This window comes from Solanum lycopersicum, chromosome 3, assembly GCF_036512215.1.
Source record: "Solanum lycopersicum chromosome 3, SLM_r2.1".
Taxonomy (NCBI): domain Eukaryota; kingdom Viridiplantae; phylum Streptophyta; class Magnoliopsida; order Solanales; family Solanaceae; genus Solanum; species Solanum lycopersicum.
In genome coordinates, this window is record NC_090802.1 from 57,509,440 (window position 1) to 57,653,618 (window position 144,179).

At 32.5% G+C, this 144,179-nt stretch overlaps 14 protein-coding genes, 1 long non-coding RNA gene and 2 pseudogenes across 23 annotated transcripts; 8 read left to right on the forward strand and 9 right to left on the reverse strand.

Annotated features, from left to right (window-relative positions):
- The first annotated feature begins 11,669 nt into the window (after positions 1–11,669).
- On the forward strand, positions 11,670–23,393 carry LOC112941098 (putative F-box protein At2g02030; annotated as a pseudogene).
- On the reverse strand, positions 16,142–17,353 carry LOC138347694 (putative F-box/kelch-repeat protein At1g20790; annotated as a pseudogene).
- A 3,907-nt stretch (positions 23,394–27,300) lies between the features above and the next one.
- On the forward strand, positions 27,301–31,642 carry LOC101266316 (putative receptor-like protein kinase At3g47110). Its single transcript, XM_004235435.5, has 2 exons — positions 27,301–30,095; positions 30,189–31,642. The coding sequence occupies exons 1-2, from the start codon at positions 27,386–27,388 to the stop codon at positions 30,575–30,577; spliced, it is 3,099 nt and encodes a 1,032-aa protein (XP_004235483.1). The 5' UTR covers positions 27,301–27,385; the 3' UTR covers positions 30,578–31,642.
- Positions 30,964–31,562, reverse strand: LOC101256751 (uncharacterized). Its single transcript, XM_004235345.5, has one exon. It carries the CDS (start codon positions 31,560–31,562, stop codon positions 31,209–31,211), a length of 354 nt encoding a protein of 117 aa, XP_004235393.1. The 3' UTR covers positions 30,964–31,208.
- An 835-nt stretch (positions 31,643–32,477) lies between the features above and the next one.
- Positions 32,478–38,526, forward strand: LOC101257052 (putative pentatricopeptide repeat-containing protein At2g01510). 8 transcript variants are annotated; one of them, XM_069295192.1, is made up of 7 exons: positions 32,478–32,772; positions 32,869–35,806; positions 36,239–36,290; positions 36,413–37,095; positions 37,176–37,230; positions 38,268–38,369; positions 38,468–38,526. In XM_069295192.1, the coding sequence occupies exons 1-2, from the start codon at positions 32,699–32,701 to the stop codon at positions 35,252–35,254; spliced, it is 2,460 nt and encodes an 819-aa protein (XP_069151293.1). In that variant the 5' UTR covers positions 32,478–32,698; the 3' UTR covers positions 35,255–35,806; positions 36,239–36,290; positions 36,413–37,095; positions 37,176–37,230; positions 38,268–38,369; positions 38,468–38,526. The 8 variants fall into 8 exon arrangements, with proteins under 8 accessions (XP_069151293.1, XP_069151296.1, XP_069151297.1 ...); XM_069295195.1 differs by lacking the exon at positions 36,239–36,290 and having other exon boundaries at positions 36,413–36,484; positions 37,000–37,095; XM_069295196.1 differs by lacking the exon at positions 36,239–36,290 and having other exon boundaries at positions 36,413–36,484; positions 37,011–37,095.
- LOC101257347 (xyloglucan endotransglucosylase/hydrolase protein 9-like) lies at positions 35,667–39,576 on the forward strand. The gene is made up of 7 exons (XM_010320041.4): positions 35,667–35,806; positions 36,239–36,290; positions 36,413–36,484; positions 38,268–38,369; positions 38,468–38,568; positions 38,681–38,874; positions 39,050–39,576. Exons 1-7 carry the CDS (start codon positions 35,801–35,803, stop codon positions 39,450–39,452), a joined length of 930 nt encoding a protein of 309 aa, XP_010318343.1. The 5' UTR covers positions 35,667–35,800; the 3' UTR covers positions 39,453–39,576.
- Positions 39,577–39,920: 344 nt separating this feature from the next.
- On the forward strand, positions 39,921–43,718 carry LOC101257642 (uncharacterized). The gene is made up of 5 exons (XM_004235348.5): positions 39,921–40,640; positions 41,747–41,796; positions 42,141–42,228; positions 42,519–42,635; positions 43,450–43,718. The coding sequence occupies exons 1-5, from the start codon at positions 40,149–40,151 to the stop codon at positions 43,498–43,500; spliced, it is 798 nt and encodes a 265-aa protein (XP_004235396.1). The 5' UTR covers positions 39,921–40,148; the 3' UTR covers positions 43,501–43,718.
- Positions 43,719–43,797: 79 nt separating this feature from the next.
- Positions 43,798–47,284, reverse strand: LOC101266916 (kinase-interacting family protein). 2 transcript variants are annotated; one of them, XM_004235436.5, is made up of 3 exons: positions 47,082–47,284; positions 46,616–46,762; positions 43,798–44,963 (listed from the first exon to the last, which is right to left on the reverse strand). In XM_004235436.5, exons 2-3 carry the CDS (start codon positions 46,734–46,736, stop codon positions 43,966–43,968), a joined length of 1,119 nt encoding a protein of 372 aa, XP_004235484.1. In that variant the 5' UTR covers positions 46,737–46,762; positions 47,082–47,284; the 3' UTR covers positions 43,798–43,965. The 2 variants fall into 2 exon arrangements, with proteins under 2 accessions (XP_004235484.1, XP_010318344.1); XM_010320042.4 differs by having other exon boundaries at positions 46,616–46,757; positions 47,082–47,275.
- Positions 47,285–47,708: 424 nt separating this feature from the next.
- FEY (retinol dehydrogenase 12) lies at positions 47,709–56,183 on the reverse strand. Its single transcript, NM_001320434.1, has 8 exons — positions 55,834–56,183; positions 53,622–53,742; positions 53,330–53,447; positions 51,692–51,828; positions 50,585–50,686; positions 49,536–49,628; positions 48,761–48,833; positions 47,709–48,342 (listed from the first exon to the last, which is right to left on the reverse strand). Exons 1-8 carry the CDS (start codon positions 56,082–56,084, stop codon positions 48,080–48,082), a joined length of 1,158 nt encoding a protein of 385 aa, NP_001307363.1. The 5' UTR covers positions 56,085–56,183; the 3' UTR covers positions 47,709–48,079.
- A 1,660-nt stretch (positions 56,184–57,843) lies between these two features.
- Positions 57,844–61,932, reverse strand: LOC101258239 (uncharacterized). The gene is made up of 6 exons (XM_004235350.5): positions 61,736–61,932; positions 61,613–61,639; positions 61,473–61,535; positions 58,415–58,493; positions 58,281–58,326; positions 57,844–58,086 (listed from the first exon to the last, which is right to left on the reverse strand). Exons 1-6 carry the CDS (start codon positions 61,775–61,777, stop codon positions 58,077–58,079), a joined length of 267 nt encoding a protein of 88 aa, XP_004235398.1. The 5' UTR covers positions 61,778–61,932; the 3' UTR covers positions 57,844–58,076.
- Positions 61,933–63,674: 1,742 nt separating this feature from the next.
- On the reverse strand, positions 63,675–64,622 carry LOC138347695 (uncharacterized). Its single transcript, XM_069295999.1, has one exon. It carries the CDS (start codon positions 64,620–64,622, stop codon positions 63,675–63,677), a length of 948 nt encoding a protein of 315 aa, XP_069152100.1.
- Positions 64,623–72,363: 7,741 nt separating this feature from the next.
- Positions 72,364–74,771, reverse strand: LOC101258541 (uncharacterized). Its single transcript, XM_004235351.5, has one exon. The coding sequence runs from the start codon at positions 73,652–73,654 to the stop codon at positions 72,641–72,643; it is 1,014 nt and encodes a 337-aa protein (XP_004235399.1). The 5' UTR covers positions 73,655–74,771; the 3' UTR covers positions 72,364–72,640.
- An 11,120-nt stretch (positions 74,772–85,891) lies between these two features.
- Positions 85,892–88,891, reverse strand: LOC101258838 (probable ADP-ribosylation factor GTPase-activating protein AGD15). The gene is made up of 9 exons (XM_019212999.3): positions 88,716–88,891; positions 88,055–88,113; positions 87,717–87,807; positions 87,528–87,582; positions 87,301–87,391; positions 87,033–87,216; positions 86,657–86,831; positions 86,471–86,579; positions 85,892–86,153 (listed from the first exon to the last, which is right to left on the reverse strand). Coding segments are annotated over exons 1-8 (708 nt in total). The 5' UTR covers positions 88,767–88,891; the 3' UTR covers positions 85,892–86,153; positions 86,471–86,577.
- Positions 88,892–96,226: 7,335 nt separating this feature from the next.
- LOC138347772 (uncharacterized) lies at positions 96,227–98,677 on the forward strand. Its single transcript, XR_011220301.1, has 2 exons — positions 96,227–96,691; positions 97,271–98,677. It is a non-coding gene; the product is annotated as an uncharacterized lncRNA (long non-coding RNA).
- A 3,640-nt stretch (positions 98,678–102,317) lies between these two features.
- Positions 102,318–104,830, reverse strand: LOC138347696 (uncharacterized). Its single transcript, XM_069296000.1, has 4 exons — positions 104,479–104,830; positions 103,796–104,143; positions 103,241–103,463; positions 102,318–102,330 (listed from the first exon to the last, which is right to left on the reverse strand). The coding sequence occupies exons 1-4, from the start codon at positions 104,828–104,830 to the stop codon at positions 102,318–102,320; spliced, it is 936 nt and encodes a 311-aa protein (XP_069152101.1).
- Positions 104,831–120,677: 15,847 nt separating this feature from the next.
- Positions 120,678–121,819, forward strand: LOC138347773 (uncharacterized). Its single transcript, XM_069296072.1, has 2 exons — positions 120,678–120,920; positions 121,018–121,819. Exons 1-2 carry the CDS (start codon positions 120,711–120,713, stop codon positions 121,651–121,653), a joined length of 846 nt encoding a protein of 281 aa, XP_069152173.1. The 5' UTR covers positions 120,678–120,710; the 3' UTR covers positions 121,654–121,819.
- A 15,665-nt stretch (positions 121,820–137,484) lies between these two features.
- Positions 137,485–141,079, forward strand: LOC138347697 (uncharacterized). Its single transcript, XM_069296001.1, has 9 exons — positions 137,485–137,746; positions 137,795–138,004; positions 138,088–138,254; positions 138,510–138,632; positions 138,917–139,117; positions 139,274–139,570; positions 139,682–139,859; positions 140,286–140,543; positions 140,877–141,079. Exons 1-9 carry the CDS (start codon positions 137,485–137,487, stop codon positions 141,077–141,079), a joined length of 1,899 nt encoding a protein of 632 aa, XP_069152102.1.
- The last annotated feature ends 3,100 nt before the right edge of the window (positions 141,080–144,179 follow it).

The window sequence follows — 144,179 nt, forward strand, 5'->3', positions numbered from 1 at the left end:
AGGATCATTGATATACTCTTAAATTTCATTTTGGCATGTGAACTATGACCTGTTCCAAATTCCAATTTGGAACAAATTAAAATCATAACATATGACGATGCTTGATTGACAAAGACATTACTGAGAAAATTGGATAACCATGGCTTTCTCACCCTAGAGTGCTTGAGTTGCCTTATAATAAAATACACTTAGATGTCAGGAAATTATATCTTATATTTAACCATTTTTATGTTAATTGTTAAGTGAAAGTCTCTTATTTTTATTTGAAAAAAGAAAAGGTTCAATCAGATAGTGTCGGGCAAATCTTGAATGGAAGATTCACCTAAAATCTTTCATTTATTGGAATTCATCACTTGAAATGTGCAAAAAAAATGGAAGAAGTTTTTCTTCGAAATGCAGAAATCATGTCTATTACAATATTTAACTACGTCGTCCATCTCCTAGAAATACAAATAAAAGTCATATTTAAATATTGAAGGGCAGAAAGTCACCTCTATTACATCTGTTGAATGCCTTGAATCGGACCCGCTACAAACAGAAAGGACGGGGGTCTCGCTGCCCGGTCAGCGAGTCGGGGGGTCCAGGGGGGCGACGCGCCCCCTGGCCTGGGGGTCCGGGGGGGCGGAGACGCCCCCGGGCCGACGGTATACAATGTTGTTGTATTGGGCCCTTAATTTTCTGTTGATTCTGTATGTTGGGCCCAAGCCTGTTAGGGCGTAGCTTAGCACTATATATAGACGCTATGGGAAACCCTATTCTGTAATTCTGTTTTTGCCTCTCCATAATAAAACTGCTCCCTCTCTTCCCGTGGACGTAGCCAATTTGTTGGTGAACCACGTAAATCTGTTGTCTTATTTTTCGCGTTTATATTTTCTCGTATTATCTCAAATTCCGCACAACAAATTGGTATCAGAGCCTCTCGGTTAATCGGTGTTCTTGGAGAATTCGAGATGTCTGCTTTGAACGTGAAAATCGACAAATTCACAGGGAGGAACAGTTTCAGTTTATGGCAGATCAAGATGCGGGCCTTGTTGAAACAGCAAGGCTTCTGGGCGCCGTTGTCGAAAGACAAGAACGCCGTCGTTACTCCTGAGATGGCGATTCTGGAGGAAAAGGCGCACTCGACGATCATGCTGTGTCTCGCGGATGACGTCATCACGGAGGTCTCGGATGAAGAGACTGCTGCTGGTCTGTGGTTGAAGCTGGAGAGTTTGTACATGACAAAATCTCTAACCAACAAGCTGCTTCTGAAACAACGTCTATTCGGTTTACGAATGGCTGAAGGTACACAACTCAGGGAACACTTAGAGCAATTGAATACTTTGTTATTAGAATTGCGTAATATCGATGTGAAGATCGAGGATGAAGATGCTGCCCTGATTCTGTTAGTATCTCTCCCAATGTCGTTTGAGAATTTTGTTCAATCGTTCATTGTTGGGAAAGATACTGTGTCACTGGAAGAAGTCAGATCAGCCCTTCATAGCAGGGAATTACGGCATAAGGCTAACGGCACAAGTACGGACATACAGCCTTCCGGTCTGTTCACCAGTAGCAGAAAGGGAAGGAAAAACGGCGGAAAGAAAAATAAGCCGATGTCGAAGGGTGCAAAGCCGGATGATGTTTGTAATTACTGCAAGGAGAAGGGACATTGGAAATTTGATTGTCCGAAGAAGAAGAAGCAATCGGAAAAACAATCAGTGTCTGCTGCTGTTGCTGAAGAAGACACCAATTCTGAAGAAGATATTGCCCTAGTTGCGGATGAGCACACTCATCATTCAGATGTGTGGGTTCTTGATTCTGGGGCATCCTATCACATCTGTCCTAGGAGAGAGTGGTTCACGACTTATGAGCAGGTAGACGGAGGCAGCATCTCGATGGCCAACAGTTCTGTCTGCAAGGTGGTTGGGACAGGCTCGATCAAGATAAGGACACATGACGGTAGCTTCTGCACATTGAACGAGGTCAGGCACGTTCCATTGATGACGAAAAATCTGATATCTCTCAGTCTTTTGGACAGCAAGGGATTCAGCTGGTCGGGAAAAGATGGAGTCTTGCGGGTCTGGAAGGGTTCAAATTTGATTCTGAAAGGTGTCATGCGTGGTACTTTGTATTTTCTACAAGGTTCCACGGTTACAGGTTCAGCCCATGTTGCATCGTCAGAATTTCACCAGAAGGATATGACTAAGTTATGGCACATAAGACTTGGTCATATGGGTGAAAGAGGGATGCAAATTCTGTCAAAGGAGGATTTACTTGCTGGTCATAAGGTTAAGAGCCTAGAGTTTTGTGAACATTGTGTTTTTGGAAAACTACATCGCAACAAGTTTCCAAAGGCCATTCATAGAACAAAAGGCACACTTGATTATATCCATTCTGATTGCTGGGGTCCATGCCGTGTTGAGTCTTTGGGAGGCTGCAGATTTTTTGTGTCCATTATTGATGACTACTCAAGGATGACTTGGGTGTACATGATGAAGCATAAAAGTGAAGCCTTCCAGAAGTTCAAGGAGTGGAAAATTTTGATGGAAAATCAAACAGGGAAGAAGATCAAGAGGTTGCGAACTGATAATGGGCTAGAATTCTGTTGGTCTGAATTTGATCAATTCTGTAAGGATGAAGGGATTGCTCGACATCGCACAGTCAGAAATACACCACAGCAGAACGGTGTAGCTGAGCGGATGAATCAAACACTTCTGGAGAGAGCAAGGTGCATGCTCTCTAATGCTGGGCTAGATAGAAGATTCTGGGCAGAAGCGGTTAGTACAGCTTGCTACTTGATTAACCGCGGACCACATACAGGTATACAGTGCAAGACACCTATGGAGATGTGGTCTGGAAAAGCTGCTGATTATTCAAATCTGAAAGCTTTTGGTTGTACGGCTTACTATCACGTCAGTGAAGGTAAGTTAGAACCAAGAGCTAAAAAGGGAGTATTTGTGGGCTACGGAGATGGAGTGAAAGGTTTCAGAATCTGGTCTCCAGCAGAAAAGAGGGTTATTATGAGCAGGAACGTTGTCTTTGATGAAAGTCCTCTACTTAGAACCATTGTGAAGCCTACAACTACGTCAGAAACTGGGAGTCTTGACAAACAGGTGGAGTTTCAAGTCATTCAGAACGAGAGCGATTTAAAGGAACCTGAAGAGGAGGATCAAGAGCCACAGACTGAAACTGATATTCCAGAATCTATGCCATCAGATATCCATCAGAGTATAGCTCAAGATCGGCCAAGGAGGGTTGGAGTTCGGCCACCTACGAGGTATGGTTTTGAGGACATGGTGGGTTATGCACTGCAGGTTGCTGAAGAGGTAGATACATCTGAGCCGTCTACTTACAAAGAAGCCATTTTAAGTTCTGATTCTGAAAAATGGTTTGCCGCTATGGGAGATGAGATGGAGTCCCTACACAAGAATCAGACATGGGATCTGGTCATACAGCCTTCGGGGAGAAAGATTATTACTTGCAAATGGGTTTTCAAGAAGAAGGAAGGGATATCACCAGCAGAAGGAGTCAAGTATAAAGCCAGGGTTGTTGCCAGAGGTTTCAACCAAAGAGAGGGAGTGGACTATAATGAGATCTTCTCACCAGTGGTCAGACATACTTCCATCCGAGTGTTACTAGCGATAGTTGCACATCAGAATCTGGAGCTTGAACAACTTGATGTGAAGACAGCGTTTCTACATGGAGAGTTGGAGGAAGAGATATACATGACTCAGCCGGATGGTTTCCAAGTTCCAGGGAAGGAAAATCACGTCTGCAAGTTGAAGAAGTCCTTATATGGACTTAAGCAGTCTCCAAGGCAGTGGTATAAAAGGTTTGACAGCTATATGGTGAAGTTGGGCTATACTCGGAGCTCATATGATTGTTGTGTCTACTACAATAGGCTCAATGATGATTCATTCATCTATCTGGTGCTTTATGTAGATGATATGTTGATAGCTGCAAAGAAGAAGTATGACATTCAGAAGCTGAAGGGTTTACTTAGTGCTGAGTTTGAGATGAAGGATCTGGGAGCCGCTCGGAAGATTTTAGGGATGGAGATCATTAGAGACAGAGAGAGAAGGAAACTTTTCTTGTCACAGAGAAGCTACATTCAGAAGGTCTTGGCGAGGTTTGGCATGTCTTCATCTAAGCCCATTGATACCCCCAGTGCTGCCAATATCCATCTCACTGCCATGTTCGCTCCACAGTCAGAAGAAGAGAAGGAGTATATGTCACGAGTCCCTTATGCCAGTGCCGTAGGAAGTTTGATGTATGCTATGGTCTGTACAAGGCCAGATTTAGCACATGCAGTCAGTGTAGTGAGCAGATTCATGGGACAACCAGGGAGAGAACATTGGCAGGCTGTGAAGAGAATTTTCCGGTACCTTAGAGGTACATCTGACGTTGGTCTCATTTATGGAGGTGATACTCAGTGCTTGGTTACTGGCTATTCTGATTCAGACTATGCTGGAGATGTTGACACAAGAAGATCGATGACTGGCTATGTGTTTACCCTTGGAGGATCTGTCGTCAGTTGGAAGGCAACTTTGCAACCTACAGTGACTTTGTCTACTACGGAAGCGGAGTACATGGCCTTGACAGAGGCTGCAAAAGAAGGGATTTGGTTGAAAGGGCTGGTTAGTGATCTTGGTCTGCATCATGATCAGGCTACGGTGTATTGTGACAGTTTGAGCGCAATTTGTCTAGCCAAGGATCAAGTCCATCATGAGAGAACCAAGCATATTGACGTAAGGTATCATTTTCTAAGAAGTGAGAAGAGAATCAAGGTGAAGAAAGTAGGAACTGCTGATAATCCTGCTGATATGTTCACAAAGCCGGTTCCACAGAGCAAGTTTCAACACTGTTTGGACTTGCTCAACATCAGAAGCTGTTAATTGCCCTGCGGGGCAACTCTGAGGAAGAGGGGGAGGCTTGGCACTATCATAGTGCGTCTGAAGAATCTGTTCGGAGAATTCAAGTCAAGGTGGAGATTTGTTGAATGCCTTGAATCGGACCCGCTACAAACAGAAAGGACGGGGGTCTCGCTGCCCGGTCAGCGAGTCGGGGGGTCCAGGGGGGCGACGCGCCCCCTGGCCTGGGGGTCCGGGGGGGCGGAGACGCCCCCGGGCCGACGGTATACAATGTTGTTGTATTGGGCCCTTAATTTTCTGTTGATTCTGTATGTTGGGCCCAAGCCTGTTAGGGCGTAGCTTAGCACTATATATAGACGCTATGGGAAACCCTATTCTGTAATTCTGTTTTTGCCTCTCCATAATAAAACTGCTCCCTCTCTTCCCGTGGACGTAGCCAATTTGTTGGTGAACCACGTAAATCTGTTGTCTTATTTTTCGCGTTTATATTTTCTCGTATTATCTCAAATTCCGCACAACAACATCATTTCTTCTCCTCCTCATCCGACTGATTCTTCTTGTTCTCCTCCTCTGATGAAATTTCTTCTTGGATGGAATTAACTTGACAATCTTTTGATGTCATCTAAGTTTGCAGCCTAATCAGCAGTCATTACATTATTGGAGGGTGTCTAATGGAGACAAGCTAACGTTGACGTTGGATGGAAGCAATACATGGGACATATGATTAACTGTCTCCAACACTACAACATTTTCATACCCATAGATATTCCTATTATACTCGTAACTGTGTCCAGCGACCAGAAAAAACTCTTGTTTGCTGTCGATCCAGAGCGGAAAGCCAATAATAATTCCTCCAGCAACTAAAACTACGTTGTACCCTCCCTGGCCATATATCTTCACCTGTCAAAATTTTACCGTATCTTATATCATGATGATCAATAATTAAAACAAACTTTTGTATCAAAACTTTTCGTATCTTATATAATATTCATGTTTTCCCATGGAAAAAAATCATTCACATTTGATCTCGGCATTACATCATTTATTTGAGAAATGGTTTTATGTATAAGTTTCCTTCTAAATTATTTAGTGATGGCTGGGTAAAATGTGGAAGGATCAGGGATTGAAAAGTAATGTTTTTTTCGCTTAAACCCTGTTGAACTTGACTAATAATTTTGTGCTTACAAGACATGAATGGTGGCTTGGCTGTTTAAGTTTGGTTTAAAGTTACCAATTGCGTGAGCCATATCTTGATAGGCATCTGCACATTTTTGTTTTTTGGATGGCATATTTACTTACCTATATATTTCATTTATTCACTCTCATTTAAAGTTGAATCATCTTATTAACTTCCTTGCTCTCTCTTTATTTACATGAACACTTTCGATGCTAATTGGAGTCTTCCATAAAAGACTTTTTTCGTGCAAGAAGTCTCATTTCAAGACTCAACACCATTGCTAGATTTGAAAGCTCGCATCCTCTCTTCAACTTTATATCTCCCACTTCTCAAAAGCTCATGCAAATAGACATGGCAAAGTAGCAAGGAAATCTGGAAATCTACTCCTTTCGTTTCTCTCTGTCTTTACTTTATTATGTTTGTGTTCTTGCCGATATTCTTAATTTCTGTTATATGACACTTATTTGTTCTTTGCCCTCTTTACTTTTTTTAGACTATCTACTTTAGTCTTTAACATATTAGTTATGTTGGGTCTAGCGGAATTTACATGTTTTTGACAAACCGTTTTAAAAAATAGATTAAATTCACCTAGATTAGATCAATTAAAGTTTTTTTTTTAAAAAAATAAATTGACTAAAACCCCATACTAAAAATATTTTTTTGTTTATGAAATGAGCAAGTTTTGTTGAAAGTTTTAAACCATTCCAAAAAGGGGACATGAAATTTTACTAAAGATGGATAAGTTAATTCCTTGGATAGGTTCCTTTGATCTACTGTGATTTTATTACTTTTCTAATTTGTTGCAAAAGATGACAGATATTATTTTCAAGATACATATCACTAGTATTTATAACATAATCCTTTCAAATTTGCTCTTTTTGCTTTTTAATTAACTAGTTCTCAGAACGTGCATCGCACGTTTGTCCTCTAATTGATATTAGAAAATTTTAATTTATATAGCTAAGTTCAAATCTAAGTCCTTTCATATGTAAGTTTATCATAAGAATATAACTCTGCACAAAATATAACATGAAAATCTTGTGTGAGATGTTGGAGGTTTAATATATGAAATACTTCATGAAAAATAAACATTTTATTTTATCAGAGACATAAGTTTTAGTACTCAAAAAAGAAATTGTCTATAAAAAAAGATACGTATAAAGAAAAATATTACAAAATGTTTGGGCGGTATACCATCAAATTTATAGAAAAAATTATAATTTCAAACGAAAAAAAAGAAGTAAATAAAGACATGACATCCATAAAAAAAGACATCAAATTTAAATATATAGACAAAAATATTTTCATACTAATTGAATTACATTTTGTTAAAAGTAGACTTATTCTAGACAAAACATGACTTACTCCAAGATGAAACATATCATACGTATAAAAAATTATAATAATAATAATAATAAATAAGACAAGCAGAAAAGAAGGCATGAATATGTTAAGAATAAAGATAAACTGTATTTCTTGAACTATATATATATATATTCTAAAATAATATTATTCAATGTATCATTTAGTCATTTTTTTACTATACATTATTTTTTATTTTATTTGGTTTAAAAAGATAAATGATTACCAAACAATGAAAAAGACATAATTATTAAACTATGGGATTTAACATGTTTACCCTCAAAATAATTAATGATAAATACAAAATGTGATTAACTTTACTATATATATCCTAAAAATAGAAGAAAGGATGAATACAAAAATACAATAATCAACTACAAAGTTATATTTAAAAACTCAAAACGATGGAGATGTGAAAAATAAATATTTACTTACAACTTCATATTTAAAAGTATCTATGTCATAAAGTACACACAAAATTATCTTTTTGTCGCTTTAAGTTGAAACATTTACTTATTATTTTTTTCCCAAAAAAATATCAACAAATCTTCCATAATTTTCCCATATGGTGGATGTTATTGTTTGACTATTTCTGCACCAATATGTGTATTGACTATCAACATACAATTGACTACTGTTTTAAGATTGAAGTGTTTCAAAGCTTCCATGAACCTTGACAACTCGGCAAAAGAACCCTCCCAAGTACCATAAACTTTTTCAAAAGCTCTCTTGCAACCAAGATAGGCTTCTTTTTTACTTATTGAAATGTCATATGCTTTAAGATCAGTTGTTTGACAGTCTTTGATGGGAAACCTGAAATTAATAATAATATTAATTATTAAATAAAAAATGAATATATTTCCTTATTAAGTAAAAATCATCTAGGGATAAAATAGTATCTTGGCGTTCATTCTATATCAACACGGAGGACTTAACAATCATCTCAACATCCAAGTTGAAATGCCCTTCGAGGCACGTACCCATATCACATGTATGTTCTTTAATGTATCTTCCAACTTTCTTCATGTTAGTATGTTAATCAATAAAAGAAGTCAACCTAAATCGACATCCTTGTTCTACACGCCTACAAACAAGTCGCCATGATCTCTTTGTCGATTTAATAACAAAGCAATCCCTTGCTATCTTCAAATATAGAAGTTTAACTGCTCTTTGCAACAACTTCTTTGAATTGAATAACATGTCTTTTTCAATATAAATAGCATCATTCATGAAATCTTCTGGTCCATGCCACGTACGTTGTGATCTATACTCATTATGTGTATCACCAAAAATATCTGGACTATCTGGGAGATGATCAAGATAAGAAATTTCATGATACGAAACGGACTCATGGACATTAGTCTTGGCAATCGGTTGGGAGTCAAAAAATCATCATCACTAGATGATGACTCAAATGGAACATTATCTCCTGATTCCTCAGCATTAGGCAAATCATCACTATCACTAGCTGAAGGTGAGCCGTAATTAGGAAGGTCACGATCATCGATATTCACATGATCAATGAGCTCATATTGTGTAATGTCTTTCCTATATATGTAAAAAATATATAAATATTTGGCTCATGCAATTAGCTTACTCAAATTAAAAAAATAAGTGTTAGACATAGCGGTAATCATCTGCATCAAAAGTAGGCGAGACATGAAAATTTGAGGATGTCCCAACATTTTCTGTCATTTCAAAGTGTGAGGATTGACCAAAATAATTATTTAGTCCATAACTTGGAACAATATCCCTATCTTGCTGAGGTAAACCGCTACAAAATATATAATAATAAGAATAATAAATAATATAAATTAATAAATAATTGACAAAATCAACAAATAATAATCGAAATATAATAATTGAGCATTACCGATCACTTTCATTGATAGTTTCGTTTAAATCAAAATCATATCGACCGGTAAAAATATTTTGATAATATGTCATTTTAGGAAAATCAGTAGATTGAGTTATTAGAAATCCATCAATGCTATTACGATTTTCTAATTAGGGATGAACATCGACTGATAAAGGAGAACGTTGTTGACTAATCTTAGGCTCCTTCCTAACATAGATTTCAAGTATTATTAACTTGATTTGATCTATATAGTCATTTGGAACCCTTAAAAAGTCCGTCGACGATTCGTCATTATAGATAATTCACTCTCCAAAATTTACTTGTCCTTGTGATAAAAATGAAGTAGGGTATTTTTCGACTATAATCAAATTATAATCTGTACTGTTTATACCCATTCTTTTATAAATTGATGAAATAAATTTATGATATAGGACATTAATTGGATATTTAGCATTGTGTTTGGGAGGACAATTATAATCAACGGTATTTCCGTCATGTATAATTTCGTCATTCCAATAAAATGAAACTTAACTTTAGTTGTAGAAGATAATTTTTTAGATCGTAATGAACAAATATAGAAGACTTTATGTTGTAGGTGCTATTAACTATATATAAACGTCCTTAAATAGAGATTGAAAGATTTTTCAAAATAAAAATACATAATGAAATATTTTTTTTCCGTTTTAATGACATATCAAAATCAATATAATTTATATGATAACACTGAAAAAGCTTCTTCAAGATGTAAAAAATATTCTTCTTATAAAGTGTAATAAATAAAAAGTTTGACTTTATAAAATGGAATAAAAAGTTCCACTTTATAAAGTGGAAGGAAAAACTCCACTTTATAAAGTGTAAGAAAAAGTTCCGGTATATATTAAAAATAAACGTTATGACACTAACGGAAAACGTTTAGATTATTGGATATAGTGGAACTTTTTCTTCCACTAAGCTTATTTTAGTTACTTACTAAAATAGTGGCTTATTTTGGTTACTTTTATATTTTTGTGGCTTATTTTGGTTCCCAACTCGATGTAAGTATCATATCTTTAATTTATCCCTATTTGGAACTCCCCTTTGAGCGTGAATGGAGTATTAGAGTGAGTACGAACCCCACATTTGTTAAGGATTGGACTGGTGATTTGCTTATATGATTTAGACAATTCTCCATTCATGAAATAGATTTTGGGTTGAATTAGGTCAATGTGCTATAACTTTACATTTTATGCACTTTGTGTAAAACCCCTTACTTACCGGCAATAGTACAATTGTTGCTATATTGCTATATTATATTTAGCAACAATTATAAAAATTGATGCAATAACATTAACACAATTGCTGTTGAAGCTTGAAGCTACATACCGTATCCCTATTGCTGCTAAAGGAAATTTATTGGCACTGAATGTATTTTTTGTTGTAGTAACTTGAATTACTGTAAACTAGCTCCTCTGCAAGAATTTCTTTTTGGATGGAAATACCGTTGACAAAGTTGCATACCAGACTAACTCCAACAATGAAGGACAGAGATCACCAGTTCTGTTTTGATGCAAATTTTTATATTTTCCTACTAAAAAAATGATCAGACGCTCTCCTCTCTTTTTCTCCCTCAACCACATCTGATCTCTTCTTTAATTTATTGACTTTAAGTCTCATTTAGGACACCACAAGAACTAAATGCTGCTAATTGGTATGTCATCTAAGTTTTTGCAGCAATATTATACGCCTGCGTCTTATGGACACAAGCTAACGTTAGATGGAAGTAATAATAATGTCTCCATGACTAAAACGAAATTTCTGAAAATGTATATCAGGTAAGTAAACATAGTAATGAATTGATGCTGGGATTGAAAACACAGTAACATATAACTCATTCGAAGTCTCTAAAATCTCAATTTCACAGATTGAGTGATTGGGTTTAAAGAGATTTTGTGGAATTTTCTTAATGCTGACTCATCATTCTTGTATAGATGAGTTGTGTAAAAGTGTATAAGTTTTGGGCAAATTCCGGATGAGAAATCATAAGTTTCTTTAATAGAAATTTACATTGAACAACAAACTTCACGGGCAAGCGGGAGACAATACATCTTCCAGCAATTCCATAACATATTATTTCTTCTGCTCTCTTATCGTTTGTTATGTTGAACTTTATTTTCAACAAGGACTCGTATTTCCATTCAACTTTTACCCAGGGATTTCATTCTTTGACTATAACAGTTGTATTGAAATCCAACTTTTACACAAAATATTTCTTTTGTATAAATAAAAATATTTTGAATGGAATTTCTGTACTTTTATACTCATCCGTTATTAAGTTAGAAGCCCAAATTATTTTTTTTGAATCAAAGAAATTCTGCCATCAAGCTTTCAGCCCATATTTTATATCAAAATATGTTTAAAAAAATAGCCCAAATCAGCTCACAAACCCTATTCTATTTTCTGAACCAGCAAATAACTCATCCTATCTCCAACAATTTCAACGAATGACAGAGATCCCCATTTCTGTTTTGGTCAGGCGCAATCCCCCTGTCTCTCCTTCATCCACATCTCTTTTTTTTTTTAATTCGATCAACAAGAATTCAAATATACTTTTGAAATCTCTTATGAATTCAGCCCAAAGTTGCAAAATCAGAAGATAAATAACAGGCCTTGCATTCATTTTTGTGGATGCCTTTTGCCCCGCACCTGAAACCACTGTTTTATGCTCGTCTGAAGAAAGTTTTGAGGAGGAACTTCGTGTAGGCGTCGGAATCAATCTCTCGTTCACTGCCCTGCAACAGGTGACGATTAAACTTTTAATTCTTTTATCTTAAGAAAAATCATGACTTGCTATTAATGTTTCTTACTTAGCTATAATTATATGTGACAACAAAATATACTCGGTTCTTTACTTCTTGTTCGAGCTTGCCTTATTCCTTTCACGTATTAGCCGTTATTTAATAAGAAATGAGTTCGTTTCGTGATTAAATCTTCACTCGCAATCAGTTATGTTTATATGATAAAGTTTTTGCAGCTCATGTATTCATTTGTAGAAGTATGTTAAAAAGAGATGAGTGTTGTTCTTGCTTAGTTAGAAATGTTATGCAGGTTACATTTTTTTTTTTAAAAAAAATATTTGTGTGAGAAAAACCATGATCCTATATTATCTCTACGCACACAAAAAATATAGATTTTAATCTCTTTTCCGAATCCATTAGATAGTAGAGTTGCATGTATAAGTTCCCTTCTAAGTTATTAAGTGAGGGCGGTGTAAAATGTCGAGGATCATGGATTGAAAAGTAATATTTTTTTTAGCTTAAACTTGTTGAAATTGAGTGTTAATTTTTTGTTCAAAAGACATGAATTGTGGCTTGGCTGTTTTGAGTAAGGTTTAAAGTTACCAATTGCGACTGTTGCACATTTTCGTGTTTTGGATAACATATTCATTTTACAACTTACTTAGCTCTATAAAGTTGTATTGTTTTACTAATATCTTTACTCTCTCCTTTACATGAACACTTTCGAAGCTAATTGTAGTCTTCATAAAAGACTTTTACCGTGCAAGAAGTCTCATTTCAAAGTGTGCATCTCTCTTCTGTTTTGTGTCTCCCACTTCTCAAAAGCTCATGCAAAATGGACATGGAAAATTAGCAAAGAAATCTGGAAAACTACTCCTTTCTTTTCTCTTTTAGTTATTACTTTATTATGTTTGTGCTCTTATTGATATGTTGACTTTGTATTATATGACACTTATTTCCCCTTTGCCCTTTCTACTTTTTTTAGACTAAGCTACTTTAGTCTATTAACAGATTAGTTATGTTGGGTTTCGTGGATTATTTTTTTTGCAAATCATTTTAAAAAATAGATTAGTTACACCTTGATTAGATCCATTATGTTTTTTGTTAGAAAAAAAATAAGTTGTCTAAATCACGAAAAGCTTTTGGCTGTGAAATGTCTAATGAGCAAGTTTTCTTGAAAGTTTTAAAACCATTCCAAAAAAAAGAGACGCGAACTTTTACTAAAGATGGATAAGTTTTCAACCACTTGGATGAAGGTTTCTTTAATCTATTTTGGCTTTATTACTTTTCTGAGAGATATTTTATTTTCAAGATATATATCACAAGTATTTATCAAGTATTTATAACATATTCCTTTTAAATTTGCTCCTTTTTAACTAATTAACATAAGTTTTTGCCAGTTAATCATTTTAAACAAATTTTAAAGTATGTTGTCTTCTCTTTAGGATAATTAGAACTTTCACCTAGAATTCCATAAGGTTAAACAATTATTTAATAGTTACTTTAGCATCACTTTAGCAAAATAGGTGTTCTAATTCACTAATATATTTTATGCCGTTTGTCCTCGAGTTAACATGGAGTGTATAATTAAATATTTTATAAATAATGTAAAAGTATATGAAGAGATTGACAATGGATTAGCTCAATAGTACTGGAAGCTTAAAGTAGATGACAATAATTGTAGCATTAATGCAATTACAAAAAGTGATTATCAAAAATCAAAAGTACTGAATTCATAAGTGTAATTTATTATTTAATAAGAGGTCTAGGTAATAATTTTGTAATAATAAAGAGAAACTGTTACTTAATTTTTTATGAGCATTTTCGCAAGATGATGATGATAAAGATTTAGTTTCCCTGTTTTAGATTATTCATAACTATAAAGATTGCAATTTGTTTTGATTGATTGTATTGATTTCTTTCTTGATCCTTATTCATAACCGTAAAGATTTCCATTTGTTTTGATGGATTGTATTGATTTTCTTTTTTGATCCTTATTTATAACGGTAAAGGTGGTCATATAGTTTAACTAATAATTGTATCAATTTCTTTCCTAATCTTTATGTTCCAATGTCTTATATAAATTCCCAATTCATTATCTAATTAGAATCATCTCTTTGCCCGAATTTAAATCAATACATATTGGTGACCATCAATATGTTGGTTGAAAATTCAATCTTGTTATATGAATTTCACATACTTTCATCAGAGCGATCTGAATTTTGATGTGAAATCCAACTGATTGGTCTTTGGTAGTCTACTTGGTGTAATTTTCTATATTGTCTCATAAGCGGCAGTAATATTCTACCTTTTGATACAAAGAGAGTAGATGATATACTAATTGATTATTTTGAGTTTATCGATCATTATGCTTGCTTCTATGGTAGACCATTGTGTCTGATTGATTGTTTTGAGTTTATCGATCATTGTGCTTGCTCTTATGGTAGACCATTGTGTTGGCTTCTATGGATAGTGATGGATAGTGATGGCACATGATCAATAAATTCAGGATGGTCGATTAGTGGAGACTCTTCTTTCTTTGTGTCAAAAGTTAGAATACTACTGTCACTTATGAGCCAAATAACTGTGTCAATAAACAGGTGGACTATTGAAGGATATATAGCTGAAAGTATTGCTAATCAGTTGGATTTCACATCATAAAAAGAATCATGCCTTAGAGGATTAAGATGTTGTTGGAATTATCAATGCTATGCCGCTTGGAACTAATTTCAAATATACACAGCCAGCGAGACTTGATCATTAATGAGGTATGTGATGAACAAGCTGATGAGGTCGCGGATACAGCAGATTTGAGGTACCTCTATTTCTTTAACAGGATTAATCCATTTTATCTTGGGAGAAATTAATCCATAACCTCAGGTACAGTGAGGGGATTAAATTTATTAAGGACGCACAGTAGTTTCTGTGGACTCGAATTACTTCTTGTAAATTATTTTTTGTTTCATCTTATTCCGTTTCTGCCGTTTTAGGCTAACCTTATAATACAGGTTGTATAACAATTATATACTCTGGCTATTTCATGTCATAGTTTTCTAAGAGAAGAGACTATATGTCTTAGGAAGATGTAATAGAATTTATCTTCTATGGGATAACCCATTTTCCATTACATCAAAATAAAATTATTATAATCAAACAGAGGGTTATCAACATGATTTTTAGCTTTTAACTTATAAATTTGGAAAGTTCTATCAGACTCTTTAGGGGATCATAAGGCAGGATTAAATGGTCATGGTGATCATAAGGCAGGATTAAATGGTCATGGTGACAAATGTTCCTTAAAATTTTCATGGTTTTCTAAGCCAATAAAGAGATCACACCAATAAGCAGGCGGATTACAAAAGGATAAAAAATAGAAATCAGTTGTCAGTTGGATTTCATCGCTGTGATGAAAGTATATCCAGCTAAGTAATCCTGAAGTTTTGTTCACTCTGTGGTTTTTTACCATAAAAAGAATGCAACTAAGGTAAATCCAGTCCTGTTCAAAAAAAATTTGAAACAAAATATAAAAATAGCACATATGACGATACTTGATTGACAAAACAAATTTTGAATGGAAGATACGCCACACATCAACCTGGTAATGCTAAAATCTTTCATTTATAGGAGTTCATCACTTCAAATGTGCAACAGTTGCAAAAAAAAGAAAAGAAGTTTTTATTCAAAATGCATATAGAAAATCACGTCTATTATAATATGTAACTATGCCCTCAATCTCCCAGAAATGACTGATTAATCATGTTTGAATAAAACTAATCATGATTGAAGATAGTGAAGGGAAGAAAGCCAAGTCTATTACAATGTTTCTTCTTCTTCTCCTCCTCCTCCTCCTCCAACTTCTTCTTCTTATGTATCTAGAAAAAGTTATATACAAAATTTGAAAAGAATTAGAAACAATTTAAAATTGTTTAAAGTAAAAAAGGAGACCAAGAATTTATAAAATGCCACTGAAGTCAAACAAAGAAGGCATACAATATATCTATGAAAATATCGATTTGGTTCAATTGAGTTGTTTTAAACATAAATTTGAAAGGAATTGCTATCCTGACCTTAAGCAACATTTAGGAGATTGCAAGAACTAAAATATAAAATTGAACTTAAACTAACTGGTACCTTTGAGAATAAATCTTCTGATGTCATCCAACCTTTCTGCAATAGACATCTGCTGAGCAATGGTTACATTATTGGAGGGCGTCTTATGGACACAAGCTAATGTTGGATGGAAGCAATACATAATATAATCAACTTTGTCCAGGATTGCAACATTTTTGTACCCATTGATGTTGGTGTCATACTCGTATAGATCATGATACTGTGTTGGGGGACGTTGTACCAGAAAAGACACTTTTTTGTTGTCGATCCAAACTGGAAAACCGATAATATCACCATCCGGACTTAAAACAAAGTTGTCCAAAGTGTGGGAAACCCCCCAACGGCTGCTTGCTCTGTCAAAAGTCCCAATGACTATTTGTTTTATGAAAACGCATACAAGGGTAAGTCAACCTTGCGCCCTCCATAGCCATATATCATTACCACTCATTTCCCTACTAGTCAAAATTTTCCCATAGCTAATATCATAATGATCAATAAAGTCTGGACGGTCGATGAGTACAACCTCTTCATTCTTTGTATCAAGGGCTAGGACACTACCGTCACTTCTAAGAAAATACAAAGAATTGTGCCAATGAATAGGTGGACGACCGTAAGGTAAGGATATGAAAGTATTGGTTCTCAGTTGGATTTCACGCCACAAGTGAGATCGCTCTGATGAAAGCAAGTGAAATTTGTAGAACAAGTCGGAATTTTCCACAAGGTTACTTATGGATACCAATTTGTATTGATTTGAAGTAAGGTAATCAACCGCTAGGCCTATCTTTTTTAACTCATGTCTAGGAGAATTTGGATATGAAATCAGTTGATGCTCTCCAGTTAGGGGATTGAATACGCAGTAACACCTAATTCTCTCAAACTCAAGGAGAAGCAAACCATCACATGAAGCCAAAATCTCTACGCCATAACATAGCGTTGTCACAGATTGAGTGATAGGGTTTAGGGAGATTTTTGGGAATTCTCTCAGCATTCTCCCATCATAAATTAAATAGATGAGTTGTGAAGAAGTGACCTTTTGGCGGTGGAATAAAGTTTTTGAAAATTCAGGATGAGATATCATACCTTTAAAATTCTTGGATAGAATTTTACATTGAAAAACAAACCTCAAAGGCAAGCGGGAGATAATCTCCATCACCATAGCATCCAACATTTCAATACTCTCTGATAGACTATTGTGTTCCTCTGCTCTGTTGCTGTTTCTCATGCTTTTAGTTCTTTCTATTCCCTTTTTTGAGTGTATTAAGAAAGATATAAAATGTTTTACCTTAAAACTAGTTGTTGTTAAATAGTATAAAACTTTATTAGGGAAATCTCCGAAGCGATTCGGCAGATTCTGCTGAACAATCAATGAAACTAGATATATATGTGGACATATAATAATTCATTCACATTAAGAAACAATAAATGATATATGTTGTTCAAATTAATTATAGCCTGCTTAAGAGTATAAGTTTGTTTAATCAATTTGTGAATTTGGTTTATGTATGGATATGACACTTCAAGTCCATATAAGCAAACTATTAGTTCATTCTCCAAAAAATGTGGAACTGTAACACTCGCCTTCACACGCCAAGCCCAAGCCCAAGCTCAAGCCCAATAATAGTATGTATGAGAAGTCCAAATAGATATAACCTTTATATTATGTAAAGATATGAAACTGAAACACCAAAAAGTAGCTCCTGATGGGGAGGATTATTACTTAAGTCGATACAAGGTTCGTCCTCATTTGAGCTCCCGCTCCACGTTGGGTTGAGCGTGAAATAGGGCGTTACAGTGGGTTAGAGTCCCACGGTGATTGAGGAACGAAAAGTTTTGCTTATATGGATTTGAACAATCTTCCTCTTGTGATCTAGATTTTGAGGTTAAGTTAGCTGACTCAAGTACCATATCTTTACATGGTATGAGAGTCAAGTTCATCCCCGTTTGAGCTCCCATTTGAGGGTGGTTGATGTGTTATAGTGAGTAAGAGCCCCACATTAGTTGGGGATTGGACTTGTGGTTGTTTATATGACTTGAACAATCCTCTCTTCATGTGCTAGCTTTTGGGTTGAGTTAGATTGATGTGCTATATATATATCTTTACATTTAATATACTCTATATAAAAACACTTATTTCTATTTAAACCAATTTGATACATTTATGATGTACCATACATATATTTCATCAAGTCACAAGAACAAATAAAGGACTTAGCAGTAATAGTACAATTGTTACTATAATATATTTAGTAACAATAATAAATGTGAGTATCTACAACCAACACTTTATATAAATGTCGCTAAAGGCTTTAACGATGTTGGATGCAATAACGTTAACCCAATTACCGCTAAATGTTTAGTGGGAGCCTGAAGCGAGAGACTTGAGAAAGGAGACCACATTGAAGAAAGGCCTAACTTCAAACTTTGTATTGTATCACTATAGTCGTTAAAAGGAAATGTAGCCACTAAATATATCGTAGTAACTTGAACTACTGCAAACTAACTCCTCCGCTAGACCTGCTAAGGACTTGACTTTCTTTTATATTTTGTCAATCATCAAAACATAATTTCAACTCAAGTCAACTCAACACAAGTACTTTTGGTTCTATATGGAGAAAAAAAGGTCATATATAAATAATTTGACTTACACAGATAATGTTGTAATTTCTTTTATTTACTTCCTGTACAAAGTAATCCCTCAAGTTTGCTATTTAGGATATAGATATATGAGTGTAATAGGACAGATGGTAAAGGGGAAATGCTTATTTTTTAAAATCAACAAGGAGAAATGTAAGAAAATATTGATAGTAATAATCTTCTGACTATCAAATGATGTCATATCATATCATATCATCATATTATGTATATTAGAGATTAGGATCATTGATATACTCTTAAATTTCATTTTGGCATGTTAAAATCTATATTTTTATTGCATCATGATTTTTGTTACACAAATATTTTTTATACAAAAAATGTAACCTGCATAACATTTCTAACTTAGCAAGAAGGAACACTAAATCCTTTATTTGTTCTGGTCAGCTGATGAAATATATGTGTGGTACATCCTAAATTATCAAATAGGACCAAATAGAATAAGTGTTTTTATACAGAGTATATAAAATATTAAGATATATATAGCACATTAACCTAACTCAACCCAAAAGCTAGCTCTTGAAGAAAGGATTGTCCAAATCATATAAGCAATCACCCGTTCAATCCCCAACTAATGTGGGGCTCTTACTCACTCTAACACACCATCCCCCCTCAAAGGGATGCCGAAATGGGGATGAACTTGACTATCATACCATGTAAGGATATGGTACTCGGGTCAGCTAACTTAACCTCAAAATTTAGATCACGAGAGGATGATTGTTCGAATTCATATAAGCAAACGTACCCCAATTATTGTGGGACCTAACCCACTCTAACGCCTTGTTTCAAGCTCAACCAGCGTGGACCGGTAGCTCAAATAAGGATGAACCTTGTATGGACTTAAGTAATAATCCTCCCCATCAGGAGCTAGTTTTTGGTGTTGCAGTTTCATTTCTTTACATAATATAAGAGTCATATTTATTTGGACTTCTCATGCATACTATTATTGGGCTTGAGCTTAGGCTTGGGATTGGCGTGTGAAGGCGGGTGTTAGAGTTCCACATTTTTTGGAGAATGAACTAATAGTTTGCATATATGGACTTGAAGTGTCATATCCATACATAAACCAAATTCACAAATTGATTAAACACACTTATACTTTTAAGCAGGATATAATTAATTTGAACAACATATATCATTTATTGTTTCTTAATGTGAATGAATTATTATAAGTCTACATATATATCTAGTTTCATTGATTGTTCAGAAGAATCTGCCGAATCGCTTCGAAGATTTCCCCAATAAAGTTTTACACTATTTAACAACAACTTGTTTTAGGGTAAAATATTTTATGTCTTTCTTAATAGACTCAAAAAAGGGAATAGAAAGAAGTAAAAGCATGAGAAACGGCAACAGAGCAAAGGAACACAATAGTCTATCAGAGAGTATTTAAATGCCGGATGCTATGGTGATGGAGATTATCTCCCGCTTACCTTTGAGGTTTGTTTTTCAATGTAAAATTCTATCCAAGAATTTTAAAGGTATGATATCTCATCCTGAATTTTCAAAAATGTTATTCCACCGTCAAAAAGTCACTTCTTCACAACTCATCTATTTAATTCATGATGGGAGAATGCTGAGAGAATTCCCAAAAATCTCACTAAACCCTATCACTCAATCTGTGACAACGTTATGTTATGGCGTAGAGATTTTGGCTTCATGTGATGGTTTGCTTCTCCTTGAGTTTGAGAGAATTAGGTGTTACTGCGTATTCAATCCCCTAAATGGAGAGCATCAGCTGATTCCATATTTGAATTCTCCTAGACCTGAGTTAAAAAAAGATAGTCCTAGCGGTTGATTACCTTACTTCAAATCAATACAAATTGGTATCCATAAGTAACCTTGTGGAAAATTCCAACTTGTTCTACGAATTTCACTTTCTTTCATCAGAGCAATCTGACTTGTGGCATGAAATCCAAATGAGAACCAATACTTTCATATCCTTACCTTACGGTAGTCCACCTATTCATTGGCACAATTCTTTGTATTTTCTTAAAAGTGACGATAGTGTCCTAGAGCTTGATACAAAGAATGAAGAGGCTGTACTAATCGACCGTCCGGACTTTATTGATCATTATGATATTAGCTATGGGAAAATTTTGACTAGTAGGGAAATGAGTGGTAATGATATATGGCTAGGGAGGGCGCAAGGTTTGCTTACCCTTGTATGCACTTTCAGAAAACACATAGTCATTGGGACTTTTGACAGAGCAAGCAGCCGTTGGAGGGTTTCCCACACTTTGGACAACTTTGTTCTAAGTCCAGATGGCGATATTATCGACTTTCCAGTTTGGATCGACAGCAAAAAGTGTCTTTTCTGGTACAACGTCCCCCAACACAGTATCATGATCTATACGAGTATGATACCAACATCGATGGGTACAAAAATGTTGCAGTCCTGGACAAAGTTGATTATCCCATGTATTGCTTCCATCCAACATTAGCTTGTGTCCATAAGACGCCCTCGAATAATGTAACCATTGCTCAGGAGATGTCTATTGCAGGAAGGTTGGATGACATCAGAAGATTTATTCTCAAAGGTACCAGTTAGTTTGAGTTCAATTTTGTATTTTAGTTCTTGCAATCTCCTAAATGCTGCTTAAGGCCAGGATAGCAAATCCCTTTCAAATTTATGTTTTAAACAACTCAATTGAACCAAATCGATATTTTCATAGATATATTGTCTGCTTTCTTTGTTTGACTTTAGTGGCATTTTATAAATTCTTGGTCTCCTTTTTTACTTTAAACAGGTTTAAATTGTTTCTAATTCTTTTAAAATTTTGTATATAACTTTGTCCAGATACATCAGAAGAAGAAGTTTGAGGAGGAGGAGGAGGAGAAGAAGAAGAAGAAGAAGAAACATTGTAATAGACTTGGCTTTCTTCCATTCACTATCTTCAATCATGATTAGTTTCTATCCAAACATGACTTAACCAGTCATTTCTGGGAGATTGAGGGTACAGTTACATATTGTAATAGACGTGATTTTCTATATGCATTTTGAACAAAAACTTCTTTTCTTTTTTTGCAACTGCTGCACATTTGAAGTGATGAACACCTATAAGTGAAAGACTTTAGCATTACCAGGTTGATGTTTGGCGTATCTTCCATTCAAAATTTGTTTTGTCAATCAAGCATCGTCATATGTGCTATTTTTATATTTTGTTTCAAATTTTTTTGAACAGGACTGGATTTACCTTAGTTGCCTTCTTTTTATGGTAAAAAACCACAGAGTGAACAAAACTTCAGGATTACTTAGCTGGATATACTTTCATCACAGCGATGAAATCCAACTGACAACTGATTTCTATTTTTTATCCTTTTGTAATCCGCCTGCTTATTGGTGTGATCTCTTTATTGGCTTAGAAAACCATGAAAATTTTAAGGAACATTTGTCACCATGACCATTTAATCCTGCCTTATGATCACCATGACCATTTAATCCTGCCTTATGATCCCCTAAAAAGTCTGATAGAACTTTCCAAATTTATAAGTTAAAAGCTAAAAATCATGTTGAGAACCCTCTGTTTGATGATAATAATTTTATTTTGATGTAATGGAAAATGGGTTATCCCATAGAAGATAAATTCTATTACATCTTCCTAAGACATATTGTCTCTTCTCTTAGAAAACTATGACATGAAATAGCCAGAGTATATAATTGTTATACAACCTGTATTATAAGGTTAGCCTAAAACGGCAGAAACGGAATAAGATGAAACAAAAAATAATTTACAAGAAGTAATCCGAGTCCACAGAAACTACTGTGCGTCCTTAATAAATTTAATCCCCTCACTGTACCCGAGGTTATGGATTAATTTCTCCCAAGATAAAATGGATTAATCCTGTTAAAGAAATAGAGGTACCTCAAATTTGCTGTATCCGCGACCTCATCAGCTTGTTCATCACATACCTCATTAATGATCAAGTCTCGCTGGCTGTGTATATTTGAAATTAGTTCCAAGCGGCATAGCATTGATAATTCCAACAACATCTTAATCCTCTAAGGCATGATTCTTTTTATGATGTGAAATCCAACTGATTAGCAATACTTTCAGCTATATATCCTTCAATAGTCCACCTGTTTATTGACACAGTTATTTGGCTCATAAGTGACAGTAGTATTTTAACTTTTGACACAAAGAAAGAAGAGTCTCCACTAATCGACCATCCTGAATTTATTGATCATGTGCCATCACTATCCATAGAAGCCAACACAATGGTCTACCATAGAAGCAAGCACAATGATCGATAAACTCAAAACAATCAATCAGACACAATGGTCTACCATAGAAGCAAGCATAATGATCGATAAACTCAAAATAATCAATCAGTATATCATCTACTCTCTTTGTATCAAAAGGTAGAATATTACTGCCGCTTATGAGACAATATAGAAAATTACACCAAGTAGACTACCAAAGACCAATCAGTTGGATTTCACACCAAAATTCAGATCGCTCTGATGAAAGTATGTGAAATTCATATAACAAGATTGAATTTTCAACCAACATATTGATGGTCACCAATATGTATTGATTTAAATTCGGGCAAAGAGATGATTCTAATTAGATAATGAATTGGGAATTTATACAAGACATTGGAACATAAAGATTAGGAAAGAAATTGATACAATTATTAGTTAAACTATATGACCACCTTTACCGTTATAAATAAGGATCAAAAAAGAAAATCAATACAATCCATCAAAACAAATGGAAATCTTTACGGTTATGAATAAGGATCAAGAAAGAAATCAATACAATCAATCAAAACAAATTGCAATCTTTATAGTTATGAATAATCTAAAACAGGGAAACTAAATCTTTATCATCATCATCTTGCGAAAATGCTCATAAAAAATTAAGTAACAGTTTCTCTTTATTATTAACTTTTACCTAGAACTCCATAAGGTTAAACAACAATTCATAGTTAACTTAGCATCACTTTAGCAAAATAAATGTTCTAATTTGTTTAAAATGATTAACTGGCGAAAACTTATGTTAATTAGTTAAAAAGGAGCAAATTAAAAAGGAATATGTTATAAATACTGGATAAAATACTTGTTATATATCTTGAAAAATATCTCTCAGAAAAGTAATAAAGCCAAAGTAGATTAAAGAAACCTTCATCAGAGTGGTTGAAAACTTATCCATCTTTAGTAAAAGTTCGTGTCTCTTTTTTTTGGAATTGTTTTAAAACTTTCAAGAAAACATGCTCATTAGACATTTCACAGCCAAAAGCTTTTCGTGATTTAGAAAACTTATTTTTTTTCTAAAAGAAACTTAATGAATAAAATGAAGGTGTAACTAATCTATTTTTTAAACGATTTGCAAAAAAAATAATTCACGAAATCTAACATAACTAATCCGTTAAAAGACTAAAGTAGCTTAGTCTAAAAAAGGTAGAAAGGGCAAAGGGGAAATAAGTGTCATATAATACAAAGTCAACATATCAATAAGAGCACCAACATAATAAAGTAATAACTAAAAGAGAAAAGGAAGGAGTAGTTTTCCAGATTTCTTTGCTAATTTTCCATGTCCATTTTGCATGAGCTTTTGAGAAGTGGGAGATACAAAACAGAAGAGAGATGCACGCTTTGAAATGAGACTTCTTGCACGGTAAAAGTCTTTTATGAAGACTCCAATTAGCTCCGAAAGTGTTCATGTAAAGGAGAGAGTAAAGAAATAAGTAAAACAGTACAACTTTATATGACAGTGAATAAATCAAATATAGAGCTAAGTAAAGTCGTAAAATGAATATGTTATCCAAAACACGAAAATGTGCAACAGCCGCAATTGGTAACTTTAAACCTAACTCAAAACAGCCAAGCCACCATTCATGTCTTTTGAACACAAAATTAACACTCAAGTTCAACAGGTTTAAGCTAAAAAAACATTATTTTTCAATCTATGATCCTCGACATTTTACACCGCCCTCACTTAATAACTTAGAATGGAACTTATACATGCAACTCTACTATCTAATGGATTCGGAAAAGAGATTAAAATATATATTTTTTGTGTGCGTAGAGATAATATAGGATCATGGTTTTTCTCACACAAATATTTTTTTTTATTTATAAAAATGTAACCTGCATAAGATTTCTAACTAAGCAAGAACAACAATCATCTCTTTTTAACATACTTCTACAAATGAATACATGAGCTGCAAAAACTTTATCATATAAACATAACTGATTCCGAGTGAAGATTTAATCATGAAACGAAATCATTTCTTATTAAATAACGCTAAAACGTGAAAGGAATATGGCGAGTTCGAACAAGAAGTAAAGAACCGAGTATATTTTGTAGTCACATATATTTATAGCTAAGTAAGAAACATTGATAGCAAGTCATAATTTTTCTCAAGATAAAAGAATTAAAAGTTTAATGTCACCTATTGCAGGGCAGTGAACGAGAGATTGATTCCGACGCCTACATGAAGTTCCTCCTCAAAACTTTCTTCAGACAAGCATAAAACAGTGGTTTCAGGTGCGGGGCAAAAGGCGTCCACAAAAATGAATGCAAGACCTGTTATTTATCTTCTGATTTTGCAACTTTGGGCTGAATTCATGAGATTTCAAAAGTATTTTTGAATTCTTGTTGATCGAATTAAAAAAAAGAGAGATGTGGATGAAGGAGAGACAGGGGGGATTGCGCCTGACCAAAACAGAAATGGGGATCTCTGTCATTCGTTGAAATTGAATGAGTTATGTGTTACTGTGTTTTCAATCCCAGCATCAATTCATTACCGTGTTTACTAACCTGGTATACATTTTCAGAAATTTCGTTTTAGCCATGGAGGCATTATTATTACTTCCATCCAACGTTAGCTTGTGGTCATAAGACGTAGGCGTGTAATATTGCTGCAAAAACTTAAATGACATACCAATTAGTTTCAGCATTTTAGTTCTTGTGGTGTCCTAAATGAGACTTAAAGTCAATAAATTAAAGAAGAGATCAGATGTGGTTGAGAGAGAAAAAGAGAGGAGAGCATCTGATCAATTTTTAGTAGGAAAATATAAATATTTGCACCAAAACAGAACTGGTGATCTCTGTCCTTCATTGCTGGAGTTTGTCTGGTATGCAACTTTGTCAACAAGTGGAGCATGGAATGGAAGCCCGAATGAGGAGCCTCATACCTATATGCATTTTGAATAAAAACTTCTTTTGCGTTTTTGCAACTGCTGCACATTTCAAGTGACCAATTCATATAAATGAAATATTTTAGCATCACCCCGGAAAGATGTTTGGTGAATCTTCCATTCAAAATTTGCTTTGTCAATCAAGCATCGTCATATGTGTCTGTTTTTATTTTGTTCCAAATTTTTTTGAACATGACTGGATTTATGGTATGGTGAAAAACCACAAAATTACAGTTACTCGATATAACTTCAGGCGTAGTTAGCTTTATAAACTTTCATTGGAGCGATGAAATCCAATTGAGAACCAATTTCAGTTTTTTATCTTTTGGTAGTCCATCTTATTGTTGTGATTCTCTTTATTGGCTCAGAAGCGATACAAAGAGAGAAGAGGCTATACTCATTGACCGTCCTGATTATATTGATCATTTTGATAACAGACTGCTCATTGAAGGTACCAGTTAGTTCAGTTCAATTATATAGCCATTAGTTCTTGCGATGTTCTATGAGACTTAAGGTCAGGGTTAGCTTCTAATTCTTCTCTGGGGGTAGTTAAAAACTGACTCTCTCTATTAGCAAGATTAACATTGTTCTCACCAACCTTCCTACGTACACTCGAACGTACCTACCGATAAAAGGTAGAGATGTTCAACCACTTCAGCACGCCTAACTTGTTTGAAATTTTCTTTTCAGGGGTTCTCTATATGCATTTTGAATCTGAATATAAACTCTTTTTTCAGGAAACTTCTGCATATTTTAAGTATTGATCATTACTCTTTAAGGAAAATCGCAACCTTTTAGGAACATTGTCACCGTGACCATTTGATCCTGCCTTATGATCCCCTAAAAAGTCTGATAAATTTTTTTTCAGATTTGTTGAACATTAAAGCGTTGAGAGGAATGAGAAGTGCCTGATCTGCAAAAAAAAGAAGTATTAAAATATAACTACGATTACATTTGTTCCAAGAAAGGAGCAATTATTAATAAATATCATTTCCCATCCTTCCATCAAATATTCTGGTTGTTCGCTAATATTAAATGCATAAATTTTCCATCATATATTCTGCTTATTCACTAATAAGTTGACCAATTAAACTGGTGCATTTTCCATAGAGTTAACATCAGAAAAAGTCATCAACACTTGCCTTGCGAGCACCAGAGAGTCGTCACTCGGTGACTTTTAAAATTCAACTTCAAGAACTGGATAATTTTTTAATGCATATTTTTTAAAAAAACTTAGGTGGATAAAGCACCAAACTCAGAGTCAATGAACAATCATGAAGCTCAGAGTCAATGGACAATTATGAAGAAAAATGCTAACAAAATAATTTTATTGTTGATATATCATTGGCAGCTTATTTTATAATTGCGTGTCGTCCTATACCACGTAGTGATTGTCCAATACCAAAAACAACATTTGTGAGAGGCGTCATCTCTTGCTCCTTGACATTTTCCAGAATGGAAATTTTCCCAACGAGTTTTAATTCCCACATCTTACTGGCAACCCATGCCGTGTTTCTCGTGTTTCTTTTCTCATCTACTCTCAAATATGCTACAGCAGCTACTATACTTGGAAATGAAACTGACAAACTAGCCTTACTTGGATTCAAGTCCCAAATAACTGAGGATCCATCAAGAGTTTTCACCTCTTGGAACCAATCTGTTCATTTCTGTCGGTGGACTGGAGTAAAATGTGGTCTGACACAGAAAAGAGTCGTCAGTTTGAATCTAAAAGGGCTGAGTCTGGCAGGTACAATCTCCTCTCATCTCGGAAATCTTTCTTTTCTCAATTCTCTTGACCTGGCAGAAAATTCATTCCATGACGAAATTCCTCAACAACTCAGTAGACTGTCAAGGCTTCAAAACCTGAATTTGAGTTTTAACTATCTAACTGGGGAAATTCCAATTAATCTATCGCATTGTGTTAACCTCAAGAGCCTTGTGCTCGACCACAACACTCTTGTGGGACAGATTCCTTATCAAGTTGGATTTCTAACAAAGTTAGTGAGATTGTATCTCAGAAATAACAACCTGACAGGAATCTTTCCAGTGTCTATTGGAAATCTTACATCTTTAGAAGAGTTGTATTTATCGTACAACAGTCTAGAGGGAGAAGTGCCAGCTTCTTTAGCTCAATTGACCAAGTTGAGACTGCTTGGATTGTCAGTAAATAGCTTCTCCGGGGAGTTCCCTCCTTCGTTGTACAATTTGTCATCCCTTGAATTAATAGCACTTTCTTTTAACAACTTTTCTGGTAATCTCAGATCCGATTTAGGCCACTACTTCCCTAATCTCCGAAGACTTTACTTGGGAAACTGTCAATTCAATGGCTCCATACCATCCTCTTTGGCCAATGCTTCAAAATTACTACAACTTGATTTTCCTGCAAACAAATTCACTGGAAATATACCTAAGAGTTTTGGTAACTTGAAGAATTTGTTGTGGCTCAATATTGGGAGTAACCATCTTGGATACGGTAAGAATGAAGACCTTGACTTTGTAAATTCTCTTACCAACTGCAGCAGTCTACAAATGCTCCATTTTGGAGACAACCAGTTTGTAGGTACATTACCTCATTCAACAGTCAACCTTTCTAGTCAGTTACAACGCCTACTCTTCTTCGGGAACAGAATTGGTGGAAACATACCCAGAGAGATCTCAAACCTGGTGAATTTGAATTTACTCGACATGAGCAACAATAATCTTACAGGTAGCATTCCAGATTCTATTGGAAGACTTACAAACTTGGGAGCTCTCAACTTGGGTAACAATCTCTTGATAGGGGTAATCCCTTCTTCAATAGGCAACCTCACTGAACTCGTCTATCTTTATTTAGGATTTAACAGGTTAAAGGGAAACATACCTTTAACATTGGGAAATTGTAACCAACTGCTAAGATTGGACATTTCTGAAAACAACCTGACTGGATCTATACCACAACAACTTATTGCTCTCTCATCCCTCACAAAAGTTTATGCATATTATAACTCTTTGACTGGCACATTACCAGTGCATATTGGGAACTGGAGTCACCTTACTTATCTAGATTTTTCTTTCAACAATTTTTCGGGTATGATTCCACGATCTCTGGGAAAATGCTTGTCCCTGGGGGAGATCTATATGAAGGGAAACTCCCTCCTAGGGACCATTCCCGATTTAGAAGATTTGCAGGATCTCCAGTCCTTGGATCTTTCCCTCAATAACCTATCAGGGCCAATCCCTCACTTCATTGCAAATCTTACTTCCTTACTCTACTTAAACTTATCTTTTAACAATCTGGAGGGTGAGGTTCCTATCACCGGAATATTTTCAAATTTGAGTACAGATGTATTTGTCGGTAATTCCAAGCTTTGTGGTGGGATTAAAGAGCTACATTTACAACCCTGTGTTCATCATGAAACTCAGAAGACACAGAAGAAGCATGTACTTTCCCTCAAGTTAATTTTGACAATTGTATTTGCTGCTTCATTTTCAATCCTGGCCTTAATAATAGTTTTCCTTTGTTGTTGGAGAAGAAATTTGAAAGATCAACCAGAACCAGAAGTTAGGTCAGAATCTGCACGTTTCTACCCCAATATTTCTTATGAAGAGCTCCGCATTGCAACTGGTGGATTTTCTTCTGAAAATCTTATTGGCTCTGGTAGTTTCGGAACTGTTTACAAGGGAACTTTTGCCTCTAATGGAATGGTCGTTGCTGTCAAGGTACTCAATCTCCTGCATCAAGGTGCTTCAAAAAGCTTCATAGCAGAATGCCAAGCATTGAGAAACATTAGGCACCGAAACCTTGTCAAGGTCATCAGCGCATGCTCAAGTTCTGATTTCAAGGGAAATGAGTTTAAAGCTTTAGTCTTTCAGTTCATGCCAAAAGGGAACTTGGATGAATGGCTACATCCAGAAAGGGAGATACAGAAGGATAGTTTGACCATACTTCAGAGAATGAATATCATAATAGATGTGGCCTCTGCACTTCATTATCTTCACCATCAGTGCCAAACACCCATGATTCACTGTGATATCAAACCACAGAACATTCTTCTTGATGAAGATCTAACAGCTCATCTGGGCGATTATGGTTTGGTGAGACTCGTTCCTGGATTCAGTAACGGATCGGAACTACATCAGTTTAGCTTACTTGGAGTTACGGGAACCATTGGCTATGCAGCTCCAGGTAAAGTTTCTAGGCGAACAGAAACTATCAGTACACCATATGATTTCATCTAACAATAGTAGTTTATTTATAAGCTGAATTTGCTTGTTGCAGAATACGGAATGGGTAGTAAGGTCTCCATTTTAGGAGATGTGTACAGTTTTGGGATTCTCATATTGGAGATATTCACTGGAAGAAGACCCACAGACACTTCGTTCCAAGCAAGCTCTAGTCTTCATCACATGGTGGAAACAGCATTGCCTGAGAAAGTTATGGAGATTCTAGACAAAAAAGCTTTTCATGGTGAGATGACGAGTATATCAACCAACGGAGAAGAATACTGGGGCACCATCAAGAAAGAACAAATGGAATGCTTGGTTGGCATGCTTGGGATTGGTGTTGCATGTTCAGCTGAATCCCCAAGAGACAGATTGACCATGAGACAAGTTTACAGTAAGTTGACACTACTAAGAGAAAAATTTCTAGGAGCAGAGGATGTATGAATAGGAGATTGAGGCCACGGGCTACAAGTGAAAGCAAGCATTGGATCTGATCTAAGATGTTCTGCTAGTCTTACATTCTGTCTATTTGGTAAGAAAACATTGTAGTCTTTCTAAAACTTTGAAGTCGCTGTAGTAATTTCAGCATGCAGAAGAACCAAGGTTGTATCAAATTTCTTCTTACATAATGACTTATCAGATGTTAGTTCTTAACTTTCTACTTTACATGCATCTAACAAACCACGGAAAGGTACACAGACACAGCTGAAGTTGATAAAATTAGTTAAATGAGCCAGAACTCAGCTTCCTACAAACATTGAAAAAATCAAATCTCTGTTCAGTTAACAATTCTCACTAGCAAGAGACTGAAGATACTGCTAACTAACTAATTTTGTGTCAAAGTAAATTTTACTTATTTACTTCGAATTAGCACATCAACAAAAGCAACAATACTCAAAGTGTCTGTAATCAAAGATTAACTACTCTCCGAAACACGATTCTGTTGATACAGACAATAAAACTGGGGCTAAAAACACTAATGTCAAGTTATAAGTAAGCCCGAGATCACAGCAAACTGAGAAATCATATAGAAATTACAAGGATTAACAGACAGTACCTAAAAAAGCTTAGGAATTCATTTACAGTAACGGTCTGCTTTCTTTTTGACCCGGTCATCAAGGGCTTCTTCAACGGACTTGGCTTTAGCATTCGGGTCGTACCCGAATTTCTTTGCTTCAACAGGGAACAAATCATCGTATTTCCTGCGCTTAGCTGCGTCAATCGTAAACATATCCTCGGGAGCGTCAGCTTGTTGCTCAGTAGCGGCAAGGGCGGCGTCACCGGTTAAAGGCTCATCGGAAACGATGTCTTCGGCGGACTTGTTCTTCTTTTTCTTCTTCTTCTTGTCGATTGCTTTGCTGCGGCTGGCTACTGCGCCTCCTTTAAACATCAACCGACCTCCGGTCACTCTCTCGTATGGGTCCGACATGGATCCTTGCCGTGGATGCTTTTGTTCTCTGTTTTCTCGCAGCTACGAGCTTAAAAGGGATCTCTAAAGGGTTATTTCCTGCTGATTTTCCTAATTTTTACTAGTAATAAAGGTTTTGTAACAGAAACTTTGAAGAGGGAATATATTTAACTTAAGTTAGCCCAGTTTGTATAGAATTTTGATTTGTTTATATCAATTGAAAAAAAAATTATACTCAATTTAACTATGATTTTAATAAATACTTCAATTATTATGACTTAATTCAATAATTATGACTAGTATTGTGAATTTATTTTCAATTTTTTTATAAGTTCATGCCAAATAATGATTAATTTGATCTTTATATTTGAATAGAATTATATAAATTGAAACACGCAAAAATTCAAAAAAAAATGTCAGATTAAAAAATTCATAATTGCTGCAATTTTGTGAACCTGTTTTTACTCAAAACTATTTTTTTCCACATTAAAGTAACTAAATTTTATATGCTATAACAATTTAAGTAGTTGGATTTTATCTACTATTTCTCATTTTCATATTAATTGAATTTTTGAGGTATTTTATATTCTTTAAAAAGAAAGATTAAAATATAAATCAGATATTATTTTTCATTTTTATTTTTATTAATTATTATCAAATTTATAATTAAATATTAATTAATAACTAATTTCAATACTAACTAATAAAAGGTAAAATTAAAAGAAAAGTAATTTTGAAAATTGAATATTAAGTTAACTTAAAAAATAAAAAATATATTAAAAATTTAATTAATTTAAAATGGAGGGAGTAATATAAATGAATTTAGACAAAATAAATACTAGTAATTTTTTATTTTTGAAACTTCCAAACTATATATTTTCTAAAAAGTTAAACTTGTATATTATGATTATATGAAGATGTTTTTTTTAATAGTAAATAGTAATAGGTCTCTTTTACCTTGGATAATTTGTCAGGTTTACAAGGCTTACTGAACATAAGCACACTTAACTTTGTTAAATACTTTTTGTGTTGATTAAATACTACAACTAATTTTTGTGCTTACTGAACTTTTTTTCCTTGCCAGAAAGTAGGGTTTCTGTCTTCTTGGTTTTTTGAACTTGTAAAAATTTAATCTTTTTTGTTATTCTTGCACCACAATGGGAAATTCAAGAGCTAAAAATCCATGGGGTGCAATTAGAATGTTCTCCAAGAGATTTTATTGTGTCTTCAGGTATTTTTGCTTTCTTGTTATTACTATTTCTTTTAAGTTTTCATTGTATTTTGGTTTATGGAACAGTTCTAATTAAATGTTGATTATGAAATGTAGTGAAAGCATTGTTGATGTTCCAGTAGATGCCCGCATTGTGAAAACGGGTTTTGACCCAGAAATCTCTCGTTTTAACTTCAAACTGAAGGATTTGATAAGAGAAAATCAAATAGCAAAGGCACGTGAACTGTTTGATGAAATGCCTTACAGAAACACTAGCTCAGTTAACATGATGGTTTCGGGTTATGTGAAGTCTCACAATCTTTTTCGTGCTAGGGAGTTGTTTGATAGCATGTTCTCTCGTAATGAAATTTCATGGACTATAATGATTGGTGGTTACTCTCAGAACAATCAGCCTAAAGAAGCTTTTAATCTTTACACTGAGATGTTTAGGTCGGGGGTTAAGCCGGATCATATCACCTTTGCAACTCTATTATCGGGTTCTGATGATACAACTACTTTAAAAGAAGTACTTCAGATTCACTCCCATATCATTAGATTTGGATTTAGTGCAAGTCTTATTGTTTTCAACAGTCTGATAGATTCATACTGCAAAACTTGCTGCCTCGATATAGCGTCTCAGCTCTTCAGTGAAATGCCAACTAAAGATTCAGTAAGCTTCAATGTGATGATAACAGGGTACACAAAATATGGTTTTCGTGAAGAAGCATTGAAACTTTTTATGCAAATGCGGAATATGGATTTTCAGCCTTCAGGTTTTACTTTTGCAGCAATGCTAGGTATGAGTGTTGGATCAGAGGAAGTTATTTTTGGCCAGCAAATTCATGGACTTGCTATCAAGACAAGCTATGTCTGGGACATATTTGTTGCAAATGCATTGCTTGATTTCTACTCTAAGCATGACTATATAGATTTAGCAAAGAATCTCTTTGATGAGATGCCCGAGTTAGATGGTGTTTCGTATAACATAATTATCACAGGTTATGCATGGAATGGGCAGTATGAGAAATTGTTTGATATCTTCAAAAGGCTACAGGGTACATCATTTGACAGAAAGAATTTTCCTTTTGCCACAATGTTGAGTGTAGCTGCGGCAGAACTAAATTTAGCAATGGGAAGACAAACCCATGCACAGGCAGTGGTGACAACAGCTATTTCAGAAGTACAAGTAGGAAATGCCCTTGTTGACATGTATGCAAAGTGTGAAAAATTTGAGGATGCCAACAGAATATTTACAAATCTTGCCTACAGAAACTCTGTTCCATGGACAGCCATAATCTCAATATATGTTCAGAAGGGTTTTCATGAGGAGGCACTCAAAATGTTCAAGGAGATGAATAGAGAAAATGTTCACGGTGACCAGGCAACTTTTGCTAGCACTTTAAAAGCTTCAGCTAATTTGGCTTCAGTTTCTCTTGGGAAGCAATTACACTCAGCTGTGATCAGACTGGGATTATTGTCTAGTGTTTTTTCTGGCAGTGTTCTTGTAGACATGTATGCAAATTGTGGGTCCATGAAAGATTCTATTAAAGTTTTCAAAGAGATGCCTGAAAGGAATATAGTATGTTGGAATGCACTGATTTCGGCATATGCTCAGAATGGTGATGCTGAAGCCACATTTAACTCCTTCGCAGATATGATTGAATCAGGTCTCTACCCTGATTCTGTTAGTTTCCTCAGTGTACTAACTGCCTGCAGCCACCGTGGGCTTGTTGAAAAGGCATTATGGTATTTTAATTCCATGACTCAAGTATATAATCTTGATCCAAGGAGAAAACATTATGCAACGATGATTGACGTGTTATGTAGAAGTGGACGATTCAATGAAGCAGAGAATCTGATTTCTGAAATGCCATTTGAACCGGATGAGGTCATGTGGTCCTCAGTTTTAAACTCATGCAGAATTCATAAGAATCAAGACCTCGCCAAAAAGGCTGCTGACCAACTTTTCAAGATGGACGCTCTTAGAGATGCTGCTGCTTATGTCAACATGTCTAACATCTATGCAGAAGCAGGCAAGTGGGAAAATGCGGCAAAAGTCAAGAAGGCTATGAGGGAACGGGGAGTTAAAAAGGTCACTGCCTATAGCTGGGTTGAGATTGACCACAGAGTTCATGTATTCACTGCAAACGATAGGACCCATCCACAAACTGAGCAGATTAGAAGAAAAATTAACTCATTGGTTGAGCTAATGGACAAGGAAGGACACAAACCTGATACAAGTTGTACCCTTCAAAATGTGGATGAAGAAATGAAAATAGAATCACTCAAATATCACAGTGAGAGGTTGGCCATTGCGTTTGCATTAATTAATACTCCAGAAGGATCACCCATTATTATTATGAAAAACTTGCGAGCTTGTGTGGATTGTCATGCTGCAATTAAAGTTATCTCAAAAATAGTTGGAAGGGAGATCACTGTGCGAGATTCAAGTAGGTTCCATCACTTTAGAGATGGATCATGTTCATGTGGGGATTATTGGTGAGCTATGGATGGATGATTTTGGATCATTTCATTCGGTTTGTGCTTTCCCTAGTCTATAACCGGATGTCATCAACATTTGGGGACTTCAGCAATTTATTCCTTGGGTGATGATGCTAATCAAAATTTACTTTAAGGGATGGGCGTAGCCTAGTTGCAGCTCTGATCCAAAGCTTGTGGTCGTGACTGTTGCAATTATGGTCTCTCTAAGTTGGGCTTTGAACCTATGTAATGAATTACATGAAGAACCAAGTTCTACTTTTTCTTGAAGAACATCCCCATCTATTTTTAAGAGTTCACTGGTTTTCTCCCTAAACCACGCATTATTCTTTCAACAACAAGAACAGGATTTCTCTCTGGAGATGAAGGTGTTCTGGGTAATACAAACATGAATTGCCAAGTCTACATCATTCTCATCTCCAAAGAGGGAGCTGGTTGGAAGAGCCTGATTCTAAAAGAGAAGCTGGCAAAGAATATATAATGTATATTATTACCATTTTTTGGTTCATCAAAGACATCAGAAGAGGTGGTCAGTAGACACCTATATTTTATGCAGGTAGCTCTCCAATTGTTTACTCCCCCATTTCTATCATTTGACAAGAGTTGACCACAGTAAGATGCATCTATTCTAGTTTATATGTAGTAGACAACTAACTTTTTGTCTAAGGGTTTCAAAGTTCGAGTAATCGAAAAGCTACCATTTAATCTGCCTGGAAATTAGGCTTCCTTTTTCTCTTTCTTTTCTTACCCCAAAAGAGGAATGATAACAAGATTGCTTGACAATTACCTTACCAGCTGGTCCCTATTTGGTGTTAAAAGGCAAATTGTTTTTTGAATGCATCTGGCTTGTCTGCGAACTTATGCGATTATGCCTATAGTGGCTTGCATGCTATGTTTAACTATGTCATTGTCTCCTTCCTGCATGGAGAGTTCTCTAAAAAACTTGTACGATGGTTCTAATCAGATTTTTTCTAATCCACCATTTCAGGTGTTATTACGAGTCATTGTAGGTCCTGTTTCCTGGATTTGTTGTACAGTAGGTTGTTCTTTTTTCTTTTTCTGCTTATACTCCTGTTTGTGCAGTACTTTATGGATCAAAGAAAAATGTCTTGATTATGTTAATTGGGTGAAGGATGACAAGCTTTTTCATTTGCTGGTCCAGATAACGTTGTCATCATGGGGGCACACTTTTCCAAGATTGAAGTTGCAGTACAAGCCCTCATTTTAGCGCCAGGTCACACAATATGATTTATGTTGCCCTACATGTTGTAGTGGTGTTTTCTGCATTGCCAGCTACTTCAGGGATAGTTAGTTGAAAGGATCTCTTTTCTTCACTGTGCGGATGTGTTAAAGAACTTCATTCTCAATTTGTTAACTCAAGAGACTGATTACTCTTAAGCTTTTGCTAAAGGACTTCATGGATAGTTACTTAAAAGGTGGATCACAGTCAGTCTGTTTGCCATGTAGCCTTTCATGCCCAGGATATGCCTTCTTCTACTTCGACTTCAAACAGACAGATTTGAGTTTTTTTACAAGTCATTACAAGAGTGAGCTGACTGTGACAAAATCACTTTGTAATTATTACTTCTCCATATAACTTGATACCAGTTATAGAACGCTCACAATTAGGTCAAAAAGCAACTTCTACTTGCCTCTAGTTTTGATCTGCTAGTGTCTGATAAGATTCCTCAGAGTGTTTTATCCATGAGATTCTATATCTCTTAATTTTAATAGGTTCATTCTGTTTAGTTCTTTACCAGATGCATCCTTCCATTTTTATCACTCTTGGAGCTTGAACAGTGGCTACTAGCATTACTCTCCAGGTGGTGGAGGAGGGGCCTATGGGTATCTACTGTCTATTAATCTCAACTTCACCTAGTACATACGGCCTGGCAGCTTAACTCATTCCTTCTTCCTATGGCCAGTGTGTAGCCGCCAGGGCTTAACTCTAGTATGCGTAACAGGAGGTATATTGATTGGGTGAGTCATATGAAGAGATTGCAGTACTATTTAAATGTCGCAGAATTTCAGATTTTTGTTTTGACTTAGCACTTATCACCATGATATATTTTTAAGTAACCTGAATTTTCTATATCAAAGAGTTCAAAGGTGATTTCATCTTTCTCACCCTGTAATCAGTACTTCCCATGACTATGTTAAGGATAGAGGTGTCCAGTCATCTTCAAATCCTGGATCCACCTTTACTTGGACCCGTAATGTGCTTGCCGTTTGACTTTGGCTATTTTTGAAGATACTTCATCTAGTTTCTCACTTATAACTAATGGAATTTACTCACTGCAATTCAACCAATTTGAAATCCCCCTAACTTTATGAATAAGTAACGGAGTGCTTATTATCCTACTACTCTTCTGGGGATTTGTATTGCAGGTTGGAATAATTTATCCTTGTTTATTCCCTTCTTCATTCAGTCACAAAATCATAGTGCGTTTTCTGATACTTTAGTGGGTGGGTTGTTGCCATTCATAACTTTTGGCAGTATATATATACTGTATTGTTTGCTTCACTCTAACTACCTAATAACTAACTTCCCACTTGTTCCTCCCTCCCATAATGTCTTCTAATAAAGACTGTCATTGAAGTTTCCACTGTAGAATATTTACTATAAAAACTTGTAGTTAGTGCCTTAGTGGAGTGCAGCAAAGAATCAGTTTATTTGGTAAAGTAAGAATATATATAGTAGTAAACAAGAGAAGAAAAAGGCTGCTTTGCTGACAAACAGTCCACTGTACCATGGCTGCCACCAAAACATATTCTCTTGCTTTTTGTACTCCATGATACTAATATAAAAAATATATTGTTTAGTAATACTATGTTAACAACTTTTATGTAAATAAAACTAGAGTGGCTCCAAGTTCTTGATTGGCGCTTTTCCTAACAGACCGATAGACCTGAACTTTTTTCTTCTGGACTCTGAAATTAATCTATCTTCAAGTTCTAGACAGCAATGTCATCCTTTATGATTGTCTTTTTGATCCTATCTATGCTACTAAACCCAGGGGTTGGTGTCAACTTCACTGATGTTTTCGAGTCCAGCTGGGCACCGGACCATATTGCTGTTGTAGGAGACGAAGTTACTCTCTCCCTTGACAGCGCTTCTGGTAAGACTTCATTAATTCACTTCATATCTTATATTTATGCCTATTCAAGGCAATATAATTACATAGCCATTTGATTAATTATGTTCATATTCACAAAGGCTGCGGATTTGAGTCGAGGTTCAAATATTTGTTCGGGAAAGCCAGTGCACAGATCAAACTAGTTGAAGGAGATTCAGCCGGAACAGTTATTGCATTTTATGTACGTGACAAAAACCACGTCAAATAAATATCAAGATCTAACATATTGTTTCTTCAAACTATAATAACTTATGGCCTAATGCTACTAATTGCTGGAAATATGTGGTTTGTAGATGTCATCAGAAGGAGCTAATCACGACGAACTGGACTTTGAATTTCTTGGGAATGTTTCAGGGGAACCATACCTAGTACAAACAAATATCTACGTGAATGGCAGCGGAGATCGAGAGCAGAGGCACGGTCTGTGGTTCGATCCAACAACGGACTTCCACACTTACTCTTTCTTTTGGAATCATCATTCTATCATGTAAGTAATTCTACTTGAACCATATCTCTAAATATGTTCTTTCCGTGAAACATGTAGAGGTGCAACTCCGTAGGACCGAGGGTGTTACTATTTTAGAATTTTATATTATCAGTGTATATGAGTCAAATCTACGGTAACAATGACTAGTTTTAGTCGACCCCTGAATCTTTCACAGCTTTTCAGTTGATGATATTCCAATTAGAGTGTTCAAAAACAAGGAGAAAAAAGGTGTTCCATATCCGAAAAATCAAGGCATGGGAATCTATGGATCGTTGTGGAATGCAGATGACTGGGCTACACAAGGAGGGAGAGTGAAGACAAACTGGAGCCACTCTCCATTTGTTACGACATTTCGATCGTTCGAGATCGATGCTTGTGATTTGTGTGGTGAGGACACAATTGCTGCAGGTGCAAAATGTGGCAAGTTAGCTAAATTTTTGTGGGATAAACCATCCAAGAATGGGCTAGAAAAGAGCAAAAAACGCCAATTCAAAATGGTTCAAAACAAGTACTTGGTGTATGATTATTGTAAGGATACTGCAAGATTCAATCAAATGCCTAAAGAGTGCTTGTACTAGAGACACCTCGCAATATTGTAGTTTCTAAAAATGTGTATCCAAATTGCTGATCAAAATTTTCTTGTTTGGCTTGTTATTTGACACTCTTTTAACATTTAAGACAGTTCTATGGTCAAAAAATAAATTCAACTGTGCTATGACTTTGAATATTTAATTCAAATTTAAACCAACAATAATAATTATATCTCAATTTAAGATACTAACTGACTTACGTAAAACCTAATTCTGTTTCTCTATTTAAATTCAACATGTTGTCATCATATATAATATATCAAAATCTATCACCAAATCAAAATACTCTTAGAAAAGCAATACGTTTAAAATTAATGTACTAGCAAACGTCAAACTTTTTTTCAACTAGCAAATATGATGTAACATATTACCGCACATTTCTATGTGAACACAGTCGACAAGTAATTAAGAACGAAAAAGTAATAAAAAAAAGTAAATAATTCGAATAATTTAAGTATTCATAAAAACATAATATATAAACATGATTTTTAACCTGAGTCATTGAGCTAAGTCAAAGGATTATGTTTGGATGGCTCAAATAGAAGAGAAGAACATTCCATTATCCGGTACCCGCCTTAAACCGCTGCACACTCTGTCATTTCTCCGGCGAGCAATTTTTCTCAATGAAGAAAGCAAAAGAGTAAAGAAGAAATCGGAGAAACAAGAAGTAACTTGAGTAAAACGATGAGTGCAATCCATTTGAGCACTCTCAGAAGCATTTCTCAGCAACCCTTTTCTCTGTTCCTCCTCTTTCCACTTCCCAAATTCAAATCCATTAACAATACACGAATCAAAGCATCATCAGTAAAAGAAGAAGAAGTAGAAAGGAAGATGGAAATTCGAGTTTGCACAGAGAGGGCATGCAGGAAACAGGGATCCTTGGATACCCTTCAAGTTTTATCTGGAATTGCTCCTCCCTTTGTAGCGGTTAATTCCTGTGGATGTCTTGGCCGTTGCGGGGCTGGACCTAATGTCGTCGTTTTACCTGGTGCTGTATATGTCAAGCACGTTGGTACTCCCACTCGAACTGCTGAAGTTATGGCGTTCGTGTGCCTTGGTAGGGATGATGTTGAAGGAGAGAGTAGGAGAAGTTTGGAGGCTTTAGCGTTGAGGAAAAGAGCTGAAGATGAGATGGGTAATGGTAATTTCTCTGAGGCTCATGGTTTGCTCTCACAGGTGTGTGGTTTCATACTTTGCTGAATTACACTAAATCAAATTTTGCTGAAGATAATTCTTTGAAATGCTTCTGATGAATGCTATGGATCAAAAATTTAAAAGGGTATCCTACTGAGACTGACCATTGAGCTTTTTGCTACTGTCTTAATGGGATAGAGTGCGTTGGAATGAATATCAATGCATCAAATACTACTCTGATTAGCATAGTGAATTTGAGACCATCCAAGTATTTTCATGATAAAAATTAATAATGGTGAAGAAACTATTAAAAAAAGAGAATGCCATTGATTCACATAATTTTCAACACAGAGATGGCACGGTTTATCAGAAGCTTGAGGTTCAAAAGTTCGGAACAACTTCCGCATTCAAGTTATTTGATGTGAAGAATTTCTTATCTCAGACGGATACTTATGACCTTAGTTGCACGTACTCTTCACTTACAATGCCACACCCGGGTTGTATTCTCCAAAAATACACTATTTTTGGAGAATCCGACACGCACACGTTGATATTTTGTAAGAGTCCGAGCAACATAGCTTGACCAAGGCGGAAAAAATGATATCCTTCAAAATTCGAAAAGCCTAGACAAGATATGTATTATGAGAACATTTTCCCTCAAGACCTAGGCTTTGCAGTCAATCTATTATCTAGTCTGTTTCAAGGATGCTCTTCATTTCCGATGTCTGATGTAATTTTATTTCTTAAGCACCTTTCCTAGTTGCCTTGAGAATTGAAGTACTGAATTTTATATTTAGCAAGTGGTAATGAGAGAATCAAAATGCTAAGCTGTAGATACCAGTTCCATTCACCAGTCACAGATTTGTGTTTTGTCAGTACCAGAAAGAAATTGTAAATCTTTAATTACAGATCTTTTTTGCTAGTGCATTAGGATTTCTGCCAATGGAAGTAATCTGCAGCTTTCTACAATCAACAGGGTGAACTAAGGTCATTGAAGTTAACATGATGCTATATTCCTTTCACTATTTTTATGTTGCCATCGTTACTTATATTTTAGCTTTACAGGTCTCCTTTAGATATGGCCTATTTGTCGTATCTAATGCAAGATTGGTGCCTATCGTTACTGATGTTGCCATTTTTTTGTGCAGGCTATTGCTCTAAAGCCGTTTGGAGGTGTTCATATTATGCTCAAAGACAGGTTTACTGTGTTTAAAATCTCTTTTTTATGGAAAATTAGGACTTTTTGTAATCAAATAAATTTGAAGGATACACTAAATTCTCTGTTATTCACATGAACGTGTTACAATTTTTAGTGAAAACAACATCAGATTCTGTTCCTTGAGTGTAGGTCCTGGCATTTTTTGCTCATGGCTTCCTTCCTAATTATTTACTGAGTTTTCTTGAAGTTATTTGAAAACTCTTGGATCACTTGATTTTGTTCCAGTGTCCAAATTTATATTTAATATTTGGTCACTATTGCCTTGTTGTCTAGATGATCAGAATGCATGTGAACAAGATGCTGAAATAAGTGTCTTCAATCAGGTGTGCTGCAGAGTTGGCAATGGGAAATTTGGCCGAGGCACTCGAAGATTCTAAGGAGGCGTTAAATATTGCTCCCAATTATCCTGAAGTAATTTGATTATTTGTTACTTCTACTTAAGTATACATGAAAAGCATATGGTTGCGCTTAAACTTAACTTTTAAATGTTTGGTGCTTAAATTTAACATACTCACTTTAGTGTTTAACCATGAGGTCTCAATTCCCTTCATTTTCACTTTAGAATCCAGTAAATACAATATATGATTGCATAATAATACTCTCTTCCTGCAATTATTGTAGGAACTAGGAAGTGAACATCAAATAACTATATCTACACCTAATCCCTACTTGCAAATATTTATTAAATTTAATCTTTACAGGGTTATATCTGCCAAGGTGATGTTTTGATGGCTCTGGACCATGTCGATGCAGCCGAGAGGTCATACTCCATGGCTTTAGAGTTAGATCCGTCCATCCGTCGCTCAAAATCCTTCAAGGTGCAGTTCATGTTTGTTGTAATTCTAGAATAGAATTGGTTTAACTCTTGGCATCTGTTCTGCACTGCAAATCATATGGCTTTAAGCTTATCTTTTTCAAGGTTGGTTTCCTTATATCTACTTTTGGCGACATCAAACAAGAATACACAATTACATAAGCAAATGAAGATGCTATTTTAGAAGTGACAGAAATCCGATATAGTTCATGCGGTAATAGTTAAAATACGGTTATAACATGGTAGAAGTCTTTAGTCTAGCCTGTTATGTCAATAATTAAATAATGTCTCTTCTTTAATTGGTAATATCTTAATAACTGATAGTGTGTTATCAACAAGATAAGCTGGAAACGCACATAAATTTCAAGATTGTAGAACTGCCACCAATATTGGAGTAACAAAATGATTTTAAGTTTTATATTCCTTAGTAGAACTGAAATGATTTACCAAGTTATGAATTTGCTACAAGTTACTGAGAAAGCTTTCAATATCTAACTAAAACTAAAAATCTCCACATGCCCATGAAAAGGTATCACACCTTTTTGTGATTGTGGCAGTACACTTCATGTTTTTTCTGTATGTAGAGAGATCTGCCCATGCACACCACAATGCTAAGGCATGTGGAGGCTGGTGTTTTGTTAAAATGTTTCTAAGCCTTCCAAAATCCAAAGTGAATATTTTATGACAAGAAAGAATTATGGGCCTGAAATGATTGTCAGCTGAGTCCCAGGCACACAGGGGAGAACTATCTGTTCCTCGTAATATCTGTTTTTTTTTTTTTTTCACAACTGATGTATTATCATTGTTAACCATTTCAGGCTCGGATTACAAAGCTTAATGAGAAACTTGCTCTTGCAAATTCAGCATAAGTAACAAGATTGTATGTTTATACAAATTAGGATTACTGTCAATCTAATTTGCCCAAGGTATTTAAGTATTGCTGAGGTTGAACATGTTACGTATGTGGTGTTGTAGTTCATTGTCTAGTTTGACATTGTATATAGAATGATGTCTGTAAGCAGAAGGTACTCTACTGGCTGGTCTATGTTATATATATGTAAACATAATGCAATTTTTTCGTCCTTAATCTTAGTTCATCTCCAGCAATGTTAACCTTAGTAATCTTGGAGGATCTTGCCCATCTATATCATAGACACTATCTGTCATTAGGGCAGCAATCAAAGTTTTCTTCATATGTCATTCATATCCTGGTAAAAGAGTGGAGTAGAACATACAAAATACAAGAGTCTAAGTCTCTCTCTCTCCCAGCCCAATTAACGGTATACTAGTAAAGTTATAATATCAATTTAGTAAACATTTAGGTTGTCCTTTCATCAGCAATAAACTGTGTTGAAATTAGGTCCACAAAAGAAGATATCAAACTTCTTGACCCTATCCCACAACTTAGGAACTTTCTTCTTAACTTCAGCATTAGCATTTACCTTGTGTTCACCACTACCCTTTTTCAGATTTCCAAAACTAAAGCTCCTAGTAATACCAGCAACGACGTCTTCAGGAACTTTAAAGCAATATTTCATGTTAGCTTCTCCTTTAACCTTCATTGATTTAGACCTACGTGTCTTCTCTTCTTCATGCTTCACAAGCTGATCATAATACTCTTTGTTCCTCTTCTCCAGCCCATATATTTGTCCTTGAAGATCCTCAATCTTTCGACTTAGCATGCAAACCCTATGATCCTCCCTCATCTTCAATATGCACCCCGCAAGCTCAGCAACCTTCCTCTTCATGAACAAAGATTCTGAAGACACCGCCTTGTTTTCCTCCATTAACGTAGCCACCTTGTATCCCAGTCTAGCATTCTCATTTAACAGAATCAACCTCTCTGATTCCATCACATCCAGTAAGCTTTTCTGCAACTCTATCTTCCTTGATGACTCATTGCTTTGTCTTTCCACTTGATTCAGCTCCTCTAAGACGAAATCATAGTCCACATTTCTGATCACCAAGTCAGCAACAATCATTTCAATATCAAATTTGTCTTGTGTTGAAGGTGGAAAGGAAGGCTGAAATGATAAAGAACTCTCAGCATCAGAATCAATGATATCTCCACCATACTCTTCCTCATCACAATAACCATTTTGATTGTAACTTAACGGTGGAGCTGGAGATGAATATCGACGATGATTATGGTTCTTGGCTAGTGCTTGGCAGTAGCGATCTGCTAAAGACACATAGCTATTGTACAGTTCTTGTAGCAAGGCCATAAGCTGAGGTCTTTTCTGGTAATAGGCGTCAGCGCGTTCCGCGAAACTGTCTGGACTGCCTTTTCCTGGGATTTTAAGAGCCACCTTGTTCATCTTCTCATCCAAGTCTAATGAGAACAAAAGCAACTCAAATTCAATAGAATTTTACAATAAATTTTAATGATTTATGATTTTACTTGACAGTTGAAGAATTTGAAATTTGAATGGCAAAAGCCCATATCTTGCCCATGTGTAGATAGTGACAAATTTGGATGTACATGAAAATGAAATCACTACTTTTGACTATTGTCATCACTAGTTTCAAATTCATGTATAATTTATGTATATCGTCTCCATAAGAAATGTTTTATTTCTTTGAAGAGAAAATTACTAATTAATCAACACTCCATTCTTGTATATCATATTACTTCTAACTTGTTGATTATCATTGATTAATAATTCCTAACCCTGGAAAAGAAAGAAAAAGTCTCTTTTTTTACATCTACTTTTATTCAAATATTTTATTTGAATATTAATTAAAGCAAAAGAAAATGCACAATGGAAATGTTATTAGGTATTTAAAGAAAATCAAAATGGAGTACTTAACAAGAAATAATTCAATTCACTCCATAAATTTTATGAGATAACGTAACCCATAAATTCTTCTAAGAAAGTAATGAATAAATATTTATTTTAAGCCAAGATCAAAAGTTAAAAACACCACCATGTGACCTCTTTTAGTTGTTTTTTTGGTAAGCTTATAAGTACGTTGTTAAACGTTCCATCAAAAATGAATTGTAATTTTTTTTAAGTACATAAAACTAGATGTCATTTTTTATAGAACGGTTTAACAATTTCACTTTAAGTATATAAAAGTTATTCATCACAAGTCAAAAAGATCTTATATAATCTTGTGAACCACCAAAGCACATGATTTCATACATAAAATTAGAAAAAAAGACAAGATTTAAAATTACATTGGATTCTAGTACCCAAAAAAGAAAAATGGTTGTTCTGAAATTAAAAGCTACTACTCTTAGGTACAGATAAAGTTTCAGAAAAGAAAAATAAAAACAGAAAAAAAAAAAAAGATACTGTAAAGAAAGCAAAAAAATCATTTTCATTCTGCAACACGGCATCTAACAAAATTAAATATATGAGTCCCTCTATTTCGAATTCAAATTTATTTTTTGAAAAAAAAAACTTGTAAAAAAGGGTTTTGCAAAAGATTCTAAATTATTTAGGTAGAAACTGCAACAGACATAAATAAGAAAAGGACACAGTTTTTTGAAAATAACTTTCTGATTTTATCATATTTTATATTATAAAGAAATTCACATTTCATAACAGTATTACCCTTCAAATACAGAGGTGTGTACACAATATTCATTTTCCTAGGGAAAGAAATGTTTACATCACCTAAGAATAATGGACCCCCCCCCCCCCACGAAACTACAACAATTAAACAAGACCATGGTACAATTTTCATTTACTATTTAATAAAATCTCGATAAATTTCTAAATTTTAAGCATGTTAACTCGAACGGCATGATTATAAAAAGTAGTCTAAAAATAATGATCTCATTGTGAACCATGCTGCGGTGATCGATATTTTTGCCTCTACTTGAATTTGAAACTAAAATTTAATAATTTTTAACGCACTTTAATGACGTCTAGATGGTTCCAATAAAGGAGCATATTTATATAAAATAAAAACTAATAAGTTTTTACAAGAGGTAAAAAAAAAAAAAAAGAGTATAGACATGTATGAATAATTTACCAGCAACAGTGCAAAGAAGCCAAGAGGGTCTACTGAAGCTTCTCCTTTTTGTATAATTTGAAGAAGCCATTGAAGAAACTGGACTTAATGCCTTTTTCTCTGTTTTCAGTTTTGCCTTCATTTCAACAGGCAAAGATAGGGCCTACACTATTCAAAAAGGATTCCAAATCAGAAAATAATTTAATTTTCCTCTTTCGTCGATTAATGACAGGCACATAGCAGTACACTAGAATATGTGAAAGTCAAATTATTAATGTTTTTGAAAGGGGCATATAAGAAAAAAAGTAAAAAAACATTATGATGACAAGTAAAACAGGCAAATAAGTTTTGCATCAAGAATTAGCAGAAACTAACAGGAACAGAGATAAAAATAATTTCAGTGGAGTGATGAAAACAGAGAAAGCTTACTGAAGTTGGAATCTTTGATCACTAAAACAAAACAGATAAAAAAGAGATATATAGGTACCTCAAAGACTCAAATAAGTTGTTGATGCTACACAGGAAAAAAACTTTGGGAGTTGATTTTGCATGTTTAGGCGGAGTTGCAAATCCAAATAATTATAGAGAGTAAAAAGGTGGCTTGGCTTCTTTTTAAAAGAGAAATGGTATTTTGGGCTTTCTGTTTTTTTGGGTTTTGTGGGAGGGACAATTTCTTGGGTTAGGGACTAGGAAGTCAAATAGTTTCTTCCATGTAAAAGCCCGCAAACTACGATTTGATTTTTCGCGAATCAGAAGATGCCACGTATTTGTGTATTTAATGTAGCTGCTGGGAACAGAGTTGATGGACAGGTCAATTGGTCAAGCAGCTGTTTCTTCAGACTACACAGCCCTATCTTTGACAATTACACTTTCACCTTTTCTTTTTCTTTTTAGATGAATGAGGGATTGCACATTCGATTATAGATAACTTCAAAAGTTCAATTCTAAAATTTTTAAGAATTTGAAATACAAAACTGCTTTAAATTACTCACAAAAGATTAACATCTCTAATTTGACATTGGGTCATAACGGAAATGGGAGTTTTAAAACAGTGTGTCAACAATCATCCTTAATAAAATACAACACAAAAAAGAAAGGTCCAAACTTACCCTTATGATTTGCAAATTGTCTAAAGTAGCTCAGATACATGTAGCTTTGACGTGCTGGAACATATGTGGCAAAAGAGTTTGTTAATTTTTGTATGTTGCATACAAGAACTAACACAAAAAACTATATAGAAGGTTTGGACATGGGGAAACGGATTCCACTTAAAACACGTAGGCAGACCTTCATCAGGCTTCATGCTAAGGACATAAGAACTCCATGCCTCTTGATATGTCATCAGTTGCATGTCTAGAAGCTGAATTAGAAGCAAAAAGCCAAAAACTTCTTTTCACGTAATACAGGTTTCTACTTTGTTCCTTTTCTGAAATAGATCAAGAGAAGAGAATTGGAGGCATGACAACTTTATCGAGTGCTGAAGAGTTACTCCTGGGAGTTCCCATACCGGCATTTAATTTCTTCCCCTTCTATAAGCCTCTCTACTGCATCTGAAGGAAGGCCAACCAATTCCAGAGTCTTCTCCCAGACTTTGTAAGAAGTTTCAATATTATGGGCTTCTTCAGAAGCATTTGTGGGACGACAATCATGGGAAATGTATGCACACACTGGCCAGTCATCTGCTTTCAGCATTTCACAGTACTCGGAAATTTGAGGATCTGTAGCTGCAAACAAGGTACTTCGAGAGCCTGCAGCAACCAACTATTTGAGTAATATGCATGGAGATGATTAGATAAATAATTAGACTGCACATGCCGAATAACCAAGCAACTAAGTAAAACAAGAGGCCACTAGAAGTCTAGAAAACTTTCCCCAGGACCAGCATGCACCAAAAAAGAATGCACGCATAGCTCAGTTTTTATCTCTTCTCCCATTTGGTCTTTCTGATGAGATGCACTCCTGCCTTCTCCCTTTTTATACAACTTGTTTGTTTAACTAAAATTAACTTGCATGGTCCTTCAGGTTTCTTTTATATCACTAATATTCCTTTTGGTCAAATTATTCTTAGTTGAGTTGTGTAGTTTTCTTACCTTATCTAAAAGTATATCAGCTCACAATTGCAGAAAATTATAAAATGATATTCTTACTTTCTGGAATATAACATACCTTCTTCAGCATTGAATATAAAATAGGGTATTAGACGATAGCCAACTTGCAAAAACTGGGGAAGATCCCTCGCCTGCAATTTTATATGCAAACTTGTTAAAAAGTATCATATAAAGGAATGAAAAGAACAGAAACTGAAAAGAAGAAAGTCATATCCAAGAAATTTAGAACTCTAGCTCTAGTAGGGTTTTTTCAAAAAAATTCTTAGGGGCAAAGGTATCCAAAGGAAGTATGAAGGTGAAGTGGTTAGGCAAGATATGGTAAATCTTCAACACACTGAAAACATGACCCTTGCTTGATAGAGGAAGCGGTATAATAAAGATGGAGGCACAAGGGCACCACATGAAGCAACGAAATCATCTTAATTGGCCTATTTTGGCATTTAAGTTGAGCATGCTAAGGCTGATCAGTGAAAGGCCAAGTCTAGTTGGTATCAGAACCTCTTCTAGAGAATCTTTCAAAATGAAACCATGTGAGGCTCTTCAAGACAAACAGATATATGAGCATTAAATAATGGAAGCTAGAAGCTTTTCATATGGAATGGTTTACATGTGTATCCAACCCCACCGTATGCAAGTATCGGGGTTGACTACGACTACCTTTTTAATAACCTCTAGTGTATATCAAAGGATTTACACAATTAATTTGAAAAAAGGATCTGTACCAAGTACTGCACCCATATCACTCACGTTTGACATGGGTACATCCAGACAAGGTATCAATAACATTAAAGATGGTAACTAGAGAACAAATAGCAAAGTTATCAAGAACTTACAACATTGGTTAGAACAATTCCAGGAGTATTACATACTACACTTATGCCAGATTCAGCAGGTAGTCTCTTATGAAGGATGCTACTGAACATAATCTGCACTTCCAAACCACAGTGGATTAGTCACTGTACAGCAAAATCAACAAAGCCGGATTTATTTAGAACTACAATGGAAACACATACTAAGAAGAAGGAATAAGAGCTTAGCATCTTAAGTTCAATTTTAACTATCATAAATCATAGATGATTTTATGCTTGAAATGATTACAAATAAGAAGCTATATACAATGCGTTCTATACTTGATCTTTTGCTTTAATGTACCCTGCCTGGTTGTTTACTGCTGATGCAAAGGCTTCCCAATTTATTACTACATTGATGATTAGAAGTGCACAAAAAACTTAACAAAAAAAGAGTACTTCCTAGATGAACTTGCACATTTGTATTAGCGCAACTTTTGACAAGCAGATGAACATCTCCCTACAGAAATCAATTTTTGGATCAACCTGTAGAATTAAGAGATTACAGTAATAGCTCTTAATGGACATGCAACAAAGTAACGAAGATGTGCCTTTGGATGTTTGGATCCCAAATTACCAAAAAATAATGTCTTCTAGATGATCTTGACCAGACTCAAGAGCGAACCCACTTTTAAGCACTTTATGCCTAATGGATGTAATAACAGTTGGAGTGATGATGGACAATTAATCTCCACTAGTATTTCCATCAGCATAAATTGAAAGTAAATAGGAAAGCTTCTGAAGGATAACAGAAACTATTGGCTTTAGCGAAGCGGAAACAAAAGAATTGTTCAATAGGGAAGGGGCATATCATATGGAAAAACTCAGGTACCTAAGTTTTATCTACTAGGCAGAATACAACCTTCCTAAATCGTGAATATATATATATATATATACACACACACACACAATTAGGCAGCCACTTGTGTTAAGGTGTGCTGTGGAGTCAAACAGGTTGTAGCATCTCAATTAATGCTAACACGACAAGCAAAAGACCATTAGCAAGTAATAGCTGATAACCTTTTAGAAAATACCTGAGCAAGCTTGCTGCCTCCATATCCCACTACACTGGTGTACTTTCTCTTTCCGGATACAACATTCATATCTTCTGGATCGACAAACCCGACATAGTGCATCTACACAGATGAAATAAACTATATTCCTGTCAGTAGCCGTAACATAAGCCATAAACTGAAGTGGAGGCAATCACTTAAATTACAAGATAAATTAATTTCAAAGCAACTACATCCACCCCTCCTCAAACTTTGAGACTTGGCTTCGTTGGAGAATAGCCTCAATAACTACTGATCCGTTCTTTTAATTCACTTTCAACCCCAAATTTGGCATAATTATATAGGATTCATTAGCTACTGCATTTGCTTCATCTTTTTTCATATCCAATGTAATGATTTAGGTCATAAAACCAATAAGCAAGTAACCTAGACCATAAAATGAACCAACATGTTCAAGTGAAAGCAAGACTAAGACAAAGCCAGACCAAAGAGTTACCAACAATCAATATTTTAAATTCGAACTAATAAAATAAAGAAAGGCAAGTTCCGACAGGCATACTAAGCAAAGAGAATCAAGAATGTAAATATGGTTACATCATCTTTCAGGCATAGCATTATAGTCAAATTGAATGAGTAAATTCGACAGTTCTTAAAACTTGAAGTCAAAATTACTCTTTATCCACCACCTCGTTCCATTATGCGGCAAAGTCCAGCAAGTCCTAATAGTATGTATCTTTAATTTCCTTATATATTATTAACACATAATATTCAAGAGCAATGATCTAGGACAGACAACTTCAATATCCCAAGCGGTAAAATATCTTTTCTGCTCAGACCATTCATGAGGAAGGCAAAGGCTGAAAGAATGAAGTCTATGCTAAACCACCTCCATGTTGCTGTATATCATTGCTTTGGAAAAGCCTGTTGTTTAAGCTATTTCAAATTAATGCATACTAGATAAAATGTTTTCACCAATGTTGAAACTTCAGTTTGCAACTCATTTTAAAGTATCCATATCATGGAAAAACAAGATCATTCAAAGCAGTAACTGAGTGCCGAAAGTGAGGAGACAAACAATTGAGTGTATAACATATCCATCTATAGCGGGGGCATATTGCTAACACTTACTGTAGAATTCACATTAACTATTCGGCTTGGGGAACCTCTAATAAGTGATGGTAAAAGCAATATGGAAAGCATAGCCGGAGCTAGATGATTCACTTGCATGTGTTCCTCATACCCATCTTTTGAAAACTTCTGTGGTTCTGTAGAAAACAACACAATTCATTAGCCTAAGTTAGAACGGCAGAAGCAAAGTCTCACAAGTCTCCAAATATCAATCATTCAGTTTCCAGCTAAAGGAGAAAACAGGTAAAACGCTGCACCAATATTTCTATTGCAGACACAATGTATTGTCCCTGTTAAAACCGCTTAATGCACCCCCACTAGCCACGCATTAGTGCATTAGCAAAGGAAAACTCTAATGCAAGCCAAAGCCAAAGCGTGAAGTCAGGCTAAGGCAATTGGATCAATACAGGTGACCAGCATACAATTTTCTGGTTACCTATTATCATGATTGGGAGTTCTGGTACACACATGAATGTGAACATGATAAATGTAGTTCTTAAAAGAAAAAATTTCTAGGAACATATAGTTTCCAATCCGAAGGTGCATATTGAAATATTCAATCATAAACCTAAAGTTGCTACAAATCTACAATAACCAATTCCAATAATACACAACACTAAGCTGTGTTTTGACCAAGACATGTAGACAAACCGTTGCAACTCATCCTAGGATAGTAGAACATTTTACATTAATTTACACTATAAATCATGCTTGAGATGAACTCACAAGACATAAGCATGACGAGGTGATCATCCAGTAATAGACCCAAATGCTGCTCTACAAGCTCTTCTACTTCAGAATCAGACATGAGACATCCTTCATTTTACCCATATCAAGCAAGTAACTAATTGAATAGAATTTAACCTTCTGAATCTTTCTATAACATTCCATCCAAAGACAAGAGAGCCGAAAAGAGATACGTTGCTGATGTTCTTTCTTTTGATCAAGGTATAAATTTTATAAACAAAGGGCATTAAACACCTCCTAATAGAAGAAGTATACCAAAAAGTAGAAATCTTATAAACTTCGCTGAAGTTCTTATTTGACATTAATCATAAATCATCTTTTCATATTTACCAGGTAGCCCTAGTGAACTTCACAACTTACGACCAGTCTGAAGCTGGAAATGGACCATTTAAGATTCAATATTATCTCAAGTCTCAACTATTGAAAAAATCTTAAGACTAACCATGTAGAAAAAGAAAATCACTGATGTGTTTGGTGTTGCATGAATCTGACATATACACTAACTCTTTTATTAATGATTTGACATATACACAAACTTGACAAATATAAAGATTTGAGGCCTTGATTTTCAGAGGCTTAGTTACATGGAAACAGTTATTTGTATAAAGCTCCACATATAACTAACTTCAAAGCTAAGGAAACAAACAGAAGACTTGACCACATGATGAAAATGCTGAAACATGAAAACACGCTATGACACTTGACAGATTAGAATTGGATATCAAGTTAGAAAGGGCAAGCTTTTATTTTTTATCTTTTAAGTAAGAAAGGCTTCATGATGGAGCTGAAACCTAATAGTTGTCTCAATGTGTCACAGCTCAAGTATCACACAAGAAGAGTGCACATTTTGGTTGCTGCCAGTTAATAAGAAGAAACTAATACTGCAGTAACCTCCAATTGAAAATATGCCGGCATTATTGATGAGAACATGTACTGGTGCCATGCGGGCATTCCATGCTTCTGCGAATCGTGCAACAGAATCCAAAGAGAGAAGATCAAGCTCCATGACCTTGCAACAAATGTAGATTATATTCAATTAGGACAATATTTTCCTGACATTGAACAAGAATCATTAATACCAACTTAAAAATTCTTGAGACTTAAACATTTGTAATAAAATAGCATACAGCTGTACTACTTCCTAGACATACTTGATACTACTTTGAGATGAAAGATAATATACCTCAATGTTGAGTGGAAGGCCCTTGCCAGACCATTCTTCCTGCCATTTCCGTATTAACTCCTGTGCGCGATTGGTGCTTCTGACAGCCATAACAACATGTGCCCCTGCTTCTGCCAACTGCCTGTCTAATGCAAAAGCAGAATTTTTGTACATTAGAGAAAATGGACTAGAAAACTTCTTCCAAATCGTTGTATCTGAAAGATGAGTAAGAAGAGAATTACCGATTCAACAGAATAATGAAGATAACAATATAAAGAAAGGGTGTGAAAATCATATGGTGTAACATTCTTTATCGCAGAAGAAAAACGCATCAGACCCTGATTAATGGATATCCTTAGGATAATCATGTTAGGGAACACATACTGTAGGATCAGGGATGTAGATTGGATGGGAAATTACTCGCAGTCAGATATGAAACAAAGATCTACTCCTTTTTCGCTTTGAGTTATCAAATATGAAAAAAAGACTACTCGCAAAATAAATAGAAAATTGAATGTGTCTTAGTAAAGCTAGACCACTAATTAGATGGATCAACTTTCAGTACTTTTGAGCTCAACGGCTATCAGCCACCAAATAAGGATTAGAGAAAGCAAAAAAGGAAACACCGATAAGGGAAGAAGATAAATTCTGATTCAATTTCTTTGTTTCAGGAGCACAAAAGTTATTCATATTTCCTCCTTTTACCTTAAATAGGTATTAGTATATGCTTGGATTCCGTTCTTTCATTAGCAGTTGGCAAGTTCAAAGTTATTCTATTTATTTGTTAGTTATAGATAATTGGCTAAAAGCATTTCACAGCTTTCTCACAGCAATAGTAATAAAAGGTTAAACTGTTTACATGTTCCAGATTGTTTTCCAACGGGAATTAAGGCAAGAATAATTGTTTCATCAGGCACATAAATAGAGCAAGTTATTTCATCCAAAAGTTTAAATGTGATATCCCAAAAGGACATCTTTCTCAATAAGGAAATATCCAAACTTGACAGAAAATAGCATGTTACTAACGAAACATTAAATAACAAATTGTTATCTCTTTCATAGAGCAATCTCATAAGCCATCTTGCACTCTTGAGTGGCCCTGAAGTCGGGATTCTGTTTCACATTTTTCATCCTCTTGAACTACTAAAGGCACCAGAACACTTCCCACGTGATTTGATATGTAGCTGATATCGAGTGTGTGGTGCCATTTACCATGAGATACCAAACTTCAAATAAGAAGGCATTACAGGAGATACTAATACTAGACAACTGTGAAGACATTGTTTCCCAAGCTCTACACCATTTAATGGTGTACTTTTCTGTGAGTTACAGTCGACGTTAAAATTGAATCAAATTCACTATCATATCTCTTAGAGAAACCAAATTAGAGGAGGACAAAGATTGCTAGCATTATTGGGAATTAGAAGGAACACTAAACGCTCGGGATGATACATATGACGAGAATATTCTTGGCATTCCAAGCAAACAACTACCTTTTCTCCATTCCTGTGACCAGATGGTGGAGTGCCTAAAGTAACCTACTAACTCCGAATTGACCTCAATGCCAAGATTTTAAAGATACCAAATTACCCTCCCTTTTCAAATCTGTTCCCCTTCTGTGGTAATCCAAAATGGCTAATTGAAGCCCACCAGGAAAGGTATTATACTACAGAGTTTCTTAAACTGGAAAGCAAACCTAAAACAAAATAGATAACCAGTTCTATCTCCTGTACATGCACAACTGCAGATGATTGAAAGTCCAGTTTAGAAAGTTTCATCTAGGACAGCCATTGCAAACAAGTATTACGAATTAGTAATGTATCCCAGTATAAAGTTCTGTCTGCAAGGAGAACAACTGCAAGTTTCATACTGAAGTGCACAGTGCAGCTTCAAATAGCCAGTAACTTCCTGAGCAACATATCCTATTAAATTGAGACTTCAATGAGAAAAAGGAACAAACAGCACAAAATTCATTTCTCCATCTTCTTTTGTTGACGAATCACAAAACAAAGAATAAAAATAGGAAACAAAAATGTAGATGAGACTTCAAAACAAAGCATTATCACACTTTAAATTAGTTTAAGCTCTTACAACGCGGACTCTATAAGCTATTTCTCCACTAGTTCACTATAATCAATAAGCAAATCCGTCTTCCTTCGTAAATTACTCGAATTAGCAGCAGAATCTCAAATTTTCTTCAAGCAAAGAGCAATAATCATAAAGTAAAGCATACCGAGCGATTTCCCGGCCGATACCGCTGGTAGAACCAGTAACGATGCAAGTAACGTCGTTAATTGGAGGAAGAGGCATAGGATTCTGCAAATGACTAGCTAATATCCTTTGAAAAAGCATCTCGTAAACCAAATAGAACCATCCTCGTAACCATTCCATCCATCCTAATGTTTTTTTCTTCGCCGTCTTCAAAGGCTGTTTAGCTTCACTAGAAGATGTATTCTTCTTCTTCTCCGCCTCCTCGTTCGCCATCTCCTTTCTCGTTGATTCTTAGCTAAACAGATTCTCTCCCTCGCACCTCACTCACTTTGCTCCGCAACTGTCGTGAGTTATGTTTGCCTTTCCTTTTTCTATTCTTTATTTATTTGGAGTATTTATTATATACGGAGTTTTTTGTCATTTTCTTTCACTCTCACGGGACCGTATAGATCCGTTCCAACCATTCTTTATTTTTGTGGCGTCACCATATGTGTGAATTGTCATGAGATTTGAAATTGTTTAGCACACCACCTCTTTATTTTAAAAGAAATCCTCTTTTCTCATAAAACAAATCTTTTGAGCCTTATGTTTATAAAACAACACTCTTTTATTAGGTTGCTCTTGCTTTACTTGGATTGGTTATAAATGACTAAGATTATCCCTATTTATATTTATTTAAGAATGCTTTTAAACATTACAAGATCTAGACTCTTTTATCATTTATTACAAATATCTCTTTAGAATATTCACAACTCTGGACTATCTAGATTTTTCCTAACTACGAATGTCTATTTTTCTATAATATTTAGATTTTTCTTAAATACAACAAATAATAAAGATATCTCTAGAAAATTCTACTAAATATCTATGATATCTTTTTATACTTTCAACAAAATCAACTTTAATATTTGACGATGATAACAATAAAAGTCACACTAACCCACATAGATGAATCGATTAGGCTGCTGTATCATATGACAACGAAATTATGGACAGAGGTATGGAGAAATTGGACATAAAGTCAAAATCATCGTTGGCCAAGGACTTAGGAGCTTTGTAGTTTATACTCCCATCTCCACGTTTTGGGTATGTCTCCATCTCACTAGAGTATGATTTCGGCTACTTGTGCGCTTTATTTCGGTATTAAATTCTAACACGTTCGACAGTTAATGAGGAGTTTAGTTTTTCAAAAATAAAATTAATAAAATAAATAATTGCTTCCTACTTAAAATAATGTACAAATTCTCTAATTATTAATATCTGTATAATTTTAACCAGTTTCTAAATAACACCTAAAATTGTATTAAATTCAGCAAAAAAAATTGGCAGGAAGGGGATTAAGGGCTGAGATGGTGCGGGGCAGATTGAACTTACCCTGCAAAATTATTAATCCACCCAACAAAATGACTATCATTTTCAATACATCCTGCATAATCTTTTAATATTTTCTTTTTTCTAGTTAAATTTAATACTAAAAATAAAATTTATTTTCCATTAAATTGTGTTAATTTAACAAATAATGAAATAAATTTACTTTTTAAAGGTCAATCGAAAATCACCTAAAAAGTTGAATAATTTTTTATTGACCAATTTTGATTTACTATGTTGAATATTTTAATAGTTTTTAAAGAAATTACCTCAGCAAAAAGTAATCTATTACTCTTATATAACATGTAAAAAATTAAATTTGAAACCATACCCACAACTTACACCACCCTGCATTAGTTTTTTAGAAAAACACACTACAACAAGCTCTGCATCCCTCCCACCCCGCACAATTGGGGGGGAGGGGGACTCTATTCACCCGACTACCACTGCCAGGGTCTTCCCCAGATCTGCCAAAAGTAATTAATTGTCACATGCAAGAAATGACATAAACATCAGTTGCACAATTAGTAGTTAAGAGATGAGAGTGGGGGGCGCTAACAGTCACGGTAGGTAGCTGACAAGCATGGTTCTAATAGTTATACTTCACCAACAAAAACTAAAAAAAATATACACTTCTTTTGGCGCAAATAATCAAGCCATCAACTGACAAGGAACGGAGAGGAGCTCGGATCTTAGTGTCATGAATAGACGTTCATACAACAATCAAAGCATTTGGTTCAATGAAACCATGTCAAATATTTTACCTACATCAACATACACAGTAAATGAAAGTCAGGGCCATGCAATTCTGTCATTCATGAGGCCACATGGTTTCAATTTGCGTCTGGTGAACACGTAGAAGATGCCACCAACTTTCGTACTCCAACAGACAAGAAATTATTTCCCCCTACATGGAAAAAAAAAACATGAGACAAGTAAAACAGCTGTGACATCTCCTCCTTATCACCCCAGGTGGAGGTGAGGAAGAGTTGGAAAGAAAAAAAATAATAACAAGATTAAAACAGATAGATATAATCGTTATATTTGTTTATTAACTGCGATTGTTAAGTGCATCAGAAAAATAGAATGACAATGACATACGTGTTCATCATCAGAGTAATATTATCGCCTTTCAGAAGAATCCGCCCTGCATAAAACCACAGAGAGGATGAAAGTTAGTTCCTCTGGTAAATATGGAAGAGGGTAAGGATAGAGTCGAGGCAATGGTCACCAACCCAACTGCTTGCTGGTTTTCTTCTTCACATTAACTTCCTCAGCATCATCCAGAACTAAATTCATGTACTCATCAAAACCCTAAACAACACAAACAGAATACCTATTAGTCAACAAATACTAGACAAATCACTGTTAAATTGTGTAGAGCAGTAGCATAGAAGGATATAGATACAGGATGCAAATGAGTTAGGTACCTAGCTTTGCTGACTTTTCTAGCCAAAAGGTTACCATGCAGGTGATGCAAGAAGCAAAACGAACATTCAATTCTTTTAATTTATCCCAAAGGAAAAAAGATGTAAACGCAGTAATTCAAGTGCATCCATTTGAACTCATTTATGAGTGTCAATTATTTGCAAACAACATTCGCCAAAAACTACTTCACACAATGACCAGGAACATAAAAAAAAACTGCTTCTTAAGAATTGAGCAATAGAGATACATGACACCAAAATATGCTTACTAGTTAATTCAAAAAACTTTTTCATGCATATAATGGGCAACAACTAATGATCCAGCTAATTCCCGGAGTCTAAACATACCTAATCCCTGGTTGAGAAGCAAGAAACAATTTATAAACCAGATCATTCTCTCGCATCAGAACCAGATTAAGAAATGCCAATAATAGATTTTTTCTTCTTAAGTTAAAGAGAAACCCCAACTATGGATTATTCAAAAAGAACAAATATCTAGGTCTATAAGAGTTCATACTGAAAACATTTCAGGTTGGTATATTTTCACATTCACATCCAAGGTAAGCTTTTGCATTTCTTTTTAATAAGAGACTATAAAATCTTCCAAACAAAGACTATTATAGTATAAACCTATATATGTTAGGTATGTGCATAGGAAGATCCACACAGCCAGAATAAATGGTGACTTAAGTGATCCCTAATGATCACAGGAAACTTACAGGGGCTTGGGATTACAGAACAAAACACTGCATTAAATTTTACAATTACAAGGATTAAACATATATACATGTTTCAATTATCAGAAAAACATTTCAAAACTTAAAAAATCCAGCAAAGGAGCAATATTTACGGCATAAAAACACTTACACAGCTTGCAGAAAATACTCCTCCATTCAATAATATGTGATACTCCCTTCTTATTAGTCTTCTCTAATAAGAATGGCACCTTCCTAAATTTGGAAACAATTTAACTATTCTATTTACCCCTTAATTAAAGGCATGTTGTTATAGCATTCAAATGCCAAGGCATGTTTAAGACAAGTTCCAAAAGTCTTGGTTTCTTGAACTCTTGCATTGAGTCAAAAACAATATAAATTAAAACATGGAAATTATAAAAATGATCCAACCATCACAAATCTGCACCAACTAACAAAACGTCAAAGTGATTGGCTTCACATTCACTAGTCAAATACTGGAGGCCTTATGATACAGATCTGTTCACTATACAAGCTCTGTAGAATCAGGCAACAAATAATATTGAAGATACGTCAGCAACTATTCAGTAAAAATTTGAGTGATTAATTCTTTTAGAATGGTAAGGTTGTGTAAATGAAGCCCCAAGATTGTGCGAAAAATTACATCAAATTCAGTCCTTAACAATTACTGTAGGGAAGTGAGAAAATCTAACATCCTGTCAACTGTATAAACATATTCTAGTTTACACTTTACACCAAAAACCCAAAAGGGAAATACACCTGAACTTCAAAGTTAAAATGTCTCATAGTTGCTCTCAAAACTTGAATTATTAATTCAAACTACTCGCACTTAAGTCCATCACAAAATCAAGCTTCAACGATCAGTGCCATAAGAAACTAGAGTAATGTCGACAAAAAGAAAATGTTAGGCCTTGCTTTGCTCAAAGTTCAAACAGGAACAGCAGAACTACCCAGGCAATAAATCATTTGTAGAAAGACCCAGCGACAGATTGTGAGCCCAACATGCTCTGGTAATACATATACATAATCATGAACTTGCTACAGCACATACGAGATTTCCATGACGAACTCTTTTTTCATTCAGTATATTCAGTATGACTTTCTAGGCATACTTCATGGATAAAAGGAACTAATATGGGTTGTTAACAATATGGACTACCAAAATTTCTATTATTAATTTACTAAAAGCACGCACCAGATTTTTTATTGGCAACTGATAATTACTGCAAGATGGTTCGGGTTCAGAGTTGAATCCATCAATACAATTGAAAGCAAATTTGATGAATGTATTTGACTTGGAAAATATCTAAACTTCCATAAGTCATCCGATGTTACTAGTCTAAAGTTTAGCAGAAAATGCAAACATGGAATCAGTAAAGAAATAAGAAGTTCAAGATAGAAGAAAGTGGACTAAAATGCTTACGCCACTAGCTTATTAAAGGAAATACATGTCCTATTTATATGGTAAACCACACAAGACAAAGAGTCAACACTGGTGTTTCCCTCTTTGAATCCTAGTGACACAAAAGCCAGACCTCAAGTTGGAAATGAATGGTCCAACACCTCCTTATAAATACAAGTCATGCCAGACCTTAACTTTATGTTACAAATTTCTGGCACCTATTACACATTAAGCTAGAACCTACATAATTCCAAATACCCAAAATAAAGTATGCATTCTAATAGCTAGAACTGTTGGTACATAATTTAGACGATTACAAAGAGGATCTCAGAAGTAACAAATATCTTCAGAACCTTCTCAGAATCAGTATAATTTAGTTTTTCTGATAAGTAGCATAAATTATTGGACCTACAAATTAATGGCTATTCTCATTCTTAGTGGTTGATGGATTACTCTCACCAGGTCAAAAATTCAATGGTGGTATGGAGAAATAAGTGATCAGATGATTAGAACTAGAAGAGGCACATGATTTTTCTCTGCTATTACTCAAAAGATAACTTAGGAAACCATCTTCCTCACGTAAAGTAAACAGTGGTGATTTAGAGTGTGAGAGTGCTTGGCAATGATTGAATGAGTGGTTAATGGAAAGACCTAACAACCTTTTCTTCAATGTTCAGGCGAATTATCTGAAGAAACACATAATGCAACATTCACAATGCAATTACATGGTTGTAGTAAAGAAACTTACAATGATACGTCCTTCAATCCTCAGATCCTTCTGTTCAAAAAGCCATATTTGAATCCGAGCTTTCTGTATATAATAATTTGCACGTCAATTTTAAGAACATTGAGCTCCTAATAGAAAAAAAAAAAAGAGGAATCACTTACGCTCTGAAGAAACCTGAAAATCAGGTTCTGCAACAAACAAAAGAAAACACGTTATCAAAATGTTAGTGGCGAGTGAAAATGGGAAAGTTAACAGTGAAGATGAGGAAGAATGAACGAACTTACAATGGGCTGGGTCATAATCCTTTGAACTTTGGTACTAGCCATGGCTGAAATTCCTGTTGCTCCGATCAACTAAGCTCCTTCTTCAGTCTCCAAGGAAAGCAGCTAAACCCTAGCAAATACCCTAAGCCGTGAATCGAAATGGCGCCTAATGCCGTAGCATATGCAAATATGAATTCGGGTTTGGGCTCGCGGAAAACGTCTCGCTTTTGCATCTGGGCTTTTATTTTGTTTTCACTGGACTTCATGGGTAATGGGCCCTCCGCCTGCCTCATCTTTCCTCTATCCGAAACGTCAAACATCTATTTTTTATTTACTTTTTATAACCGAGAAATTCATCTGTGACTTACCCTTTGGATCAATCACAAACTTCTAAACTCGATGCATAATGAGACCCCTCTTTACTTAAATATGACTTTGCATGGTGTGTGACTTGAACCTTGAAACGTCAAACATCGTCAAATCTCTCTATAATATCCACTTGTATTTCACTATAGCACCCAAGTTCTCTTATCTTTAACAACTTTTACCTATACAATAGTCATCATGGTAATAACCTTAGTTGTAAAATTATCTTTTTATAATAATTTTATTAGTCAAATATTTATGCATTTTATCAGTTTCATTCTATATAAGATAGAGTTATCTCGAACGATAAATGATATATCTTGTTATTTATCTTTTTTCAAATTTCTTTTTAAATTATCTATTGAAATCCTTTGTTAATTACCTGTTAGCTTGGGTTTTCACGTGTTTCAAAGAAATTATTGAAAACGTAACTGTAATAAAAAATTTCAAGTTTCAACGAGAAATTTAACTCTCTTATGAGCTTGAAAAAAAATTACAATATAAAGTTAAAAATATTTTTATTCTGCCATTTTCTCACACATTTTGCTTTACCTTCCTTGAGAACTCAATTTCTATCATATATGTCGTACGAGATTTGAAAGATTGAGTTAAACTCTTAAAAGTAGGCTATAATAAATTCTTCTGACTGAAAGTTTGAAGCTTTTTCTTTATTCACATGTTATAACATCAATAAAAGATCCAGTCTACAAAATAAGCTATAATTGTATATATTTTTTAATGACTTTCGACTGAATCATCAATATATATGAAAGAAAGACAACAACTCCTTGATTTTATATAATCTAATATGGCATTAGCGTCCTAGTTGTTACTTAGACAGACGATAGTTTTGACTTTTGATCCTTTGAAATTGAAATTCGAAAATTCGAGTATATTCAAATCGCGATATGATACACGTTAGATCTCTTATACTTCGTAAAGCTAAGAGTTCCTATAATTCTTTATGTATTTTTTGTTCATATATTAACCAAGTCAATATATAACAGGTACTATTTAAATGCCCACTGAACTTCCTGATAGGCTGGTAACCACCTATAAATTACAATTTTTTTATAGCTTTAATGTTATTCTCTGTCCTCCATTGATAATTTTAGTTTGGTGGAACACTTTTAAGGTATTCAAACTCTATATAATAAGTGCTTAGATAGATGAGAAAAAATTATTTAGTGTTTTTATCTTCGGTACTAGAATTTAAATTCACTTCATTGATCGTTAAGATACACGCAAGAATCAGATAATATTTTTAGGAAAAAATGTTTTGAAAAAACGAAAAACAATATAGCTAACTCAAAGTACTGTTGTATTGGACTTAATTTTTTTCATTTACAGTTTTACACACACATTTGAACAAAGTAAGAACTAACTGGACAATATATGTTACCTGAAAATGCTGTAAACACTCTGTAATTTTATTTATTTTTTTTGTAACTGAAAAAGTCTTTCTTTCAATGCCATTTTGTGCGGGATTAGAATTTTGAGTTTATACATATTAAGTAAAAATTTTAAACCAATAGTCTCACCAAGGCTACTCTGTTCTCCCAAACTGCCTTCTGTTCTTTTAATTAGTGAACACTTATCGTGCTCGATTTAGCATATTAACATTGTGGGCACGCTGATCAGATTCTTGCCTCTGCAGTAACCTCTCTTGATTGATTTTCTTAATGAAATCATCGAATTTCTTGTTGGACTCCTCTGTACTAACAGAAATATCCCCTTTCAACCCTCCAATTCGAGACATCGATAAAGCATCGTTAAATGTCAATGATTTTTTCACTTCCTTTTTCTTCGTGATCGCCTTCCATGTTGCCTCTAATGAATCACCCTCTATTTCCCCTTCTTCAATATTATTATCTTGATAATTAGTTCTTATAATTGTCTCATGATCTGATGAATGTGGACTAACGATTTCACGGGCCTCAGCCAAATGAGATAGGTATGGACTATCAATGTTGGCGCTTACCCGATCCCAACTTGTTTGAGATTGAGGCGGAGTAGTTTTTGCACTATTAGCTTTGGCCCTTAGTCGAGTTTGAGACTGAGGCAGCAGAGTAGTAGTTGTTGTTTGTGGACAGTCAAGTTTGGCCTTTAGTTGGCCCCAACTTATTTGAGACTGAGGCGTAGTAGTAGTAGTTGTTGTTAGCATATCATCTTGAATATCTGGATGCGAATTGTAGCGATTGAAGAAAGACATAAGGGTGTCCATAGCAATAGCTGAATTAGTTCTATTTGGCATATACTCCTCCTCTTTTTCTTCATGATGTGCTTGTGGCTGAATTTGGACCTCATCATAATCAATGAATTTCTTGATTGTGTGTTGAAATTTGGAGAAAGTTAAGATAAGAATGACAACAGAGTTGATAAAGATGCAAATATAAAATGGAGATGACAAGAAGCTCTTCAAGTACTTCAAGATTTCACTTAAATTAACAAAGAACATGTTAAATAAGTAATAAGGACTAATAGCTTTTTTGATCATGAAGAAAGTAGAAATAAGTCCTGTTGATAAGAGAAGAAGCTCCATGGTTAATCCAAACTTAATCAAAGATGCCATGGAGCAAGAAAAAAGTGTTAATTGGGTGGGGGGGTTTAAGTTGTTAAAGAGAAATGCACTTATATTAAGAGAATTAAAGTGGAATGATTAGATAGGGATTTTCTTTACAGGGTAGATAGGGAAGTAAGGTTGATAGAAGCCTTTTAATAAGGTGACAATGATTGAGATTATTCCCCTACTTATCTACCTTTTTTAACTTAATTAATCTTTCTTTTTAAGATTTCTATTTTTTATTTTCTAGTTGAGTCTGTGTGGGACATAATATAAGACCCTTGTCCATATAATTTTTCCAAGGCTCCAACATATGATGTGAAAATTGTCTACTATTTTTATCGCTGTTAGGAATTGAATGAAAGACAATATTTAAATTTTCAACTCGTGTCATTGGTCACTAGATCACATCCTTAACTACTTCAACTATTAATTGTCATAATTAGAAAAAGAAAAACACATATTTAACTACTAAGGAAGCAATAAAAAGAGATTCAATTAGGGTTTGTTCAGTAAGATTTTGAAGTATTTCTTTTCAATATTTGGTTGCTTAAAATGCTATGTCAATATCAAACCTAATTAAACTATTATGATTAAACCTAATTAAACTAATATGATTTGATCTTTGCGGTTCAATAAGTTCTATTTGATCAACTTCTTTAGAGAAACTGATATTTTCTTTTGTGTCTTCAAGAAATCTTCAACAATTTAAGAGTACATAAAAAGAAAATATAGTGGACATTTCAAAATGATAATAAAAACTATATATGAATGGAACGATATATATCTAAAGGTAAAAAATAAGAAAATAAAATAAAACCAAGGTAAAAGCAATATATAAAATAGTAGGCCTTTGACATTTTACGGTGTTATTTATCATCATATAATAAATGTGAAATATGTATGTTAATATCTATTTCAATTATTTTTTTTATCAGTATCTTACTCTCCATATCAAAATTATTTAATTATGCTGAAAAATCAAAATCAAAATATCATGAAAAAAAGAAAAGAATGCGATATATACCAAATGAATTAATATTTTGAAAGTTGACATCCAATATTGTATGAGATATATTATTTGTTTAAATGTCTCTCATGTTGTTGTCTATGGAAATTCAAATCAAGGGGTCACATAACTTTGTCCCTTTTTTCACATGAAAATAATATAAAAGGTAAAGGTGGCTAAAATCCCATTGCCTTAGGCCTAGCATGTCTGGTCTTGAGGAGCACTATTACCCTTCTATCTCATGAGTCTATATCTTATTTGGATTTATCATCAACTACTCCATTAATGCTTTATTAATTTGATAATGATAAAAAATGGAAATATGGAATACTTATATTAATAAGAGATTGCTCGCTTCGCTTGAATTTGTATATATGATTTTGATTAGATACAGAGTTTGAGATTAAATTAAATATATTAAACCAAACATATACTAATGAAGATATATCCATTAAATTAAACAATCATGATATAACTTGCCAACCAACCAATGCATTGACAGAACAATGTTTGGCAATCTGTGGAATAGACTATACTTAATTCGTTTCATTTTATTTGTCATTTTTCTTTTACATTATATTTATGACAAAAGATAACAAAGACAAATAACTAATTATATTTTGATTTTCTAAAATAACGAGTATTCTGAATAATTTATTTTTAATTAGGATGACAAGTAAGGTTAAATGGATGGAGTATATATTAAGGTTGCATGAGGTTATTAATTGGAGATTTTATTTTTATTTTGGGATAATTTTTTTAAAAGATTTTTCTATATGCGTTAATGTTTTTAATGTTTGATTAAGTTCTATAAATGCAGGCGACAGGTGACGCATGATAATTGTACAAGATAAAAGCTGGTTGAGTAGGATTTTTGCTTTCTTGATGTTCATAATTGAACGTTGACACAATGTTGATCTAATTTTTATTTATTAGTAATAAATAAAGAAGATAAGAAAATGACTTTTAATTTGTGCACCTAGTGATAATGAAAATCAGTGTTTTTGTGTGTATTTTAAAAGTTTATCGAAAAATATGTTCTATTCCATTAAGAGGAGGAATTTCTCCATAACTATATCTCAAACTGATCTTAATATCATATGACTACTAGAACCAATATTTTTGACTTTATAATCTACTTTTAGTTATCAAATATTTCATTAATGTACTGTCCAATTATAACTATAATATTTATCCATATATGATAAACAATTTTTTTTCCTTAAAAATACTTTTGAGTTACCAATCAAATACTAAAACATAAGTAAAAATGGCTTATTTCCGCAAAATTTTTCATGGAAAATGAATTTAATTTCATCTTGAAAATTAAGAACATTAATAATGGAAAAGCAATCATTGAACTAATAGTCTATACAAATTTTGTGAACTTGATATATTATACAATTTGCATTAGATGTGACTAGTGAAGCTTAAATTATCATGTCCTTGGCACATGCATATTCATTATTCAAGAAATCGACAAATCCAAATGATATTTCTTAATTCAAATAATTTTAATTCATTACGACTTCGTATGTTTTCGTTTTCTTAATTCACATCCCTAACCATATAATAATGAACACAATTAGTAGTATATATTTAGTAAACATCTTCTTAATTAAGATCACTGACATCACATAATCATAAGTCACAGTTCCCTTTGCTTAGACGAAAGATTTTTTGGGGCAACGATCGATTTAGTGCATGAACGTATGTTACGTAACATCTTAAATATAATATTTAATAGAAATTTCATGAAATTATTGACACTAATTGTTTAGTCACGTATGCATTAATATAATGTGGGACAATCAATAGAAATTTCATGAAATTATCAACACTAATTGTTAAGTCGCGTATGCACTTATAATATATTGTGGGACAATCAATAGAAATTTCATGAAATTATTAACCCTAATTGTTTAGTAACGTATGCATTAATATAATGTGGGACGCTAACACTAAATTAAACTTCTGTTTTTGGATTCTTTGATATACGCCGTTGCATTCTTATAATTAAGACGATAAAACTATCATCATTTTGTTAGGTGTATTTTGACACGTGGAAGTAGGAAAGTTGGAGGAACAAAAGACTAGTGCACTAATGAATAATACGAGAATATATGACATTTTAAGTGCTAGCTAATGTAAGAGGAAAGTAAAATATTTTGTAATCGTAACATAAGTTCACCTGATATACATAATGTATGTTCGATTTTTAATTAGTTTTATCTAATGAAAATTGTGTTAATTTTTAATCATGTTTCATAATGTATGGCATGATTTAGCTCATTAAGTTGAATAATCAGTGGTATCTCAGCACTTGAAGCGGCAGAAAATGTGGGAAAAATCTGCAGCAGATATGCCAAAAGTTAAAGATTAGGTAATTCCTAGAGAAGAAAGTGAAAATGCAGTGGAATGAAATAATTGTCGGCCACTAAACCTAAATTTTAGGAAATACAACAAGTAGAAGACTAACAGTCCTGGTCAAGCGTAAGATTTCATGCGAATTTAAATTAATAATCGAAATGAATGATTTTTATTTTATTTTTTACAAAAGTTCAAAATATAGTGGGGTATGTGCCCAATATAGTCAAATATTTACAAAAATGGGAATTGAGGAGTGAAACCTAAAGATAGAGACACTCACATTGCTATTTTCTAGGCTATTATTGGCTATAGAATGATGAATTAAAATAAATATTCTTCCCCAATAATATATTTAGTAGTTCCATTTTGTAGCAAGGATAAAAAAAAAGCTATAGGGATCGAAGGGTGCGTTGGTGGTGGGGTTCACTTAATTATAACATACTTAATTACTTTTTTTTTTTAATTTCTCATGATCAATTAAATATCAAATAATTTTATTCATCAGACTTTAACAAATGAACTTTCTAACCAAAAACATAAAAATATCTACCTATCTGTAATAACTTGTGTAGATATGTAATTAGCAATAACATGACCTTTTTTCTATGATTCGGTGTAAAGGAATGGAGTATCAAACAATGCCACAATTAAATTGCAATTTAATTTCATGGTTTAAATTTATTAAACATTTTCTGAAAACAGTTGACCAATTGTTAATTATTCCCTACTAAATCTATTGATTTTCTTAAAGAATGCTATATTTGGTGACAATTCAAGTTTAATCATTACCAAGGAATCTTATTACTATCTCCGTTCGATATTGTTTGTCATAGTTTCTATTTTTAGAGTCAAATTATAAAAATTTTGACAAATATTTTAAGATGTATTTTTCATATGCAAAAAATTATAATTTATAGTACTTTTCATATAATTTTAGGAATATCGAATTAATGTGATCCAATTTACCTTTAAAAATTAGTCAAATTAACTTTCAATAAGCGCAACATGACAAACAATTTCGAAAGAAAGGAGTACTAGGAATACTATTTATAATAAGATTTAATCCTAGATTAAAGGTAAAACACTATGATTAGGTCTAAGAGAAGAGTTCACAATGGCCTTGTCGTCATGGTATTAATGGTAAAAATAAATAATAATATTAAGTTGTTAATCATCTGGCTAGACCTAGGTAAATACGTAAGCATCTAGAATCTTCGTGGTAAAGAATCCTAGCTATTTTGACGTGTCTTATTCTAAATTAATTTAATATTTGCGTATTTTAGGATATTTCTTAAACATATTTAAAAAAAAAATAGATATTGAATCTCTCATTAGGTAATTTTTTTTAAGATTTTAAACACCTTTAATGAAAATTCTGATTCCGTAAAATAAAATTAAAAAAAAGTTCATGACTATATCCATTCCCTTTTCCAAACTTTTATTCTATAGAAAATAGAAAAACATTGACATGGGAAGTCTTGTAAAGGCTTGTGAGTGACCAAAAATAATATAAAAGGCCAAAAAAGTTTTTAAAATAAAATAAAATAAAGGAACAATTATTGATTATATGAACATTTGGTGGACCATTTTGTGATTGTCAATTAAATAAAAACTAAAGTATGAATGAGAAACAACGTGAAGTTTTCCTAATTGTGCGGAGATGGCAAGTGGGAGATTTTTTTTATTTTTTTTTTGTTGGTTGGAAGGGGTAAGAAATTTGTTGAATGTTACTCAATTTGAAACATTTAATAGTAATCGGTGATTATACGAATATTTGTAAAGACAATATTGTTTTTGTTCAAAATCAAATACAAATATTTTTAATTTCTCATCTAAATTATTAGAAATTTGAGAAACATATTTCATAATTGAGTCGATTGAATGTGTGTACACGCACACTTAGGTGTGTCTGCTTTTGAATTTGTCTGTTTTTTTTCTTAAAAAAATATTTTTCAGGATTTTTTAAATTCTAAACTTTCCCCTTCTTGTTTATAATTTCTCAATCATTTTTCTTCATTTCTTTCACCTTTATAGCATATTTTTTTAACCTCATTCCTTCTGCTTCTACTTATATGTTTATCAACATTCTTCTTCGTTTTCTTCTTTTATTGGCTAATTTGATTTGTTTTTCATTTTCATTAACTTTTTGCAACGCCTATAATTTTTTTTCATGTACCATCAAATATTACTTGAGTGATAGTTTAATTAAATATGTTTTTCACACTCTTGATATTTAGACGTGAAACTCATAGTTATATTTTTGAAATTTCACTCTCTCTTTTTTTATGGATCAAGATGCACGCTAATTGTATGACAATGAGACTTGTACCCAAGATTCTTACAAGAGAAAAAAACCAAGAAACTTCCTGTCATTTAATTTAATAATAAGAAGAGTAAACAGTCTTCAGAAATTAGATTGATAAGTTAATTGATGATGAGAGAAAAACATTATATATTTCAAGATGGAAGTCAAAGTCTTCTTTTACAAATTAAATAGTACTCCCTCCATTTACTTATCTATATCTCCTTTTAATCTGTTCCTATTTACTTGTTTATTTTAATAAATCAAGAAAGGAATAACAATATTTTTCTTAATATGCCCTTATTTAATTCTAGAAAATTTATAGTACTACTGAGTTGTAATGCATGCTTTTTGGAATTAGAAAATACATTTATTATATTTGAAGAGTTGCATAATCTTTTAAGTTAAGAGTAAAATTGTAACTAACCTATGATAATAATTGGTGCCTTAATATATGTCTCACTTCTAAAGTGGACAACTAAATACGGACAACGGAAGTAGAACTATAAAGAAAAAAGGGCAAATGATCATCATCCATACATTAGTCTTCAAGAATTAAGATATATACATTCATATGGTGATAGACTTTGAATTTTATCTTGTCATCCACAACTAGACATCAAACACATAATAAATATTTTGTTTGACACACTTAGGTTAAAACTAATGATAGCGTTGTGGATAGAGACGATACGTTCGTAGAACTATTTGTAGTGTGACAAGAGGGGACCCCATGTTAAGAACAATAGCTAATTAGTAGATTTGTTCAATATAGAAGACCAACAAAATTGAGGAAGAAATTAAACTAGTACGATTGCTAGCTAGAGTGATAGTGATTAATATCAAGAAAAATATGGATCAAACTGGATTTTCCACATCTTATTCATTAACTTATCATATGGAATATATATGTAAATAAGGATAGTTGACAATTTCTGGATCTTGACACTTGGAGAGGTGTCGATTATTAGGCTAGAACATATCATGTGCTAGTATCCATGGTTTGTTTTACTTAATCAAATTTTAATACAGATATACATTGGAGTGAGTTCAGGAGCTGGGATATAATGGATTTACGTTGCTATTAAATTTGATGAAGATTTGGATTATTGGGTTTAAAATTTTGTATTTATACATGAGTAGTTATATCGAATATGATACTAGTACTACATGGTTATATCAAAATTATTGAGTTTCACCGAATCCAGTCATCCATAACTATTGGTTGGTAATGCATGTATTTCTTCTCATTGGCCTGCTTTAGACTATGTTTTTTTTTTGAGTTGAAATTTATCGAAAACAATCTCTCTACTTATGAAGTATATATATAAGGTTTACGTACACTCTACCGTTTCCAAGCCTGATCACTTTTGTGCGTGTTATTGTTGTTGTATTTCTTCCTTTCTGTTTGTTATTTTCTCAGCCAATTAATTTGAAGATCTTTCTTCCTAAAATGCAACCATCACATCTCAATTTTCCTGCTCTAGATGTACTTAGTGTAGTAACATTGAAGCTTTTTTCTCCCCTTTAACCCATGTTCTTTTTTTTTTAAAACAATAAGTATGTGTATTCTTCCTAGCCTAGCTTCACAAGTAGCTAGTAAATAGGCCTTCTAATGATTTTGTAACGAAATAAGAGAAATACATTATATAGTAAATTTATTTACTTTAATTTTTGAAAAAGTATAAAGTGTAAATTACAAAAGAGTGTATAGATAATAGGAGTAAAATGTCGAGAACTTTTCATTAGTACATTTATTAGCTCTTTGTTTTACACATAATCATTGCAGCAGAGGAGGAGAGTAGTTAAACAAGTTCTACTTGATATTGACTTTGACGTTTCAATACAAGTCGTTCCATTGATAAGTTGGATTATAAAAAAATATTATATTACGAGCCTATGTATCTAATTTTTACCTTGTCAGTATACATAATTTAAATAACTCAACGTGAGCGGAGTAAGTATATGTTGTAGTATCATTAGTACTTAATGGTTTTCTAATAATTTGAACTTGTATATACACAGAACAACAAAGTAGGTAGACCCAAAAAAAAGAATCTCACTGAAAATACTGAAAAGTGATACACTTTACAGATACAACCAAGGTAACTGTTGTACATGCTACTAGTTAAAAACGATAAAAATAAACTCTTTCCATGATGGCTTTAATTTTCTCTGTACAACATCAAATAATTCTAGCTAATTATTTACCGAAGGTTCAAAACAATCTCTTGTAGAAATGCAGTACGATATATTTTGATGATTTAGCCCTTCCTAAACCTCACATATAGCGAGAACTTAGTGCACTGGGCTCCTTTAACGTGCTCGATGTAGCCTATTGAAGGCACGCTGATTGGATTCTTGCCTCTGCAGCAATCTCTCATGGTTGATTTTCTTAATAAAATCATCAAATCTCTTGTTGGATTCCTCTGTACTAACAGAAACATCCCCTCGTAAACCCCCTCTTCGAAACACCGATAAAGCATCGTTAAATGTCAATGATTTTCTCAAGTCCTTCCATGCTGCAGCTACTGATGGCAACAAATCCTTTGAACCAATGCTCTGTGCTGATGTCACTTGTGGCTCGATTGGCCATGTCTCACTCTTCTTCAACACTTGTTTCTTCTTTTTCTTATTGTTTCCTTCTCCAGTTATCGCCTTCCATGTTGCGTTCAACGATCCATCGTCCTCTTCAATCTCTTGATAATTCATCATAGTTTCTTCATAATCAGTTTTCGTTTCATTTAGTGAACGTGGACTAACAATTTCACCATCATCAGGAGGAGGAGAAGACAATTTCGTAACACGATCAATTTCAATATCTTTCACATCAACACTACAGGGTTCCATTGCATCTTCAATTATATCTTCTTCTGATACAACGGGATCTAAATCATAACGATTAAAAAACGACATAACAGTATCCATTGCAATAACGGAACTAGTTCTTTTCGGGATATTATCATCCTGCTGTGGTTGTGGCTGATCAATCAGAATATCATCATGATCACTCTTTTCGTCAAGAAAAACATTGAGAAATTCCATCGTGGGATGATGAAATTTGGAAAAAGTGAAAATAAGTATAACAACTGAGTTGATAAAGAGACAAATATAAAGCGGAGATGACAAAAAACACTTTAAATATTTCAAGATTTCCGATAAATTAAGGAAGAACATGTTAAATAAGTAACGAGGACTAACAGCTTTTTTGATCATGAAAAAAGTAGAAATAAATCCTGTTGATAAAAGAAGAAGCTCCATGGTTAATATTGTTGTTTTGATCAATTTACCTTTTTCCTCTGATAATCTATTGGCTATCAAAGTTGCCATGGGACTTAAAAAAAAAAAGATGATTTTTTTTTTTAGGTAATTTGTTATGAAGAATTGCAAAGTGCAAAGAGTTTATGATAAAATGATGTTTACAGGCAATAGAGACCCACAGAGCAATATCAAGTAAGGCTAATGGAAGCCTTTTTATAAGTAGACAATGGTGAGTGGTGACAATAATGAATGTCCCACTAATCTACTTTTAACTTAATTTTATTAAATCATTCATTCGTAGGAATAGTTTTTTTTTTTCCTTTTCGAGTTTAACTTATATATACATATCAATCATATAAAATAATTTATTCTATCACTGTAATTAATGTAATGAGTTACGTATTTAAAGATGTGCGTGATTTGTATAAGATAACTCCATTTAGACGTTTTAACCTATATATTATTTCTATTCGCTTCACGGTGATTTCGGATATATAGTATTTAAAGTTGGGGTTTATGACTGAAATTCAAGTATTTCTTCCCAATATTTTAGGTAAAAGAAGGAGCGGCTTAAGCTTATTAGATGCCTAAAATAAAAATTAAATGGGGCCTTAAATTTAAGTTGTTAATACTTTTATATAATTTATTTTTTCTAGTTTTTACCTCATAATATAACCATTCTTATTTTAAATTATTTTTCATAAGATATAGTATTCAAAATATGTCAAATTTCTCCTAATAATCACTTCATTTTTCATGAAATGTTTACTTTTTCTACAAATAGTATTCAATATTTATTAAAAGATAATAACTTATAATTTATTATTATAAAAAATGAGGCCCCTTAAATCTGGAGGCTTAAGACACGTGTCTTTTTTTTTTAATATTATCGAGCCACCCCGAATAAAAGTCGCTGTACTGTATATCTATAGTTATTTCGATTGAGTAAACTTGTAAATTTTTATACACTGATCAATTGAAGAGACAAACTACATGGGGAAATAGCATCTCCTAAGTCTCGGGCTTACTATATAAAAAACCCACATCTAATTATCTTTAAAACAACCTAATTCTTAATATATTCTAATAATTAATAAACTAAACTAAAGTGTATATCAATTAATTAAACTCTTTTTATATTTGTGTGGGTGGAGTCAAGGGGTGAAATGAGATTTGTAAAAGTAAAATAAAACCAAACAAGCTGATTAGACTTTCAAGTTTACCATTAGACTTTTTGATAACTACTTTGAATATAGTCTTGGTCTACCCTTTCGTTAATAAAATCCTAATAGGAAGATAAGGATGATAAACTTCAAAGTTGATGAAGTTTGAGAAGAAAAAAACATGATAAGTAAAAATGAAAATCGACAGTAACAAATATTATTTTTTTAAAAAAATTGTATCATAAAGTGAATCCAAATAGATCATGGTGCTCAAGATATTTAATAGACAAGAATGATATAAAAAGGCAACTTTACGGAAACTTAATTAGATTGCTCTAATTAACTATTCATCTATGCTTATTATAATTTGAATGAAGCATGTTAAATTAAACTTAATTAATTGCTAATCTTTCTTTGTTCTTACAACTAAGAGCTGACTAACCAAAGTCAGTCAACATACCTATCTTATCCTATTATTTTTTTGCCACGACCTTTCTCTAGTGTTTTAAGTAACCTTAGCTGAAAAATATAATTAAGTATATTATTATATTTTTAAATGAGATAATGGTCAGATACTTTAACATGATATTAAAGTAGATAATTATTTTAGAATCGAATTTTACTGTCACTCGTTAGCAAATTTTTTTTTAACATGCTTGATTCATAAATAAAAAAATCAAACACTCTCAAAAAGTAATCGTGTTAAAATATAATTAAATAACTAAATTTCTTTTTAACCGCTTAAATTTTTAATGAAATAATTACACGCTTCATCGTATTACCGGCCAGCAACGGAGACCTTGACAACTAGGGTAATTATATATTTACAATATTTTTTCACATGTTTGTCCAAGTGTAAAGGTATTATTACTCCCTTAAAAACACTTATATTAATAATTATGTTTTTCTTCCATGTCGACATACGTGACAATGAAAATATACCAAATACTCATTAAAGTATCTTATTCCTACCCATATCCTAATTATGAGATATATAGAAACCTCAATCTAATTTTTTGTAAAAAAAATATTTTTTGTCAACAAATGAGTCCTGTATTTAAGTTTACATATTTAATAATAAAATAAAGGACGAAAGAGATTAGTTCACATTGTGATCCCTAGCTCCCTCTAGATAATTATCTTCTACTTAAAATATAAAACTAACATTTACACATACAATATACAAAAAAAATTATATAAGTGCACAAACTCATAACATTTATCGATTGATTTTATAATAAATATTGAGTACGAATAATTTTTTTATCCCGATATTAAAAAAAAACTCACTAGTGTTTTTAGGTTATAAACATCAAGAAACTATAGTACTAAAAAGGTGAATATAAAAAGGTTAATACGACCATATTCTTTACCATGACCTGTCATTTCCACACTAAAGTTCTGTTTTATTAAATTATAAAAAAATACTATTATTTTGAAGGTAAACTTTTACCCTTTTGGCTTGTTTTGATAAACTTTTGGAGTCCGGTTATAAATTAATCCAAAGAAGGTCATGCTTGAGTCATGAAAATGAAGCTACACTACGTAATACCTTGTGGAATAAGTAATTAAATGATTAATTAATACTAAGTAAGTTTCCTAGTCAATACCTAACGAATTTAATTATTAATTTGTCCATTTGTAATTTACATCAAATTTTGTACTACTAATTTGGGATGGTAACCCTTGAACCAATCGTACGTTAAATGAGTCTTTTGACATTTTCATTGTTATACTGTTTCCAATGTCAAAAGTTTTTCAAAGAAATTTCAAAACGTACTTCCACTAAATATTTCTATCAATTACTAAGGTCCATTATGCGTTAGCATAACTGATAGCAAGTCATAGTTCGAGCTATAGAGGCATATTCCATGTGCATGATAAAATATAATTGTACGTACACTATATCCAAAGTGATCTTCAGTAACAATTAATTAACGATAATAGTTCACTTACAACTAATTATATATTTTTAATGACAATTAACATATTTTGTATGTGTCCCTAAAGCCACTTAATTAATGTCGGTAAAACTTTAACATTCTTTATTAGTATGTCTATTTATTACTGCTAAAAGTTATTTTTGTTGTAATGATAGTAATAGACTTTATGATCCTCGGTTTCTATGCTAAGCAATAAGGGCCCGTTTGGTCATGCGATATGGTATCATGATATGGAATCAGAAGATGAAATTATGAAATTTTTGTGTTGTATATTTTCTTATAAACATAAAAATTCATAAGTTGTAAAAGTATTAAAATAGCCCCGATTGTTTATTCAATCTTATTAAAATTTTTTTATAAAATCGCATAATAAATTATTACAAAGGTTAGTAATTGTTTCATCTAGCTTTAATTTAATAAAAAAGTTGAACATAAATCTTAGTGTATTAGTTTTTAATATAATCCTGAACTTGCATTTCTCGATCATGTGACTGAGAAGACGAACCAACATTGTTACTTTGAGCCATTTGTTGGTCAATATCATCCGCAACAATATTTTTATGTTTATAGACCATAAATATTTCATCACTTTAACAATCGGTTGTTGTGAGTTAAAGTGACTATATGTTGGCGAAGATAATAAATTTTATGCCGGCGAGAATAATAAATTTTAAAAAGATATGACGTAATTATAAATTTTATTTACTGTAGACACGTAATTTTGACCGAATTTAAAAGTTTAACACCAATTTTTAGAGCATAAATAATTTTATCAATCTAAATTAAATATATTTTATTATTGTCATTAAGTTTATTTAAAAGATATAGGAATAAACAACATAAATATAATTTTTATTAGATAAGTTTATTTTGATTGTTAAAAAATAAAAAATAAAAAATAATAATAATAATAATATGTATGTGTGTGTATATATATATATATATATATATATATATATATATATATATATATATATATTACATATATTATTTAAATAAACTAATATTTTTTAATTATGTCTTTTAATTACCCATTTAACTTTATTTATTTACTCAAGGCAATTATATAATTATCATTTATATATATATATAATATATATATATATATATATATATATATATATATATATATATTTAAATATTAAAAATAATAATAATAACACACACAAACCCACGATCCCTCCCCACTCCCCACTCCCACTCACACCCCACGTACACCTGCACACACTACGCAAAACATATAAAAAAAGAAAAAAGATCAGAAAGGAAAAAAGAGAAAAAGGAGAAAAACACACGAGAGAAAAAATAAGAAGAGAAAGAAAGAAAAAGAGGGGAAAAAATCTGTAAGTAAAAAAAAAAGGAGAAGAAATAACAAAGAATTTTTTTTTTCCGAAGAACACACGCACAAAGAAACCAAAAATTGAAGTTGAGGTTTACTTTCGCGGTTCCTTATTCGAATTTTTTTTGTGGAATTTTCGCAAGAGGTACCATTTAATTTATTTTATTTAAATAATTTAATATCATGTTATACAAGCATTGATTGCAATATATTGAAGTTGTCAAATTTCACATGTGATTAAACCATTATGTTTTATATGAAGTTTGTTCAAATATTTCATATCAACTTTGTGTTTAGATCCTTTGTATAGTTATATTCAATGTGAAATTATTATAACAAACCATGATTCATTTTATATTTAAATAACTCGTAGTTTATTTTATATTTAAGTAAAATTATTATCCAAGTCATGTAACTTTTAATATTTAGTTTATAATGATAACATGTGTAGCTATTATGTAAATATATTAATTTTAGTTAGTAGAATTTTTATTTAATGTTAGTGACGTAAAAAAAATCGAATAAAAAATAAAAAAAATGAAAAAATATAATAATAATAATAAAAAGAAAAAGGGAAAAGTTAAAAAAAAATAAACTGCGAAAAAGAACATACAAAAAAAAAGAGGGAAAAGAGAAAACAAAAAAAAAAGAAAAGAAGTATAAAAATAATATAAAAAAATTCAATTGAAGAGGAAAGAATTTTTTTTGAAAGTTTCTTTGTCCAAACAAAAAAAAAGTTAAATTGAAATTAAAAAAACAAATAAAACCTCGAAAGTATAAAAAATAATAATGACAATAAAATAATAATAATAGCAAAAGATGAGAAGGTAAAAAAAAGAAAAAAAATGTAAAAAATAGAATAAAAATAATAATAATAATAATGAAAGTAAAAATAAAGAATATCTTATTTTATTCTGCTTTGTTTGATTAAATTTACATGCGTATATATATATTTCTAATTGAAGGGCATAGATTAATAAAATGAGGGTAAATGCATTTGTCTTAATAATATAATATTCAAAAATTAGTTTAAGTCATAGAAGTCCCCATAAAGTGACCGTGCTAGAACCACGGGATTCGAGGGATGCCTAATACCTTTCCCTCGGTCAATAGAATTCCTTACCTGAACTGGTTCGCAAACCAAATAAAGAGTCATTTCCTTTTGATTAGGGATTAAATAAAAGGTGACTTGGAACACCATAACTCAATTCCAAGTGGCGACTCTGAAAAAGCTAAAATAATCCCCTAATTAATTACGTCACTTAAATTGGAAAAACCCTTACGCCGCCGCGCGAAAAAGGGTATGACATTTACATATGAAATAAATGATAGTAGATACAAAATATGAGGTTGTTTTAACAAAATATAAACTTGTGGATCAATTTTGTATTAAAATTATCTCAAATCATGATATAGAATCACCATGTAATTTCCATATCATGTTTTTGGAGAATATGAAATCACATCTCATGATATTGAATCATGAGATGGAATCAACGTAAAATCGTATATCCAAACATCGATTCTATACATGGCCAAACGCAAGACTGCTCTCAAGTTCTTCTGTTAACCACTTTAATTTATTGTTCAAGGAAACAAAGTCTTTCGTCAAAATTTAAAAAAATAGTATATTCAAAATGAAAATTATTTTCATAGAAAAAAAGCCTAAACGAACGGTGATACGCTAAAAGTCTCATACAACTAAAAAATGTCAAAGTGAAATGATTGTGAATGATGAATATTTATTCACCAAGACCCAAGTGATCTAAAATATATAAAAACACTAATCAAATATATAATAAGTTAAGAAAATTCAATATATTTAGAAAATCTAAATTTGACCTTCCATGTAGTATAATTTTTTTGAAAAAAACGTCTGGATGATTTGATCGTAGCTTTGCCATGCAATTCATGAGAATACAGAAAATAGACCGCAATTGTTTAAAGTTGAACATTTAAAATTTTATTTATATAAAAATATATATTATAGTTTTAATTCAATGGAAAAGAAAATGCAAAGAAATTACTTGGAATTCGTATTGTATATGAAAAAGATATTTATCCATCATTTCTGATATTTTTGTCGTGGGCCCACATAATAACTTGCCGATATTCCACCTTTCCGTTTAATTAATTAATAAATTAATTAGTTGAAATAATAATTATAATAATTAAAGGTAAAGCTGTGCAAAAGCCAAATAATCTAAGGACTAACTTGTCTGGCGTTGAGGAACACAAATACCACTATTTTATTTTGGTCTTATTATTATCACATAACCATATTTTTTAATTCAAAATCAAAACCACGATTATAAATTCAACATAACCTATTAAAGATATTTCACTAATATAATGTTTGATATTTTGATCTACTCAGTTACATATTAAAAATGTATTATCAATTAAATTTGCGATCAAATTACACTAAGAAAAATATATTAATCATACGTTATATTTGGCTATATCTAAAATTAAGTCTTGTCAGAAATATATTTGGCCATTTATGTAATCACTGAATTCAATTGATCGATATCTAATCATAAATAAAAGATGTACATATTTCATACAATTGATAAGACCATCCCATGTGCATTCAAACGAGAATTTCATTTTTAAAAAATAAAAATAAAAATTGGACCATATAATATATCCAAAATTTATGGCATGGTCCTTTTATTTTTTTTCTCATTTAAGTACTAACTAAAATAAACAGATTTGGTGCATGAACATTTTTATTGAGTTGATAGAAACTTCATCAAATTATGTATAAATATAGTAAACGTAGGTTTAGTGATTTAATTAGATAATTATATATAATTAATATGGGACAAGAACCCCACATTAAACTTCTATTTTGGAAGCATTGATAATGGTTCTTTTTTGCGGTCAATACTTTCTCAGGGCACCAAGTGACCATTTTGCTGTGCTCATTATGTTATGTCAACAGTTTTTATGTTTTTGGGACCTGAACCAAAATTTAAAAAGTTGAGTAAAAAATACTGTGCTCATGAACTGATTTGATTTGTATCTCTTGCTTAATTTATGTAACGTAATTTGAAATGATACAAATTTTTATAACGTATAATTTTAAGCATGATATAATATTAATGTAATTATGAAAGATAATTTATGATATCAAATATGTCATAGTAATGTTTATGTATTCGTGATGCCCAAGTAACTTTGTACATGATGGGCGATTGAGTGGAGCTATATAGGATACCAGAATCTAAAATATTATTTATGTATATATAGTAGATGTTATATTCTATTAGATTATTTATAAAATTATTTCTTTAAATTTTAAAAGCGATTACTATCGAATCTTTAGGGTCGTTTAGTTTGGAATTAATTATCCTAGGATAAACTATTCGAAATATGTCAAACAAACAAAACGTCTAAATTTTAACCCAGAATTACTTTTTTTTATCTCAAAACTATTTATTCTTAATTCTCACACCAAATAAGCCCGTATTTACTATTACAAGATTTTAGTAGAACTTGTTTAAATTAGTTACTTTGCAAGTTGCAACCAAATTCTTATTTTAATTAATTTCTTAATCTAGAATTGGTCGGAACAGATCACACAGACCATTTTAAGAAAGTAAGGTAGGAAAGAGCGTAAATAAAAATTTGAGTTCTTATAATTCGAACATAACTTTTTTTTTTCAAAAAAATAAATTTTAAAATTTAGAAAAGAAATATAATATAAAATTTGAACTGTCACTAATAAAATAAAAATTCAAATCAACCGATAACTAGTTAAATTACTAAGATTTACGGAAGAGAAGTTCATTTCATCAAAAGTTTGAAATGCTTGAGCATTAAAAATAAATATCATGAGCGTGATTAAGTTATTTAAAAAATAAAATATTGTAAGTTTAGAATGTTTGTTATAATATTTACCGAAACCAAAAATGTACATGACTAAAAAAAAGGACCGTAAATGTCAATAGTTATATACCAAATTATTATAATCTATGAACTTCATTAACATTAATTACTTTATGACGAATGAGTCGTTCATAAACACATTGCAAATTAAATAAATCTCCGCTAACTTTATTCTTTCTCAACCCGATTTATTTAGATCCATATATATATATTTTCTATCAAAACATAATTTATCCGATTAATTCTTATGCTCTGATTTGGTCTTATATAATTATGGGCCACCTAGGTGAAACTGATTTTTTTTATTTGATATTCGATATTTATATTAGAATTTGATTAATCTGAATTCATACTAAATAGAGCTCCATCTGAAAGATAATTTTTTCATATTCATAACTCAAACCTAAAATTTCTGATTAAAAAAATAATAATTCTATTCACCGTCTCAAATCCATTTTATAGTAAAATTTGATGATGAACTTCTCTTTGGACACAAAAAAGTCACATATATAACTATAGGCTCTATCGACTTGACTAGAATATGATGGATTAAAAAAAAAAAAGATGAATCCCCACCCACATACATAATTCATTATTTTATAGCATAAATGAAGGGAAAAAGTCTATATACACAGGCGTGGGTATAGGTGCCGGTGGTGGTGGGGTTCCACTCCCCGGCGCTTCTATCGCTTTTCATCTATTTTAAGATCACTACATATTCCATAAATTTATGGAATAATCAAAAATTTTGAATTGGAATATTTTGCAAACAACATTCAAAAAAACAATAAAGATCAAATAAATATTTTAATTTGCAAAATATGTCATTAATAAAATAATAATTTTGAAATTAAGGACGTATATATTTATACCCGTATTTGTCAATAAAATATTTATATTATTTCTTCATATTTTTTTTTTGGTTACAATTTATTTTCGGTCACTTTATTTGTTGCAATAATAATATATAATTTAATGGAGACATATGAATAATAACTAATTTCACACGTATGATAATAATTCCCTTTTGTCTAACATTAATTGTTGTGTTTCATTTATTGAATGAAAAACTATATAAAACTAGGCCAACATTAGTCATATATATGCATCTTTTTTTGCATTTGTATTGTTGCTTGTCTTAAAAGATTTACTTCCTTTAAGAGCCTCAAATTTTCAAGAATTTGTAGTGGGAAGACATACTTGAATGCCAAGACAAGTATTAATCATTGCAATTTTTACCCCTACCTTATAAAACACACATATTTTTTGGTCAATTTGGAAAAAGCTTAATGTAAAGAGAAGATTTCAAAAGTATTACTATAAAATTAAAACATTACAAGGAAACTTTCATGTTACTTTTGCATGATGGGTGCATAAGTTAGAAAACCAAAGAAGATGATAAGAAATAATTAAAGGATATCTTATTCTAAAAAGAAAAAAAAGCTAACTAGAGAACTATTGGATAATTTAACAAATGCTCCACATATGTTTGTTTACAACTAATAAAATCTAGGTCCCTCAAGGAACAATCCAATTGTCAAATTCAACAATTTAAAATGAAAGATCATGAACTTAGAACCATAATTGAGTTTTTTTGGTTTTAAAAATATCAATCATGTAAAAGTAGAAAGGAAAAGAAATTAGTACAATCTATTTGTCCTTGGGGCCTTGCACATGGTCTTGGCCAACCAAGAGCAACCCAGCTATCTGATTTGTATTATCATGAAATAAACAAATTGGACCAGCAAAATAATCAGAGTAATAGTTTATGTACTCACTAGTACATTATTAAAATCATAATGTCAAAATGGATTGTCGTGGAGTGGATGTACACTTTAGAAATCGAAAGAAATCACTTTTGATAGGAAATTTTTCAGTCTTTAAATAGAAATTTTTATTGTGAATTGAGCAATATACTAGCCAAAACCAAAAAATAATAATTCATAATTAACCTTTGCGAAAGGTGAAAAATATTTAAGAAAATAAATTATTCTTTTTGAGACGAGAGTCTATCGAAAATAATCTTACTCGGCCTCTTAAAGTACAAATAAGGTATATATGTGTACACGTGTTTATTTATAGAATCATACCAGCTATTGTTATTGTTGTTATTATTGTTTTTGTACGATTGTCCCTTTACCTTTTGGATATCTATTTTATTAAACACATATTAAAATGGGAATTTTGAAAGGATAGTGAGCGGCGCCAAAAGAATATTTAAGGAAAAACTTACAAAATTTCTTGAAAGATTTAAAGAAAAAGTAACATGCTTTTATTTATTGATTATATATTTATATGAAGATTAGGTAAAAAGTGTTGTCATTTGAATGGAACTAGGAAAAGTATTTGAAATTTCAAACAAATTAATGAATTATCATCTTGAAAGAAAACCACTATGCACATGTTCTTGCTGGGTGAAAGTGACCTTACATTTTAAATTTTTCACCAAAAAACAAAATAATCAACTACTTACTTCACAATGCCAAATTAATCAAATTATTTATACAATCTTCCGTATACGTTTCGCTTTTAAATAATCCACTACAATATGAATAATGCAACTTTCCCTATATTCAGCTTAGAGAACTTACTCTTCGAGTTCAGATGACAACAACAATAACATATTCGGTATGATTTCATAAATGAAAATTTGAAGCGAATAGAATGTATACAACCTTATTTTCGAAAGACCTCTAACTCAAAGAATTTCGGTAAGTTGTAGTGATTCTCTAAATTCTAAAATACAAAGACACACCTATTTTAATGATTTGTCCTTTATCTCTTTTCAAGCATATCTAGTCATATACCAACTCTAAAATCTCAATCAAATGAGAAGCTTATATAAAACAGGATTAAACAAATATAAACGTGATTACCTGATTTTTTAAATACTTGGATGATCCCTGATTGGCTTGTATAATAATATAAATTATAATATAATAACATGAATATTTTAAGTACTTTTTTTGGGTTAAGTAAGTGATACTTACATCGTATTTTGTGGACAAATGATACACAAAAATTCAAGCTAGATTTCTTTTTTTGGGATATTAAAAATATAGTTGGAAATATCATGAAGGTTTCCTAATTGCTAGGAGGGGAAAAAGGGGTTAGAAATTTGTTGAAACGTCAATTGCTAACTCAATTTAATATGTCTATTTTTATTTATAATATTTGAGAGATAATACAAGTTAGATACGGCCCCATAATTAAGATTGTGAGACAAAAAAAAAATAAAAAAATCACAATCATGTATTATATTTATACATATATGCATATCAAGTTGATTCATTCAAACATCTTCGGCAACTTAACTAATTTTTGTTTGATTAATAAATAAATAAAGCAACACATCTAATCTATATATAATTATTCAATTTATTTCTCATTTAAAGAATTCCAATCCAATTTTAAATTACTTTGGAGTTGAATCCATTGAATTTGTAGTAGTCAAATGAATCAAGGAAGATTTATTATACATATACACTCACACTCAATGAATACAATGTGTGTGTTTGTGTATGTATACAATGAATACATATGCAGGCATGTAGTGGTCAAGTCGGTATTTTCACTAAGGAATTTAAATCATAACGAAGTAAAACATATGAAAAAGCTAAAAATGACCCCCTTGCACGATGGTTATTTCAGTAAAGAACTCGACTAAGATACAAAGAAGAAAAATGACACGTACTACGGAATAGGATGTTTCTGGTATGAAACGAAGAAATTTTTCACTTTTCTTATAATTGTGGTGTCTAGGCCAATTTTTGTGCATCTTGACTAAATTCACGGGACACCTGCTACCTCTCACCAGCAACAGGTACAAGATATCTCAGCAACAGGTATAAAATATCTCTGTCTACCAAGACTAGAACATATAGAAATATCATTTTATGTTCTTTCAATTATATAAGGGAAGAATAGTACTAAACAAACTTGGGAGATAAAAGGAAACAAAAAAAAAAAGGATCAAAACAAATTTTAGTATTATATGAAGGAAATTAAATCACTTTCTACACAGAAAAAAATAATGAACCATACATTAGTTCTTTAAGACACAAGTGATAGAATCCAGTTGCCAACTCTTTAAATAATCATATTAGAAGCAACTAGTATTAATTCTATACATGTTGCTTGGCCCATGAAAACTAATAACAATGGATAGAGATTAATCAGCCCAAAGAACAATCCCATTAAGTCTTCTCATAAGAAAAAAGAGGCACATCCTGCAAACAATACAAAGGAAAACAAAAAACACACTCTGCATATTACAACTTAACAAGAAAAGGAAAAAGAATTAAGGCAATATGTAAATATTTTGCTTCCAAATTTTAAGTTTTCCACCTTATCCATAGTGCAACTACAATGTAGTTGATAATGGCAGAAGAGAAATCTGTATTAGGAGGGTATCAGCCTAATGTTATAACGATTGTAGTCCAAACGAATACAGCTGCACTAGATGATTAAGTTTTTTTATCTTCACTGTTTCTACAGTGCGGGTTGAATAAGACAACAAAATATAATACGCGTTACATGTGTTTACATGTTGAAGTGCAATTCTATTTCTTGATGTATCATCCATGAACTCTAATCCAATGCAAAAGTGCTTCAGTATAACTCCCAACTGGTTCTTCTCTTGGTCTCATCAGCTCCTATATTAAAAAAAATTAATCGATTTACAGGTTAGTATTTCTTATAAATAAAAACTACAAGCAAGGGTGTAACTTACACTCGAAAGTTGCCCAACGAGATGGAGGCACAATAGTGCGATCTTGGTTACCCTCTGGGGCATAGAGCAAACTGAAGAGATCTTGCGTATCTTCTTTGTGCTTCACGGATGGGGCACTCATGAGACCATTTTTAGGAGGTAAATTAAGAAATTCATCCATTGTGTCCAAAGAAACCTGGTAAAATGAAATGCTATTCTGAGCCATGCTTAACAATGAAATTACGCGTCCAGGCAAAAAAAATGTAGTCTATATTTGGCTATACGACTAGCCAAACAGCACAGCGCATAATAAAGAGCTTGTTGTGAACAATACGACAGTAAGAAGTATTCAGAGGCATAGTAGAAACATGTGAACATAGTACAATATGTGCATTACCCCGCGAGATCTTGTGGTTGTAGGAACTTGTGGAGGTTGTGTACTAAAAACATCCTCCTCCAAGGAATATTTTCTTGCTTTTCTTGGAACATCAGCTTTTCCTCCGAAATCACTTGTTTCACCAATCATATCAGATTGTCCTGGTTGAGGATTATATTTTGAAGCCCATTTTTTATCCTGATACCTGGAGTCACACTAAAATTTATGCAAAGGGAACACTATTATATAGCTTGTGAATGCATAAAATAAGTTTTTCTTGCAGAATTACTTGGTTTGGATAAATTTCCCAATGTCACTTCTATCTACACTTGCTGATAGATCTGCCTCCCAATAATTGTTCGACTTCTCATTACCTACACCTGCACAACAAAACATGAAACAGAATATCAAAGGCAAAATACAATCTTCAGGGCGGGCTCATGGTTTTCGTTACATGTGAGCTTGTGTGTTGTGCACAGAAGAGCGAGAGAGATAGAGAGAAAGAGAGAGAGTTACATTGCATAAAAGAAATCTGCTCTGGAAGCCATGTGTCCAAAGTTGTCGACCTTACCTGTCACAAGCAAGAAGCATGACAGATAGCTATTAGCAATGAAGATCTTTAATTTCATTCAGAAAGTTCTCCATAAAAAGTTGTGATCCATCGAAGAAAAACAGAAGTCAACAACATAAACTTAAAGTACGTACCTTGGAGATATGCACCCCAAGACTCCTATGATGTCCTGAACATTGCAGACAGATGAATATCCCAAGGTTGATGCTCGCCCACCTCGGGGCCCTGATGTATAAAAGCATCATAAATTATTAAATCGCGATTAGACTAACAAGTTGAATGAAAGGAACATGCTTTAGCATAGGAACACCGTGAAAAACTTGTATAGATACAGAACTATCCGTATAAAATATACTATCAATACACGCGAACATGGTGGAAAGTGCATTTCTAGCTCATTTCATAACCTATTACAACTCCAGATTATCACGATATACCATTAATAGCTACGATCTAGTCGCAGAAAACGCACCTTCCCCGACAATCTGCACATTCCCTATTTTCTGGAAGCTTAAGAAGGCCCTCCAATATCTGCAAGCAGTGAATAACACACACTAAGCTAGAAAATCACACATAAACTGCAGAAATAACCAATACCGCCAATGTGAGACTTTTTGTCATTTTTTAACAACACATAAATCACAAGACACCCGGTGCTTAGCAATCTGGTGCCAGGACAATTTAAATTTTTTGGGACCCACCATTGGCTGAGATGAGTCCTGCTCTGTACCATGCTAAATTAGGTTTTAGGTTTAACTCACTCGCACAGGAACAAGGATTGCCCAAGCCTACAGAGTTCACTAATCTCATTAACCACCGCTAATGTGAGATTCTTTAACAACTATTGACAAAGAATTCGATTAATAAAAATACTAGAATACCAAATCTAATACCTCGATAAGGTGAAATAAAATTGGCCAATAATTTATTCTACTTCTTCTCCTTATGAATTGTATATATGATGGCAAATTAAAAAATTCAAACTAATCAACACACAAAGCTACAAATAAACAGGGCTGATGATTAACCCTATACTTTCAACTCAAAACATAAACTCATCAAAATTGCAACATAATATAAAACTCATAAAATTTAAATCTCGACGATCCGTAATTCCAGAGGATAATCATTACCTTAGCATGTTTGGCATTAAGCTCCTTAGAAACGGAAGCCTTGTCGTTCATAGCTTCTGATTAATTTGTTTTAAAAAAAAAAAGAACAACAAGGCCTAAAAGCAACAAAAAAATGAGAGAGAGAAAAGAAAATAATCTCCCTCTCTAGAAGATGTGGTGTAATGTAATATCTATTTTTTTTCTTTTTCTGAATGAAAGCCTTTTTTTTTTCAATCACACATTCAAAGGAAACAGTTTTTTTTTGCATCCCCATAAAAGCGCGCTTGTTTTTCTAACGGCAACTCTAATCTTAACCCATAAACACCAATCTCTCTCACACAACAAGCACGTATTACAAATTTTGTTTACGTCAAATAATATTTTAATATATAGTGCTCGTCTATTTCATATTATAGCTACCTGATTTTTACGTTACTTTATATAGTTATACTTTACTTTTGAAAATATATTTCATAATACCTTTTACCATATGACTCCTTAATTTTTTAAAATATTTTCTCTTATAGTATATTTTAAGATTACTTATAATTTATGAAGTCTTGAGTTTTTCTGAGTTCTTGCATTAATTGGTATTGCTTCTAATGAGACATGGAAGCACTTGGAAGGAAATTCATATTGAACTTGTGAAAGGTCATATACGAATTCGATTAAATGAAGTTTATGGACTAATTAAGCCACTATCTAGCCGGAGGATTTGAAAGTAGATATATTTATTAGTGAATTTATTTGTATTTTATGCATTATAAGTAACAGTATATCAAAATATAGTTTTATTAAATCTAGTACAGATAGAAGAGGAAAACATTAAGTTAAGTTATGCAAAAGTTATAAGTTACTATATTGATAATTTCTTTTTAATAAACTTTCAAAAATTAGATATTCATATAAATATAAAATAATGAGAAATAAGAGAGATATGCAAAATTATCTTTACAACCTTCATCACTGGAAAAGCGAAAGAGAAAAATGAAATCAATGCATAATTTTATGAGATTTCTATCATACTTATTCCAGAAAACATATTATCATTCAATAAACTGTGTTTTTATTCTTCAAAATCAAATTAAAACATGAACACAATAAGCATCAGTAAAATAACACAATAAGTATTAGCTAATAAACTCTTTTTCCCATAAGAAGTTGCTAAATATGCAACTTCGCCTAGTAGTGTTTGTTGTAGGGATAATGTACAAGTATCTTCTCAATCTATGTTCGAAATCTCAGAGACACATTTATATTATATTAATGTCCGATTATCCCCTGAACTTATTCTGCCTACGTGACACTATCTTGTGGGTTCAATGCTGATTGATTTTTTTTTTCAAACTAGTGTCACGTAGGCCGAAAAGGGATAGAAAGTTACTTATAAAATAAGTTTAGTGGGATTATAGGACCTTAATACAATATAAGTGTGTCTCTTGGTTCGAGCATAGGTTGTGATACTTGTGCCTTTTCCGTTTGTTGTACTTGATTGATTATGTACAAAATTTCGAAGAATTTCCTCTTAAATCTCTCTCAAGAGTGTACACCAGAGCGATTTTGGCTATTACATTCTCACTGCAATGAAGTATTATCACTATTATGATCACACTATATCATGTTACTGTGTCTTAATATTTTATAATTACTTGGTATTGAAATGTTAACGATTTTATGCGGTGTTCTTCGCACAATTTTGTGTAAATTAACTGATTCTTCTACTACTTAAATGTAATGAAACATTAATTTTGATTTATCAGTTAGATGATGTTGTTTGATTTTTTTTTCTAATTACTCTTTGTTATTTCTTTATCTAGTTCTTTTAAAACAAAGTTACTTCTAGAAACATAATTTATTAATTATCAATTTTATTTTTTTTTATATTTAAACTAGTAACGAGACATGAAAGCATCAGAAGACAATTCAAAGTGCACTTGTCAAGTCATACACTCTACTAGTTTTGTTTCGAGTAGATTTTAAAATTGTCTTCTAATTTTCTTCAAGTCCATAAAAGAAATTGGCTCCTCTTTATTACATCTTTACTCTATTTCATGAAATACATGTATCTTAGATGTTAAACACTTGTCATATTTAAAATTTATAAATTTTGATTAAATTAATTTAACAATTTTTTAATTAATAATAATTAAATAACGAGTTAGGAAAAAGACTCACCAATATTGATAAGAAATTCTTTTATCTTCCAAAAATTTTACCTCCATATTAATATATATTTTATTTTCATAATATATATTTTACATCCCTCATAAATATCTTTGTCCTAATCTAGTTTCAAGAATTTTCCCTTTTTATCTTTTATTAGCTAACAAAATAAACTAAAAATAAAAAAATGTAACGATTAAATACATGCATCTGACTACTATTTTAACTCCATTCGCAGAGGCATTTCTGTAATATTTGAAGGGTAAGAAAAGGTGTGGTGTGGTAGCTCTATAAATAGGCGTGGAAAACCCTCATTACTCACTCACTCTTGTTCCTCCTCATCAAGATGGTTAAAGGAGATTCAGAATATTTATTTTCTTCAAAAGCCGATTCTGAAAAATCAGAATCATCAACTCTTCAGGTAATTTTTTTTTTAATTTTCTCCGAAGATTAGTTTTTGAATTTTGGCTTTGTTTATAATTTAATTTAGTGATGTTCATTTTCTTAAGGCGAAAGATGATAATGATGAAGAAAAGGAAGAAAAAGAAGAAGAAGAAGATGATGATGACGACGATATGTGGATTACATTTCACCCTACAGCAGAAAACGATGGTGATTGTTGCTTGATTGGATATCATGAGAAGCAACCTTTGAAGGTTTTATTCGCTCGAGGGGGGACTTCTCACAATTTCATTAATGAAACCCTAGCAGATAAGCTAGGTTGTGAGTCATGCCCAATCAAGACTAGAAATGTTATCTTGGGTTTTGAAAGAATGGTGACTTCAAGAGTATGCAAAAAATTTCAATTCTCGGTGCAAGACAACTTATTTACTGTGAAGCTATATCTTGTCCCATTGTCCTCAGATTATGAGATTGTATTAGGAAATCAGTGGATATGAACTCTGGTGAATTTTATCTTTCAACATAAGTTTTGCAATTTTATACTTTAAAGGTAAAAATGATTTTGAGTTTCAATGAATCAGTTAATGATAAAGATGAAGATGAAGATGGAGACAACAAGCGCAGAGAGTCCGTTGAGTTTTACTAAATGTTTTTCCTAAAAGGGTTTTTAGGGTTGATTTATTTGTAAAACCTCCTTTCATGTTTTGATAGGATAATAGTAGTGTGGGATTAAGCTATTCAGCCCACAAGTTTATGTTTCTTGCAATTTTTATGTAGAGGAACTACTTGTAGTCATCCTTAATTAATTGTTGTCCGTTACAATTTATCAAGTCTATTGAGTTTTCTTTGTTCTTGCATTAATTTTTTGTTTGGGACAAAAAATTTGACCAACTAACTTGGTTGATGACATATAATAGTAAATCTCATTATATTTTAAGTAGACACTTGTAGAAATATAAGGTACAACATCAGTAGTGACGCAGAGTTCAAAATTGGATGAAATATAAGACACTTCATTAATTGATACAGAAAATATATTTAACAAGACACTATTTTGGCATGAAACGAAACGAGTAACAATTTTGAAATAATTTTGAGGTATTTTTGTAATTTCTCTTAAAAGTTCAGGGTGGTTGGGTAAGTTCATTAATTTCTTGTATCCAAATTACCCTCAAAAGTGAAATCGCTACTTTTTAAAAGTAGAAACACTTCTAAAAAATCCAACATCTAATTATTACTTTTCAGTTCACTCTGCCCAAGAAATAACTGATCATATGTTTTATTGATATGGTGTCACATGAAAAGTGTTGGTGACCCAAATTAATTTTTCTCTCTTCATTAAACATTTTTTTTTCTCTTTTTTTTTTCGTACTTCTTTATCTTTGACTTTTCTTTTTCAAATTAATGTTACAAATTTCTCTACTTTCATACTTATATGATTTTGTGAATTTTTTTTCAAAATGTCAATAGTATAGCATTTAAGAGAGCTCATTAGCAACACTTTCAATGTTTAATAAAAATATCAAAATTTTATTTTGTTAGGTATCTTATTTATGTTTTTATTATTTATTTTTATTTAAAGAATACAATTTTTTCTATAAGAGGAATTTAGGTGAGAGAATTATTTTACAAAGGAACAAATGCTTAAAAGTCTTATAAGTTACAATTTACCAAAATACATCAATTTCCATTTCTTTCTTCTTCTTTCACTATGTTATATAAAATACATCTGTCACCATTGTTTTTAAAAAATTCGATATCCGATTTTCTAAATTTTTTAATTTCCAAACACTTTTATTGACCAAAATAAATATCCAATTTTCACTAATTATTGTTATGAAAATCACGGAATCAAAAAATTCAATATCCTATGTTCATTAATTATTGTTATGAAACTTTGTGATAATACGTCATAGTTTTATCAATTTAATTTAATTTTTTTTAATTTAGAAATTTGAACACCTATAATATTATTTGTTATTCGACATACTTTTCTCACAATGTTTTTGTTTATTTTTCAGAATTTGTATCCTTGCTTAAATCTCATATTCATTTCAATATGTATACCATTCATATTTGTATTCATTTTAGTTTCATGTTGTATTTTGTATAGTGAAATTTGTATTTCTTTATTAGTTTGTATTCATTCTAAAAAAAATTTCATTGTGTATTTATTTTTCTCTGTAGAATCTTATTTCCTTTTCTAAGTCGTATTTATTCCAATATATATTTTATTTGTATTTATATTCGTTTTAGTATTTTATATTATTTTGTATGATGATGTAACAAAAATAATATGACGAAAAAGTGAGAGTGAAATATAAAATTGAAAAAGAGTACGAGGATATTTGTCGCAATCATTCTTAAATAAAATTCAAATGTTAATAGCATACATACTTGTTTGAATATGAATTGATAAATGATACAAAAATTTGAAGAAAAAACTATTAAAACAAAATAAACTAAATAAAACTTGTTCTTGTTATAAATAAAATACAGTACTAGCTGACATATTTTAGGATGAATACAAATTAGAGACAAAAACAATATTCGTAAACTATGCAATATAATTTTTTTCAATAAATACAAATATTGATAGTATACATAGTGCTTTTAATACAAATTGAAAAGGAATACCAATTTCTTAAAAAGAACTATAAATACAAAACAAATTAATATAAAATTGTTCATTCTCAATTTAATCTTAAACAATTTTTTTGAAATCTTCTACACCCATTTTTTCTTTTTTATTAATAGTGTATTACCCTACTGATATTACTATCTTGAACTTGAATGCGGATAGAAACTTAGATCTTCTATCTTAAGTCATTTTAGTCACAAACTACATTTTTGAATAATCCTTGAGTAATGCATAAATCAAAGAGGCAAAATCCCCAAAAATTGATGATTGTATGTGATACTTCTTATAGTCCTCTTTGAAAATAAGGAGATTGAAAAACACACAAAAATCTAAATAATTTCAAACGAAAATATAAAACAATAAAATAAAGATGAATATAAGTGGAATTGTTGAGAATCCAATTTTTGAAACTAAAAAAAGGGGAAAATGATGAGGAATCTGAAAAATGGAGAAAACATGGGAAATTTGAAAAATAAGGAAGAATGGAAAAGATAAATTTTAGAGAGAGATAAAAAAATTATTCTTTTTTAAATTTGGTAAGGAGTTAATTGAGAGAGAGAGACATGCAATTCATTTTATTTTTTCACAAAAAATTGTACTAAAATGTGAGGAAAACTAGGATGTGATTTAGGATACATTATTATTATTTTTTAAATAATGACACTTTTGATATTTTTGCAAATATTTTTAAAATAGGGAGCTTTTCACTAAATATGTTTGTTTTTTTTTTGACTAGTATGCTAATTTTTTCTAATTTTATTCATGGAAAATATGAAAATATAAAATCCAATAAAGAAAATATTCATTCTATAAATATAATATATACAGTATTATTTGAGTTATGCTCTCTCACAAATACAAGTTAATTGAATGTGTTATATATGCATGATCAAGTAATAACCGATAATACAATTAGTTATGGTACATGTCAATCTTTGATCAATTAATCTTCACGTATTAAAAATTATTAGACTGTATTTATTGATAATATCACATTTTAAATTTTCTAGTGATATTAATTAAACAACTGATATGAAAGAGAGTAAATACATTTTCTTTCGTAATTATGAACGAATGATATTGCAATACGATTGGTTAAAGCTTAAGCGAATAGTCTATAGATCACGAGTTTAAATCTAGGTTATGTCCCAATTTTAGGTCTTTTTGAAAAAATTAGACTATTTGAAACTTTTAGAATTTTTTACCAGACATAGCTTTTGCAGAGCATCTTTTATCAGTTCATGCATAGTCCTAAAGCATCTCACATGAAAGCTGCAATGAGGGTGGTAAGATATGTCAAGTAGGCATCAGAATTGGGTATACTTATGACAACTAATACAACTGATCAGTTAATTGCATACTGTGATGCAGATTGGGCTGCATGTCCAAACAACAGAAAATCAATTACCGGTTATATGATTACATATGGAGGTTCTTTGATCTCATGGAAGTCAAAGAAACATGATATGATTTCAAGAAGTTCAGCTGAATTTGAGTATAGGAGTTTGGCCTCAACTGTTGCAGAAATTGTATGGTTGGTTGGTCTCTTTTAAGGAGTTAGGGTACAATTAAAACTGTCAGTGCATATGTATAGTGACAGTAAGTCTGCTATACAAATTGCTGCCAATTCGATCTTTCATGAACGAACTAAACATATAGATATTGATTGCCATTTTACAAAGGAAAATGTTCAGCTAGGGATGGTTCGACCCTTGTATCTAAAGACAACAGAACAGCCTGCAGATTTATTCACCAAAGGACTTACACATCTACAACAAACATATTTGCTTACCAAGTTAGGAATGAAAAATGTGTTTCATACTCCTAGCTCGAAGGAGGATGTTGAGGAACAAGTTAGATGTTGAGGAACAAGTTTAATATGCAACTGTTAGTTAGTTAGAAGATAAATTACAGTAAATTAACAGATTATGAGTCATCAGTGAGTTAGTTAGGATTGTAAGTATTAGATTCACTATTTTTCTATTGTATAAATACAATAGCTTGTATCAGATTTTTATAATTCATTTTTCAATACAATCTTCTCTTTCATAAATCATAACACATGTGTGAATATGGTGGAATATTGTAACTAATACTACCTCTATAAATAGACATCGAAAACCCTATTAGTCACTCTTTTTTTTCTCTTCATATCCTCACATTCAATTCTCTAAAGTATGATATATATATATATATATATATATATATATATATATATATATATATATATATAATTCACGTATTAATATGATATTAAATTATTTCGATCTCAATAAACAAATTATTATATAACAATGTATATTGGTTATGAAAAAAATGTATTTTATTCTTTTGATATACAATATTTTACTTTAAAATTGATATTGATATTACTTTACATTTATGTTTTATATTATTTTGTAATGATCCTCTTAGTCGTTTTAGAAATTTTAACCAGCATTATTATATTAACCTTTTTAGTAGATTTTGTAAATAATTTATATGACTTATAAGAATGAGTGACATAATTTTTAGAATTAATAAAGGATTATTTTGTTGCTAAGAATAATGAAAAAAAAAGAAAAAAAAAGAAAAAAAAGAAAATCAAATAAACAAATAATAATAAAATAATAATAAAAAAAGGGCAAAGCCCTAAATGAATGAAGCCGCAAACGGCTTGTGAGAAAAAAAGAAAAAGAAAGAACGATCTATGGAAAAAAAAAAGATACGCAGATAAAGAAAAGAAAAGAAAGGGAGAAAAGAAAAAGAAAAAGGAGGAGAAACAACGATATTATTATCTCGAGATATCAAGGTAATTATTCTTATCCTTTCTATTAAATTTTTGTGTAACTGGGAATAAATTTTTAGGTTAAAACATGTATAATTTATACTAATATGTGAACTTGGGGTTATAAATGTGTATAAGTATTATGGTTCAATCATTGGACAATGATTAGTCCTAATCATTGGACATGATTACTCCAAGATTAGGATTATTAATAGTGGAAGGATAAATATGAATTGGAATATTGAAAATAATTGGTTTCAGCAGATAGTTTTGTAGTCCGCCATTGATGTATTGGGCAGTTAGTTTCAGCTTTAATTATTTTCACTTGATTATCATATTAGGATTCAAGTTTTGATATATTGAGATATGTGTTAAATAGTGGGTGCATTATGATATATAAAAATCACTATAATTATGTTATTCGGAGAATTAAGATTTAACCCTAAATTTGAAATTCAGAAAATATGAGATTTGATCAATTGGTTGGAATAAAGATTTAGAAATTTTATTATAAATTTGGATGAATTTTGGGTCTAAGATAGAGATATAGCAATATTAATGTTGTTAGTTTCGAAATCATATCGTGGTTATTTATTTGAATAGATTTTATTGGTTTGGAAGTCAACAAAAAGAGGAAGGCTCAAGTTTTGGAGTCATTGTTCGACTATTTGAGGCAAGTGGATTTCTAAACTCTTGTTAAGTGTATGAAATGCGGTTATGTCCTTGTGGTATATGTTTGGGAGTAACGGGATTGGTGATGGGTTGACTTGTCCACATTGATTAGTTCTAATGATGAAAACAATGGGGATAACAAAAGGTAATGTGATTAATTGTTTATGTGTGTTGTGTTGAGAAAGGTTTGAAGGCCTGTTGAATCATTGTTGATGTAACTTCATGTTTGTGTGGTTGTGAACTGTGCGATGTTATGAAAATGGCCATCTTCTCATTATTTGTGTGAACTTGTCATCTGCATTATTCTGAGGCATTGGTTGTGACAAGTGTTATGTGCATTGAGAAAGAATGGGTACTTAAGAGGATGTACCATTTCGAGGGATGTAGCGCGCGCCGCGATGGATACTGTATTTCGAGGGACGTATCGCCCGCCGCGATGGTTACTATTATCGAGGGTCGTGTCGTGCGCCGCGACAGATGCATGGACAGATATGTCCCCCATGGGTCCCGGACTGAGAGACAGCGGGTGTGTATCACTAGGTCAGACATGCATCATTATACTTGACATTGCATTCCATTACATTGCACATACTTATCATTAGTGAACTTGATATTGTGTTTTGCTGATCTAGTGATTGCATTTTTGCGGAACTTGTGATTGTTGAATACTGAGCTTGTTATTGAGGATATATGATTTGTTGAAGTGTTGTTGTTGAGGATATGTAATTTGTTGAAGTGTGTTATTGAGGATATGTAAATTTTTGGAAGTGTTGCTATTGAGGATATCTAATTTGTTTAAGTGTTGATGTTGAGGATATATAATTTGTTAAAGTGTTGTTGTGGAGGATATGTAATTTGTTAAAGTGTTGTTGTGGAGGATATGTAATTTGTCTAAGTGTTTTTGTTGAGTTACGTTCTATGTAAACTGTGAGCTGTTAGGTTGGGTTGATGTTTATGCATGTTGTAGTTGTGGAGGTTCGGTTGGGGGTGGTAGGAGTACCCGTATTTCATCCCCTTAGCTTGTGTTTAGAGGTTTACTTGCTGAGTACCGTGTGGTTTGGTACTCATCCCTTGCTTCTACAAATTTTTGTAGGTTACTAGCCCGGACTTTTATGATATATTCTTTTCTTTTCCGAGGCTTCCTGGAGATTTTGTGAGGTAGTTGTTGGTCATCTCAGCATCCCTCCTTACTCTTGTTTATGATTTTGTTCTACTCTAGAAACAATATCATATGAGACTTATATTTTCTTTTGATCCGATTGTAATACTTTAGAGGCTTGTACATGTGACAACCAGGTTTTGGGGTATAATGTAAGTTGATAGTAAATTTTCCGCATTTTTATTGTAATAGTTGAGTTTTAGGCTTACTTGTCTTGGTGGGATAAGACGAGTGTCATCACGCCCATTTTTGGATCGTGACATATTTGATATATATGTGCAACATAAGTGAAACTAATATTTATTATATTTATGTTTTATATTATTTGATATATATGTGCAATATACGTGAAACTAATATATATTATATTTATGTTTTATATTATTTGATTACATTTTATTTTTGGTTTATTTGATTAGCTAATAAAAGATAAAATGGGGAGTGTTCTTGAAATTAGATTAGGACAAATATATTGAAGATTTATATATATATATATATATATATATATATATATATATATATATATATATATATATATATATATATTCTTTAAATACGTGTGTTGCACATATATATCAAATAATATAAAACATAAATGTAAAGTAATATCAATATCAATTTTAAAGTAAAATATTGTATATCAAAAGAATAAAATACAGTTTTTTTCATAGCTAATATACATTGTTATATAATAATTTGTTTCTTGAGATCGAAATAATTTAATATCATACTATCAAATAGACTAGGAAAGATAGTTCAAATTAATCCAGAAAATATTGAAGCCAGTTAAACCCTAATAGACTTAAAATCATAATTATCTTTAATTTTTGTACGCATTCAATCGAGAAATCAATAACGAGAATCAACAACGAGAACATCATCTATGATGCACCTTAATCATAAAATAAAAATTAATGTACTGAAAAATCGTTCTAAAAATAAAATGTTGTTATTTCTTAACATGATTATATGACATCGAAAAAATTTAATTCAAAATATTATAACTTTTGAAATATTTATACTATTAAGTGGTAATACACGTGCAACACACGTATATAAAAATTTATATATATATATATATATATATATATATATATATATATATCTTCAATATCTTTGTCCTAATCTAATTTAAATAATTTTCCCTTTTTATCTTTTATTAGCTAACAAAATAAACTAAAAATAAAAAAATGTAATGATTAAATATATGCATCTGACTACTATTTTAACTCCATTCGCAGAGGCATTTCGGTAATATTTGTAGGTTTAAAAAAGGTGCGGTGTGGTAGCTCTATAAATAGGCATGGAAAACCCTTGTTACTACTCACTCTTGTTCCTCCCCATCAAAGATGGTTAAAGGAAAATCAAAATATTTATTTTTTTCTATAGCCGATTCTGAAAAATAAGAATCATTAACACTTCAAGTATATTTTTTTTTATTTTCTGCAAATATATTTATATATAAATCTTTAATAATGATATATTTTATCGTATATTGAGAATTGACTACTATTATGATTGTATTTTATAATATTATCCATTGCTAAGTTCATCGAAAAAATGATTTTTCATATCTCCAAATTCGATCTTACCACGTGTGTTGCACGTGTATATCAAGTAATAGAGAACTTAAACGTAATTATTTTTGACTTGTGTACACGTTCAATCGAAAAGCCAAATACGAGAATCAATAATAAAAAAAGTTATTCTATTATACACCTTATAAAATAAAAATTAATGTACAAAAAAATTGCTTTTAAAATAAAATATTATTGTTTTATTAACATGTGTATATGACATTTGAAATATTTAAACTATTAAGTGGTAATACACTTGCAACACACACATTCAAAAACTAGTGCTGATAGGTAAATTTTGATCAAACATAAAATTTTACACTTTTTAATATTTAAATATTTATTTGGGGTCTAAACTAGAATTTTTTATATTTTATTTAATTTTTAAAAGTTCATTTTTTAAAATATTTGAAAACTAAAAATAAGAGTTGCATTATTAATGTAAGTTTTGTTTTAAAGAAAAGAGTCTATAAAAATATTTTCTCTTAATAGTATATTTTAAGATTAAATATAATTTCTGAAGTTTTGAGTTTTTCTGAGTTCTTGCATTAATTGTGTCACGACTCAAATTTTGCAAGTCGTGATGGCACCTATGTTCCCAACCAATAGGTAAGCCAACCCAACATACTAACCCAACTAAACCAACAAATGAGTAAAAAAGACCAACGCTTAGCAAGAATCTCCAACATTGAGTTCCTTATAAGTACGAAATGCGGAAGATAAAATATATCACCCCAAGAATTGGTGTCTTAAGTACAAGAGCTTCTAAAATTCGAAGCAAGTCTGAAACTAAATGACAAATCTAACATAAGGGATATCCTGTTTGAATACTAATAACAGAATAAATAAAAGATAGAGGGAGGTGTGGGCCACGGAACAACCAAGCAGCTCACCACAACTCCAAGAACTTCAAGCCGGACTCAATTTGCTCCACGAGATGTGCTCCTACTCGGAATCGAATCTGCACCACAAAGAGTGCAACAAGCGTAGTATGAGTACGAAACCACGTGTACCCAGTATGTCTCATTGACCGACAACGAAGAAGTAGTGACGGGAGTTATATAAGAAAATAAATTCTTAGATTGTACAAGTATATATATATATTACACTTACTATTTAAGTTTCATCAATAAAGGAAGTCAACATTTAATATTTTCCAAACACCAAATGAAACATATAGTCATCAAGAATGAATGATGGGATGAAATGCAATGCAATATGATGCCATGTAATGATATGTCTCAGAATACCCAGTACTCACTCAACCGTATATACATGATACTCCTCGGAAATACATCGAGAGTTCATGACCCATGGGGGACTCGCGAGGTCCATATACTGACACGGACGATCTCCACGTGTCTGTGCAGACGATCTCAACGCACTATCATAATATCAATCAATTTTCGCACGGACGGTCTCCACATGTCCAAATTACAATCTTAACATCTCACCATCCCCAGCACGGACGATCTCCACGTGCCCAACTTATACTCAGTCTCATCTCTATGCATGTGCACAATATTGTTTCAATAGAGGGAATGATGATGCATCTCAATCAATCAATATGAATATAATACATAACCACCTCAATTATCTCAACTATACGGGTGAAATAAATAAAACACAATCACACAAGGAATTCAAGTCAATAATATATCAGCTAATGCCCATATGCTTTGGCATTCTCAAATTTCAGTCCACATTCTATAATAGTACTTTTCCTTTTTATAACACCGGTACTCGTACCAATGCCCGTCACACCATTGATACAAGACCACCATCTTTCCCCCTTACCCCTTGTTTATTTTCATTTTTTAATCTTTAATTAGGAAAACGTCCTTCAACAAGTCTAAAAAGTCTTAACATACCTTAGATGCCGAGCTTGTGCCACGAATCTTTTAAGATTTTTCCTTTCCTTTTCGCAAGGTTTCGGAACGTTCCCAATCTACCAATTTTGCAATATTTGTAAGTAAGCAATTTTTGTAGACATTCAAATTATTATATGTCTATCATAGACGCTAACACTCACTCATTTTTTTCAACAAACTCCAAATATTGATATATATTGGTATGCCAAATTTTTCATACTTGCTAAATTTCAAGCCAAGAACTTAACTCTAACCTCTTCAAATGAACTAAAATTCAATGTTAGATCATATAAAATAACAACTAATAATTAATTATCTATCTCAATAAAAAATAAATAAATAAAAATAGAAAAAGAAATAATCGCTGGCAATCAATGGGAATCACTGGCAACAATTGAATACGGAACCTTACCATTAAAACAAAACAAACGAAAAAGAGGATTAAATAACAAAAAAAATATTCCCAAAATTCATAACAGTGCCAATTCCCCTAATTTCCAATCATTGGCATGATTGCCCAATGATTGGCTTGAATTCCATTCCTCTCCCCACCATTTTAATACCAAAAAAAAAAATATAATTATACACCAACGATCCTTTCCTCTTTTTCTTTTCTTCAAATCCTGCAACTACGACTGTATATAAATTTCAACTTTAAAAATATTTCTATATATGACAATCATTAGGAATTCTTAATAACTAAACATCCATTCAATTCAATCTAATAATTTTACTAAAGTTATATCTCTTTTAATAACAAGTTACAATAACAATACGATATCAGCAGATTCTTCACGCCAACAATTTTTACCACTAATGCATGCTTATGCAGAATATAGATCGGTTAAGGAAAAACTTTTACCTTCAATATTTTACTTCGTTCCTCTTTGTTTTGTAATCTATGCTGCCCAGAAAAATATCAGTTTCTACCTCTTTTGTTTTCTGCCCTTCTAATGTTAATTAAGTAAAATAAATAAACTAAGCCCACTAACCTAAATCAATTAATGGGTCAAGTAAAAAGGTATTAAATGAATTATGGATATGACCCACTAACTATTAACTAGATTAATTCTTCACTAAAAATTTTTATCAACTAAATATTCTTAGTTTCGAATAGTTTAAAAAAATACCCCTTTAGATTTTCAAAAGGAGTCAAACTAGTCCTAGTTCTCAAACAACCTAGCGGGTCGTTACATCACCTACCACTCAAACAAACGTTCGTCCTCGAACGGAAAAAGAAAAGAGCTAACCTGAACGCTCAAAAAGATGAGGATATTTACTCCTCATGTCTGACTCTGTCTCCCATGTAGCCTCCTCCACTGGACGATGCTTCCACTGAACCTTTACTGAAGCAATTTCCTTGGACCTCAGCTTCCGAATTTGCCTATCTAAAATGGTGATCGGCTCTTCCTCAAAAGTCAAATTCTGATCAAGTAACACTGAATCCCATTGAATCACATAATCACCACCCTGATGATACTTCTTAAGCATGGAAATATGAAATACAGGATGAACACCTGACAAACCAGGTGGCAACGCCAACTGATACGCCACCTCACCAATACGCTCAACAATCTCGAAAGGACCAATATACCTTGGGCTCAACTTTCCCTTCTTTCCAAACCTCATCACACCCTTCATGGGTGAAACCTTCAATAAAACCCTCTCTCCAACCATAAACTCTAAATCACGAATCTTTCGATCTGCATAACTTTTTTGCCTACTCTGAGCCATGAGAAGTCTATCTTGGATCAACTTGACCTTGGCCAAGGACTCCCTCAACAAATCTGTACCCATGGTCTAACCTCAAATGCGTCAAACCAACCAATTGGTGATCGACATCTCCTACCATACAAAGCCTCAAATGGTGCCATCTCAATGCTCGAATGATAACTATTATTGTAAGCAAACTCCGCTAATGGCAAGAACTGGTCCCAGTGACCACCAAAGTCAATCACACACGCCCGCAACATGTCCTCAAGAACCTGAATAGTCCTCTCAGACTGACCATCAGTCTGAGGGTGAAAGGTTGTACTAAGATCCACCCGAGTGCCCAAGTCTTTCTGCATTGACTGCCAGAATTGAGATGTAAATTGAGTGCCACGATTTGAAATAATAGAAATAGGAACCCCATGTAAACGAACTATCTCTCGAATATAGATTTTGGCTAACTTCTCTGAATTATAGGTCATCTGAACTGGTACAAGTGTGCAGACTTAGTCAGTCGATCCACAATGATCCATAGAGCATCAAACTTACCCAAAGTACATGGCAATCCTACCACAAAGTCCATAGCAATACGCTCCCACTTCCACTCAGGTATAGACATCCTCTGTGTCACACCTCCAGGCTTTTAGTGTTCATACTTCACTTGCTGACAATTCAGACACTGGGATACAAAATCTACTATATCCATCTTCATACGACACCACCAATAATGTTGCTTCAAGTCACGATACATCTTAGTAGCGCCCGGATGAATAGAGTACCTCGAACTATGAGCCTCCTCCATGATCAATCTAGTCAAATCACCTGTACGAGGAACACATATACGACCCTTAATCCTCAAAAATCCCTCACTATCAAGAATTACAGCCTTGACTTCTCCCTTTAAAACCTTGTCCCTAATCTTACATAAATCACCAACATCAAACTGTTGAGCTCGAATCTGCTCCAACAAGGATGACCTAGCCTCCATATAAGCCAACACCTTACCAGATTCTGAAATATCAAGTCTCACAAAGCTATTGGCCAGGGATTGGACATCCCTAGATAAGGGACGCTCGCCAACTTGTAACATGGATAGGCTACCCATACTCACCGCCTTCCGACTCAAGGCATTTGCTACTACATTTGCTTTGCCTGGGTGATAAAGAATAGTCATATCGTAGTCTTTGAGCAACTCCAACCATCTCCTCTGCCTCAAGTTTAGATCCCTCTGATTAAATATATACTGGAGACTACGATGATCCGTGAACACCTCACAATGCACACCATAAAGATAATGCCTCCAAATCTTTAATGCAAACACCACAACCGCCAACTCTAAATCATGAATAGGGTAGTTCTTCTCATGAACCTTTAACTGCCTCGAAGCATAAGCTATCACCCTTCCCTTCTGCATCAACACACAACCAAGACCAACCCGAGAAGCATCACAATATACGACAAAACCCTCTCCCTCCACGGGTAGGGTCAAAAGCAGTAGTCAATAAAGTCTTGAGCTTTTGGAAACTAACCTCACATTCGTCAGACCACTGAAAAGTCACCTCCTTCTGTGTCAATCTAGTTAATGGAGATGCATTAGATGAGAAACCCTCAACAAACCGTCGATAATAACCTGCAAGGCCCAAGAAACTCAGAATCTCAGTAACTGAAGTAGGTCTGACCCAATCTCTAACCGCCTCAATCTTCTTAGGATCCACCATGATACCCTCCTTGGACACTATATGTCCCAAGAATGCTACCGAACTTAGCCAAAACTTACACTTTGAAAACTTTGCATAAAACTTCTTCTCCTTTAGAATCCCAATAACAATCCTCAAATGATGCTCATGTTCCTCCTTAGTGCGTGAGTATATTAATATGTCATCTATGAAGACAATAACAAAGGAATCTAAATACGGTCTGAACACTCCATTCATCAAGTCCATAAAAGCTGCTGGGGCATTAGTCAGTCCGAAAGACATCACCAAAAACTCGTAATGACCATAACGTGTTCGAAAAGCCATCTTAGGGATATCCTCCGCCCTAACCTTCAACTGATGATAGCCAGATCTCAAGTCAATTTTGGAGAAAACTGAAGCACCATGCAACTGATCAAATAAATCATCAATACAAGGTATCAGATACTTATTTCTGATGGTTACCTTGTTCAACTGCCGATAGTCAATACACATACGCATAGATCCATCTTTCTTCTTCACAAATAACACTGGAGCACCCCAAGGAGATACACTTGGTCTAATAAAACCTTTGCTCAACAAATCCTGCAACTGCTCCTTCAACTCTTTCAATTCAGCTGGTGCCATACGATAAGGAGGAATGAAAATAGGCCGAGTGCCTGGCTCCACATCAATACAAAAATTAATATCTCGATCTGGTGGAAGACCTGGCAAATCGGTCGGAAATACTTCTGAAAATTCACTCACTACTGGAATAGACTCAAGCATAGGAGTCTCAATACTAGTATCTCGAATGTGGGCCAAGTACGCCAAACATCCTCTCTGTACCAACTGACAAGCCTTAAGGAATGATATCACACCCTTAGAAGGATGACTAAGAGTACCTCTCCATTCTACTATAGGAATTCCAGGCATAGCTAAAGTGATGGTCTTGGCATGACAATTTAAAATTGCGTGGTAAGAAGATAATCAATCCATACCAAGAATCACATCAAAATCTATCATTTCTAAGACCTTTAAATCTGCATGAGTGTCATACCCCATCAAAGTAACAGTACATAAACGATACACTTGATCTACAACTACAGAATTCCCGACATGAGTAGAAACACGTATCGGCAAATCAAAAGACTCACACAATATATCCAGACTAGGAGCAAAATATGTGGACACATAAGAATAAGTAGAGCCTGGATCAAATAATACAGTAGCTGGTCGATGACAAACCGGAATAATACCTGTGATAACAGCATCTGAGGCTTCAGCCTCTGGCCTACCTGGAAAAGCATAACAGTGAGAACGACCTCTATCAGATTGTGAACCTCCACGACCACCACCTCGACTAGAAGGAGAACCACCTCTACCTGAATGAGAACCACCTCTACCATTCTGTGCACCACCCCTAGCTGGAGGTTGTGCAGCCCTGGAAGTCGAAACCTGAGAACCCTGATGTAAGCCACCACGTCTGGTCCTAGGGCAGTCTCTCACAAAGTGTCCCATATCACCACACTCAAAGCAACCCCTACGAGACGCAGGCTGATGAAAGGAACCTGAATGACCAGAATGCCCTCCACGAACTACAGGTCTAGAAGATGAACCCTGCGAAGTATGCACCGAGCTCGAAGAGTTATGCCCAGCGAATGGCCGCCCATGGCAGAGACAATACCTGAATATGTGAATCCCGAGGGGGTTGTCACAAATTGGTATTGCCTCTAATGAGACATAGAAGCACTTGGTAGGCAATTCATATTGAACTTGTAAAGGTCATATACGAGTTCGATTAAATGGAGTTTATGGACTAATTAAGCCACTATCTAGCCGGAGGATTTGAAAGTAGAAATATTTATTAATGAAATTGTTCATGTTTTATGCATTATAAGTAACGGTAAAATATCAAATATAGTTTTATTAAATCTAGTACACATAGAAGAGGAAAACATTAAGTTAGTAGTTAGTAGGTTTCTAACAAAGTTATGCAAAAGTTATAAGTTACTATATTGATAATTTCTTTTTAATAAACTTTCAAAAATTGAATATTCATATAAATATAAAATAATGAGAAATAAGAGAGATAAAAAGAGATGCAAAATTATCTTTACAACCTTCATCATTGGAAAAGCTAAAGAGAAAAACGAAATCAATGCATAATTTTATGAGATTTCTATCATACTTATTCCACAAAACATATTACCATTCAATAAATTGTCTTTATTCTTCAAAATCAAATTAAAACATGAACACAATAAGCATCAGTAAAATAACACAATAAGTGTTAGCTAATAAACTCTTTTTCCCATAAGAAGTTGCTAAATATGCAACTTCGCCTAGTAGTGTTTGTTGTAGGGATAATGCACAAGTACCTCTTCAATCTATGTCTGAAATCTTTAAGATACACTTATACTATATTAATGTCCTATTAACCCCCTAAACTTATTTTATTAATAATTTTCTACTCCTTTTCTGCCTACGTGACACTATCTTGTGGGTCCAACGCTGATTGATTTTTTTTTCAAACTAGTGTCACTTAGGCCGAAAAGGATAGAAAATTACTTATAAAATAAGTTCAGTGGGATAATAGGACCTTTATACAGTATAAGTGTATCTCTGGAGTTTCGAGCATAGGTTGTGGTACTTGTGCATTTTCCCTTTGTTGTAATTGATTGATTATGTACAAAATTTCCAAGAATTTCCTATTAAATCTCTTTCAAGAGTGTACACCAGAACGATTTTGGCTATAACATTCTCACTGCAATGAAGTATTATCACTATTGTGATCACACTTATATATCATGTTACTGAGTCTTAATATTTTATAATTACGTAGTATTGAAATGTTAACGATTTTATTCGGTGTTCTTCGCACAACTTTCTGTAAATTAACTGTTTCTCCCATTATTTAAATGTAGTGAAACATTAATTTTGATTTATCAGTTAGATGAAGTTGTTGGATTTTTTTTTCTAATTACTCTTTGCTATTTCTTTATCTAGTTCTTTTAAAACAAAGTTACTTCTAGAAACATAATTTATTAATTATTAATTTTTTTTAAAAAAATTAATCTAGTAATTACCTTATTTCGAATAAAACTTACATCTAATCCACAATTCTATAGGGGTCAAAGATATTGATATAGAATGATTTAAATTAATAGATCCATTTTTAAGTTTTACTATTAAAGCTTCTTTGGTGGAAGACTACTTTTGTCACCAACTTAAGACTAAAGAGACATGAAAACATCAGAAGGCAATTCAAAGTGCACTTGTCAAGTCATACACTCTACTAGTTTTGTTTCGAGTAGATTTTAAAATTTTGTCTTCTAATTTTCTTTAAGTCCATACAAAAAATTGTCTCCTCTTTATTACATCTTTACTCTATTCCATAAAATACATATATCTTAGATGTTAGACACTTGTCATATTTAAATTTATAAATTTTGATTAAATTAATTTAACAAATTTTTAATTAATAATAATTAATTAATGAGTTAGGAAAAAGACTCACCAATATTGATAAGAAATTCTTTTATCTTCCAAAATTTTAACCTCCATATTAATAATATATTTTATTTTCATAATATATATTTTACATCCCTCATAAATATCTTTGTCCTAATCCAATTTAAAGAATTTTCCCTTTTTATCTTTTATTAGCTAACAAAATAAACTAAAAATAAAATGTAATGATTAACTATATGAATTTGACTACTATTTTAACTCCATTCGCAGGGGCATTTCGGTAATATTTGAAGGGTAAGAAAAGGTGTGGTCTGGTAGCTCTATAAATAGGCATGGAAAACCCTTATTACTCACTCACTCTTGTTTCTCCTCATCAAGATGGTTAAAGGAAAATCCAAATATTTATTTTCTTCAAAAGCCGATTCTGAAAAATCAGAATCATCAACTCTTCAGGTAATTTTCTTTTTTAATTTTCTCCGAAGATTAGTTTCTGAATTTTGGCTTTGTTTATAATTTAATTTAGTGATGTTCATTTTCTTAAGGCGGAAGATGATGATGAAGAAAAGGATGAAAATAAAGAAGAAGAAGATTATATTTCGCCCTACAACAGAAAACGATGATAATTGTTGCTTGATTGAATATCATGAGAAGCAGCCTTTGAAGGTTTTATTCGCCCTAGGGGGGACTACTCACAATTTCATTAATGAAACCCTAGCAGATAAGCTAGGTTTTGAGTCATACCCAATAAAGACTAGAAATGTTATCTTGGGTTTTGAAAGAATGGTGACTACAAGAGTATGCAAAAATTTTCAATTATCGGTGCAAGACAACTTATTTACTGTGAAGCTATATCTTGTCCCATTGTCCTCAGATTATGAGATTGTATTAGGAAATCAGTGGATATGAACTCTGGAGAATTTTATCTTTCAACATAAGTTTTGCAATTTTATACTTTAAAGGTAAAAATGATTTTGATTGCAATGAATCAGTTGATGATGAAGATGAAGATGAAGACAACAAGCGCAGAGAGTCCGTTGAGTTTTACTAAATATTTTTCCTAAAGGGATTTTTAGGGTTGATTTATTTGTAAAACCTCCTGTCATGTTTCGATAGGAAAATAGTAGTGTGGGATTAAGCTATTAAGCCCACAAGTTTATGTTTCTTGCAATTTTCATGTAGAGGAACTACTTGTAGTCTTCCTTACTTAATTGTTTTCCGTTACAATTTATGAAGTCTATTAAGTTTTCTTTGTTCTTGCATTAATTTTTTGTTTGGGACAAAAATTTGACCAACTAACTTGGTTGATGACATATAATAGTAAATTTCATTATATTTTAAGTATACAATTGTAGATATATAAGGTACAACATCAGTAGTAGCGCAGGGTTCAAAACTCGATGAAATATAAGACACTTGCACTAATTGATACAAAAAATATATTTATCAAGACGCTAATTTGGCATGAAACGAAACGAGTAACAATTTTGAAATATTTGGAGGTATTTTTGTAATTTCTCTAAAAAGTTAAGGGTGGTTGGGTAAGTTCATTAATTTCTTGTACCCAAATTACCCTCAAAAGTGAAATCGCTACTTTTTAAAAGTAGAACCACTTCTGAAAAATCTAACATCTAATTATTACTTTTCGGTTCACTTTATCCAAGAAATAATTGATCATATGTTTTATTGATGTGGTGTCACATGAATAGTGTTGGTGACCCAAATTAATTTTTCTCTCTTCTTTAAACATTTTTTTTCTCTTTCTTTTTTTCCTACTTCTTTATCTTTGACTTTTCTTTGTCAAATTAATGTTACAAATTTCTCTACTTTCATACTTTTATATATATATATAAAAGTATTATTGTTCATATCTATTAGAATTATTGTTCAAGTCTATTATCGTTTTCATATTTTTTGATAATGATATGAATAGTTATGGCTTAATAAATTCATTATACGAAGATGTTAGTTAATAGGTTTTTCTTTTCACATGTTAATAACGTAAAAAAAAAGATACAAAACCAAGAAGACGTAATAAAAAAATAAAAAGGAAGGGAAATGTAAAAAAACAAAACAAAAAATTAATTATAATTTTTTTAAAAGAAGATAGAAACAGAAAAAAAAATGATAAATGAATAGGAAACGTATCAAAAACAAACATAATAATAGTAAAAAAAAAAATAAAAATTCCTCTTCCTCGTCGAGATGGTTAAAGAAAACTTAGTGAAAAGAACAAAAATAAATAAATATTCTATAATATCCGCTTAGATTACTGAGAATTTTTTTTATCCTTAAATTTATTCCTCTAAAATATACAAGAAAAATTGTTGAATTACAGGTATATAGAAAGTAATATAGCACATAAATGTAAAGTAATATAAAGATTAACTTTTAAGCAAATTATTATAATATTCATTATAAATTTCATTACCAATATATATATACACCATTATACAATGATCTATTTATTGAGTTCGAAATTATTTAATATCATTTTAATCTGTGAAATTAGACTATCAAATAGATTAGGAAAAATTGATTGAATTAATCAAAAAATGAAGTTGAACCCAATTAAACTCTAATCAACTCCAGATCATAATTATCTTTGATTTATGTATACATTAAACTAAGAAGTTAATGAAACCAATAATAAATATATCACTTATTATGCATATTATAAAATAAAACTTAATATAAAAAAATCGCTCTAAAAATATGATATAATTATTTTTTTAACATGTTCATATGATATAATTATTTTTTTAACATGTTCATATGATATAAATACAATATTTATAAAGTTAATCTCTCCGTTTATTTTTTATATTAGGAGAGATTAACTTTATAAATATTGTAAAACATTTTATAAAGTAATGTGAGATTGTTTTTTTATCGTGCATGGGCGTGGGACGTGGAAAGAAATTAGAGTAGTGGTACTTAATTTAGCAAATTCTTGTTTTTTAATTTTCTCAACTTCCATTTTTTATTTTAAATTTTTTTTACCTTTTTCATGTTTGTCTACTTTTTTAAAAAAGTACTCCATATGAATATGATTAAATTATTGGCTATAAATATTATAAAATGTGTACTCCTCGAATTAAGTGGATCAAACTACCCATTATATTATTTTTTTTGTAGTTTTTCCTAAAAAGCTCGTTGATTAACCAAACACTTTTCTTGTAGGCGTTTCTAATTTTTCAGCAACCCATTTCTTACTCTTTCTCAAAGTTTATAATTAACTCATTTTTTACTCTCTCTCAAAGTTTATTTTGACTACACCAAAATTATTATATCTTAATAATTTATGTATTATTAAATACATCAAAATTATTGTATATTATTAAATTATGTATCATATTTTTTGAATTCATATAAAAAAATAATTTTACATAAAGTACAATATATATGTATGATTCATTGTAATATATTTTTTTGTTAAATGATTAATTGTAAATTAAACTCACTTCATCGTAAAAATAAATTGATTATATGTAATGTTTTTATTATTTCTTAATCATCTAATATTATTTATGATATCTTCAAAAAGTCAATAATAACAAATCAAATGCGTTAAAAATTTTGTGAATGCAAAAGAGATCATTCTACATGCACTCACAAAGATTTGTCGTGATAACAACACCAATATTTTTGAATGGAAGAAAAAAAAAGCTTTAAGTAGATTTTGGATTTTAATAAAAATCAATAGAATCATATTTCACAAAATTGTATTAGATATATTTATATTTTTAAAGAATTATTAATTTATAATATTATTGAAATCATATTTTAATATAGAGATCTTCTTAAAAATATAATACCTTATCGAAATTGATAATTTTTTACATTTACCCAAGTGGGACAGAAGAAAAATATTATCTTGGAAAAATTATCAATTCACATAAGTACTAATTTAATGAGGCTTTACTGTACTTTTCTTTTTAGTCTATTTTAAAAAGAATATTTTTTCTTTTTTGATAAAACTTTAATTTCGACTTTTCATATAATATATTTAAAGTGATAGATCACATGATATTTGATATATTTAATATAACTTGTGACTAACACAAAATTTGAAAATATTTTTTGTTTTTCCTTAAACCACATATCTATTCAAACTATTGACTTTTAGTGCTAAAATGTATTTTGTTGTGCAGGGACATTTCATTGATTTTTTTTATAAAAAAAGGTCATGAGAAGGTAGTTGAGACGGGAGAGCGAGTATTATAAATAGAATTGATCGGAAAATCCTTCTCCTCTGTGTTTCTTCTTCTTTGGTTATCGTTGAGATGGTTAATGGATACAAGCAGATCGTTGATACTATTGCAATACAGATGGGGAAATGCGTTCTCTAATGGAGAGATTGTTTGGAGAATTGAATGCTAGGCTGGACAAATCTGATGTTAGGATAGAAAAATTTGATGAACAAATTTTAGAGTTGAAAAAATGCATTGAAACTTCTACGGATCAAGAGAAAGGCGAAAAATGATCCAAGCTTCCATGAATCCTTTCTCCAACTGCCATGAGAACTCATTGACGCTTCAGGTACAATTGGTTTTACTTCTATAGAATTGATTTTCCAAAATTAAAATAATTTTAATGATTTTGAATCTTTGTTCAATTGTTTCTAATTTATTTAAGGAGAACCAAGTTAAACGGCACAGAAAACATATACTCACTACTTACAGTCGCAAACGCAACAAAAAGAAAGATGTTTCAAAAGATGCTGGTGTTGATCCTCCGATTTCAGGTCTTGTTCCTACAGAGGAAATTGAGATAAACATGGACGATGCTAATATTCCAATTGTCAATTCTATTTCTATAGAGGAAACTGAGATAGACATGGAGTTATCAGTGGAAAGTGAATTCTGCGTGACTGGGTATCATGGGAAGCTGCCCTTGGCTGTGCTAATGGGGAAGAAGAGACTACGCACAATTTCATCAATGAATCCTTAGCGGATAAGTTAGGTTGTGAGACAATTCAAATTCATTCTCAAATTGTTCGCTCAGATTTGGGTGAAATGGTGACCTCTAGACTATGCAACAATTTTCAATTGTCAATGGAAGGCACTGTGTTTAATTTAAAAGTGTATCTACTTTCATTGTCATCGAAATATGACATGGTTTTAGGAGGGGAATGGCTAGGGGCCCTTGAGAAAGTTATAATTAATTCTGCTGGTATAGAGTTGTACTTACTTGAAGAAGAGAAGAAATTCATGTCTTTTAAAAAACCAGTTAGAGGCCGACGATGCAGACGTTTTCAATGAGTTGTTGATGGTTCTTAAGGATAGTAAAAAAGGATTTATCATTCCATTATGTTATTTTGAGTTATGAATTCATTTGAGTTCTTGCTTGTTAAGTTGTTGCAATGTATGAATATATTTTTAAGACTCCTTAAATTTCTGTAAATTATATTTTCTTTTATCATTTATTTAAGATTCCTTACTATTAATTCTCTTAGTGCCTCATTATCATAAATTATAGAAATCCTTAGTTTTGAACTGTAACGACCTGTTTAGTCGTTTTGAGCAGCATATTTTATTTCTGGAAAAACTGTCTTGTTCGACGGATCTCACGACGGACCGTCGAGGGGGTCTCGTTCCAAAACACTTAGAATTCTAAAATTTGGGTACTGAAATCGACTCTCTGAACTTCGTGACGGAATGGCAGGACGGACCGTCGTGGGCACGACGGACCGTCACAGACTCTTCAAGGAAATTGAGTCTCTGAACCTTGCGACGGACCTGCAGGACGGACCATCACAGCCATGACGGACCGTCACAGGTTGCGTAATCCCAGGCTGGGTCGAATTTCTGTAAATATTTTAAGGGGCGTTTTGGACTATTCCTGCTTTAATTATAAAGTTAGTGGGTTAATGTTAATAGTTTAACTACTTGAGGGTTAAAAGAGATAACCTTGAATTAATTAATGGGTTAATTCATCATCTTTTATACTTAATTATATGCTAATTAGGGTAAAAGAAAAAAGGGTTTGAATAAGAAAAATAGAAAGAACAAAGAGAGAGAGAGGATCGATCGAGAGAGAAAGGGAAGAACGTAAGGAGAACAAAAGGCTTGGGGAATTTGCTTGCTTGACCACGAATCTTCGGTGGAGGTAGGTTATGGTTTATGCTATTCATAGTAAACTCTTAATAGCGAATGATATGTATTGGTAGTATTGTAAACCCTGCTATATGCTTAATTGTATGCTTGCATAAATGTGATTATATAATTGTGATAAAATAAGCATGATGAAGCTATTGAATCCTAAATCTTGAAAAACCCTAATCTACTTTGTTAATGATGATGCCTTGGTATAAAAGAAGGCTTGATGAACTAACATAATGAGATTGATGATGCCTTGGTATAAAAGAAGGCTTGATGAACTAACATAATGAGATTGATGATGCCTTGGTATAAAAGAAGGCTTGATGAACTAACATAATGAAATTGATGATGCCTTGGTATAAAAGAAGGATTGATGAATTGATAGAATGAGATTAGTGGATCGGGTGTCACGGGCCGACACGTAGAATTAGGGAATCAGGTGTCACGAACCGACACGTAGAATTAGGGGATCGGGTGTCACGAACCGACACGTAGAATTAGGGGATCGGAGTGTCACGTTCCGACACATAGTAGCAGGGGAGCGGAGTGTCACGTACCGACACGAAAGGAATAAAGATAATGAATCTTGAAAGATGTTAATATACTCAATTTAATGAACCTATTTCCCAAATGAGTATGGTATTGAGGCTTGGGTCCTCATGGGTGTACTTGGCGTTATTATTAATGATTATAGTACTTGTTGTCGCTACATGTTGAGTATGGTAGTTGATTTTATGATATTATCTGATATATACTGTTTTCTATTTTGAGTTGGCCGATGACACCTACTCAGTACTTGTGTTTTGTACTGACCCCTACTTGTATTTGTTTTCTTGATTATTTGTGGAGTGCAGCAAACGTGCCTTCGTCTTCAACTCAACCGCAACTCTAGCCAGTCTTCATTACACCGGATTTCAGGGTAAGCTAATGCTTCTAGCTTGGACTGGATTTTCTTCTTCATGTCTTGATGCCTAGAAGTTCCGGCATGGACTAGCTTTTTAATTATTTTAGCTTCTTAGAATACTCTTAGTCTAGTAATTTGATCATAGATGTTCTTGTGATGATGACTTCCAGATTTTGGGGAATAATAGATGTTGAGTTTTTAGAAGTAATATAATTGATTTTTATTAATGAGTTTAAGTCTTCCGCATTGTATTTTGCTCATTATGTTTGAAATGTTGGGGTTTAGATTGGTTGGTTCGCTCACATAGTAGGATAAGTGTGAGTGCCACTTGCGGCTCGGATTTGGGTCGTGACATGAACAATATATTTGACTAGCATACTGATTGCATTTGCAGGGGTAATATTAGTAGTTTTTAAAAAATAAAGAAATGCGGGAATGTGGTGGAACATTTTAATTAGTACTACTACCTCTATAAATAGGCATCGAAAAGCCCTATTAGTCTCTCTTCTTCTCCCTTATGGAAATAATTCAATATCATCTTAATCTGTGAAATTATACTATCAAACAGATTAGGAAAAATTGATCAAAATAATCGAAAAGAAAGTTGAACCCAATTAACTCTTAAATCCCAATAAACTCCAAATCATAATTATCTTTGATTTATGTGTATACATTCAATCGATAAAAATATCATCTATTATGCATCTTATAAAATAAAAATTAATGTACAGAAAAATTACATTAAAAATAATATGTTGTTATTTTCTTAACATGTTTGTATGATATCTAATAAATTTAATATTTTAAACTTTTGAAATATTTATACTATTAAATGGTAATGAAAGTGCAACTCACATATTCCAGAAGTAGTGTAGACACGTAATTTTTTATCAAACATAAAATTTTACACCTTTTAATATTTAAGTATTTATTTTGAATCTAAACTAGATTTTTTTTAATATTTTATTTAAATTTTATAAGTTCTTTTTAAAAATATTTGAAAACTAAAAATAAGAGTTGAATTATTAATGTAAGTTTTGTTTTAAAGAAAAGAAAGTCTAGAAAAATATATGTTTCTTTGTATTTTAATTTAACAAATAAGCTAATTTTTACTAAATATAATTTATTATTAGCTACTTAATTTTTTTTTAAAATGTAATTAAATTAAATTATATTATATTATATTTTATAAAAAAATTATATTCTAACCTATCACCCCACCTTCCCTTCCCATTACCACAACCCCCCAATTACCCTATTTTACCTCCACTATCCCAACCCTCAACACTCCACTCACACTTGAAAACAACACAAAAATAAAATACACACACAACACATACTCTTACACCCCCTATAAATGCTGCAATATCACATAACAAAGAAAAAAAAACCAAGAAAAAAATACATTCCACGGAAAGAATCAAAAATCACTCCCACCATTTTCAATTCAATAACATATATTTATATTGCTCCAGTACGTACTACTCTAACACCCGTAACACCAAATACATTTGAGGTTTACTTTTGTGGTTCTGAGTTCGTAGTTCTTATTGTGATATTTTCTTTGTGAATTAATTTTCACTAGAGGTAAAACTTAATCCTTTTTATATAGTTTATTGTCACGACCATACACGTATTCACTGCATATATTAAAAATGTTAAATTTTGTTTGTGTTTAGATAATTAATATCATTGATGTTATAATATAAAGTATGTTCAAATCTTTCATATCAAATGTATATTTAAATCTTTTAGACTAAATGTGAATTTGTTATAACGAAACTTAATTTATCTCATGTTTAAACAATCCCATGGTTTATTTCATGTTTAAGTAAAACTATTGTACAAGTCTGTTCTTGTTTTCATATTTTTTGATGATGTTATAAGTGAGTTAATTAATTGAAATAATGAGAATAATTAATGACAACGATTTATTATGTAAAAATGTAAATTAGTAGATTTTTCTTTTCATGTTAATGAGGCAAAAAAATAATTAAAAGGTACAAAACAAAAGAAGGAGAAAACGTAATAAAAAAAGAAAAAAAAAGGAAAAGTTAAAAAGAAAAACATAAAAAAGAAAAAACATTAATATAATTTTTTTTAAACAAGACAGAAACAGAAAAAAAAATTATAATAATGATAAAGGGAAAAGAAAACGTGTAAAAAACAAATATAACAAATCAAAAAATAAAAAAGATGAAGCAGAAGGGGAAGCAAAGAAAAGAAATTATCAAAAATTAAAAAGAACAAAAAGAAGGAAAACAGGAAAAACGTTAAAATGATTTTTTTTAAAAAAAGAAACAAAATAAAACTGAGTAATTAAGACACAAACAAATGTTAAAAGCATGAAAATAAATAAATAATAAATAAAAGAATGATAGGCAAGTAATCTTGAAGAATAAGGACCTGTGTGAATGCAATGGAACATTATAATTAGTACTACCTCTATAAATAGGCATCAAAAAGCCTTATTAATCACTACTCTTCTTCCTCATCAAGATGTTAAAGAAAACTTAATAAAAAGAACAAATTAAATAAATATTCTATAATATTATTCGTCGCTTAAAATTATTGAGAAAAACATTTTTCTTATCCCTAAATTCATTCGTTATATAATAATTTATTCAAAAAGGTTGAAATAATTTAATATCTTGTTAATATGTGAAATTAAACTATCAAATAAATTAGGAAAAATGGATTAAATTAATCAAAAAAAAGTTGAACCCAATTAAACTCTAATCAACTCCAAATCATTATGTACACATTAAACCAAAAATTCAAATATTGAACCAACAACAAAAATATTATCTATTATGCACCTTGTAAAATAAACGTTGATGCAGAAAAAAACCGCTCTAAAAATATAATGTAATTATTTTTTAACATATTTATATGACATTTAAAAATTTAATTCAAAAACTTAATCAATTTTAATAAGAAACATCTCATGTTCCACAAATTTTTGCTCCTTATTTATACCATTATTTTCGTAATATATAGAGATAATTACATCCCTTATTAATATTAATGACTTAATCTAAATTCAAGAATTCTCTCCGTTTTATTTTTTATATATCAGAAGACATTAACTTTAGAATATTGTAAAATATTATACAAAATAACGTGAGATTGTGGAAGACTAAGTGTGTTTATATCATGCATGGGCGTGGGACGTGGGAAAGAAAATAGAGTAGTGGACAGATACCTTTTAGTATTCTAAGCCCTTTTGCTGATTTGACCTATTTCCTTTATACTAGAAAGTCCCCTCCCCCGGCCTCGAAATCTGACTTTCAATTGAGAATTTTTGAGAATTTTCACGCCAGGAACCGTTTCGTGCCCTGACTTTGTTCTAAAATTCTTGTTTTGTACTTTCTCAACTTCCTTTTTTTGTCTTTCTATATTTCAAAAGTAAAAATAAAATAAAATATCTTTTTAGCAAGAGAATTAGGTCAGAATTTGTCCATAAAGATTTCTTTTCTATATTTATTTACATTTAATATATATTTACACTTTTAACTTTAATAGGTTTTAATTAAAACTAAAAAAAAAGTCAGTTTATTTAAAAATAAAAAAATTATAATTTATTTAATTTTCTAGCTAAATTTTTGGATCATTTAGCACTTCCTTACATATTAGAATGCGTGCTCCCCGAATTAAGTGGATCAAACTATCCAAAAAGAAAATTGGGAATTTAATTCTTTTTCAAAGTTTAACTTTTTACATTAGAATCATTGTATCTTTTTAAATTTATATATTATATTTATTGAATTCACGTAGAAATAAATTTATTATACATAAATTATCAATACATTAAAATTATTACATCTTACTAAATTATGTATCATATTTATTAAAATTCATATAAAAATAAACTTATTATACATAAAGTACCATATACGTGAATGATTCATTGTGATATTTTTTAAATGATTCTTTGTAAACTAAACAATATGATTTATCGTAAAAATAAATTCAATGTTTATTATTTCTTAATCATCAAATACTATTCATAATATCTCTTCTAAAGACACTCAATGTATTAGGTTAAAAGAATAAACTATATAAGCAATATAGAAAAATTCTTAAAAGCATAATGGTTTCTTATTTAAAAATTGTCAAAAAATCAATAATGATAGATCTAATGTGTTAAAAATTATGTGAAATACTAAAGACATCATTTTACATGCACTACAAAGATTTGCAGTGGTGACAATATCAAAATTTTTGAATGCAATATAAAAAATTAAATAAACTTCAATTAGATTTAAATTTTAATAAAAATCAATAGAATCATATTTCACAAAATTCTCTTACATATCTTTATGCTACCCATTTGAATATACAATGGTGTAACCTTGGCTTGCACTTCTAATTATCGCCTCCCAATTCTTCCCGGTAACTTTACTCCGTGAATACTTCTTTTCAAGAACCAATTGAATGTTTTGGAGCACTTGATACATCATGCTTTGCATACGTGTATCTCCCCCATGTTTTCTTTGTGAAAAATATATTATCTAATCAAAATTGATGATTTTTTACATTGAACCAAGTGGGACAGAAGGAAAATATTATCTTTGAAAGATTATTAATTCATTAAGTATTAATATAATGAGGCTTTACTATACTTTTTTTTTAGTTTATTTTAAAAATAATAATTTTTTTTATGGTAAAATTTTAATTTCTAACTTTTCACATGATATGTTTAAAGTCATAGATCACATGATATTTTGATACATTTAATATAACTTTGACTAGATCACAAAATTTGAAAATCTATATTTTTCCTTAAACCAAATATCTAGTCAAACTATTTACTTTCTTCTTCGCATTTCCCCATCTTCTTCGCATGTTGTCGAGATGGTTAAGAGATACAAGCAAATCATTGATATTGTTGTAGTACAGATGGGGGAAATGCGTGCTCTAATGGAGAGACTGTTTGGAGAATTGAATGTCAGGCTGGACAAATTTGATGCTAGGTTGAAAAAATTTGATGAACACATTTTAGAGTTGAAAAAATGCATTGGATCTTTTATGGATCAAGAAGGCAAAAATATGATCCAAGTTGCCATTAATCCTTCCTCCAACGGCCATGAAAACTCATCGATGCTTCAGGTACAATTGATTTTACTTCTACAGTTGATTTTCCAAAATAAAAATTGTTGTAGTGATATTTTTGAACCTTTGTTCAATTTTTGCCAATTTGTTTAAGGAGAAGCAAGTTAAACGGCACACAGAACCCATACTCGCTACTTATAGTCACAAACGCAACAAAAAAAAGGATGTTGTTTCTATGACTGAAGATGGTGGTGTTGATGCTCCGATTTTAGGTCTTGTTCCTATAGAGGAAATTAAGATAGACTTGAACAATGATGCTAACGTTCCAATTGTAGATTTTGTTGATAAACAGAAAACTGAGATAGACCTGGAGTTATCAGTGGGCAGTGAATTCTGTGTGACTGGGTATCACAGGGAGCTACCCTTGGCTGTGCTAATGGGGGAAGAAGAGACTACGCACAATTTCATCAATGAATCATTAGCGGATAAGTTAGGTTGTGAGACAGTTTCAATCCATCCTCAAACTGTTCGCTCAGATTTGGGGGAAATGGTGACCTCCAGACGATGCAATAACTTTCAGTTGTCAATGGAAGGTACTGTGTTTAATTTAAAACTGTATCTACTTCCATTGTCATCAAAATATGACATTGTTTTAGGAGGGGAATGGCTAGGGGCCCTTGAGAAAATTACAATTACTTTTGCTGGTATAGAGTTGTACTTACTAGAAGGAGAGAAGAAATTCATGCCTTTCAAAAAATCAGTTAGAGGCCGACAACGCAGGCGTTTTTAAATGAGTTGTTGGTGTTGGTTCTTAATGATGGTAAATAGGATTTATCATTCTATTAATATGCCTATTTGTTTCTGTTTACTACAATATAGATACTACTTGTTGTATTTTGTATTCGAATTTGAAAAATGAAATAATTCAAAATCAATTTATTTATTTAAAAAAATAATCCAATATCATTTGATACGAAATGTAAGCCCAAGAAAATCGAAGGCATGAAAATTGTTAAATCACGGAAGATCGATAAACAAGTCATCATCCTACTAGCCCAAATAAATATCGTTCTTTATTTAAACAAGTAGTATCGAAGGCTATTATGTATGTACATTTTCTTGCAATAAAAAGGGATGAGATTGTTGAAGGAATTTAAACAAGCAAAGTAGCAAACTCACAAATTAAATGAGATAAAGTTATGGTAAATTGTGTCTGCTTCCATTAATATAATGTCGTGAAAATACTCAATTTCTTGCAATTTTCCTATGAAATAATTAATCGTCGACTTATCAAAAAATATTATTGGGTTCCTTAAATTCATTCCTCTAAAGTATAAAAAATATTATTGGGTTGCACGTATATAAAAAGTAAGATAGCAAATAAATGTGAGTTCGGAGCCTAAAGGGTATAAAATATTAATAAAAGTTTTAAAATGGTATATAAAATTTTATATTAACAAAAACGGCAAAATCGCTGGAACAACAGTGATTTACTCTACCGGAAAAAACAAAATCGTTGCTACTGCAGAGAATTTGCAAAATGTGATTTTTTTAGAAAATATCTGCCTAGGCAGTGATTTTCTTATTAAAAATTTGAAAATCAAGTATAGGTAGCGATTTGATTTTTTTTTTTTAAAAAAAAAATCACATTTAGCAAAATCGCTGCAGTAGTGGCGATTTTGCTTTTTCCGATGGAATAAATTGTTGTTGTTCCAGCGATTTTACCTTTTTGGTTAATATAAAATTTTATATAACATTTTAAAATTTTTGTTAATATTTTATACTCTTTAGCTCCGAATCCACATAAGTGTAAAGTAATTACTAAAATATCCATTAATTATAAGTTTTCATGACCAATATATACATACCATTATATAATAATCTATTTATTAAGGTTAAAAACTTAAAATAATTTAATATCATCTTTATCTGAGAGATTAGACTATCAAATAGATTAGGAAAAATGGATTAAATTAATCAAAAAAAAAAGTTGAACCCAATTAAACTCTAATCAATTCCAAATCATAATTATCTTTGATTTATATATACAGTAAATCGAGAAGTTAAATGTAGAACCAACAATTAATAAAAATATCATCTATTATGATGTGAAGAAGAATCGCTCTGAAAATATAATATAGTTATTTTAAAATATATTTATAAGACATCTAAAAATTTAATTCAAAAACTCAATCAATTTTAATAAGAAAAATCTCATGTTCCACAAATTTTGACTCCTTATTGATACCATTATTTCATAATATACAGAGATATTTACATTCCTTATTTATATCATTGACCTAATCTAAATTCAAGAATACTCTCCGTTTTATTTTTTATATTAGAAGAGACTAACTTTATAAAATAAAGTGAGATTGTGGAAGACTAAATGTGTTTGTATCGTGCATGGGCGTGGTACTTAATTTAGCAAATTCTTGTTTTGTATGTTCTCAAGTTCCTTTTTTTTTTTGTGTGTTTTTCTTCAAAAATGAAGAATTTAAAAAAATTTACTCCATATGAATATGGTTAATTAATGATTAAATATTGAAATGTGTGCTTAGGGCGGATTTAGGTGTACATGTGGGGTACCATAACACTCACTGTTTTCAGAAAAAATGTTATATACACATATATATATATATGTATAATAATTAAATATATATTACTGTTGCCACTTAGTGAATATAAAACGGAATAGTCCAATTGGCAAAGGAGAGGGTCCGCCTCCTCGTCAACTTGGGTTTGAACCTCAGCAACAACCTTTAAGTTTTTTTGTTTGCTCCTTTTTTTTCTTTTCTTTTTTCTCCATTTGTTCTTATTTATTTACTATTCTTTATTAATTTAAATTGACCCCTTTTCATAATTAATTTTACTTTCTCTCACAATAATTATTAATCTATTGATTTGAGTGTAACGTGTTTATGTTGTTTTATCAATTAGTGAGTACTGAAGTATGAGCGTCAAATAAATATTATTAAGAATATATTTTGATAATAGTTTTTAGAAAAAACATAAGTTCCAAAAATGTGTTTTTTAAAAAAATTTAAAGGTTCTTTCGATCTTCACTGACGTCTTTGCTAAGTAAGATGAATAGGCTGAAACTACAATAAATATTATTTCCCAACTACATATCTCCAACAACACATAAAGTCAATGCAAGATAAATATATTATGTTAATATTATTAGATGGTTTATACAAGCTCAAATTTTAACGTGACTTCTTTTTTCTCAAAGTTTCAGCAAATAAGACATTTAGTTCCAAAAAAGAAAATAAAAATTGAATTTTTTAATTATCTTTGATCACATAATATCTAAAAGAAAATATTACTATAGGCACATTTGATTGATTTGTTTATAAAATAAAATAAAATTAATAACCAGAAATTGTAACCCAAAATTAAAGCAACCAATCCTTTTATCTTACTTGAATGTTGTGGCACCCCCGACCTTCAAATTCTAGATCCATCTCTGTGTGTGCTACTCGAATTAAGTGGATCAAACTATCCATTTTTTTAAATTATTTTTTGTAGTTTTTTCCTAAAAAGCTCTTGATTAACCAAACACTTTACTTTTAGGCGTTATAAATTTTTGAGTAACTCATTTTTTACTCTTTCTCAAAGTTAATTTTGATTACATTGAAATCATTGTATCTTACTAATTTATATAATATATTAATTAAATTTATATAGAAATAAATTTATTATACATAAATTATAAATACATCAAAATTATTGTATCTTACTAAATTATATATCATATTTGTTAAATTCATATAAAAATAAATTCATTATACATAAAGTACAAAGTATGTCTAGGATTCATTGTAATATGTTTTCTTGTTAAATTATTCATTGTAAAATAAACTCAATAATTCATCATAAAAATAAATTCATTATATATGTTCAATATTTCCTAATTACAAAATATTATTCATGCTATCTTTACTAAAAACATTCAATGTATGATGTTAAAAGAATAAACTATATACGCAACATAGAACTTTTTTTGAAATCATATTCAAAAATGGCTTCTCATTTAAAAGTTGTCACAAAATCACTAAGGACAGATCAAATCATACTAAAACATTATGTTAATACAAAAGAGATCATTCCACATGCACTCAAAAAGATTTTCAGACTTGATAACACCGAAACTTTTGAATGCAATAAAAAAATTAGATGAGCTTCACCTAGATTTAAATTTTAACAAACAACAATAGAATCATATTTCACAAAATCGTCTTAGATATATTTATACTTTTAAAGAATTATTAATTTATATGTAATATTATTGAAATCATATATTTATATAGGAATTTCTGAAAAATATATTATCTTATTGAAATTGGTGATTTTTACATCACTAAGAATCGAATTGATGAGGCTTAACTATATTTTTTAATTTAGTCCCTTTTAAAAAAAGACTAATTTTCTTTTTTGGTAAAACTTTAGTTCCAATTTTCCATATGATATGTTTAAAACACAAGTCGCATGTTATTCTGATACATTTAATATATCAAAATTTGATTTTCTTTTTTGATAAAACTTTAATTGCAACTTTCCATATGATATATTTAGAGTCATAAATCACATGATATTTTAATACATTTATCGAAATTGGTGATTTTTTACATTGAAGCAAGTGGGACAAAAGGAAAAGATTATTAATTCACTAAGTATTAATTTTATGAGACTTTATACTCTCTCTTTTTTGTCCATTTTAAAAAAGAATGATTTTTCTTTTTTGGAAGAACTTTAATTTCAACTTTCCATAGAATATGTTTAGAAAGATTATTAATTCACTAAGTATTAGTTTTATGAGACTTTACTATACATTCCTTTTTAGTTTTTTTTTTTAAAAAAATCTTTTCTTTAGTAAAACTTTAACTATAACTTTCCATATAATATATTTAGAGTCATAAATCATATGATATTTAATACATTTAATATAACTTTGTCTAGGATCACAGAATATTAAAATCTTCTTTATTTTACGTATTTAGTCAAACTATAGACTTTTAGGGCGTGTTTGGTATGAAGGAAAATGTTTCCATGGAAAATATTTTCATGCAAAATGTTTTCCTAGAAAATGTTTTTACAGGAAAATAAGTAGATTCTTGACTTATGTTCTCATGTTTGGTTGGTGAGTAGAAAATTTTTGCGAAAAAGATTTTAGTGTTTGGTTTTTGAATAAAAAATATTTGTAAGATATATCTTAAATTTTTCCTAGAGTAGAAATAATTTTTGAAATGAAAAATATTTTTTAAAAACAAACTCAAATTTTTTTAGAAAATATTTTCTAACAACAAACTTAAAAAAAAAAAAGGTAGTAGGGGTGGGTGGGTTTGGGGTGGGGGTCGAGGGTAGGGGTGAAAAAAATGAATTTTTGAAGTTGAAAATGATTTTTAAAAAACAAACTTAACTTTTTTGGGGGACAGGGGTCTAGGTAGGGGTGAGAAAAACAAATTTTGAAGTTATAAATATTTTTTAAAAACAAACTTAATTTTTTCTGGATTTTTTTTGGGTGGCGAATTGGGGGGCCAGTATGGGTTGGGGGTGTGGGGCCTGGTAGGCTGTGTGGGTTGGTAGGTGGGGGTGGGTTGGGATCTGATAGGGTGGGGGTGGGTGTTGGAAGAGAGTTTTAGAAAATGTTTTCCTTAAGTTTTGAAGGGAAGTCATTTTCCTTAAATTTTAGGAAAATGAGTTTATTTAGAAAACATTTAACCCAACCAAACATGACAAAATTGGAAAACATATGTTTTCCTCCATACAAACACACTTAATAATTAATACAAGTACTAGTATCATTTTTTTACTAAAATATATTTTCATTTGTTTTTTTCTAAAGAAACGCCATAAGAAAGCAGCTGAGACTGGGCTGGCAAGGGGACGGGGAAGGGGACTGGGGGACGGGACGGGACGGGGGACGGGACGAAGGGGGACGAGACGGGACGGGGGACGGGGAGGGGAGATTTGACACGGGACCGGGATTGGGGGGACGAAAATAGGTCCCATCCCGTCCCACTATATATACGGGATGGGATGGGATTTGGGGGGACGGGACGGAACGGGATGGCATGGGACAGGGGATTCTTTTTTTTTTTTAAATATTTATATATTTTTATTGAAATGATACGTCTTTAGCTAATAAATTTTAAATTTAACTTTTGATTTTCAAATATCAAAATAAATTTTATAATTTAAAGTTTCAATTTTCAAATTTTAAGATTTATTTTTCAAATTTCAAATTTCAACTTTAAAGTTTTAAATTTCAAATTTGAGAAGTTTAAATTTGTAATTTAAACATTTTAAAGTAATGTAAATTGTAAACTTTAAATTGAGTATTTTAAAATAGTTTAGTACTTTAGTATATATATTTAATTGTATGTATTAAAATTAAAATTCAAAACAATAATTGTATAAAAACAAACTTGAACAAAAGTTAAAACCTTCAAATTTATTCAATAGAACTTATAAGTTACAACTTACAATTAACAAATATTAGTGGAGTAACTAATCTACGCAGCCACCTTCTAGGAAGGGTTCTGTTTCAATAAGTTCTAATACGTAAAACTAATATTTGTTACAGATATTAGATGAGTAACTAATTTTACGCAGCCACCTTCTAGGAAGGGTTCTGTTTCAATTAGTTCTCGAATGTAATCTAATAATATCTGTTTTCTCCTTTAAAATTTTATTCTAATTGTCGCATCATATCGATTGTGATATCCTTCGGTGTTGGCAAACTTGTTAGAAATTCTTGTGCCTCTAATTCATCATCACTGCATTCAATTTGTGTTTTAATCCAAGATGCTTGTTTTTTACTTAACTTTGGCAAATTGTTATTCCTCCTTTCGGCATTGATATAATATGACAATTTTGAATTGAAAATTGAAATATATGAATTCTAATAATATGAGAATTAAAATTGAATAGAAATTAAGATTGACACTTGAGAGTAGAGAGTTGATAGAATATAAAAAATAGATGAGAGAAATGAGAATAGATGATTTTGTAAGAAATAGTAGAGGATAGGTGTATTTATAGTATTAAAAATGAGTTAAAATGTAATTATAATAACTTGAGGGTTTAAAATAAAGTTTTAAAAGTAGGGGGTGGTAGGGGGGTGTTTGGGAAGACAAAAAGAGGCATAAATCCGTTGGTAAGGGGGGCCCACTAGCCGTTTTCCCCAACGGATAGTAACGGATAGTTTTTTTAAATTTTAAAAAAAAATAATTGAGGGGGGATCCCGCGAACCGGCCGGTTCAACCGGGCCGGGACCGGGACGGGTCGACCGGGACGCAGGGGTGAACCGGCCCCTGACCGGTCCCCTCATCCCCCATCCCTTAATCCCCTTAAACCCTGGGGGATGGGCCGGGTTCGGGACGGGACGCGGGGCGGGGCGGTCCAACCCGGTCCCCCTACCAGCCCTAGCTGAGACAGGAGAGCGAGTACTATAAATAGACTTGATCGGAAATATTTCTCCTTAGTGTTTCTTCTTCTTTTTCTTCGTCAAGATGGTTAATGGGAACAATAAAATCGCCGATATTGTTGCAACAGAGATGAGGGAAATTCGTGCTCTAACGGAAAGGATGTTTGGAGAATTGATTGCCTTGCTGGAGAAATTCGACGATATTGGTCCAACAGAGATGGGGGAAATGTGTGCTCTAATAGAGAGGATGTTTGGAGAATTGATTGTCAGACTGGAGAAATTTTATGAAAGGATGTTTGGAGAATTAAATGCCAGTCTGGGTAAATTTAATGAACAAATTTTAAAGTTGAAAAAATGCATTGAATCCTCTAAGGATCAATATAAAGGCGAAAAAATGACCGAATATGCCATGAATTCGTCCTCTTACGATCATGAAAACTCATCGATGCTTCAGGTACTATTGATTTTACTTTTCTAGAGTTGATTTCCCAAATTAAAATTGTTTTGATGATTTTGAATCTTTGATCAATTGTTGTTGATTTATTTAAGGAGGAGGAAGTTAAAAAGCACAGAGAACCAATGACCGCTGCTTATGGTTGCAAAAACAAAAAGAAGAATATTGTTTCACTGATTGAAAATGATGGTGGCGATGCTCCGATTGTAGATCTTGTTCCTACAAAGGAATATAAGAGAGACATGATCGGAAAAGACAATAATAACTTTTCAATTGTAGATGTTGTTTCCACAGAGGAAACCGAAATGAACATGGAATTAGCAGTGGGCTGTGAATTCTGTGTGACTGGTTATCATAAGGAGATACCCTTGGCTGTGCTAATGGGGGAAGTAGAGACTACGCACAATTACATTAATGAAACATTAGCTGATAAGTTAGGTTGTGAGACAGTTCCAATCCAGCCTCAAATTGTTCGCTCAGATTTGGGGGAAATGGTGACCTCCAGACTATGCAACAACTTTCAATTGTCAATGGAAGGCATTGTGTTTAATTTGAAAGTATATCTACTTCCACTTCCGTTGAAATATGACATGATTTTAGGAGGGGAATGGCTAGGGGGCCTTGAGAAAATTGTAATTAGCTATGCTGGTATAGAGTTGTACTTACTAGAAGGAGAGAAGAAATTCATACCTTTCAAAAAGCCGTTAGAGGTCAAAGACGCAAGCGTTTCTAAATGAGTTGCTGATGATTCTTAGGGATGGTAAATATGATTTATCATTCTATTAATGCCTATTTGTTTCTGTTGTCAGTATTCATATAACTTGTTCTATGTCATTTGAGTTATGAATTGTTTGTTAAGTTGTAATAATGTTATTTGCTATTATGAATTCACATTCAACTCTGGTATTTTAATTGTCTAAGGGTTTTGTCCTGCCCCTCTTATTTGCGCAACTTATATACATGAAGATTGAAGGGTACAATTTTTTTTGCGGCGTCGAATTTATTCTTGTATTATTAAAAACAATTTACATTAGTATTTTTTATATTTTTGGTCAACTTACCTATTTTTATTTCTTAAGATTTTATAAACCTTATGTTTTTCTTTTGATTTTGAATATTACACCATCTTTTCTTATTTCGCATTTAGTGTAACAACTAACAAAAATATATTTCATTCTAAATTGAACAAACATACCCCATATATATTCATTGCAATGTTTTTGTTTATTTTGTGACACAAAAGTCTCCATTTAAAAAAATATTTTAGAATGGAACATGTATTAAATTTGAAATTGTGTGAAGATACTTAATTTCTCACAAGAAATAATTAATGGTCGACTTAAATGAAATTGACTTAATCTAAAACTCATTCTTTAACCAACAAGATTGTACTAATCACCAAATTGTAACCATTACAAATCCAATACCAAAGTCATACCCAACTTGCGGTTCTAAAAAACACCAAAGACAACGTTTATGCTCTAGGTCCCAACAATGTTTAGCAATAGCAGCCTCATTTCATGAGTGAAGATTAATCAAGTTGAGGTCACCTACTGATTTTGGAGAACAAACTCTTTCCCAAGCCACCAAAGCTCTCTTGGTGATGAAAGGTAGGGTTCCTAATGTCAAACCAAGACGACAGAAAATTAATTTGGCCTTGCATTGTGTGCTTAGTAATAATGTCCATTCTTTTGAGTATTCCAAACTTAATCATTTAGAGCTACGATTTATAGTTCATTTTATTTTCTTTTGATAGTTCAATCGTGAAATTTCTTTGTTATTATATTTACGTAATAAGAGTGGCGTACGCAGAAATTTTTGTTAGCAGTGTCACGTTCAAGTAAAAATTATAAATTATCATTTTTGAAATGAATTCAAATAACCTCATTAAAAGTAATACTCTCCTTTTTGAAATGAATTCAAATAACCTTATTAAAAGTAATACTCTCCTTTTTTGGAATGAATTCAAATAACCTCATTAAAAGTAATACTCTTTCCCAGTGCAATGGCAGAGCCTGAAATTTCTCTCATTTTTTAAATTAATTCAAATAACCTCATTAAAAGTAATACTCTCATTTTTTTAAATGAATTCAAATAACCTCATTAAAAGTAAAATAACCTCATTCAAATTTCACCAAAGGTGTTTAAACTTTAAATAGACGATAATGGGGATTGAACCCCTAACATCTATGAGGTAAATGAGTGTGCTTACCGCTATACTATATGCCTTTGCTATTTGAAGAGTGCTCAATTTTTATATATCCAGATATTAGACTATAATTTTCTTACATACTCGATATAATTTTTCGACGAAGGTGTTCATCTGACCACCCTTACTAGGCTGTAGCTCCGCCCCTGCTTCCTCTGTCCATCATTAATTTACTGATCTATGTTTGACTTGGCACACCGTTAAGAAATAATAAGAGAGATATTTTACGATCTCGCCCTTATTAATTATAAATCATCCATCTAAATATTGAAAAATAAATAGTGTTGAATGCAAGGATAAAGTGAGCACAAAATGATCAATTATATTTTAGTATCCAACTTTGGAACTACTATTTTTAATATATTGGACAATAAAGATTGATGGAGGAATATTAAATATTGTTTTGTGTTCATAAAATGGAGAAAGTAATAACATATAAGGCACCAAATAATCACTAAAAAAATATCATTATCTAATTCAAAATCAAACTTAACCAATTTCGAGAGGGAAGAGGAAAGGAAATAGAAAATAGAACAACAACTAATTAACGTTAATGTAAATTCTTTAATCTTGTCGCTTTGGTGTTAAAACTGGTCAAAATTCACGTGAAATAATAAAATAAAGTAAATGAGGTTCCTGAGTATTGAACACAGCACCTCAAATTCAAAATAGAGGAACCAAAATCACCTAAGCCACAACATCAGTATAACAAGCAATGCCTCTTTACTTTTTTATACGTTTAGTTGTAATTACCTTTAGATTATATATACGAATTTAATAAAAAAAATTCATGAAAAATCGTATCACGTAACACGCTTTTCCATAACGTAAATCCTCCCTGGTGTGACTTGTTATAAGTAATCATATTTATATTATAGAGAATAGTTTATCTTCTTAATAGATATGATTTTATTTTGTCAGATATTTATTTGAATATTTACGATACAAAATAAATCAGAGAAATACTTTTGATCTGATCCAATTAAGTCACATTTTTGGTTTCTTGGATCCATCTAATTGCTTTTTCTATTTGCAGCCATATAGTTCATAATCATCTAAGTGGCAAGTGACAATGGAATTTGTATGGTTAGCCAGCCAGCATCTTTCTTCTTCTTTTTTCAACTCATTTTCCTTTTCTTTTTTCTTGTATACATTATTTCTCTTTTATCGAGCTTGATAAATTCAATCACACGTAAAATGATAAATTCAATCATATTATATGTGCATTATTTACTTCATGACTTTTCTTTTCACACCTATCAATACGCAATTTTGGGTGTACTCAACTTGAAATAAATAACGTAACAATACAAATATTTATTTAACTTAGTTATAAATGTATATGATTGTAATTCATGACTTCCTCATAATATGATGAAGGACTAATCTTAAATAAGCATGGTAATGAAACTATTTTGACTCCATTCAAATGTGATACATTTTGTCGCATTGTGGAACCGATACTTCAATAACCACCAATAAAAAGTAAAAGTAAGAAATAAATATAATAAAATCGCTATTTAGTAAAAAGACATTAAATTCACGTCTAATACTCCAATTGAAAAAAGAAAATGTCATACTGCATAGTCAGTCAAAAATGTCCAACCAAAAACAGTACGATGAAAGCGAAATTCTAACTGTTGAATTTTCGTAAAAATGCAAAAAGAAAGGACAGATTATTTTATGTTATCATCCTTTTTAAAAATTTAAGTGTAAACACAAAATCATAGGTATAATGATAAAGAAAATTATAAATATATCAATTGAATGAAACTTGAATCTCAATTTAGAGATGGTTAAATTATATTTTTCTCTCTATCTTAATTTAGTGTCTTATTTGATTGGAAATGAAATTTAAGAAATGAAAAGAGGTTTTTAAATCTTATTATCTTAAATTAAAGATGTATACGGTATTAAATATTCTTTGAATCGAGAAGTTTTAAAGTTATCACATAGATTAATTTAAATATTAAAAAGTTGTAATTTTTTTAGGACAAACTAAATTGAAAATTAATTTAAGACACTTAAATTAGGACAAAAGAATAGTAATTTATAATGATCTCTTGCATTTATTTTTTAGGTTACAAACTTCACATGTATCTAGGGTCGTTTGGTACGGGGTCTATAAAATTGATGTTGAATATAATATATTAGCATTGGCGGAGCTAGAAATTTCATCAAAGATGTACAAGATTTTCTTATAAAAGTGAGTTGAATGTTATTTGTTTAACCTAGAGATTCTACGGTATGCAGTTTCAACATTTGTCAATATAAAATATAAACAATCGGATCATATTTTTTGGATACATTGACTTGATATGATAAAAATACATGATTATTGTTTAAATTGAAATATCGATAGAATAAAAGCGTCTAGCTTTATAAAATATAAATCACACCAGTACAATTTATTTTTCTTAAAAGAAGAAGATAAAATGCATACATTGATTTTAACTTTGGATTTAAAGCTACCAACATATATAAACACAAAATTTTAAAGTAAATGTGGCCTTTTTTTATTTCACTATTCGAAAGTGCATTAAATCCTAAATAAAAATTAGAAATACATAAAATCTAAATATCCAAAATTATAATAATGTAGTCATATATGTTACTCTATGTAACGACCCGCTAGGTCGTTTTGAGAACTAGGACTAGTTCGACTCTTTTTGAAAATTTAAAGGGGTATTTTTAAACTATTCAAAGACTAAGAGTACCTAGTTGACAAAACTTTTATTAAATAAGTAATATAGATAACAGATTAGTGGGGTTTCACGGTTAATAAACTCTTGTTTAGAAAATAAAAGGGGTGGAGGTAGAAACTTATCGTAAGTGACGAATGAGAGGAGAAACAATAACCACTGCTAACGAAAACAAGGAACTTCTCATCCCTTTTCAATTCTACCAAAGGTATGTTGTTAGATTAATTTGGTTTGTTGTTATTATTATATTATTACATGGATAGTTAATATCAAAGTGGGGAAAACGATTGGTATATATTATAAATAAAAAAAACGGCACCCAGGATGTATTTAATTCCATTAATGACCATCATTCTGATGGTGTACTTTGATTTAAGGGTTGATTTGTATGTTATTTTATTATTTTATTTCTTTTTATTATTATTTTAATTGATGGGAAAAAAATTGAAAAAAAAAGGGCAAATGGCAGTGGCATCGTTACTTTCCATGGCAAGCATGGAAATTGGTCATTTAGGATTATTATATTGGTAGGACATCTGCCAATCATATGCGAATGATTGACATTTGGTAAAAAGGGTAAAATAATTCTTTTTTGAATATGACATATTGGTTACAGTTTAGAGTTTTTTGGAAAAATCGTGACCATTGTAGATCGATTGTGTCTTGCGTGGTATTGTTAATTGGTGGAGTTGATTCTTAGTTTATTTAATTATCAAATCAAGGTACTAGTTTTGACATATTGAGATAAATAATTAATTATTAGATGTACACCATATGGTCAAATATTGAATGTTTAAATTCTTGGCTTGAAATATGACAATTTGGCATATAAATTATGCCAAGTTTTGGGATTTGATTAGAGATATGAGTGAGCTTTGAGGTTTATGTTGTACCTATAATAAATTTAAATGTCTACAAACTCACTTATTTACAAACCTTGCGTCATTGGTAGATCGTGAGCGTTTCGAAACTTTGCATTAAGGGAAGGAACTATCTTAAAGCTTCGTGACACGAATTCGGCACTTGAGGTATGTTAAGACTTTTTAGACTTGTTGAAGGATGTTTTCCTAATTAAAGATTAAAAAAAATGAGAATAGACAAGTGGGTAAGGGCGGAAGATGGGGGTCTCGTATTAATGGTGTGACGGGCATTGGTACGAGTACCGGTGTTATAAAATGAAAAAATTTCTACTATATAATGCGGATTGTAATTTGAGAATTTCCAAAGCATATGGGCATTAGCTGATATATTATTGACTTGAAATTTTTGTGGGATTGTGTTTTCTTTATTACACCAGTATAGTTGTGATAATTGAGGTGGTTATGTATTATGTTGATATTGATTGAGTGAGATGCATCATTATCCCCTTATATTGAAATGATATTGTATACATGCATTGACATGAGATTGAGTATAAGTTGGGCAAGTGGAGATCGTCCGTGCTGGGGATGGTGAGATGTTAAGATTGTAATTTGGGCACGTGGAAAACGTCCGTGCGAAAATTGTTTGATATTATGATAGTGCGTTGAGATCGTCCGCACAGACACGTGGAGATCGTCCGTGTCGGTATATGGACCTCGCGAGTCCCCCATGGGTCATGAGCTCTCGATGTATTTCCGAGGAGTATCATGTATATACGGTTGAGTGAGTACTGGGTATTCTGAAACGATTCATTACACGGTATCATATTGCATTGCATTTCATCACATTACCTTTATTGATGAACTTAAATAGTGAGTGTAATATATATATACTTATATAATTTAAGAATTTGTTTTTTTTATAAACTCCCGTTACTACTTCTTCGTTGTCGGTCAATGAGACATATTGAGTACATGTGGTTTCGTACTCATACTACACTTGTTGCACTCCTTGTGGTGCAGATTCGATTTCAAGTAGGAGCACATCTCGAGGAGCAGTTTGAGTCCGAGTTTGAAGTGTCTTGGAGTTGTGGTAAGCTCCTTGGCTGTTCCGTGGCCCACATCTCCCTCTCTTTTACTTATTCTGTTATTCAGTATTCAGACAGGATATCCCTTATGTTAGATTTGTCTTTTAATTTCAGACTTGCATCGTATTTTAGAAGCTCTTGTACTTATGACACCGATTCTTGGGTCGTATTTTTTTCCAGTTTTCCGCATTCATACTTATAAAGAACTCAGTGTTGGAGATTTGGCAATTTGTTGTCCTTTCACTTATTAGTTAGTTAAGTTTGTTAAAATATGTTGGTTGGCTTACCTATTGGTTGGGAACATAGGTGCGATCACGACTCGTGATTTTGGGTCGTGGCAAATTTGGTATCAGAGCCCTAGGTTCGTAGGTCTCAAGAGTGCAAGAGCAATGTCTAGTAGAGTCTTGCAGATCGGTATGAAGACGTCCATACCTATCTTCGAGAGGCTATAGGATATTTAGGAAATATTATGTTCATTTATTCATTATCGTGCACACTTGACCTTGTAGAAATTCTAATCTTGATATCTCATTCTCTCTCAGATGGCGAGGAATCGTACATCGGCAAGTGGTGGTCAGGATCCTATTCCTGTGCCTGCTTTAGGGAATACTATCCGAGGTAGAGGTAGGGGACGAGCTCGAGGTCGGGGTAGGGGCCGTGTTGCAGCACCTGTGGAAGGTCAAGTACCAATAGCTAACCAGGATCGTGATAGGACCGTACCTCCTGATGCAGAGGTTATTCATGGGGATGTGCAAGATCGTGTCAGGGGGGTGGGCCAGCTCAGGCTCCACCTAGTACTATTGTCACCCCAGTGCTTCAAGATACCTTGGCTCGTATGTTAGGAATCCTAGAGGGGATGGTTCAGGCAGGAGCTTTGCCTGTCACTTTTGATGGCTCACAAACCCGTGTTGGAGGTCAAAATCCAGATCCGATAGTTGCTCCAGATTCTCAGACTCATAGGACTCAGCCAGCTGCCGTTGTAGCTCCTCGGTTGGATAGTATGGAGTTTCCAGATATGACATCACATTTGGTGAACAGGCCTTCTATGACTATTGATGAGCAAAAGATGTTTGGGAGGTTCAGACTAATGAATCCTCCTACTTATACTGGTGACTTAGCTGAGGATGCATATGAATTTATAGTTAGTTGTCATGAGAGGTTGGATAATCTTGAATTAGTGGAATCTCATGGAGTTGACTACACAGCGTTTCAGATGACTGGCTCTGCTAAGAAGTGGTGGAGGGATTATATTAGTAGTAGGCCAGTTGGATCCCATCCACTATCCTAGACTCAGTTTACTCATGTATTTCTATCCAAATTTGTTCCACGCAGTGAGAGGGAGCGCAAGAGGGCCGAGTTTGAGGGTTTGCAGCAAGGTGGTATGTCAGTTGCAGAGTATGAGGGTAAATTTCATGCCTTGGCTAGGCATGCTTCAATGATACTTCCCACAGAGGCTGAGAGAGTGAGAAGGTTTGTTAAGGGTCTGATTATTCCGATCCGTCTAGGAGTTTCTCAGGTTGCTGCTTCTGGTGTTTCATTCCAGAAAGTGGTAGATATTGCTAAGGAGCTTGAGATGATTCGGCGTGAGGGATTTGAGCAGCGAGAGGGCAAGAGGACTCGTTATTCAGGTGATTATGATGGTGCTCCGCCTAGGAGTCGGGGTTACTTGGGCAGAGGTTATCACCCTCAGTCCAGCAGACCCATTCATGCTGCTATACCAGCGTCTGAGGCAGGTTACGCTGGGCATAACTCTTCGAGCTCAGTGCATACTTCGCAGGGTTTATCTTCTAGACCTGTAGTTCGTGGAGGGCATTCTGGTCATTAAGGTTCCTCTCATCAGCCTGCGTCTCGTAGGGGCTGTTTTGAGTGTGGTGATATGGGACACTTTGTGAGGGACTGCCCTAGGACCAGACGTGGTGGCTTACATCAGAGTTCTCAGGCTTCGACTTTCAGGGCTGCACAACCTCCCTCTAGGAGGGGTGCACAGAGAGGTAGAAGCGGTTCTTACCCAGGTAGAGGTGGTACTTCTTCTGGTCGAGGTGGTGGTCGTGGATATTCACCATCTGAGGGAGGTCGTTCTCACTGTTATGCTTTTCCAGGCAGGCCAGAGGCTGAAGCTTTAGATGCTGTTATCACAGGTATTGTTCTGGTTTGTCATTGATCAGCTACTGTATTATTTAATCCAGGCTCTACTTATTCTTATGTGTCCACATATTTTGCTCCTAGTCTGGATATATTATGTGAGTCCCTTGATTTACCGATACGTATTTCTACTCCTGTCGGGAATTCTATAGTTGTAAATCGGGTGTATCGACTATGTATTGTTACCTTGATGGGGTATGACACTCATGCAGATTTAAAAGTATTAGATATGATAGATTTTGATGTGATTCTTGGTATGGATTGTTCTCTTCTTACCATGCAATTTTAAACTGCCATGCCAAGACAATTACTTTAGCTATACCTGGATTTCCTATAGTCGAATGGAGAGGTTCTCTTAGTCACCCTCATAAGGATGTGATATCATTTCTTAAGGCTCGTCAGTTGGTACAGAGAGGATGTTTAGCTTACTTGGCACACATTCGAGATACTAGTGTTGAGACTCCTATGCTGGAGTCTATTCCAGTGGTGAGTGAATTTTCAGAGGTAATCCCGACCGATTTGTCAGGTCTTCCACCAGATTGTGATATTTATTTTTGTATTGATGTGGAGCCAGGCACTCGGCCAATTTCTATTCCTCCTTATCGTATGGCACCGGCTGAATTGAAGGAGTTGAAGGAGCAGTTGCAGGATTTGTTGAACAAAGGTTTTATTAGACCAAGCGTATCTCCTTGGGGTGCTCCAGTGTTATTTGTGAAGAAAAAAGATGGATCTATGCGTATGTGTATTGACTATCGGCAGTTGAACATGGTAACCATCAGAAACAAGTATCTGATACCTCGTATTGATGATTTATTTGATCAGTTGCAGGGTGCTTCAGTTTTCTCCAAAATTGACTTGAGATCTGGCTATCATCAGCTGAAGGTTAGGGCGGAGGATATCCCTAAAACAGATTTTCGAACACGTTATGGTCATTATGAGTTTTTGGTGATGTCTTTCGGATTGACTAATGCCCCAGCAGCTTTTATGGACTTGATGAATGGAGTGTTCAGACCGTATTTAGATTCCTTTGTTATTGTCTTCATAGCTGATATATTAATATACTCACGCACTAAGGAGGAACATGAGCATCATTTGAGGATTGTTCTTGGGATTCTAAAGGAGAAGAAGCTTTATGCAAAGTTTTCAAAGTGTGAGTTTTGGCTTAGTTCGGTAGCATTCGTGGGACATGTAGTGTCAAAGGAGGTATTATGGTGGATCCTAAGAAGATTGAGGCGGTTAGAGATTGGGTCAGACCTGCTTCAGTTATTGAGATTCGGAGTTTCTTGGGCCTTGCAGGTTATTATCGATGGTTTGTTGAGAGTTTCTCATCCATTGCATCTCCATTAACTAGATTGACACAGAAGGATGTGACTTTTCAGTGGTCTGACGAATGTGAGGTTAGTTTCCAAAAGCTCAAGACTTTATTGACTACTGCTCCGATTTTGACCCTACCCGTGGAGGGAGAGGATTTTGTTGTATATTGTGATGCTTCTCGAATTGGTCTTGGTTGTGTATTGATGCAGAAGGGAAAGGTGATAGCTAACGCTTCGAGGCAGTTGAAAGTTCACGAGAAGAACTACCCTATTCATGATTTAGAGTTGGCGGCTGTTGTGTTTGCATTGAAGATTTGGAGGCATTATCTTTATGGTGTGCATTGTGAAGTGTTCACGGATTATCGTAGTCTCCAGTATATATTCAATCAGAGAGATCTCAATTTGAGGCAGCGGAGATGGTTAGAGTTGCTCAAAGACTACGATATGACTATTCTTTATCACCCAGGCAAGACAAATGCTGTAGCAGATGCCTTGAGTCGGAAGGCGGTAAGTATGGGTAGTATAGCCATGTTATAGGTTGGCGAGCGTCCTTTAGCTAGGGATGTCCAATCCCTGGCAAATAGCTTTGTTAGACTTGATATTTCAGAATCTGGTAAGGTGTTGGCTTATATGGAGGCTAGGTCATCCTTGTTGGAGCAGATTCGGGCTCAACAGTTTGATGATGGTGATTTATGTAAGATTAGGGACAAGGTGTTAGAAGGAGAAGCCAAGGCTGCAATTCTTGATAGTGAGGGAGTTTTGAGGATTAAGGGTCGTATATGTGTTCCTCGTACAGGTGATTTGACTAGATTGATCATGGAGGAGGCTTATAGTTCGAGGTACTCTATTCATCCAGGGGATACTAAGATGTATCGTGACTTGAAGCAACACTATTGGTGGTGTCATATGAAGAGGAACATAGTAGATTTTGTATCTCGGTGTTTTAATTGTCAGCAAGTGAATTATGAACACCAAAAGCCTGGAGGTATGACTCAGAGGATGCCCATACCTGAGTGGAAGTGGGAGCGCATTGCTATGGACTTTGTGGTAGGGTTGCCACGTACCTTGGGTAAGTTTGATGCTATATGGGTCATCGTGGATCGGCTGACTAAGTCTTCACACTTTATACCAGTTCAGACTACCTATAACTCAGAGAAGTTAGCCAAGATTTATATTCAAGAGATAGTTCGTTTGCATGGGGTTCCTATATCTATTATTTCAGATCGTGGCACCCAATTTACATCTCATTGCTGGTGGTCTATGCAGAAAGAGTTGGACACTCGGGTGGATCTTAGTACAGCCTTTCACCCTCAGACTAATGGTCAGTCTGAGCGGACTATTCAGGTTCTTGAGGACATGTTGCGGGCGTGTGTGATTGACTTTGGTGGTCAGTGGGATCAGTTCTTTCCTTTAGCGGAGTTTGCTTACAATAATAGTTATCACTCGAGCATTGAGATGGCACCATTTGAGGCTCTATACGGTAGGAGATGTCGATCTCCAATTGGCTGGTTTGATGCATTTGAGGTTAGACCATGGGGTACAGATTTGTTGAGGGAGTCCTTGGACAAGGTCAAGTTGATCCAAGATAGACTTCTCATGGATCAGAGTAGGCAAAAAAGTTATGCAGATCGAAAGATTCGTGATTTAGAATTTATGGTTGGAGAGAGGGTTTTATTGAAGGTTTCACCCATGAAGGGTGTGATGAGGTTTGGAAAGAAGGGCAAGTTGAGCCCAAGGTATATTGGTCCTTTCGAGATTGTTGAGCGTATTGGTGAGGTGGCGTATCAGTTGGCCTAGCCACCTGGTTTGTCAGGTGTTCATCCTGTATTTCATATTTCAATGCTTAAGAAGTATCATCAGGGTGGTGATCATGTGATTCAATGGGATTCAGTGTTACTTGATCAGAATTTGACTTTAGAGGAAGAGACGATCACCATTTTGGATAGGCAAATTCGGAAGCTAAGGTCCAAGGAGATTGCTTCAGTAAGGGTTCAATGGAAGCATCGTCCAGTGTAGGAGGCTACATGAGAGACAGAGTTAGACATGAGGAGTAAATATCCTCATCTTTTTGAGCGTTCAGGTTAGCTCTTTTCTTTTCCCGTTCGAGGACGAACGATTGTTTAAGTGGTAGGTAATGTAACGACCCGCTAGGTCATTTTGAGAACTATGATTAGTTCGACTCCTTTTGAAAATTTAAAGGGGTATTTTTAAACTATTCAAAGACTAAGAGTACCTAGTTGACGAAACTTTTATTAAATAAGTAATATAGATAACAGATTAGTGGGGTTTCACGGTTAATAAACTCTTGTTTAGAAAATAAAAGGGGTGGAGGTAGAAACTTACCGTAAGTGACGAATAAGAGGAGAAACAATAACCACTGCTAACGAAAACAAGGAACTTCTCATCCCTTTTCAATTCTACCATAGGTATGTTGTCAGATTAATTTGGTTTGTTGTTATTATTATATTATTACATGGATAGTTAATATCAAAGTGGGGAAAACGATTGGTATATATTATAAATTTAAAAAAACGACACACAGGATGTATTTAATTCCATTAATGACCATCATTCTGATGGTGTACTTTGATTTAAGGGTTGATTTATATGTTATTTTATTATTTTATTTCTTGTTATTATTATTTTAATTGATGGGAAAAAAATTTGAAAAAAAGGGCAAATGGCAGTGGCATCGTTACTTTCCATGGCAAGCATGGAAATTGGTCATTTAGGATTATTATATTGGTAGGAGATCTGCCAATCATTGGGCAATCATATGCCAATGATTGGCATTTGGTAAAAAGGGTAAAATAATTCTTTTTTGAATATGACATATTGGTTTCAATTTAGATTTTTTTGGAAAAATCGTGACCATTGTAGACCGATTGTGTCTTGCGTGGTATTGTTAATTGGTGGAGTTGATTCTTAGTTTATTTAATTATCAAATCAAGGTACTAGTTTTGACATATTGAGATAGATAATTAATTATTAGATGTACACCATATGGTCAAATATTGAATGTTAGGGTATTTAAGAAATTAAGGTTAAATTCTTGGCTTGAAATACGACAATTTGGCATATAAATTATGCCAAGTTTTGGGATTTGATTTGAGATATAAGTGAGTTTTGAGGTTTATGTTGTACCTATAATAAATTTAAATGTCTACAAACTCGCTTATTTACGAACCTTGCATCATTGGTAGATCGTGAGCGTTTCAAAACTTTGCATTAAGGGAAGGAACTATCTTAAAGCTTCGTGACACGAATTCGGCACTTGAGGTATGTTAAGACTTTTTAGACTTGTTGAAGGATGTTTTCCTAATTAAAGATTAAAAAAAAATGAGAATAGACAAGTGGGTAAGGGCGGAAGATGGGGGTCTCGTATCAATGGTGTGACGGGCATTGGTACGAGTACCGGTGTTATAAAACGGAAAATTTTCTACTATATAATGCGGATTGTAATTTGAGAATTTCCAAAGCATATGGGCATTAGCTGATATATTATTGACTTGAAATTTTTGTGGGATTGAGTTTTCTTTATACACCCGTATAGTTGTGATAATTGAGGTGGTTATGTATTATGTTGATATTGATTGAGTGAGATGCATCATTATCCCCTTATATTGAAATGATAGTGTATACATGCATTGACATGAGATTGAGTATAAGTTGGGCACGTGGAGATCGTCCGTGCTGGGGATGGTGAGATGTTAAGATTGTAATTTGGGCACGTGGAAATCGTCCGTGCGAAAATTGTTTGATATTATGATAGTGCGTTGAGATCGTCCGCACAGACACGTGGAAATCGTCCGTGTCGGTATATGGACCTCGCGAGTCCCCCATGGGTCATGAGCTCTCGATGTATTTCCGAGGAGTATCATGTATATACGGTTGAGTGAGTACTGGGTATTCTGAATCGATTCATTACACGGTATCATATTGCATTGCATTGCATTTCATCACATCATTTTTTTTGATGATTATGTGTTTTGGTTGGTGTTGGAAAGTACTTGATGTTTGATTACCTTTATTGATGAACTTAAATAGTGAGTGTAATATATAAATACTTATATAATTTAAGAATTTGTTTTTTTTATAAACTCTCGTCACTACTTCTTCGTTGTCGGTCAATGAGACATACTGAGTACATGTGGTTTCGTACTCATACTACACTTGTTGCACTCCTTGTGGTGCAGATTTGATTTCGAGTAGGAGCACATCTCGGGGAGCAGTTTGAGTCCGAGTTTGGAGTGTCTTGGAGTTGTGGTGAGCTGCTTGGCTGTTCCGTGGCCCACACCTCCCTCTCTCTTTTACTTATTCTGTTATTCAGTATTCAGACAGGATATCCCTTGTGTTAGATTTGTCGTTTAGTTTCAGACTTGCATCGTATTTTAGAAGCTCTTGTACTTATGACACCAATTTTTGGATAGTATTTTTTTTTCAGTTTTCCGCATTCGTACTTGTAAAGAACTCAGTGTTGGAGATTTGGTAATTTGGAGATAGGTGCCATCACGACGCGTGATTTTGAGTCATGACACTCTATAATATTGAAATTGTGATATTAATAATTAAGAAACTTGAGGAACATAATAATATTATGCGCCAAAAACAATCTTTTTCTAGCTGAAGTGACCTATAGTATTGGTCATCGTTCTTTCTTTTTTGTGAATCTTTCTCACTGGATTTTGATAGCCTTTATAATGTAATTTTTTTTTAAAAAAAAATTAATTCTATTATATAGAAAGGTGAAGAGGAAAACAACCAATGACAATTTTATCAACTAAAAAAGTTTTAAGCTTAGTTTAAGCGTACATTGCAAACATACATGGACCCATTTATTGATTTACTTCAAAAGCACATTCAAGCTTGTACATTTTTTAAAAAATTCTTTTTATTTTGAATGTATTTAATTTTAATGAGATTTTTCCGTACCAAAAATTCAGGTTTAAGGGCTTTTAATCATTTCCTTTTTTTAGTGTGGTTTGGTCATAAATAAATACTGCTTATTTTATTTAAAAATGTATAATTGAAGTTGTGTTTGGTTAATTATTATGCAAAAAATATTTAGGATTTATATATTTTTTTTCTAAAGGCACAATATATAAATATGTCATTT

Bases quoted from the DNA above. Each gene is read 5' to 3' on its own strand.
- LOC101257642 (XM_004235348.5), top strand. From the start codon at position 40,149: ATGAGTGCAATCCATTTGAGCACTCTCAGAAGCATTTCTCAGCAACCC. The intron at 40,641-41,746 runs GTGTGTGGTTTC...TTTTTTGTGCAG, and splicing joins CTCATGGTTTGCTCTCACAG to GCTATTGCTCTAAAGCCGTT. The intron at 42,229-42,518 runs GTAATTTGATTA...TAATCTTTACAG, and splicing joins TTGCTCCCAATTATCCTGAA to GGTTATATCTGCCAAGGTGA.
- LOC138347773 (XM_069296072.1), top strand. From the start codon at position 120,711: ATGGGGGAAATGCGTGCTCTAATGGAGAGACTGTTTGGAGAATTGAAT. The intron at 120,921-121,017 runs GTACAATTGATT...AATTTGTTTAAG, and splicing joins AAAACTCATCGATGCTTCAG to GAGAAGCAAGTTAAACGGCA.
- LOC101266916 (XM_004235436.5), bottom strand. From the start codon at position 46,736: ATGAAGGCAAAACTGAAAACAGAGAAAAAGGCATTAAGTCCAGTTTCT. The intron at 44,964-46,615 runs GTAAATTATTCA...TGTTCTCATTAG, and splicing joins GCTTCTTTGCACTGTTGCTG to ACTTGGATGAGAAGATGAAC.
- LOC138347696 (XM_069296000.1), bottom strand. From the start codon at position 104,830: ATGACTATTCTTTATCACCCAGGCAAAGCAAATGTAGTAGCAAATGCC. The intron at 104,144-104,478 runs GTGATTTGACTA...CACTTGTACCAG, and splicing joins TATATGTGTTCCTCGTACAG to TTCAGATGACCTATAATTCA. The intron at 103,464-103,795 runs GTAGGAGATGTC...CTGGTTTGTCAG, and splicing joins ACCATTTGAGGCTTTGTATG to GTGTTCATCCTGTATTTCAT.
- LOC101258541 (XM_004235351.5), bottom strand. From the start codon at position 73,654: ATGGCAACTTTGATAGCCAATAGATTATCAGAGGAAAAAGGTAAATTG.
- FEY (NM_001320434.1), bottom strand. From the start codon at position 56,084: ATGGCGAACGAGGAGGCGGAGAAGAAGAAGAATACATCTTCTAGTGAA. The intron at 51,829-53,329 runs GTTACTGCAGTA...TGTTTTCTACAG, and splicing joins CGGCATATTTTCAATTGGAG to AACCACAGAAGTTTTCAAAA. The intron at 50,687-51,691 runs GTAAGTGTTAGC...TCATCTGTGTAG, and splicing joins TAGTTAATGTGAATTCTACA to ATGCACTATGTCGGGTTTGT.
- LOC101258239 (XM_004235350.5), bottom strand. From the start codon at position 61,777: ATGGCTAGTACCAAAGTTCAAAGGATTATGACCCAGCCCATT. The intron at 61,536-61,612 runs GTAAGTGATTCC...TATTATATACAG, and splicing joins TTTTCAGGTTTCTTCAGAGC to AAAGCTCGGATTCAAATATG. The intron at 58,327-58,414 runs GTTGGTGACCAT...GGTTTTATGCAG, and splicing joins GAAAACCAGCAAGCAGTTGG to GGCGGATTCTTCTGAAAGGC.
- LOC101257052 (XM_026030021.2), top strand. From the start codon at position 32,699: ATGGGAAATTCAAGAGCTAAAAATCCATGGGGTGCAATTAGAATGTTC. The intron at 32,773-32,868 runs GTATTTTTGCTT...TATGAAATGTAG, and splicing joins AGATTTTATTGTGTCTTCAG to TGAAAGCATTGTTGATGTTC.
- LOC138347697 (XM_069296001.1), top strand. From the start codon at position 137,485: ATGGGACACTTTGTGAGGGACTGCCCTAGGACCAGACGTGGTGGCTTA. The intron at 137,747-137,794 runs GTATTGTTCTGG...TATTTAATCCAG, and splicing joins TTTAGATGCTGTTATCACAG to GCTCTACTTATTCTTATGTG. The intron at 139,571-139,681 runs GTAAGTATGGGT...GAATCTGGTAAG, and splicing joins ATGCCTTGAGTCGGAAGGCG to GTGTTGGCTTATATGGAGGC.
- LOC101258838 (XM_019212999.3), bottom strand. From the start codon at position 88,766: ATGAACGACAAGGCTTCCGTTTCTAAGGAGCTTAATGCCAAACATGCT. The intron at 87,808-88,054 runs GTGCGTTTTCTG...TTTATACATCAG, and splicing joins TGTGCAGATTGTCGGGGAAG to GGCCCCGAGGTGGGCGAGCA. The intron at 87,583-87,716 runs GTACGTACTTTA...TGCTTGTGACAG, and splicing joins TTGGGGTGCATATCTCCAAG to GTAAGGTCGACAACTTTGGA.
- LOC101266316 (XM_004235435.5), top strand. From the start codon at position 27,386: ATGGAAATTTTCCCAACGAGTTTTAATTCCCACATCTTACTGGCAACC. The intron at 30,096-30,188 runs GTAAAGTTTCTA...TGCTTGTTGCAG, and splicing joins CATTGGCTATGCAGCTCCAG to AATACGGAATGGGTAGTAAG.
- LOC101257347 (XM_010320041.4), top strand. The intron at 36,291-36,412 runs GTTGTTCTTTTT...TTGCTGGTCCAG, and splicing joins CTGGATTTGTTGTACAGTAG to ATAACGTTGTCATCATGGGG. The intron at 36,485-38,267 runs GTCACACAATAT...TACTAAACCCAG, and splicing joins AGCCCTCATTTTAGCGCCAG to GGGTTGGTGTCAACTTCACT.
- LOC101256751 (XM_004235345.5), bottom strand. From the start codon at position 31,562: ATGTCGGACCCATACGAGAGAGTGACCGGAGGTCGGTTGATGTTTAAA.
- LOC138347695 (XM_069295999.1), bottom strand. From the start codon at position 64,622: ATGGAGCTTCTTCTCTTATCAACAGGACTTATTTCTACTTTCTTCATG.